The sequence below is a fragment of the Dermacentor albipictus genome, chromosome 1, assembly GCF_038994185.2.
Source record: "Dermacentor albipictus isolate Rhodes 1998 colony chromosome 1, USDA_Dalb.pri_finalv2, whole genome shotgun sequence".
Taxonomy (NCBI): domain Eukaryota; kingdom Metazoa; phylum Arthropoda; class Arachnida; order Ixodida; family Ixodidae; genus Dermacentor; species Dermacentor albipictus.
In genome coordinates, this window is record NC_091821.1 from 249,713,624 (window position 1) to 249,857,802 (window position 144,179).

A 144,179-nucleotide genomic window follows, 5' to 3' on the forward strand; every position below is an offset into this window, starting at 1 on the left:
GGCGGAAACACCTTAATGCTGCATAAGTTACTCTGAAAAAGCTAATTAACAGAAAAAATTAATCAACTGTTCTATGGTCAAATTGAGGGCAGTTCATAAAGAAAACTTGTGGGGCGTCACAATTTGTGGCATACGCACTTTTTAGAAATCCGGAAAATCGCACGCTATCTGAGATATTCATCGCCGAAATTGAAGGCCAAACCCAGGCAATATCGAGAGTGAGCGCGCCCCGCCGCGCGTGAGACGGCAAGGCCCACAAAGAAACGTAGGACGAAGTTTGAATGATAGCGTGCCGCGGCGAATCCTGACCCGACACAGAGCGGCACGTGCTCGTCAGCCAAAGTGTGCCGTATCAGTATAGCTGCTGCGACTGGCCGAGACGTTCGGTTTCAAGCTTCCTCGCGCTTGTGGTCACGGGGCGTTTCGGTGTGATATGAAAGCGGGGCCGCCTTTCCTGCGCTTCCGCGGCGCTCGGTTTCGATATGGCCTGGATTTGGCGTTTGAATTCGATGACAAATATCTCGAATTAGGTGCGACTCTCAAGATGCTTAAAAAGTGAGGGTCCATTAAGCTACAGGTGGAGCTGCGCGTGTTACCGCTGCAAGTAGACCGGCAGCGTTTGACAGTGCGTTTGGCTTCTCGGAGCGGATACTGAATCAGCGTAGAGTTCACGCGCGACACTTATGCATTCGCCCAGAAGCGGTAGAGAGAAGCAGACAAATAATAGAATCTGACATTCAGCGGTGTGTTTTGACTTATTGTTATTATTATTATTTTTTTGTAAATAAAGTGTTTATGTTCTCTCTTCCCCAGCTTAAACTAACGCGGAGAAAAGTGCGGGACTCTTTTCAGGAGCGCTCTCATCTGGCGCCTCCGTGTCTTTCCCTTCACTGCCACAGATAGTTGTCCGCTCGCATAGGGTTTCAATACAATTGGCGCGTGCGTCACGCCGCATAGCAAGAAATTTCTTTTAAAGAATCTAGAGCGCGTGCACCCGGGCACCACAGATGCAATAACGGAACGCGCGAAAAAATTGTCAGCCTTATCCCTATAATTTGCTTCAGTCGCTCATCGTAGCAACAAACTGTTCATAAAAGTGAGAGCGTGCCAGCTTTCCCCGTTTTGTGCCGCCTTCGGCATCATCCCAGGTCGTAACGGAACAGGTTGTAAAGTTTCTTTGCCGGTGTCGATTAAATTGGTGGTGATGCCATCGCCATCATACTATCATTGTCGCCTTTATACTCTCTGAATTCGCGCACATGCTCACGTCACACAAAAAAAAAGTTGCTCGCCTTACACAAACATGTTGGTCCATCTGGCAACGCTTTGCAGAACCCCAAACTTGTTAGATAGCCAGCCACTTACAAACGGCTTTGCATAAGGTGAATGCAGGGATTTGCATTACTTTTTTGCTGATATTTGTTTAACGAAGAGCGTGAAAGCTACAAGAAACGAGCTCCTTTCTTTTTAATGCGAGGGTTAATGCCTCAGGGCATACAAGGGTATGGGATGCGGGCGAATAAGGATGATTAAATGAATGAAAAAAGATTTGCGGATCTAATGAAGTCCAGGAGGGAACGATAATGTGGTCCCTGCGTCCAAGCAGTGTAGTGGCTAGGATTATGCGGCGAAAGTCCCGCTGCTGCGAGGTGCCGGAGCCTCGTCGGTTTCAAGGCAGGGCAATCTCACAGCAGGTGGTGGATGTCGGCTTCACCACTGCGTGACTTGCAGACTGAACACCCAGGGCGGAGATATAACTAGCGAAGGTGCGGCCACTTCCGAGTCCCAGCAGAAGTGAGGGCAACCCCGACCCGGATCCTCCGAAGCAGCCTCCTCTGCACGGGTAAGACCGCGGAGGAAGGTTACCGCACATGGAGGTATGAGAGCACTTGTACGGCGCCGGAGGTGCTCCTTTCTTGTTAAAAGGAGGTTGGCATCATCTAGGTGAAGGAGCTGAGGCAGTGACGATGGAGAGGTCGCTAGGCGGGTCGCAGAATCCGCACGGCTTTGGAAGCTCAGAAAGTCGCGTGGGATCCACTCGATAGATATTTGCTGTGGGATGCGTGCCGCCAGAAGATGGATCTGCTGACATATTTCAGGGCTGCGACTGACGCGTCGCAGGAGACACGTCACCTGGAGGGCATCAGCGCGGATGACGATGCGGGCCGTGGGGACCATGGGAAAGGCGGTGACAGAGCACAACGCTTCTCGAACAGCAAGGAGCTTAGCACAAAAGGAGGAAGGAGGCTCTTGAAGTTAAACCGGGACGCCTTATTCAGGGCAGGTGCGCAAGGGCAATAAAGTGCAGCGGTCGTTTCACAGTCCTGGATGCTTGCATCAACGTAAATCACGATGGAGCCAAGCGGCAGGTGGGCGTCTTGAGCGATAATTCGGTCACGAAGCGGCGACGCCGAGTGAGTTGATGTCGGGCGACGTATATCTGTTGCTTGTAATCGCTCAGCATTACAAAACTCCAGGGAGGAAGAACTGGCGATGGCGGTGGTAGAACGGAGTGCGAGAAAGCGTAAGCCCTCAGAGCACACGTTGCGTGCGAAACGCTGGCCTTAAGCCTGCGAGCATTACGTCACTGCTGCATTAACTCATCTATAGTGTGTTCAGCTGTTCATTCTTTTGAAGAACCACGATCCGGGTGATGCGGGGAAAGCAAGTGATGACCCTCATTGCCTCGCGATTAACAGCTTCAAGGCGATCCCATTGTGCCCTCGTCAAATGCTGGAATTGGGTTTGATAAACACGGCGTGGTTGCACTACCGCTTTCAGCAACTGTCGCGCAACATATGAGCGGGCGCCGTCCGTTTTAGGAGCAATGCGTCTAATCAGACCCAACGTCTGAATCGCCTGCTTTTTAGCACTGGAGAGCCAAGAAGTCTCAGTTCCCGACTCGTGGACCGTCAAACCCAGAATTTTTATAGTTGAACATTGTTGAAGTGGGATTCCGGATAGATGAAAACGAATGGGTGCTGCAGAGAGTTCACGCCGGCCCCAGCGCTTGGCGACTGACATGTAAGCAGATTTGCTGACGGAAAGCTTAAGGCCGAGCAAGGAAGCGTAATTCGACGTAATATCTAAAGCCGATTGAAGGGCAGCGGCTTGAGTCTGCATGTCATGATGAGTGCTCCAAACCGTGAAGTCATCAGCGTGCAACAAGAACTTTACGTCAGGAACATCGTGTAAGCGCCATGCAAGCAAGATGAAAGCAATATTGAATAATGTGGGTGTGAATACCGATCCCTGGGGTACGCCGCGAAGAGGTACAAATGCGCCGACGGCGTCGCCACTGAGGCGGACTGCAAAGTGTCGGTCTTCAAGGAAGGATTTGACAAAATTCCGTACTCTAGGGGGAAAATGCAGCATGCCAGTTGAAGCCAAGATGGCATCATGACTGATGTTATCGTACGCCGTGTCGACGTTTATAGCGAGGAGAGCACGGACAGTGTGGCTGCGAGTTGATGATAAAACTGAAGATGCCAAGACAGCCAGCCCATCCTCAGTACCTATGGATGAACGGAAGCCAACTCGAGCAGGGTGGTAGCAACAGTGGTGCTCTAGCCACCACGACAGTCGTGTGGCTAGCATTTTCTCAGCAAGCTTGCCCATTGTTGATGTTAGAGAAATGGGTCGGAAGTTGCCAAGGTCGGTCGGCGGCTTGCCTGGTTTCGGAATCGGGACCACAATAGCCGATTTCCAGCTCGAAGGGACAATGGCATCTAGCCACACCTTGTTAATGGGGTCGAGGAGTTGAGGCAGCACCGTCCAGCTGAGGTTCTTGTAACCTCATAACCTCATAAGTAATAGAGTCTGGACCAGGCGCTGTCTTGCGACTGGCCCCATCTATCGCTGCGAGCAACTCAGGCATGGCGATAGAGCTTGCAATTCCCTCAGCGTCTGCTGTAGATGGTAACTTGTCGACACGTGCTGGAATGCCTGCCAAGGAAGCACCATTGGTTGTGTGAGGGAACACGTCGCAATAGGGGAAAAACTTCCGGGCAGTTTCTCTGTCGAAATCATCCGGCGATAAGTTAGCAGCGAAGCAGGCTGTGGCCGCCGCGTCGGGACGGCGGCAACCGTGTTCCATGGCATGGAGCGTTCACCAGTGAGAGAAGCATTCGATGTCTTGGATGAAAACCGCTCACACCACGTATGCAAGTGCCGCCGCGATAGGTCGCGTTCATATCTGCGGGCCTTAGCAGTAAGAAAATTCAGTCTTGTACGTGCTTGTGCAGAAGTGGGGTCTCGTGATGCTGCCAGCTCAGCTTGTCTGCGAGCAGCCCACAAGTTGAGCAGGCCGACATCCGCTGCCGGTCGATCGACGCTCACCCAACTGATGGTTGTAGCTTCCTTGAGCGCGATTTGTATGCAGTCAACAAGTAGTGGGGACGAGTAAGACCGGCCGGTGGCTCTTCTTCACGCATTAATCGGGATTGGTTATTGGATGTCCGTCGTCAACACCCAAGGCTGGTGGTGGTGGTAGTTGGTGGCGACTTCAACGCCCCTCACCCAGAATGGAGGTACCCCACTTCTAGCCCCCGGGGTGGGCGTGTGCGGGACGCCTTCGTGGATGCGTTGTTTATTCTACTAAACCATCCCGATTAAGCAACGCGGGCTGTGCTTCAAGCTCGAAGTACAACATACGCACGGGATCTTACGTGGCGGTTGGGTCCCGGTTCTCCCACTTGGCACCTGTAGCCTAACTGCTGGGGTAGTGACCACTACCCTATCATCATCGGTCTTTATCCGTCGCAGGCCCGCCGATTGTGCCGCAATTGTACTGTGGTCAACTCGGACACCTTTCGCTCCATTCTCCAAAACTAGTTCTTACAACACCATAATTATGAATCTATCTTATACTCGTAATATGTTTCTGTTAATGGTCACTAGAGTCACTTGTCACGCGAAAAAGGTATACTGAGTGATCCAAGAACGAATCTGCTGTATAGATTTAAAGTTCGCTTCGATTCAAGTGCATCACACTTTATGTGGGTACTCACTGCGTATGACGAGCACATCACGAATGACGTGGAACTTTATATATATGCTCGACAACCACAACGCAATCCTGCACTTACCAAGGCAGCACGCAACATTTGCAAGATGAGATGCATTTGGATACTTTTTTCCCAGTTTATGCTGTAACTATTCGACGAGTGTTAACTCTCTTGGCGATTAGCATTGTAAAAGTACAGCAGCTTTTGGCACAATGCACCTCATAAACTGTTTTAGGTCATCGGTCTACTTAACGATTGGCAAACGTACGGTAGACGTTGACAAACTATTCAGTCTAAACGTATACACTTCCCTTGACACTACCCATGCTAAGTGGACGAGACCTTAAGCTGCAGTATGCTGTGCAACTTGTCCTAACTTTCAGTCCGTTAAAAAAGCTAATGCATCATTATTATAATTGTCTGTATGTGTACATGTTGCAAGGAGAGAGATTTGCTATGAGGGAAGACCTCAGAGGTCGGCCTGAACTATCTTCCAAGGATGATGCAATGTTTAAAAGCTTCATAAAGCTCTTAGCAATCACATTTACCGTTTTAGTGTTATCAATACTATTAATAGACATACCAGCTAAAGTTTTCAAAATTACCATCTACTTATTGTTTGCCACTCAAGTGACGTTCAAAGTCATAAGCCGCATCCTTAAAACTAATAAAGTTAAGTCAGTGACTATGTTGCTTTTTTTAAGCAAATTCACTAACGACAATAAAAGGAAAGTGTGGCGGAACACGCGATCTGCCTCGTAGACGGACGACAGCGCTTAGAGGTTGAGCGTGAAGTTACGACATCCAGAAACATGGCGGCTAGAAGTCACAGCATCACGTGAGGATATAGAGACGAATTACCACAGTGGTACAACATTCATGACAACGTAAACTATGAAAAGCAATAAAGACGCGAATCCCGTCGTGGAGTTATTAGATATTCAAGAAATAAATGGACATTCCTGATATCTAAAGACCGCTACACATCTTTGGGTACATAGCAGGCCCATCTGACTGCTTGCATTTGCCGGCCAAGAAATAGCGCGTCACATACGAGACAAAGATATCGGTATGTGTCAGGTAAATCGATTTAACATAAAGTTTCCCACTACAATGTCGCTAAATGTGACGCAATTATTGCATGGAAGGCGTCGCAAATAACCTATTTCCCAAAGAAGGTGCGGAGCAACATGTTTCAGCGACCATCGGCCACAGCGCACAGCTTCCGCTCGTGATCGAAACATAGTACGGCTTACAATGGAAGCGCAAAGATGTACATATAGTGCATAATTTGACGTAATCTTACAATTACATTCACAAGTTGTAAGGGTAATATGCGAAATAGTTATTCCGTAGAAAGCGTCGCAGATGAAAAACAAGAGAATTGCAAAACGCGTGGAGTGAAACTTTTACGACCGCATTACTCGCGTAACATCCGCAGCGTTGCCGGCCAAGAATGAAACGGAATATAGACGCTCGAATACTGTGAGCGTTCCGAATGACATAGTGTCCATGACACATCAGCGCTGCTTAGCTCAAGGATTACGTTTCACAGTAAAGGTGATGCCAGGTTGGCATGAGGCTCTTATGACTCTGCAATTAAGCCGCACGACGTGCTTGCATTCTTAAGGATACTCAGAACAGCATCGAGCCGGCTGAAGGTTTGAAACACAAATCTCGCCAATAAGAAAACGTAAATAAATACAGAGCTTACTTTAACTTCAATAAGGAACAAGCACAGACAAACGATGTTTACAAACTGACAAAACGATGACAACTGGAAAGGTAAAATTATAACGAAAATCGTACAAAGATACGTTCCTGATAGAATGCAATCACGATGATACGATCACAGTTGATTCAAATTTTTGTGAAACGCTATTTTTTTAAAAGTACCGCCAGGAATGCATTAGTCACGATGCGTTTCGTTTCGGCATAACACGAATGCTCTTCCGGGTTGCGGAGAACGCTACAAATTTGTGAGCCACCACGAGATCTGCTTCAGCCGTTGAGAATAGTGCCGCGGGGCACTTGTGAAGTTTGGTGATTGAAACCCAGGTCTGCCGTGATCCTGGCGCGAAGCTTTACGCATTCTAAAAGCGTCTAGTCGACAGCATTGGGCAACCAAAGGCCTAGTAGAAGGTCATCAAGGGCGTCTCTAACTGAAAGTAATCACTATAAGAAAAGAAGAGATATCCTACCTTCACTTGGGCACGCGATTGTGGTTTGTTATGGGTAGTACAACTTTCCGATGATAGGAATATTTTTTTAGGCCCCGGGAAATACTTATCAACTAGATGTTACTGTATTATTCCACTTATCTGGACGGGCCAACGTAAATACCGCAAATGGTTGCTTGAGAAGATCTAAATTGCATGCTGTTACGTCCTCCGTTTACCGCGCTGTCTCTTTCACCTGCAGAAAGATACTTGCCCTACTTGCCACTTGAGCTGCGACGCGTTTTACACAGTGAATTGATGGTGGCATACACATGCCACATGTAGGCGTCCGTGTTCTGTGGTGTTATATGGAATGGTACAATAGCACGAAACAGTTGTCATACAGAAAACAGCATCAACGAGAACGCGAGAAGCAAATGCAGAAAATATATTGCAAGGGACTTACAATAACTATTTGTCGAAATTTAATGCTGGATCACTGTAGGATGAAGAATGGTTGAAAGATAGTATAGCGACAAGAAATAATATGTGTACAGGAGTTATCACAATCACGGGGAGAAAATTCAGGTGAAATAAAAGATTACGCGCGTAATAGAAAATTGTAGTTTTTGGTTATGTAATATTGTGCATGACTGCATAGGTGAGTTGTGTAGGTGCCCGCTTTGTAAGTTTCGGTCGTCGGTTACTTCCACCGCTTATTCACTTGTCTTGCTATTATGTTTTTTCCTCGCTTCTATCGTAGTGCATTTTTATATGTATTCATATCGTATAACAAGAAAAAAAATAATAATGTACTTAACGCCGAAACAGGAGAGTTCATTTCACATTTGCAGTATTTTTTAACATTAAAGATATACAAATACGCCGGGTTCATCTTTGTATGACGGTGAAAAAACTATGCACCTGCGAAAAAAATAGGAATGATCTCAACTTTAATTGCAAAAGAACTGAAAGTTGGGCGAAGTGGTAATTATACATGGTTAAACTGTAACGAGTTCCGCATATGCTCATTGTAGTTATCTTGGGTTTATACATACCATGTTTTCCGAAAATGAACTTATTTGCGAGTCAGCGCTTGTTTCTCAACTTTCCTGTGTCCTTCGACCTTTCTCCACGCTGTAGTTTAAACAGGAATCTCGGCTTGCTTGAGCTGTGAGCTAGATGCTCCAGATAAGAGGGGCACTATTGGAATGGTCCTAGGGTGACAGGCTTTTACACTACGTTGTCATGACTCATAAGACTGCTATGGCCCAAATAGGTCGACTCTTAGATAATATGACTTTAAGATAGGCTGAGTTAAACTCTGGGCACAATTGATTCTTTTCCAGATAGTACAACAATATTTATTTATTTATTTATTTATTTATTTATTTATTTATTTATTTATTTATTTATTTATTTATTTAGAAGCCTACATCGCTTACATCGAGATGATTACTCATCATGAGACACTGCGCTCCAGTCCAGTTCAGTCACTACTAAATGACAAGCTTCACTGTTCACTGGAAAAAATCACAGGGAATATCGGCTGACAAGGACGAAGGAGAAAAATCGCATGATCAAATATCAGCACACAGCTGGCGACAGGGCCTCGGCGCTACCAAAATGGCAATGGAAGCGCCGAAGCCGCCCTTGGTGAGACAACTGCTTTAATTGCTTCGCAGAATGAGTTAAGTGCTTATAGTCATGCGCACGTTGGCAAACTCCAGGTGGCCGAAATTGATCCGGAGCTCTTTAAAAGAATACGGTGTCCCCTATAGTTCACATTATAGTTTTGGGACGTTAAACGGCGACATTATGTCCGAATGGGACCATTTACTTTAGAGGCGTCACTTACCTAGGTTCACGTCGACAGCAATCGCTGGCCATACGAGGCCCAGCAAAAACAGAGGCAGCGTAAACGCCGCCATCCTCGGTGGCGGTCGCGACTTGGAAATGACAGCGTCCACGGCGGTGAGTATCGACATTCGCCGCTCTTCGTCTCACTACTTCCTCTTTTCTTTTACCTCCTTTCTTCTCTCGCTGACGGCCACGACTGGGTGAACTTGAAAAAAGAAAAAAAAAGAAAACTGGGCTACAAAGTTGGTCCAATTTCTATGCGCATTAAAAGTGGAACGAAACTCGGCAGCGAGGCTATGAGAAACGAGGGCGGTGAGGGTTGTAGGGCGAGAGTAAAGTGGGGCGTTCGTCCGCGTCTGTCCTTTCAGGGACGATTTCCAAGGAGTGACGTCGACTGCACCGACGCCAATTGACCAATCGCCGCAGGGCAGCCTCGAAGCTGACGAGGAATGGGCGCCTGAGTTGAACCAATCAATGGGAAACATTCATTCGCTCTTGTCCTCCCTACCATCCATCTTCTTTCTTTTTGTTTCTTTCATTATCGGGCACACGACGAACATGTTCTAGGCTGAACCAAAACACCGTGTACAAGCGCTGCGCCATCTTCTTTACATGAGACAAATATTATTTTGTTGTATGTTCCTCTACAACGTGACCCTTTCCTCTCTCTTCTGCTTAGCTTGCAGATCACTCTCCCGACAAACTGTTTCGCAGGCTACTCTCGCCTGAGAAGCGTGCTTCACTGGAAGGGGACCTTGCTTGAGGAAAAGCCTAACGTTTGAATAGGGGCGCGAGGAAGAGCGTTGTACACGGAGCGCTGTATCAAGCTGCTATCACTATTCTGGATCAGATGAGAGGCCTAGACCAATACGCCCAGATCGTGCATTTGCACGACACGTGAGGTTCTCAGTCTGTCTTGGGGTTCAAGCTTGAAGAGATTTGTAGACACGCAAGTCTCGGGACAGTGGATGTAGAACGCAATGTATTTTCCGGCAATGTTTGCTCAGACCGAGATTGGTTCTAGAGTGCCGTGCCGCACAACTTCTGCCTACCTCTTAGATTATTTCGCGATAGGCGGCGGCAGCTTTAATCTTCATCCCATTTGGGCAACGTCATTGAACGAGAGAAACAATCTATATAACGAACTTGGGTAATCAGACCATTTCACAAACATCGTCAGCAAACATTGTTAGGACTTGCCTGCTGCAACTGAGAGCGGCCACACGAGGCATGGAAAAATTTAGGGCCCTTTCACTCTGTTAAGGATAACCAGCGAAGCTGTATTGGGATTACTATATTGACAACTATATTGATTTACATGGTTATTGCTATAATGATTGAATAAAGACGTATACACGTAACTTCGTGGTTTTTATCATCTTTATTTTGTCTAATTCGTTACCACAGTGACCATAGCTTCGCGGTCGCTGTGGTACACCATGAGCAGTTGTATTGCTATGATTGACACGTTCTTGCCAAAGGTTATATCTATACCCGGCCGGTGACGAGTGGTCGGCACACTTACGTACGTGTAGCACTCAATTGCAAACCGTTCCAACAGGAAGAATACAGTCCACTTAGCATCGGGGTGCGTTAGGTCGACGTTGAAGTGGACGATTGGTGGGTACACTATTGCGTTTTATTATGCTCTTCGACCCTCCAATGGGAGCGAAGGAGCGCCGCCATCCTGCGTTTTATATATGGTCATGAGGGTCATGCGTCATAACATGGTCGATAAGATGATAACATTCAAGGATCATTCACACCGGCGACTGACAGCTGTTGCGCGACCAAGTTCGTCGCATAGCGACTAGTCGCAAGTGGTCACTTTTCCCGAAAAGCGACTATTCTGGGCCAGTCGCGCGATTGTGGTCGCAAAACTGCTAAACCAATCAGCGGCGCGCTGAAAGTTAGGTTAGCGCGTGTTTTCATCCGCGTCCTCCTACGTTGTACCAAATAACAATGTCCACGCCACCATGCCAGACAAGAGGAATGAAATGGTGTCTTGCCTCGTCATGCTGGGGTGCAGCAGTTCCAGTAACGTGTCGAATGTACGCGGTAGCATTCGCAGGGAACTAAGCAGCAGCGAAAGAAAGCACAAAAATTGTGCACCGATTCCCACGCAATGCGAACTAGAAATTACGACTTACTCTCGATATTACTCCTCGTCAAGCGCGTGGAGTCCGAGCAGGAGGCGGCTGGCGTGGCCGGCCACTTATCGCGAACCGAAGCACGGCCGCACGCACTGGCGTCGCTTTTTCATCGGAAGCTTCCGCGCTGCCACAGCTGACAGCACGCACGGCACAGCACATCAGCACAGTGACGACGTCTTCCTCTTCGCTTGAATCAAAATCCATGGCTGTAGCCTGAACGCGTAACCAGCGAAGTGCGTGCGAACTGCGTAGGTCTGCCTAGAATTCTCGTTGAGAACGATAACCTCCGGGATTGCGACTTGCAGGTTGCACTCGCCCGGGCTTGCCGGTGTGAGCATCGGTCGCGTTCAGTCGCTCTTTAGACGCTAGTCGCAAATAGTCGCGCGACCTGCTTAAGTCGCCGGAGTGAGTGAGCCTTCAGAGCGATTACCGCGACGGATAACATCACGCGGAAACAGTTGGATGACCATATATATATATATATATATATATATATATATATATATATATATATATATATATATATATATATATATATATATATATATATATATATATATATATATATATATATATATATATATATATATATATATATATATATATATATATATATATATATATATATATATATATTCATTCTACACGGCTCTCGCCCACGGCCACGTTTTTCATCAGAACATATCCTTATAGAGCTTCGCTGTAAAATTCGGCAAATCTTATATGCACTCCGCTCTCATCGATGCACGCTTACTCGGTATTCACATCTGAAGGCGGGTCGTTTAGCTGTACTTATTGCTATTTATAATACGGGCTCCGCGGTGAATTATTTACTCAATTAGGCATCATCAAAGAGAATTTTTTTATCGTCATTTAAAGAACACGTTATTATAATTCAGGCCATGAATCGGGGTTCTTTAGTGCTGGTGATGTCTAACCTTTAGTTCAAGTACCCGTGGCTTTTGCGATGTCTTCAACCGCTCATGCGCTGACAGCCTACTTTGCCGTGTTGGCAGCTGTCAATAATAAGCAATACTTGGTAGAATTAGATTGACTAAGAATAGAAAATGCTGAAAGTGCTCCCACACACAACTGGAATCCGTTCAGTGCTGGTTTCGTGCTGCAAAAAAATTTCGCGTTCACAATCCGAACCAAAACTCAAAAAAAAAGGGTGAGGCGTGCAGACAGGACACAAGAGAAGTGGACAACCGAACACGTGTTCAGTATCCCAAAGCCAAACAAACCACTCAACACTTCTAATCTCAAGCCTATATCACTAACCTCTTGTCTAGGTAAAACACTCGAACACGTCATCCTCAACCGACTCAGTAAGTACATGGAGGATAACAATCTTTATCCATAAGAAATGGTAGGTTTTCGAAAATCTCTCTCATGCCAAGATATCATGCTTCGAATGAAGCATGACATCATTACACCTAATAGCAGTCTAGATACGCAAGCAATTCTCAGTCTGGACCTCCACGGAGCCTTCAATAACGTTTCACATTCCGCCATCCTCCGAGAGCTTAATCTTATTCGGGTTGGCGGAAAGACATATGACTACATATGTACCTTCTTATCCAACCGTACCGCAACGATACACATAGGCACAGAGCAATCCCTTTCATACGCTTTAGGTAGCTACGGCACGCCCCAAGGCTCAGTGCTATCCCCTTTTCTTTTTAATCTTTCTATGATGCCGATGGCGCAAGCATTGCGGTCTATTCCCGATCTGAAGTTCTCACTATACGCCGATGACATCACTCTTTGGACGACTGGCGGCTCCGATGGAGAGATTCAAGACACTCTACAGGTCGCAGCAGACGCCGTCGTGGCTCATGCCGGGGCTATGAATCTCACATGCTCCCCTCAAAAATCCGAGCTACTACTTCTGCCATCCCACCGGGGGGCCGGAAAACACATGTCTAGTATACAGGTCATCCTAAACCACATCCCCGGTACTAGAGTGGACAGGCTCCGGGTGCTCGGTTTACACATTCAAAGCAACCGGCTCAACACATATACCCTACATACACTCCACACCACTGTCGATCACACCCTGCGCCTTCTAGGGCGAGTCTCCAATAAACATGGCGGACTAAAGGAGGCCGAACTTCTCCGCTTGATTCAGGCCTTCGTTATCAGTAAGATTACATTCGGAACACCATATCTACATTTCCTTAAATCAGAATCAGATAAGATCGACACTCTCTTACGCAAAATATATAAATTCGCTCTGGGGGTCCCCATACGTACCTCCACTCAAGGGCTAATGCTTACTGGAACTTTCAACACACTTAGTGAACTCACAGAAGCCCACCTCAAATCCCAATATAGCAGACTTTCTAACACTGCAACAGGTCGACACATTCTACAAACTCTTTCTATCACTCCGGCACCCATCATCAAGACTAAATACACCATTCCACATCACATACACGAAAACCTCTGCATCCCCCCACTTCCTAAAAACATGCACCCTGTGTATCACAAACAGCGCAGGCGGCAGCGAGCAAAGGTTCTCCAAAAACAATTCTCCTCCTCTAAAGACGTGCTCTATGTTGATGCCGCCGAATATGGGAACAGAAATCATTACGCAATATCAGTCATTAACTCTCACGGCCAGGTCGCTGCGGCCGCCTCCATTCCTGGCTCTTCCTCGGAGAAGGCTGAGGAAGCGGCCATAGCCCTGGCCCTCACAATCCCAAATTCATCAGTTATTGTTAGCGACTCCAAAGCAGCCATACATAACTTCGGAGCGGGTAGGGTCTCTAAGCCAGCCCTTTGTCTCCTCTTGGCCCATCCTTTCCATCACACTGTGGCATTAATCTGGACTCCGGCGCATGCAGGCCTTGCCGGAAACGAGGCGGCTCATGCCAGTGCCCGAGGATTTACAGTCCGGGCTCAGGCATCAGATGTGTCGGACCTCGCCACGGAGGAGGCGCCGTTTACAGCGCGGGATCGACCTATTACTTCCAACGACATCTGCACACACTACCGATTAGACCGCTTAACCTTTCCGCCACTCAGGAGAAATCCCCGCGTAGGTGTGAAATTGTGTGAAATAATTAAACCGTTAATCAGCGTAATTACGTTAATTCTTCGATTGATCATTTTTATTTCTAATAAAAGTAATGGCCGCCTCATCGAGTAATTTAGGTCAAGAGTTAGAATTGTGCCATCTGCTATAGGCAATCTTTAAAAAATGTGGTGCAGTTAAAGAAAACACCCTGCATAATGCAGCAAAAGAGTGAATGCATTTTGAAAAGTGAGGGGAATTTTACTTTTTCAAAGTCGATTTTTTTCTAATAAATAGGAGCGAACCCAAGCGCTGGCTCGAAGTCCGGTTGTTTCGCCGGTTTTGTTTAATGCGAGCTTTTGCGCAAACCATTTTCAGTCTTTGTTTAAAATTAAATTATGGGGTTTTACGTGCCAAAACCACTATCTGATTATGAGGCACGCCGTAGTGAGGGACTCCGGAAATTTGGACCACCTGGGGTTCTTTAACGTGCACCTAAATCTAAGTACACGGGTGTTTTTCGCATTTCGCCCGCATCGGAATGCGGCCGTCAAGGCCGGGACTGTTGGTCATCTATTGCGCTGTCAAGCATTCCCTTTTTTTTTTTCTTGAAGGCTGTAGCTTTTACATTCTAACCTACCACAAGCCGTTAACCTTCGTTTTCAGGAACAACAGTTCCTCGTACTCTTAACGTGACCTTCGGCAACTTTCCTTTATCTCCGAATTTTCTATACGGACATCCGCCATATATCAGGCAGCTGACGCACTGTCGCGGATCGGCACTGTGCCTGCTGGCACTGTGGATTTAAGAGTTCTAGCCTCCGCCTAGCAAAACGACTCTGAGCTGCGCCAATTTCGGGGAAAAGGCTCCTCGCTCCAGCTTGCGGAGGTGCCGCTTCCTATACACAACAGCATTGGTCACGTGCGACACATCGCAGGCAGCTCCTTGCCTGTTCGTGCCCCATCAGTTTCGGCGGCTAATATTCGATTCACTGCACGGGCTAAGCCATCCCGCCATCAGGGCGACACAGAGGCTTATCACAGACCGCTTCGTCTGGCCAGAGATCAACAAAGATGTTCGAAGCTGGGCAAGAAGCTGCCAAGCCTGTCGAACCGTGAAAGCGACCTGGCACACGCGTTCAGTGGTGCAGCCGTTTCGACCACCAGAGAGCCGTTTCGATAACGTGCATTTAGACTTGGTGGGGCCTCTTCCGCCTTGCCAAGATTCCAGGTACCTCCTTACCTGTGTCGACCAGTACTCAAGGTGGCCTGAGGCGACGCCTCTACAAGACATCACGGCCGATACAGTGGCGGAAGCATTTGTTGCTACGTGGGTGTCGCAGTACGGTTGCGCTTTGCGAATAACTACTGATCGAGGCCGACAATTCCAAAGCTCGGTTTTTTCTGCCCTGGCGAGAGTGCTCGGTACGTGCCTTCATAACACCACGGCTTAGCACCCACAGAGCAACGGCATGGTCGAGCGTCTCCGCTGACAACTGAAGGCGTCATCGACCATCACGCTCGACAGACAGCACTGGGTGGAAAGGCTACCCCTAGTACTACTGGGGCTGCGAACAACAATCCAGGATGAGCACGGAGTCATCGCAGCCGAGGTGCCCTATGGTTCAGTAATCCGCGTTCCAGGCAGTTTTTCGGCACCCAGCAAGGCACATCACCAGCGACCGCGCAGCATTTTGGCTACATTCCTGGCTCGACCAGCTACAACCTACACCCCCACGTATCGCCAGCGGGCAGCCTGTGTTTAGTTTTCCAACAATGGACACAACCACGCACGTCTTTTTGCGACGCGACTCTATCAAGCCACCATTGACTCCTTCCTATGAAGGCCCGTTTCGTGTGGTTTCGCGTTCAGAGAAAACCTTGAAGACTGACGTTCGCGGCAAAGAAGAGTGTCGTGCGAACGCGTGAAACCAGCCTATCTTCAACATAAACTCGCCATTCCTTCCGCCATTTACACCTAAGCCCCCAGCATTCTAGGAGGGAGGGACTCTTTTAGCGACCGTCCGTCGCTTCGTTGTCCCCACCATGGGGGTCATTGCCCCTTGCTCCGGAAATCCAGTTTGCCTCGCTGTGGAGGTCATTGCGCCCTGCTCGAAATGAAGCGGCTGCCCAACTGGGGCATCACCACTGCCACTCGGCAAACCTGCTCTTGCTTTTGAATAAAGCCAGTCGACTCCCTGTTCTTGAGCTATCGAAACGTGTCTCTTGCCTCCACTAAACCGAGCGCCCAACAGTTCCATCGCTCTTTGCGCGGTCCTTAACTTGTTCTCGAGCTTCTTTGTCAACTTCCAAGTTTCTGCCCCCTATGTTAGCACCGGTAGAATGCAACGATTGAGCAACTTTCTTTTCAATGATAGTGGTAAGCTCACAGTCAGGATCTGGCAATGCCTGTCGTATGCGCTCCAGCGTATTTTTACTCTTCTGTAAATTTGCTTCTCATGATCAGAGTCCCCTGTGAGTAAATGCCCTAGATAAACGCCCCCCTTCACACACTCTAGAGACTGACTGGCGATCCTAAACTCTTGTTCCCTTGCGAGGCTATTGAATATTATCTTTGTCTTCTGCACACAAATCTTCAACCCCACTCTTACAATTTCTCTATTAAGGTCATCTATCCCTTGTTGTAATTCCTTCCCAGTATTACTGAACAGTATATGCGATGTAAATTAATTAAGTTAATTAGTGATATTTCTAATTTATTTAATATGTGCTTCGATTTCTTGGGCTAAGTGTTCACCTAATCCAATAACCTAGCTCAATGAAAAGAATTATGCTATCTTCCACAGACGATGTTTAAAATTTACGGAAAACTTAAATATGATCACCCTGAATACTTCGTAAGTACTATTGCTATCCATTTGATTTCTGTGGTCCGCGTAAGCTAGTCGCTTACTCTGACAATTATCTTCGGTGGTTTCTGCGCTTGCTTTCTTTTCTTTTTTTTTCATTTCCCCATTCTGCTTTTGCGGTGGATGCGTGGCTTTGCACGGAAGGGGGAAAACGTTCGGAGAAAGAAGGGGACGGCCACTGGAGTGAGTGGCAGTGATGGCGCTCGCCAAGGCATATGAACCACCTCATTCACATCACTTTTTGGTTACATTCAGCCGCCAGTTTTCAACACAGAGTTTTCACATCATGGACCGTAGTGCCAGACCTTGGTGGCTGGGAGAACCGTTGTATAGATTGCGTAAATGCTGAGCTTCCCCCCCCCCCCCATTTCTTTTTCTTTTTCCTTTGTGGGTCCCTCCTGCTGGCCCATTGTAGGGCAGGGACTTCGACCCCTGTGGAAAATGGTTTTGATATCTTGGTTGATATCTTAATTGCTGGTTGCAGCCAAACCCGTCCTTAGTGTGTTTCAAGCTGAACCGGCCGCTACATTGTGACTATGTTGGGCTCCCTGTTAGATATGGCGGACTTGGCTAGGGTCGTTCGGGGACCAATGTCGGCCTTTGCTAGTTTTTGCAGCGCGCTGTTAGAGGTTCCCTTGACGTTTCGATGTCTGCTGGTGGCAGTCATAAGATTTCCAAAGCATTGCCGACTGAGCGCCGGCCGACCCGTCTTCTCTTGAAATGTGGACTTTCCCGTGGTCTCCATCTCCGGCGAGCCCACCTGGCCGATGCGGCGCATCGCGCAATTTTATTACTTTCAAAGCCTCGACAGGTATTGAGTGTCAGAGTCAAATTGCGTATTGCGGAGAGCAGTTGCTCGTTTTTAGTGCGATTAGCATTCTTAGCCTACTAATCCCACTTTGGTATGCTGCTATCTAAACGCTTCTACAGGACCCGGGCGGAACGCCCCGGGTACAACCCGCTGAGTAGCGGCTGTGCTGCGGTTGCCACTCGAGCTGTTCTTTTCTCCGCATCTTGTAGCTGAATGGGGCAAACGTCTGCGCCCAGGGCAGCTGGATTGGGCCGATGAAGGGGCTGACGGAACAGCGCGCCCCTGAAAGCAGATGGAACAGCGTGCCCATGAAGCGTGGTGCAAGCTTTCAGATACTTTATATGGGGCGCGAAACGTTTTTTTTTTTTTTGTACAGAATTTCGCCATAGAGAAATGATTCCGCATTCACTAAACAAAATGTGTGTTAAGAAATAGGAGGAAGTGGCAAGAGGGAGGGGGTGAAATGCCGAGCAGCCGCACTGGGTGCCGGGAAGCCGAGTGACGCCACTGATTGGTAGCGAACCCGAAGCAGTGGAAATCTCAGAATGACCACTACAGATTGTCAATGAAAGTGTCTTCAGCAATACGATGTGTCGCTACGTTGGCCGAATGCTAACCGCATTAACGTCGACCGACAACGCGAGATGGCTTCCGTCAGAACTTTTTTTATTGCGATAGCAATTTTATGGACACACCAGGCGCATTTTCGCCGTCGCTGTGATGTTCTGTATAAAGTGCAAATGCGATAAGACCATCGCCGCGTGCCGTATGCTGCATGTGCGAGTGAAAGCTTTGGACACTCCAGGCGCATTTTTGCCGTCGCCGTCGCTGTGATGTTCCGTAGAAAGTACAAAGGCGATAAGACCGTCGCCGCGCGCTGCATGTGCGCGTGAAAGTTCGCGAGGGTGAGTCGACGATCGCGGCTCAGTCACGCGCGCGCAAGGGAGGAAAGCGGGCAGGAAGCACACAGTCTTCCGTTGCGCACATGGCACCGGGGGGGGGGGGGGGGGTAAGTAAGGGGCAGCGGGCGTTGTTCTTCGGCAGCAACTGCGTGTGGCGCGGGCTTTCTCTTGAAAGCGATCTGCTCTAGGGGCAGAGTCTAGGTGGGCCGATGGCTCGTGCCTTTGCGCGTGCTATGTTCTTGCCGCTCAGTTTGCGTTGAAGGGATAGATAGCGTGAAGGTCACTTAATTCGCTCGCAAGCTGCTGCTGCCGCGCTTCCCCACGCCAGCGTTTTGACAGCGAGTGCCAGCGGTCATGGAATGTGATGCATGCATGTCTGCCTGTACGCGCGTGACACTGTGCTTGTTGATTTAATTACCGTAGTATGTGAATGTTTACAAGTTTATACGACGGATAAAGCTACTGTCCTTACTTAGTATGACTGTCTGCTAATTGCTTATCGCAATCGATGCCTCACCTTTCGGGAAAAACTGCGACATTTGCTTTTTTTTTTCTTTTTCCTCTCCAGAGTTCGCGAGGTGCGCAGGCACTGTTTAAGACGAGACTGCGTGTATACTTTCAACGCGTCACGTGCGCCCCGCTGATCGTGGAATTTGCGCGACCACTGTCACCAGACCATTTATAGTTTTTTTTCTACATCTCTTGCTATTGTCGACGTCTGACCGATTGATGCTTCCGTGCACTTTAAATCCAAGCGCTCCTGGAAGGTGTACGTTAGCTGCGGGTCTGACTGGGTAAATTCCTTCGCATTCCATTAGGACGTGCTGCGTTGTCCACGGATATTTGCTGTATAGCATACACATGCCTCATTTTGGTGCAAATTTGCAGATGTAGAGCCCTAGACGTTAGTGGCACATACCCACTCTGGGGGATTGGCCAAGAACCGGGTAGTTCCACTTAACAATAAGAAAAAAGAATTATAAAATAACTGTAAACGAAATTGGTGAATAGGTATATGGGAAGTAATAGGTAGATTCTAGCTTATAAATTTAACATAATCTGGGAATAAATGAAAACATAAGTACAGCTAATGTAAAACTGATTTTGTTCAACTATAACAAAACCTTAAGTTGTCATCTTATAGTCTAAATCTTGCGGACCCTGCAATAAAATCCTGGATGGTATCGCCAACTTTCCTGTCGCTGTGCCCAAGGGTCGAGGCCCCCAAAGATAGTAAATTTTGAACATTTAGAGTCTAATCTAAGAAGACGGAACGGCGTTTCTAATGCTCTTTTTCGCAATTCAGAACATCTTTGATAATCAATGAGAAAATGATCTATTCTTTCATGTTTCCCTCAAGAGGGACAGTTCGGTGAGGGAGCCAGACCAGCTCTGTGTAGGTAAACATTTATAAACTGAATTCGGCAGCGTAGCTCTATAGTGATTGCGGTTTCAAGTGCTCGCATTGGACAGATTTTAATATCCGAATAATGTGACAAGTGCTGAAAATCTCTACAGTTCGTTAAAGAAGGGGCGCGAAATTTACGCAGCGTCGTCTGCTTCTGAAATCTCGCCCCTATGATGAAAGCTGATACGAGAAGGATTTCAATTACTGGGCCATTTAGGGACGCTTCGGCCAGCAAATCTGCCATTTCGTTTAGAATTAGGCCCTCATGTCCTGGTACCCAAACCAATCTAATCAAAGTTAAATGAGAGGGCACTAACAATCTGAAAGTTCGCAAAGCCTGGGAATCATCAGAAGCAGTGAGGGAGGAGCACAGAGACAGAGAATCCGTCACGACCACTGCGGGTCGTGTTGATGTTAATGAAGGGCTAGAATTACAGCTAAAAATTCTGCTACAAAAATCGGTACTAAGTCTGGAGGCTAAAAGAAAATTAGGACTCGAGAACAGAAAATATTCCGATTCCACACTTTTCCTCATTCTCGGATGCGTCAGTGGCAATAATTGTCTTGATTGGAGCGTGCAAAGAGTAATCATTTAACGTAGAGCTGAACAATCCAGGGTTCGACGGAAACTCCTCTGGTCGGGAAAATTCATGGCGGGAAATATCGAGCGCCGACCAACTGATGAAGATCGAAAAAAAAAAAAAGAAGGACGTTTCGGCCTCACTACGGGAATTTTGTCCACAAGCCCAAGCTCAGACACGCAATGGTGACGGTGAAATACAGCTCGCAAAAGTTCCCTGGTGTTGTGTGCACGACTCCTTGCGCTGGTTGTGAACACGTGTACATCGGTGAAACGGGCGATTTCGGAAAGATTAAAACAGCACAACTATGATGTCAACAGCAAGCACGAGGCAACAAATGCGCTGGCCGAACACGTCGTGTCCACGGGCCATGGCAGCGACTGGGATAGCGCGAAGATGGGTGGATGGATGAATGGAATAACTTTATTGATAGTCCCGAGATACGCGACAGATAATTGGAAAAGGACAAGACGGCAAGGCTTTACGGGGAATCCCTTCATATCCAGACGGCGTCTCACACGCTCAATCGCAACTCAAACAGCCTTCCCCCGATATACACCCGATGCTTACGTCACACCATGAAGCGTATATAACCAATCCTCGCTTCATTTCCTTCATTGCGAACAAGGCTCCCGTACTGGGGTCGAAACGTCTTCCTTTTCCTTTTTGTTCTCAACGATTGGTCGGCGCTCGATATTTCCCAGCATAGGGCTTAGCATGCGGCAAGACAGTACCTTTGCATTTTTAGGGAAAATATCATCTAACTGAACTTTAATGGAACTGATGTTGCAACAAACAGGGTCACCTCACGAATTTCGACGTTTAACTGATCTAGAAGAGTTTGCATAAAAATAATTTGAGGTGTGCGGAATCGCAACCAGTACAACCCCCAAAAAAAAAAATCCGTCTGGGAGAAAACTGTCTGTGAACGTCTTATAGGAGATTCATACGGCCTTAAATATGATTGTACAGCTAATAATCGAAACCGCGTTAAAAGTTATCTTAGCTTCCACATATAAAACTTCATTCGCTACAAATGTCCTAAACAATGTTTAGAACAATGCCTGTCCAGAAGAACACAGGGCGCGAAGTTTATATGCAGGTGCTCCAGGGTACAATATGCACCCAAATTCCAACACCGGGTGAATATACATGTAGTAAATTGATAACAGCGTTTTTCTTCGCATTCTTGATCGACTATTGCTCAGCCTACGTAGCAAACCAACCGCAAGAACACCCTTTGCTGCAATATAGTCCCAGAACATATCCCTCCAGAACATATCCATAATCTGGTTACTGCAACTAATAAATCCCTGGGATTCATAAGACGGTCACTATCATCATCACCCTTTGCGATCCCTCAACTAACATATGTGACATTCATCCGTACCAAACTGGAATTCGCGTCGGCAATATGGAGTCCCCACGAAGCATACCTCGTTGAGCAACTTGAAGCCATCCAAACCGCGAAGCCCGGTTTATTACGACTATCGGCTAAGTGTTACAGGCATCAAATCATCCCTCCACATCGTATCATTAGCACATCGACGAAAAATATTTCGCTTATGCCTCTTTCAAACGCTCTATTACAATTTTCCACATTTACGCGACACGCTTCTTTTGCCACCAAACCGTACTTCACGCCGTCTCTCAAACGACCTGTGTTCAACGTCTTCACGGCTCTAAATCCTTCAATAATGTTCTTGTCGGTAGCTATTGCAGAATGGAATAGTTTACCTGACCGCGTAGTAATCGATCGTAACCCTACCAAGTTTCGAGATTTAATCTTCGTTTTCGTTCTTCGTTAATCTTTAATCAATCGTTTTTGCCTAGCGTCATTATAGAGTGGAACAATTTACCGGATAGAGTTGTCAATGAGCGCAACCCCATTACCTTCAAGCTGCTGCTTCTTACTGATCACCTTAAACCCTAACCTTATAATGACCGTACTGTGTGTTCATTCTTTTGCGATTGCCGTCTCACATTGTGACTGTTCTGCCGATTTGCTTTTGCATTCTATTCAGTGCGCCTTCTGGCTTTCTTTTTTCTAATACGAATCCACAGGCTGAGTTTTGTAAGAAATTGTAACCATATCTTTGTTTCTACCCTTATCTTCTGTAACTCTACCCCCTTATGCCCCGACAAATACCCCGACAGGGGTACTTAAGGGAAAATAAATGATGATGATATGTGCTAACGAACTTTCCGAGCACTGATGCGTTACGTATTTTGATTTGTTTCTGCTGTTTAACACCTTTTATGATTGCATTGGTTTTTACTTTGCGTGTATGACTGGCATTGCATTTCACCTTCTGTACCCTTGTGAATCAACGCGACAGCGTTAAGGAGCCTGTGTCGCAAGAAATCCGGCGATGGCGTCTCACGTCGGACGTGAGATATTTTCGAACCACCCATACCCAGGCCCTCCATGTGACGCAAGGGATTTACTGAACTAATTGACTTGCTCAAGCTAAAATACGTGAAAAAATCGTAAACTACGACTTACACACAACCTACAGACATGATAGCTCTCGGATTGTAATTTGACTATACGAGAAAGCCTAATTCTGTTACGCGAAAACTCAAAGAAACCCCTTCACACACACAGACCGGCCGCGGCGTCCGCCATTTGCGCGCGCCGGTGTCTTGGGAGCCACGGAGCGGCGCGCCCGGTTCCTTGCAGTACCGCCAGCTGGCGCTCGCCTCCGTCGCATCGGGGCCCACGCAAGAGGCCGCATTTCTACCACAAAGCCCGCCTTCGTGAATAGCGTCGGCGGCCAGCGTTTCCCGGCAAACATTGCGGTTACATGCGCTTGCTCAGTGGCTATGGTGTTAGGCTGCTGAGCACGAGGTCGCGGGATCGAATGCCGGCCACGGCGGCCGCATTTCGATGGGGGCGAAATGCGAAAACACCCGTGTACTTTGATTTAGGTGCACGTTAAAGAACCCCAGGTGGTCAAAATTTCCGGAGTCCTCCACTACGGCGTGCCTCATAACCAGGTGGTTTTGGCACGTAAAACCCCATAGTTTAATTTTTTTTTACATGCGCTCGTTGCCTGGAAGCGTGAGAAGCAGTCGGGGATCTTTGATTGCTATCGCGTGCCACTCTTAAAAACGAAGCTTAAGCGTCCTCCAAATTATTGTTGTTCTTACTTCAGTTGACTGTTTCAATGAATCTCTTCCTTAATTATGCTCCCCCCTTATGTAATACCCAAACAGGGGGCTTTAAGGATCAATAAATGATGATGATGATGTGCGTCTTCCAAGACAGAGAACTGTCATATATAATGCCTTGATCCTTGATATTCTCTACTTGTGGGATGATATCAAGATGACGAGAGAAATATACATGGGGTCCTTTAATGGAAATGCGAGCAATGAGCATTTGTTAACGTTGAGACAAATGCATCACATCAACCCATCTTACTATAACAGACAAGTATGTCTGTAATATGTTGCGAAGATTTTGGATGTCATTTGCCAACGAGAAATACACTATGTCACCAGCATACACGTAAGTATGTACTGTCGGCCAAAAAAGTAAATGGACCACGGCTTAGGTGGCCGGAGCGGCTGCGCGCCCACACCGGGACGCTGCTATCTCGCCCCGCGCGCTGACGGCGAGAGTGCCCCGAGTGACGCCAGACTTCGCCCCCACTCTCAAGGGGGGCCTTATCACGCTTGATAAATTTCTAGTGCGCCGTTCGTTTGCTCTGGTGCTGACGGTTGCGACGAAGGGGACCGTGCATTGCCGATAGTCTAGAACATGACGCTGTCGCACAGTAACGGACGCCAGCCGGGCATCAAACCGCGGCACTGAGAAGGAACGAAGACCCGTTCTGATTGTTGTTTTGCTGATATTCACCTTGTCTTTCATATTCGTGCATCTCGCCGGCGTCCAACGCTGCTGCATTTTAGGCAACATAACGCAAGTAGCCACAACGGCGGCTACAGTGATGCGCGTTCTTTCCCGCCGCTGTGATAAGTTACAGGTGCCAAAAGCTTTACTGAGGGCACGGCTTTTCTGTCGAGATTACTTTTCCAGCATTGTCTCCAGCAGTGCATTTAATATTTATATCAACGACGCCTCTGAAAACTGCTTTAATTAGCTACTACAATGCGTAGGCCGTTATGAAACTTTACAAAAGTACGGCCAGGAAGAGATAATTGGGACGACGAATCAGAATGACTAGTCAGTCGCGAAAGTTTATTCACGGAAGCATTCCATGGCTTGAAGGGGTACTCAGTGCGATGAAATGTTGCCGCCGACCGCGATGACTTGGTTTAGTCGCCTTGGCACCGAGAGCGCCGCCGCTATAGCTTCGGACGTCCGTGTGTCCGTTGTTGCGTTTGGAGGCGATCCCACCGCTAGCAACCAGTTTGTTGCGTACTCCAGGGTAGCGTACCGTACTGCTGCCGAGAAGTAGCGACGCCTGCCTATCGAAGCTCGACCGACATTTCTTATTGGGTAGCGTGGCGTTGTCGGCGGGCTGCAGGCATCCGGTAGACCATGGCGACCGAGCAAGGGCAAGACGATTTGCTAGTGCGAAACCTGCACTGTTTACTCAAAGGTAGTTGAAAGAAAATAAGAAGAGCATGAAGTATGAAGTATCTAGTCATTCAAAGTACATTTCGGAGCCTCTTAAATAGGCTCTCTACAAGTGTGGGCGGGATCTTGCTTCCGTCGATGTCACGTGACAGGCACAGAGAGAGGGCCCCTCCTCCTGCATTACCGAGCAAGGAAAGGAGAAGTCAACCCTCTTTTCGACGAATTCGGGTAGAAGGCCCTTTGTGCGCAAGCTGACTGACGTTGGCCCTCGAAGGAGAAGTCAGCCCTCTTTTCGACGAATCCTGGGAGAAGGTCGGGTGAATGACCTGTCGCCCGTGGGGTCCGGCCAAGTAGAAGGTAGGGGGATGACGTATCGCCCGTGGTGTCCGGCCAAGTAGAAGGTAGGGGGATGACGTATCGCCCGTAATGTCCGGCCAAGTAGAAGGTAGGGGGATGACGTATCACCCGTGGTGTCCGGCCTAGTAGAAGGTGGGGGGATGACGTATCGCCCGTAGTGTCCGGCCATATAGAAGGTAGGGGGATGACGTATCGCCCGTGGTGTCCGGCCATACCTAACAGCATCTCCGGCGGGGGAGGAAGTTCCCGACGTGTAGGGGCCAGCAGCCGCAGTACGAGGGATCGGCGTTTCGGTATCAGAATTCCCCGTAGAGGTCACGAACCCTTAGTTCGTAGCAGTTAGATTCCTGGGAGTGGTCATCCGTCCTCGTGGCGCTCTTGAGACTTTTCTCCCTGGTCTGGTCCGGTGAAATTGGTCTTGCAAGCAGGTCTCCGTCTCCTGCGTGAGCAAGCAATCACCCCAGAACAGTGCCGGACCCACAACCACAAAGCAGCGAGCACAAGGCCACTCTCCCCCAAGACACACCCGGCTTTTAACAAAAAAGAAAACCCGCTACACCTTTCCCATTTCCTACGCGCGTCCTCCTCCCCTCAACACTAAAACCAGCCATTTCTTGAAAGCGTTAGGACGTGGATATTAAAATCAGCTAACAATTGGCTTCACTTCGGAAAAACATATGAATGAACAAAAAAAATGCCATGGAAACCCGGATGAGCATGAGGCTTTCGATACTCTAGGGGCAATGACTTAAACCGTCGGCATTGCCGTTAAGCTTACCCTTCTTGTAGCGATATAGCAAGCTAGCTTCTGCACCGCCCAAACTACACGAACCGCATGTTTCCAACCTATCGCAGTGGCGTACTTATCGCACGTATTGGTGCCACTGAACAGTCTGGCCATCTTCACAAGCACGTAATCACAAGCGCGCTAGCCTTGTGGTCACTATTCAGAACGCGTACTTGCGTCGTAGGCAAACTTTTCATTACGCCTACTCACGTTTCTTCCTTTAGTCTCTACAGGACACGTAGCTTAAACGAGCAACTAAACTTGCGTAACTTACGCACTCCGCAGAGCCCTTAAAATTTTGCGTCTGCTAATAACTCGTTCTACGCACGCTCACTAAAGAAGTCAGACTACGGCTGCCCTCAACACACACGAGCAACCTAGTCATAATTCTGCTTCCTTCCGTCCACACAGGACACGCGCTAATGGAACTAAGAACGCTTCTCGGTGCAAATCATGCACTCACTGAAAACTTACGCGGTTAACCTTAGAAAATAAAAAACGCATAAAAAGAAGAAGGTTAACTAAAACACACACGCGTTACCATAGGCCTCTCAACGATAACCTTAACACTCAGGTTACTTACACACAAAAAATGAAAGCCTATATACTCATTAATGAACACCTCGCGAGACTAAACTTTTTACCTAAAAGGCATCTTTCCAATCTCGGAGCTTTTCAAACGGAAACACAAACAAAGCTCATACCTTACATATTGAAAGAAACTCTAGTCTCAAATCGCGAAAATTTCCAAATGTTCAAAAATAAAACAAAACATGTCACTTCTACTGAAGCTTCCTTGGCCTCCTGTTCCAAGCATTTACAACTGACTCATACTTTTGAGCCGTACTCGAGGGGGTCGCGGTCCGAAAGCTACTCTGGCTACAGAGGAACAACAAAAGGGCTGACTCACTATCAGCTCCCCCAAGACGTTAGAGTCTCCTGCCAATTTGCGTCCTGGCGCCCCGCTTTTATCATGACCTCGAATGACCGCGTCGCTACTCCCCACCTGGTCTCGTCTTGCCACCTTGCGCTTCTTTGTACTGCACGCTGAGCTTCGAAAAGAGCGACGGAACGACGAGGAATTTAACTGCCCCGTGCCCTTTGTCCGCGTCCGTGCAGAACATGCTTCTCGGTCCCCTTTTGACCGGTGGCTCGAACGTGTTTGATGCGTCAACATCGTGCGTGACGACCGCACCTTTCTTTTCGCTGCTCCCTGCCTTTTCGCGCCTGTTGCCGTCTTTGGCTTCACTATTTTAGCCATCGCATTCCGATCCTTACGGCGCTTCTTTTTGCGGCGCTTTCTCTTTGAATTCTCCTTCATGTCGCCTTCTGGCGCCTCGTGCTGGCCGTTACACATCTCATCGGCCCGGATCGGTCTCTTGCCCGCACAGTCTGAGTGATTATCATTGAAATTGACTCTATCTTTGCCTTGACTGGCGGACAGCTCAACCGACTCTGGCACAATGCAGCAGGCTTTACTCGAGTTATGCAATTCGCACTCTTGCGAACTGCCCTCAACTGCATTGCCCAGCTCATGCTGTGCATCGACACACAGCCCGTCGGTCTCGAGCGCTGTCTCACACGCACAGTCCAAATGATTCCTAATTAAATCATCCATCTATAGGCTATCTAGACTGGCGGAGAGCCGCACCGGTCCCTGAACCATGCAGTTGTTCTCTCGTGAGCTACGGAGCTCGCCATCCCGACTACTCTCAACTGCCTTGTCCAGCTGGCACCTCACTTCGGCACACAGATCTGACTCGACATGGGTGCTCGCGTCTGTCAAGTCCGCAGTATTCTGTACCTCGCTAACGACCTCGCTACCATGAGATGCGACGCACACGCGCGGTAACTGTGCCAATTTGTTCGCAGCTGGCCTAGCTGTCTCTACAGTCCTCCGTTGGCACAGCACCTCGTCGCTCTCACTCTGGCCTCTAAAGGCCTCTGTTGTCACTAAGGCATCGTTAGCAGCTAGCCCTTTCCGTTCGTGTATGAATGGGCCGCTAATCTCACAGGCAATACTTTTCTCGTCGGCTTTGGCGAAAGTCTGCTAGATACATTCTCATTCTTTTGCTCTGTACTGCCTACAGAATTTTCAGACAGGCGTTGTCTTTGTTCCTTTAACTGCTGAAAATATTGTGTTTTTTCAATGCCACTACCGCTTTCTCGTGCTTTTGCTTACGTTCTTCTTTGGTCTCACGTGCAGCACGCTCCCGCTCCTCTTTTTCCTCTTTCTCTTTAATGCTCTCTAGGCATTCCGTCAGTTCCTCGTCGTGTGCCCCGGTTGCTTCGATCGCCTCAATGATCTCCGGCTTTCTCTTTGATTCGGCAATTTGGAGGCCCAACTCTTTGGCCAAGCTCAACAATTGCGGCTTCTTTATTGCCTTCATGTTCATGGCTGCCCTTAGTGCTGCTAAACCTTCACTCTATACAACCTTGACGTACTCAAACTTCCGTCAACGGTTTAAAGAAAAATCACTGCTGTGTACTTTCCAAAAAATACGTAAAAGCCAAGTGATATCTCAGTGAAGATAAGCCGTGCACTCACCATATGCAGTCATGATCCAGACACCTTCCTTCTGAACGTTGTTGCCAGGACGAAGTGGCTACGATCTCGTAGTTATCGTCCAAGTTGGGGTCTCCAGGATTCCGTATCCCACCGCTGCCACCAGTTTGTTGCGTTTGGAGGCGATCCCACCGCTAGCAATCAGTTTGTTGCGTTTGGAGGCGACCCACCGCTAGCAATTAGTTTGTTGCGTTTGGAGGCGATCTCACCGGTCGCAACCAGTTTGTTGCGTACTCCAGGTTAGCGTACCGTACTGCTGCCGAGAAGTAGCGACGCCTGCCTATCGAAGCTCGACCGACATTTCTTATTGGGTAGCGTGGCGTTGTCGGCGGGCTGCAGGCATCCGGTAGACCATGGCGACCGAGCAAGGGCGAGACGATTTGCTAGTGCGAAACTTGCACTGTTTATTCAAAGGTAGTTGAAAGAAAATAAGAAGGGCATGAAGTATGAAGTATCTAGTCATTCAAAGTACATTTTGGAGCCCCTTAAATAGGCTCTCTACAAGTGTGGGCGGGATCTTGCTTCCGTCGATGTCACGTGACAGACACAGAGAGAGGGCCCCTCCTCCTGCATTACCGAGCAAGGAAAGGAGAAGTCAACCCTCTTTTCGACGAATCCGGGTAGAAGGCCCTTTGTGCGCAAGCTGACTGACGTTGGCCCTCGAAGGAGAAGTCAGCCCTCTTTTCGACGAATCCTGGGAGAAAGTCGGGTGAATGACCTGTCGCCCGTGGGGTATGGCCAAGTAGGTCGGGGGATGACGTATCGCCCGCGGTGTCCGGCCCAGTAGAAGGTAGGGGGATGACGTATCGCCCGTGGTGTCCGGCCATACCTAACACCGTGCAGCGCTTCCCGCTCTCTATCACGCCGACGTGAAAGAGCGCGCGTCACCGTAGCCGCCGTTGTGGCTACTTGCGCGATGTAGCCTCAAATTGAGCAGTGGTGGACGCCGGCAACATGCACTAATATGAAAGACAAGGTGAATATAAGCAAAACAACAATCAAAACGGGCCTTCCTTCCTTCTCAGTGCCGCGGTTTGATGCCCTGCGGCCGCCCGCTACTGCACGACAGCGCAACGTCCTGGACTACTAGCGATGCACGGTCCCCTTCATCGCGACCGTCAGCACCAGAGCAACCGAACGGTACACTAGAAATTCATCAAGCGTGATGAGGCCGCCCGTGAGAGTGAGGGCGAAGTCTGGCATCACTCGGGGCACTGTCGCCGTCAGCGCGCCGAGCGAGATAGCAGCGCCCCGGTGTGGCCCCGCAGCCGCTCCGGCCACGTAAGCCGTGGTCCGTTTACTATTTTGGCCTATAGTACATCATCATAACATGTGATGGATATCATCAGAATATTAAATAAGACTGAAGAATGTACTGCCCCTAGATAACGCCTCTTGTCTGCGCGTACCTAGCCGAAGAAATGCTGCTTTGGAAGCAGTAAAATTTTCTGTTCCTTCAAAATTCTGCAATCCATGCTTGAAGGTATTTTGGATGTTCCGAAGCTGATTGAGCATTATCACATGCTCAACACTATCATATGCTCTTGAGGTGTCTAGAGTGACTAATGCCGCATACTGCCTTTGGTGCTATGCCAATTGAATACGGCTTTCAAGGTCAATATGGGCCTGTCATATCGAGCACTGTGATCTGAAGCCAACTTGTTTTGGCCTCAAGATCGATTGATCATTAGGAAAATTTGAAACCGGGATATTTATAACTCTTTCAATCAATTTTACAAAATAAATTTGTAGTTAAAGCGATGGGCCTAATATTGTCTAATACATAACCGTGACCAGGATTTTTAAGCAAGGGCATGACCTTGGCAATTTTCCACTCGGATGGAAGTCATGCCCTTCTGACTGAATTTTTAATGTCTGATAAATTATCTTGTGACCCTTTATATAAAATTTTTAACATGGACGAAACGATTCCACTGTGGCCTGGAGCCACTGATGGAAAGCTTCGTAAAACTTCTGATAATTCCGAGATTTCCGTAAAACCTGCCTCAGTTGGTGATATCAGTGAAGCTACTGGAAGTTGGAAAAAAAGCTCTAACCCTCTAGTGATTACCTCCAATGAATCCTTCATTTCTCCGCGAGACAAAACTGCGGATTCTGCATTTATCGGCCGCGGAATGATTTTTTTGGCGTGCAGAAAGCTATACAGTGCGCATTTATCTTTTTATTTAGAAGAAATTCTAAATGCTTTATGTCATGCTCATCCTTTGCCTTCAACGCTATGCATCTAAATGCACCAGCATAGAATTTGTAATCTATCCAGTTTTGAGAGCTCTCATTACGCAAGTTTCTTCCAAGCTGCCTTTTTTTGCCTGTAGTCATGGGAAAAATCACCATTCCACCAAGGAAAAGAATTCGATTTAGCCCCCTGATTGTTCCACAAATTCGGATTTTTCCTGAGAATCTTTTAAAACACAACAAATGTTCAATGCTTTTGATTTGGGACAAGTATCAGTCAAAGAAGCCAATGAGGATAACAAGGAATTTTGAAGTTTACTGTAGTGTACGAAAGTGCACACATTAGAAACTGATAAGGTTAATTGACGTATAATATAAAAAATGACTGGTATGCGGTCGCCATTTATGGCGTAAGCAACAGTCAACCAGGCGGACACGGAGAGGCTGGAGCTTCTGAAAGTCTAGGCCAGAAGCAGCCCGACCTCCGACTAAAGTACGTCGCCCTGAATTTACACAAGATTGTTGACCTGGGACCAATTACAGAAACGAGTGCCCCTAAGGTTTGTTGTTAAACCCCATGCAACATGATGGGAGTTAAAGACAATCAGCTCAGGCCTCAAATAGCAAGACACTGCCCTTTGTGTTATCGTACATATTCTGCCTGCCAATTTCTTCCCATTCTTGTAGATCTCCATGGTCTTTTTTGTTTTCATTCTTTGCATCCAGTGCTCCGTTTTCTCCCTCACTTTCTTTCTGAAGATATCATGGTTGTCTATTTACACTTTCAATTAACCTGTACTTGGTTGCCCACTTTCCTTGACCTCTTTCTCCATTCTGTGTCCACGCTTTTAAAGTACAGATACTTGCGCACTTCAGTCACCCATTTATTTTTACCCATATTCCCGAGTCTTTCTTCAAAACGTAATTTTGCTCTGCGCTTCTCCGACTTCAAAAGGGGCCCAAGCCATTTCACCCTGCACTGCCTGATTTGTGATTTTGTTGGCTAACAAAGCCAACTGGCCCGTCAATCTTTGGTAAACTTCGAATCGCAACAAGGTATCCAATTTAGAGCACACAATGACATTTATGAACGCTGGCACTGGAACCATTACTCCTCTTCAGATTAAATACACCACCTCTTATTTATTGCAGCCCCGAAGTGCTTTGTTTCATTATTGCTGCATTCCACTTCCCCTTTTTGGCGTACCTCATAATCAGACGGTGATTTTAGCATGTAAAATCCTACAATTTTTTTCCACTTCCCCTTCATTTTCAGGTTATATTGGTGGGTGCTTGAGTAAGCCTTTTCTTCGTTTATGTATACGCCAGGGTACTTATATTGCTTGACTATGGGTATGACTTGCTGTTGAATTGACACCACGTAATTACTTGTCTCTTCATTAAAGATCATAATTCCCAATTTCTCTGTTCTAAACTTAAGGCTTTAAGGCCCAAGGACACCTAGCTGGCCTTTCTGACTATGCTCAGGTCACCTGCATCTTGCCTTGTACCCAACTCCACCAATCATTCCCCTCACTGCCACTCAGACATCAGGACAGCTTGAATTGTATACTAGTAGTGGTACTATGGCCTCGGATAACAAACGGTGCAGATCACAGATGGCATCACCGATACCGTCATAGCCATCTATCACCGATACACGTTTCTCATAAGCCAATGGGCAACATGGGTTGTAAGAATGATGCAGTAAAAGATAAAAATTTGTGTTGTACCATCCTTCGAGTCCCAGGAATGTTTTTCTACTTCAACAAATTAAGTGGCAGAAAGGGTTTGATGAACATAGAAGCCCAGCAAGGGAGCTAAAAATTTGACACACAGTGCCAACTAATACAGACAAAGCAAGATGGCCTGATAGCCCAACGCATACTGCAGAGTTAACTTCAAGCTATTACTGCACTGATACACAGCTTCGTAGGCAGTTCAGTGCACCTATCACATTACTTGAATACACCAGCTCAAAAACTGCAATAAAAGTGTTTATTAATAAATCAAAATGTATAGAAGACATAACAAAGCTGAAATAAAATGTGGCAAAATAGAATGGCCACAATGGCAAGCCAAATATAACAGGCAAAAATGTGCGCCATAGGAAAATAAATAAAACTATGCACCACCTTTGCCAACCACACAGAAACAGTCACCACATTGTGATTAGACCCCAGGGATTTGAACACTTTCAATAAAAAGTGTGTCTTGGTATTATTTTTATAGTTAGACACAAACAAAGGGAGTATGCTGGAAGCTCAGTACAGGAGCTTAGTTGCTTGTAGCAGTTGATTTTTGCTCTCCTGTTCATGTTTCATATTCATGCATTTTTGCAGCATGAAAAAAAAAAAGACTCCAACTCACTCACCATGCTACTGACAAAAGCAAACTGTAATGGACAATTTAAAAGAAAACTAATAAATAAGCTTCAAAAGTATTTGCTCTCTACTAGCCCTGAGAATGGAACCCACTGCTAAAATATCACTAAACAGTTCTTTAATCGTACCTAGTTGTGATGCCAAGCTTTAAAACATCCAGCCAGAAATACCGGAGTTGCGGAGAGCAGACACAAAGGTTCGTGGAAAACTCTAAAAACAACCCCACATGTGCCACTCTGGTACTATGTATCAGAAACGCCCATTAACCTGTCTCCCAGAAAATTATAAAAGAATCTAATGCCCCAACATTTTAGTTAATTTGCATTCTATTTCGGTGGTGTAATTTCACAAATGGTATGATCAAAGAACTCTATGGTTATTGAATACAGTCCATAAAGTGGACTATGCCATCACAAAACCAGAGGGATAAAAGAGCCTCCAGCAGCTCCACAAGCAAACACAAGAAACAGTTGGCACAAGTGAGGTCTGTCAAGAGCCACCACAAAGCATTATCACAGGGAAGGGATACAGGCAAAAATAGACCAATACAACTCTTAAGTATCTGCTTCAACAACCTACCCATTAAATATATATATATATATATACATATACGTGCATGTATACATATACAACTCTTATTTGCCAAAGATTACTCATTTGAAAGAAAAAGAAAAACACCTGGTGAATATTACCAAGGTAACAAATGTCCAGGAAATATCCCACTTAGGTCACTTATGACTAAAGGTCAAGAAGGTTTGAAAGCAACTGAAGAAAGACTGCCAAAGCCTACAAAAACCAACCTCAGCACTATATTCACGTACGTGGAAATACTGGAAGAAATGTGTGCATAATAGGACAGCCTCAAATCTCAATATACGTGAATGAAACCAGTGGTTCAGAGATTTCTTCAAGCACAAAAGTGGGCAAGCAGAATTTAGTAAGAGTTTCCACACTACTTCATGCCTACTGTGCCGGCAATGTCATTATGAAAAAATAGGTTAAAAAAGAAAGAAATCTCGCTTAATCCATTAAAAGTGCCATTTAATACACAGTTTAAGGTCTTGTGGATTGTCAATTCAAATGCTGCTCCTGAAGATTCATTGAAATGCACGTGTATTCAGTACAACAAAATATGTGCACACATTTGCAACACACGAGACCAAGTACTGTATGGTGTGGTGCATCATTAAAGGGACACTAAAGGCAAATACTAAGTCAAGTTAAAGTGATAGATTAGTGCTCGAGAATCTCTAAGGCGACAATATTATGACGAACAGAGCCTTAATAACAGAGAAATTGAGGTAGCTGCAGGACATAATTAGCGACTCTTCCAGGACATTCAAGTATTTGCCTGATGATGATGAAAACACTCCTCAGTTAAATCACCCTTTACAAAAATTGTTGGGTCCCAAAAGTGTGTACTCTGCAATTGTATACGTTATTTATGTTAAATAAACTTTCAAACTCATTGCACAAATTATCCTTGTATTGTATTATAAGACGAAAGAAAATGCTGCTTGTTCGGTTCTATTTCACTTTTAGAAAAAACTCATTGAAATAACCCTAATAACGACGCACGCGGTCAAAAGGCTTCGTTTTCGCTCGATTCCGTACCACCCACGCTTTTGCGTTTCAGTAGTTATCGCGTAGTGCCCCACTGGTTTTGCTGGCTCGCGAAACTCGCACAAACTGCAAGTAGTGGAGAATTCAACTTCCGTGTGATGTCGCGGATGCCCGAACGGTCTACGCCCCTTGACCAAAAAGCAGCTGCAGCGGCAAATCCACCGCTCTTTCTTGGCTTGGTGCCACTGTTTGTCGGGTGCCGTTTTATTCACCGAAGACAGCAAAGGGTGGTGATGGCATACACTCCAAGAAAAGTTTGCCCCCTTTGGGGCGTATATCTGCCACACAACAATAATCGTCATCTGCCTTGATGCGTTTCCTTTCTTGAAAATGCCGCGCCCGCTACTTTCCTGTCGGAAATACTATGTCATGCTGATAATGCGCATGCCGTTCGTTACTGGAAAGTATCGGGCTCGCAGTGTTAAAGAAAGAAAACGCATTAAGTCAGATGACGATTATTGTTGTGTGGCAGATATACAGCCCAAAGGGTGCAAACATTTTTTAGAGTATGCAACATCACCACTCCCCCTGTTGGGTGGTGGGAGACTTAAATTTCGATAAATATATTCAAGCCCTTCAGATTCAATTTTCTCGTAAATTAAGTATTTTCTTGGCATGAAACAAGCATTGCGAGGTTTCTGGTATGGTACTTGAACAGTCCACGCCGACTTAATATTTGCCTTTAGTGTCCCTTTAAGCACTGATAAAAAGACATACCTCCTTAAACTTGTTTCACTCTGCTTAGCAATAAGAAATCTTACAAAATGTTCAAGTCTGCAGTTTTTCTAGCTTTATTATGGCCATGAGTGAAAAATTGAAAATTTTTCTAGCCACTGAAGATTGCACTGCAGACACTGCAGTGTTATCTGTGAATAGACATCAATCCAAGTGCATAAAGTGCATAGCTTGGTATGCAAGTAGAACAAGAAACTATATAAGTACAATGTAATCTCTTGATGAAAAAGAATATTCATAGTGCCACGAAATACTTCAACTCCCAGGGGAATAAGCATCACTGAAACTTGAATTAAGCATCCAATAATCGCTGTCTTGAGCCAACCTCATGCGCACTATACGTGATAATTTCCCAAATTTTGTTGCTAATTTTCTGATTAACACCTCCTATAACAACCTCCTATATGAACACGACAATCAATTTTCTGATGTCACTAGCTAAGTCTTTTTTTTTCCCCCACTTGGTATACACTCTGGCAGTCTACCACTGGTGGGGTGACCTGCCTAAAGCTTATGTTCTGAGCATGCCCTCCCCAAAACTATTTATTCCACACTACAAGAGTCAAAGTACTTGCCCAAGTGTTCTCCTCAGCTTTTTTTCAACACTTAACTGCTAATGATGAAAGATCAGTGCTAAGTAAAATATAACTTTCTAAAATAAATTAAGGGACAAATATACAACATTTAAAAACAGTGTAGCAAGCTACATGAAGTGCTACTAAGAGTGTCAGACCTCCAAACTAGCACTACAGACAAACCACTTTTTACTTTCTTTGCAAGTGAGGTGATTCTAACACGCACCTACCTAGTTCAACACGTTTGTCACAGACTTATCATAGGACCTAATCAGAACTTCTGCACTGAGGTTGCTTAACACCAGTAGCATGGCAATGGCATAAGATTCATAACAAACTTCTCCTCCAGCAGACCTTCTGCAATCAGCAATGTGCTACTTAAGAGTTCTGTGTCGTAGCAAGAAGAGGCTTTCTGATTACTTATAGCAAAAAGGGGAAGGCTTAGAATTCCAAGAAGGCCAAGTTGCTTGAGAAACTAGTGTGAAGGTGCTAACAAAGCTCACCTAAAGTTTGGGGACAAAATAGACTCCAAGAAAGTAAAGAGCACACAACACAGATCTGCTCCAACAGAGAGAATGTGAAGGCAGCAGACACTTGCACATTTGCATTCCTCATGCTTTGGTAAACTTAGCTTGAAAGATAGGTAGTGCACAAGGAAAGCAACAATTGGCCAAAGTCAGCGGCTAATGCAGAATTGAAGAGGCACAGCAAAGCAACAAATACGACCAAACAAGGTCACACCCTAAGCAACAAGCGGTTGGAATGACATGCACAACCTCAGTATCAGCACGTTTCCAAGCTACTACATGGGTATGAGAAATACCCAACGCTTGCAGCTGCCTACCTATACAAGCCACATCTATGCTTTAGAAGAGATACAGCTGGAGGTAAGAACAAGCTTGACTGGCACTCAGCAAAGACATCACTCAGAGTAAAAATGACAAGATTGTGCTATGCCAAGGTATGAGGGCCTGCCTTTCATTCAGGCAGGTAAAGGTATGTCATGATAAAAGTACAAAAGGCACGCTTCCCGAAGAGGCGTGCAATAGATTGGCCCGACAGGGCTGCAGAGCAAAACAGTTCCATTAAGTATATCGTGTAAAAACTACTCCCCTACCTGCAACAAAATGTCACTTGTAGCTCGGCACCAGAATGCACCAAGCACCCAATGCGAAGAGCACCTATTACTGGATGAACAGAAAAGTAAAGCCACAAGGACGCAGAGTGCACAAGCTGCTGGCACAAGGGTAATGGAAGGTCGCTGCCACAATGCACAAAACACAAGTGGGGCTTGTGTATTGCCTCACCAAAACAATTGCATCAGTGACACCAACAACTACTCAGGTCAGCCTCCCAAGCTAGTACACAGTCTTTTCCTATTACATAGTAGAGGTGGTGACTTGCAGGAATACTGCAGCACATTTCATAACAGACATGCACACACACCCTCACACATGCTTACTTATGCTGTGGCAGCAGACCAGCTCAGAAACATCCAGAAGAACAGTTGATTATCACAAAAGCCACCAGCAAAATGCTATTAACTCGAAATGCTGAGTGGAAGCTTAGAACAGGATGAGAGATGGTTCCAATAACATGGCTGACCTCATGACATGTTTCTGGCACACAGACAGAAACGGAAACATGATCCATGGTCCCTTGGGGACAAAAGCTTGTGCAAGCCACAAAAGTAACTCTCTCAAACCAAGCCCGCCTACATCTGGAGGACATCTTGTTCACACTTCACTGAAACCCTCGCAGGAATAGCACAGTGCCAGGCAGAGATAACATAGTAAATGTCTGAGACAGACCACAGTGTGCCATTAAGATCAAATTTTCTTGCCCTTATTGAAAAATTTGCCTCCTCCCATAATTTCAGGTAAAAGTGTAACATTTACACTGATAGAAAAGGTGAACTTGGCTGGAGTGCTGTTGTCACTGTGGCCTCGCACGTGAAGGGCCGGTCCCTTTGATTTCAATGGCCCCAAAAGTCACACTTCAGGCCAGCAGCTTGGGCTTTTCACCGATACCACCGGCGAGTTCATAAACCTTCATGCCAACTTCGTAGGCGAGCTTGTTGGCTGCGTCCTGAAATATAGTGCGAACCATGTAAAACTAATTAGCTTACAGTAAAGGAATGTTTGCCAGCAGTACAATAGAATAGTAAGCAAAAGTCTGAGCAATACATAACTATTTTTGAATAAGGGAACCAATAAGTAGTTCCTAAAAATGGTAAAAGCAGAACATAATCAGCCATCACAATAACAGTATACTATGAGCACTGGTAGAAGGTGTCACAGGATGGCACCACCAGTGCTCAGTACTCGTGTCTACATCTTTGGTAATCAGTGAATGGTAATAAATATGCAAACAGGCTCTTGTATTAACTCCAACAGCACTACTTGAATGTCCGATCACATGCAGACTTCACATAGCACAAGTGTACTCAGGGTACTGACAGTGCACCTGTAATAGGAAAGAAGCTAAACTCACCTGAGTGCTAGCCTCTGCATAAACACGGACAATATCTTCAGTTCCAGATGGCCTAGAGAAAGGTAAGAAGAACTCAGCCTTCCATAGCAAATGTCAAGGAGTGAAGGATTTCAGAAACCCAATTTCCTTAGCATATGTAACACCTTATCCTTTCAGGTCTGAATTTTGTTTTTAGCATCAAAAGCGTATATATATATATATATATTGAGAATCTGAATGAGGAAAAAAAATATGTTCGCAGCGAAGTTTTCTGTAATATGTAGAAGCCTTCACGTAGCTTGTGACATCTCAAATCCCTAAATTTGCAGTGCTTAGTCTGTGAATTAGGGTCACAAATTATTTGAAGGATGTTTCAAGTAGCCAGTCTTATGTGGCAGGCTCCAGGGATATTATGAGAAGCCAACAAACACTGACACCACGGACAACATAGGGGAAATTACTTGTGCTTAATAAATGTAATGAAGAAACGATAAATTAATGGAAATTAAAGTTGATGAAAAAACAACTTGCCGCAGGTGGGAACCTAACCCACAACCTTCGCATTTCGCGTGCGATGCTCTACCAATTGAGCTACCGCGGCGCTGTTTCCCCATCCACTTTCTTGGGTATTTATGTGTGCTAGTAGAACCCTGGAAGTGTTAGCCAGCACCATCACTTCGATTGGTAGAGCATCGCACGCGAAATGCGAAGGTTGTGGGTTCGGTTCCCACCTGCGGCAAGTTGTTTTTTCATCAACTTTAATTTCCATTAATTTATCGTTTCTTCATTACATTTATTAAGCACAAGTAATTTCCCCTATGTTGTCCTTGGTGTCAGTGTTTGTTGACTTCTCATGATATTACTAATAATAATCGGGCCCCTCGGTTAACCCCCTTTCAGGCTCCAGGGATGCGGCACAGAGCCTTATTAACAGTGTGCTGCAATGTGTATATACCTATGTATATGTATATATACATATCCACATACAATGTGTATATGTGAATGCTGTATATAACATGTAAGCCCGTTTCTTGTACATGCAATAACAATAAACTTGAACTTGTGTGGACATTTTCGAAATTTCAGGAAAAGCCAGTGGTCCATGCTACAAAGTCTAGATAAGTAATCAGAATTGCTTAAGTAACCAGAAGTGCTAGAAATGTGATTTTTCACATCAGTTTTCACTACGATTTGCTCTTAATCAGACATAGCTCATAAGTCACTGTGACTCCTACAGGAATCATTAAACCAGAAAGAATTTTAAGCTTGCACATTTTGTGAAGTTCAACCCGTTCAAACCCCAACTTTTAGAATGTCTTTTAGATTCACTATATCTTATCCAGTTTATTTTATAACAGAAGAAGCATAATCACGTTTGAAAGGTTTTTACCCTTAAAACTTTCTTAAAATTGCTTCTTAGAGACCACAGGGATGATAGAGCATAAAAATGGCTTCAACCTGTGGCTTCAATAGACAAATTAAACTTTAGAGAAATAATAAAACACACAAACTGAATGCCTTCGTGTTCTTGTTTTACTTCGCACCACAGAGACAGAGATGTACACTTCCGTTTTGTCTGCTTATTCCCACATCGTGCAGTCACATGTGCAAAAGTAGGTATGTCACTTTCTACCATGTTCCAGCACGTGATCATGCACTATGAACCACTTGTGTCTGCTTCAGTATTCGCGTAGTATTGACTTATACCACAAGCCACATGTTCTTGTGCACAGCGCACAAAATTGTGTACTGCGCAAAACGAGACAAAGGCAACAGCTCACACGCGACGCCGTCAGCAGAAGTGCGCCGCACAGCAAAAAAGCAAGGGGAAAAAAATGACGGGGCCCATGACGTACGCGTCCCGCAATCCTCAGGCTCCGGTAAGGGAGAACGCAGGGAAGGAATTTTGCTTGTGGAGGCTAGACGGGGCAAGTGGAGAGAGCACCTCTCTTGGCAGGGGCCCTTGCCACCTGAAATCCTGGGTTTGCAGTACTGAAATGTTTATATCTCAACTATTAATGAACCAATATAAAAATTCTTGCAGCAGAACACTCCCTAGAGCTCACGTAACAACTTCCAGCGTATTAGTAAAATTTACTATGCGGCCTGATGAGGGGCCCTTCAAAGGGCCCCTACCAAGCCCCATCAGAAATTTTGGTTATACACTGTAAATGTAAAATGCCATCTAGGCAGTATTATACCAAACTTTTTCAAACTGGCTCATTATTAGAGGAAATGGAAAAAATTAAAATGTTGCATTGCCATGCTACCAGGAGGAGAGCTTCACTGCCAACATAGACTCTCTCTCTTTGCCTCGATTGACGTCCGCAAGTGACGTTTCTTCTCTGCCTTCTCCCATACTGGAGCCCCAAAACTACGTCACATTAAGATCTAAAGCCCCACTTACTTTTTTTGCCTTCTTTTCTTTTTTTTCTTTTTTTTTATGCATGGCATATTTACTGTGGTGGTTCTGAGCATTTTGCAATTGACTGAATTCACATGCCATAATCTGCTACAAGTACAAGCGAGACTTGCTTGAATCTAAGGGCACAGGGGCTGCCATTTGGATTTTAAGCTGTTTTCGCTGCATACATCAGCGCAATACCTTGCAGACGCCACTGTTAACATGTTATCTACAGGCCACATTTGTCTGTGCAATTTTCAAAGTCCAAACTTGTTAGGGCCCTTTAAGGTTCTATTGGAGAGTAATGGAAAAGCTTCAAGGTATAACATGGGGAAAAAAAGAAAACTAAGAAGAAAAGGAACAGTGCTTAGTTTAAGATGCATTATAACCTCACCTGACAAAAGCTCTTCCATTGTGGTAGCCTTGAACTAATTGATCTATTGCAGGCTGCAAGTCACTTGGTGACAGGCACCGGCGCTCTGCATTGGTGGTTGTAATTATGTTCCGATTTGCTACCTGGATAAAGATGACCATGTCTCTATTAATACAAAGCAAGACTTCACAGGAAGCAAAGTAAAGGCACTGTGTGTTTGCACAGTAACTTACATGAATTTTCAGTTGCCTATTCGGAAGTTCAGCGTAAAAGGAGTTCCACTCAGGGGCACAGATGCCCTTGGCATGAAGAACGGTCTCCACTAGTAGCATGTCTGAGATGGCATCCCCCACCGTCTGCAGAGAGAATCCCATCCTTCAGTGCTACCTCTAATGCACAGTAAAAAATTAATGCATTCAATTTATTGTATTTGCATTTAAATAATGTGACCACGAATATGGGTAACACGAGAGGGGACTTTCGGTCTGTTAGAAAAAGAAAAACAAACATTTATTACGAATATTATGAAAGAAAACAGGAAACAATGAACAACAACAAAAAAAAACCCTGACACTCGAAAGACTTTAATCCTCATTACTGCGAACTGCCCTCGCAAAATAATGTGAAAGGACGAGTTCCGACGTCTTGGTCACTATTGGCGTAGACGCAGTCATCCTTTGTGACACCTCCCTAAGACTAGTGACAAACGGCACTTTGTAAATGCCTGTGACACAATCAAACATGGCAAAGCCTTTCCCAGATTGGCGCGGGGCGCTGTGATCCACCACGCAATTTCGAAGACCAATCACTGCACGCCTGCACAACAGCGTCTAACATCTTGCTCAAAGTTGCAATTAATATGCTGTAACCACATTGATGCAGCATTAACAGCATTCTAAATCAGAAAAAGAAAGACATTGCAAAATGCACAGTGGCTACTCCCAGCTCGCCGCTCTTGCGCGAGGTGAAGTGGCTGTGAGCACAGAGAGCACAGCGAGCAGGTGAAAATGACATTTTTAAAAATATAAATTACATTGATGACACAAACCCGAATACTATAATGCGAGACACGATTCTGGGGGCAAAAATTCCAAGGAAAGGGGGTGGGGGGACGAAAGAAAGAAACTCGCATTATATTCGTGCAACTATAATAAATTATGTGAACAAGAAAAATGCGACGCTACAGTTGGAGGATACGGCTGTGATGAGCTACCGAGTAAAATACAGAGGAATCTCGCTGTGTACACAAAAAACTCACTGTACTGTGCCACTTATGCCTTTTCTCTCAGTATGCTACAGTTCACAGGCATTAAAACCTGGAACAGACTCCCAGCAGGAGTTATTAATTCCTCAAACTTCCCCAGTGCCCTGAAACAATATTTTTTTTCCTTGTTAACCCTTTACTGCACCTTGTTGCATTTATGCAACATTCCGATGAACGGCGTTAAAAACAGAAGCAAAGTCCGTTTGGAGCTGCCTGTACACGTTGTTGCATTTCCGCAACATACTTCTAAAAAACGGCGCCTTGTGCTGCTATCTGTGCTCATCCTTCACATCTCCTAGCGAAACAAACGTGGCAGAGGCTGCACGCGCCCGCGAGCACTGATCAAGTTTTGCCAATTGTAAATGCATTTCTCCATAAGATAAAGCGCAAAAAAAATTCTTACGCTAAGCTCCACATCCTCCTGACTCTGTAGATTCAAAAAAACTTTGTTATCTCAGAATAGTTTGTTGATCACGACAGAATGTTGCTATGTTGCACAAATGCAATGTGTACATGGTTTACTTTCTTTGGAAAAGAAATGGCTCCCAAACACTATTATGGCCGAGCAACTCCTCCTGACAGTGAAGGCAGCGACTTTTTCAGGAGTGACGACAACCAAGGGTGCAAGTCCGTCTCGATTCAATATGTGTGCAAGATGTTTTCTGGTCGAATTTCCTTTTTTTTTTTTCCTAACAGAATGCGGTACATCCGCACGCTGCCGTGTCCCATCGTTACGGGCAAAACCTTACCTCTGTGCTTCAATGTTCTAAATTTTGACAATAATGCAAAAACACTGCATTGTTTCCTGGCTGCACAGGGATCTGCATGACATATTGCACAAAGTGTGGGAACCACCTGTGCTGCACAAACAAAAACAATTGCTCCTTTTTGTTCCACACTAAAACATAAGTGCACCAATGATCGTCACGTGCAAATAAACATCTGAGTATGAATCGTACTAAGCCCTATTTTTCATCTTCAACTTCTTTATTTGCACATTATTGCAGATATGCAACATACCCTTTTTCTGCAAATTCCAACCACATAAATTCACTAAAGTTGGTTTCCAGGGGAGTGCAGCTACTTTTTTGCTTCCCTACAACTCCATGAATAATATTTTGAGCAAACAAAAAATTGTGCAGTAAAGGGTTAAAGACAGAGTAAATCATCAATTTCATGATAGATCTGTACAAAGCAAGAATAATTATATTTTTTAGACTATTTTCTGCTTATTCTATGTAATTAGTATGATGCGATTGTGTTTTGTTATGCATAGAAATGGCATATTGCTCTCGTTTTTCTCATGTATGTATTGAATTTCATAAATTGTATGCTTTATCAGCCAGTTCAGTACTAATTGATATTGTTTGCAATTTTTTGTGGGAGACGTAAAAGAAATTGACATCACAATACACTTCCTTAGATTGCGATATGTATTCTCCTGTATTTGAACTGTGCCCCTTACACTGTTCTTTGGTACTCTGATGTATTCACTTCCTTTTAATTGACTTGTGAATTAACCATCAACACCTTTGTATATATAATTACTGTTGCTCTTATTTTATTCCTGCTATGCTAGGATTTCCTATATATTTTTTTATCAGACCTTCAAGTAGCCTTCGGCTACAGGTCCGACAAGTGATTGTTACTTGTGTATAATAATCTGAAAAAAAATAAATGTCTTTCAAAGACTTAAGTCATGGTGGATGTGATGTGGCTGACCTGACAGCTTTTCACAAGGACACTTGTTCCCACAGCACTCCAGCTCTCCCAGTAGCTATACCATACTTAGCGGTGGCAGTGGCATTTCTATGATGCTTATGCACAAAATAAAATGCCTTTTGGATGCCAGTTATATCCAACATGCTGCTGCATACAGCATGTGTGGCTTGTATCATGTGCACACATCAGTCTGTATGATGCAGATGGTGGCTTGTGTTTACATGATGCTGCATATCACACTTTGGTGCCAATGATAAACACCAATACACGCTGAAGCTTTAGCTCTGGCCCAACTCCGACGCAGCCTATTCAAATACATGTAAAACGCAAAAACGTTTTTCTGAGATAACCCCTGGACCGATTTTAATGAAATTTGTTGCATTTGAGAGAGAAAGTTGAATTCTAGTGACTGTTGGAAGCGGAATTTCGATTTAGGGCCTGAATTTTGTTTGAAAGATTTTCAAATATTCGAACATTTGAAAAAAATAGAAGCATGAAGTTTACAAATTCATAGCTCTGCATCAAGAACAGATATCGCGCTTCTGTAAACGGCATCCATTAAATCATTCAGAGACAAATTCGATATGTCAGTTTACATCTTACGTGAATTTGTTACGCTGGTTACAAGGGTTCTGCGAAAGCTGTATTTCCATATTACTAAATTTTTTCATATTCATGTGTAACATATCAATTTTGTCCGCTTTAGATGTACTATTAGATGAAATACACAGTATTGTATTATCATTTTTCGTTGTTTAGTTAGTGTTGTAAACTTGACAGTTTCGTTTTTTGAAGATTTTCAATTTTTGCCGATTTTTAATAAAAAAATCTACGACCTAACTCAAAAATTCGAAACCAACAGTCACCAGATTTTAAGTTTTTCTTTTAAATGCAACAAACCTCGTCAGATTTGGTGCAGTGGTTGCCGAGAAAAACAAATTCTCCTTTTACATGTATTTAGATAGGAGAAGTCGAGCTAAAGCTTCCTCTTAAGACAGTTCGGTGGGTCTACGATGTTGCACACACTGCTGCTATTGAAACCATCAGTTTGCAGCTACTCGATGCTATGTATTCTTGAACATGCAGCGTGCATGATTACAGGACATTATACAAGATGAGCATAGAATTTAGCTCGCACTACATAAACATCTCTCTGATGTACCAAATAAACAATATTTTGAACTATTTTTCTTTTCCTCCAAGTCCTACATATATGAACTTGACTATTACAGTATAAGGGATTTCTAAGACTTGCACAAATTCGTAAATTCAAAGAAATGCAGCACTGTATACACAGTAGCACCAGCTGCTCTGAAGTGTTGGAAGCCATGGCAAATCCTAATATATGTTTACAAATAAAAGTGAGCGTATTTCTCTGGGTATTTATCTTTATAAGAGGCAAAAAAAAAAGTTGCTTCCCTGTGAGAACTACTGCTCCTTAATTAATGATAATCAAAATAGATCACACAATAAGCACATGTGTTCAGCAGCTCATGTAGGCACAATGAAAGAAAACCTACCTGGTTTATGAGGTCCATCGTGTGCAGAAGCTTCTTGGCAGCCTGTTGCCTCTCAGCATATTGGCTGAAAGAAAAATAAGAAAAATCCCACATGACCATGAAGCATGGCAACAATGCAAGAAATCCAACATACTTGCTATCATTGGCCAATTCTTGGATGGCCTGCTGTGCCTTCTCACTAAAGAGTACCTGTTTTTGCAGAAAAACACAGTACGAGATGAACAGCATCACAACAAACAATTGGAAGAAAAAGCACATAAAAGAAAAGCACAGCCTTACAGTGCCATGACCATTGGCTTCAAAGTAGATTCCAATATCTGCCTTCTGGGCCTCCCGGTGCAAATGCTTAATTCCTGTGGGTACACACTTCACGGGTAACTTCTGCAAAAGACAGTAAGAGCTGTCTAGCCGAAAAGGAATGTGAAAAAAAAATTGCAGATATGTACTAAGTATTATACATTTGCATCACTTTAAGTCAATGGCATGTACGCTCATCAACAAATGAAGCCTGAATGTGAAAGAACAAGGCAGAACATCTCTTAAGAGCAATAGTTTAAGAGTGTCACATTGATATGTAGCCAGTTGCCAAGGTGGTGCTGGTCCAAACTAAGTGTGCCACCAGTTCGAACCCATTGATAAGTTCTAGCTTGTTTAGAGAAGAGGGCTTCCAGGGAGCTTTCCAAAAAGGAAAAGGTACTAGGAAAAGTACATTGCTGCACAAGGGGAAAACCTTGAAGGAAAAAATGGTCAAACTTTGGTACAGCAGCTACCTTAAAACCTTGCCCGGTCTCAGAGTTGTATTATCATATCTGAGATAGTAGCTGACTCTAGCTTCAGTTGAGCCACATGACGACTTTTTAAAGGCAAACAGGTAAACTCTTTACACTAATATGGAAGCATTTTTCGTTGTAAACACTCTGGAATAAACCTTGTACAGTTCAACCTCGTTAGCACGAAGTCGCATTGGACAAGAGAATACCTCTGTTATATCCTATATTTATTATAAACATAGAAGCAGATACCAGCAAAAATATATCCCGATCAGGTCTATGCAAAAGAAATGCAAGCGGGATGCCTCTAACGGGCCAGCAAAGGGTCTCCTGAGGATTTTGACGACTCATCAGCACCTGAACCTTGGCACAGGAACAACACTAAATTACATACACATGCTCTTGCACTGCAGTGAATATGCAAGTGCGCGATCGGTGTTATCGTGTGGGATCGGCAAGTTGGTTTGCCAGCTACTATCCAACCAAGTCAAGCCACTAGCCGAAATGCCAACGCCGTCAACATACTTTTCGGACACAGAGGGGGCTGTCCATGGATCCGTACTCCATAAATCCATACAGAGCGGGCTGCGCATAGATCCGTACTCTGCTACTACGTACATCAGTCTAGCCCGTGCATCCGATTAGGCCGCGCTGCTTAAGCAACTAGGCCTAATAACACACAAGCCAATTGTGGCTGCCTCGTCTAGAGTCAGCCACCAAAGTTGTCATAACTCTGGCGGTAACTTTGGTCATGGATGCCACGTTTGCAGCACTGCATGTGCAATCCACCTTTTTCATTTTCCTATGCCCTCTGCTGCACGCCGCTGAAAACGTTTTGGAAGGGTGCCAGGGCTTTCGCCAGTTGACATGTCTACCTGCACCCATGTTGAGTGCACATCGGTCGTGCGTTTCATGGATAGCGCATAATTATTAATGGCTTCTCTGGGGCAGCACGTCGGTCGTTTCCCAGAAGCCATGTAGCACTCACTGACTTCCGGGTAAACAGGCCTAAATGCGCTGTTGCACTAACAGCGAGGCCAATAAAGGCACGCTGAGTTCCATTTGCCGACGTGGCTGCCTTTTTGTTGTCGCTGATTTCTGTACTTGCACCTCACTTTTTGTATTCTTTTTTGACATTCTTTAGACATTTTTCATATTCAAGAAATCTTCAAGCGCAGCCTTCCGTGTCAAATTTACCAATTTACCAAAGTTTACATCGACATTTACAGCCACAGATCATTGTTAGCGTCAAATACTTGGGGAAAGGTGCATCGCAGATATGAAATAATGTCAAAGCATAGCTAAACATACATAGCACATATAATTGTGCATATGAGCAGTGTTGTTCCACCCCGAGACAAGTCAATATGAATGGCTGAGCCGCCTGAACAACAGCAACTGTGATCCAGATACCTGTCATGGGCTGTTAATTTATGACTGAGTCTCGCTTTTTCTTAACTTCATCATTCTTACAGTTTGTGTGCCATATAGCATTATTAGAGAAAGCTATGCTTCCACAAGCACTAATAATATTTGGGGTTTTACGTGCCAAAACCACTTTCTGATTATGAGGCACGCCGTAGTGGAGGGCTCCGGAAATTTTGACCACCTGTGGTTCTTTAACGTGCACCTAAATCTAAGCACACGGGTGTTTTCGCATTTCACCCCCATCGAAATGCGGCCGCCGTGGCCGGGATTCGATCCCGCGACCTCGTACTCAGCAGCCCAACACCATAGCCACTGAGCAACCACGGCGGGTGCTTCCACAAGCACTAAGTTATAAGCCATGTTCTCTCACAAAAACGCGGATGTCATTGCTGACACCGTTAGTAACTGAGCCAGGTGGTTGTTTATGCTGCTGTACTGAATGCACCGTCTCGTTTCCCATTTGATGAAGAGGTAAACAGTGCATCTGTTGAATTAGGAAATGTCTCAACATAATGACACGTACAGACCTGCCCATCTACGTAGAAAAAATGACCGGCAGCCTGCGGGAACGGTGACATGCAGATGTTGGCACAGCACCGTGTTGCCGCTTGCCGTTTAGTGTGTACGCACTATGCAAAGTGAAGACAAGTTGATTTCAAACCGCTAAGGTTAGAACTGAACTATAAAAGCAGTTTCTGTCATCCTAACTGCTTACTTTTCAGTCGCGATCCACCGGCAATGGGTGCACGAACTCGACAGCGGCAGGCCTAGCCTTTGCTGAACATGACCAGCATTGGTTCAAACTTCATGTGCACAGCTTGAGAGAGTTGAAGCTTGTGCATTTCAACTTCGTGGGCATGTCATGGCTCATTTCGAACGCAATTAATTATATATATAAGCGAAGGCGCTGTGGCTATCACATTGTCGGTTTGATGGCCGATTGCGCCGGGTTCGGTTGAACGATAGTCAGCATGCAGATTTTATTGGTGCCGTTGACAAGAAATTCCGTCGCACTACGACAATTTGCACTCGTCGGTTGCGTTGTCATCGGCCTGGTATGATAAAATGGCCTTAGCTGCATAATACGCTAAATTGTCAGCCAACCATTGGCATTAGTGTCTTGTCAGTCTCATATCAACCAAGTGTTAAAGGGCCCCAGAAACGGTTCGGACAAATTTTGTAGATGCATAGGGTACAGCTAAAGTTAATCATTCGCACCACAAGTTGTGTGAAACGTCTCACATTAAGAGAGCCACGGATCATTAAAAGTTACCCTCCTCCATAGTCATGCATTTTTTCCTCAACTCGTTTGCCAAGTGATCGGGGTTAAGCTCCGCCTTCAATGACACTGCATCTTTATGGCACATTGTGTCGTCGACTTCTGGTTTTCTAGGAGCGAGCACTTGAAGGCTCTCCAAACTCTCCTCCAGCTGCCTGGCAGTCGACCCCAAGCGAGAGCTATCGAAGCAGCGCGCGTCGCGAGCATTCTGTCGCAGTGCCGAACATGTCTGGTATTCCAGTAACCACAAGCTAGCTGGGTGTTTCGACGAAACAGTGGAGGCATAAACTCAAGCTGATGAAGCAACTTTAGCGTAGACGTACGTGAGCTGCCTGATTGGTCTCCACGGTCCAGTCACCCGTTGGCACAGAACTTAACCAGCGAAACAAAGCGCTAATATTGCTGTAACCAAGTGTAAAACATTTTAAACATTTACAAAAACAATGTGTTAACGATTACACTCCTGTGAAAAATTTACACCAGCAGCAAAGAATACATTTTGTTACTGCTACTGTGTGTGGTTGAGCTCTGTGCCACCAGGAGGCTGCACCGTACAGACCATTCACATTTGCACTTCTGTTCATCCGGTGAAACGACACGCAAGGACACGGCCAGGCCGTGTCCCCTTGCACTTGCGTTTACCCTTATACCGGACTCACAAAACGTTATTGCATTAGTAATCTTCCAGTTAAAGTGACGGCCGCAAATGCGCAAATCCTGGCGCCAATCGGATAGTGGCAGTCCGATACGCTGCAGCCAATCCGCTCATCTGCTGCATTGCAGAGGGACATGATGTTGCAGCTTGACGTATTGCCAGTTTCTACATTTGCAGTCCACAATGCAACAAAGTTGAATCATAGTGCGCACAAAAAGACTGAGACCAACTCTGACCGCGGAGCTCTCGTCAAAATGGAGCACATTTTAACACAAGCAGACGACGCTCACTGTGTGCCACAAGTGCTTAAGTGCAGTGAGAAATTGTTCTCGTGCATTCTCTTTCTGTTACTTCTTTTTTATAGAAACAAATTAACTAACATTCCAACTATTATGAACATAATTTGTTCACCATAAAGGCGGAAAAATTATAGAAGATGTGCCCTGGGCAGCCAATCGGATAGCTCACCCACATGACGTTAATTGGGTGATTTATGTCATATGGGTAGGGGCGGCTAAAAATTCCGCTGAGCAGTGTGCTGCGATCGGAGCGATCTACATTTTTAAAACCTTGTAATAAATTGCACGCTTTACACGGAGCACTTAGATGCGTCAATTAATGATCAGAAGGACCTACTCTAACAAATCAGTACATTTGTACAAAATCGTCAAAATCGTTTCAGGGTCTCTTTAATTACTGTGCCTTAAACGAGTACGTGAAGTCAGGCATGCGCTGCCACCACCAGCAAGTGTGGGCCAACGCTACAAGAAGACTTCATCAGCAACATGATGTAAGTGTAACGCGGGGTTTTTTTGTTACATTTGCTAGCCATCAATGAAAGGCCGCAACTACGTGGCTCAAGATGTAGTCCGAACGAAGCCCTGGCCGCTGTTTGTTTTAAAGTGGAGTTGCAGTCTTACACTACACATGTTTCGGCACTGCACAGATATCGAGTTACCAGTGAAATTTCAACACCGTACATGGCACAAGTGTTTGCAGCAGCACACGTCAGAGCACTTTTCTTTTGTGTGTGTGTGTGTGGGGGGGGGGATTTTCTGCAGAGATCGGGCCGTGCTGCCATGCGCACAACCCTCCAAAACATTTCTCGATTAATCCACTAGGGTAAGGCGCATGTGCCATTGCGTAGTGAGAAAGGCGGATTCACGCCTGAAACACCGTCTGCCATCAGAAATTTCGGTTATTACCGTTATACACCAATGCTAAGGGTAAGGGGCTATGACGAAGGAATCGTGGAGGTAGAAAAATTGGGCATAAGAAAAATACCTTGGCGAGTGTATTTGACATATTTCCTACAAGAATATCTATTGTGAGGCACATGCAAACAAAAAGTTGCTTCGTTATAATGAATACCCGTGTTGGTTACCTCATTCGCGATTTCACTATAGCATAGAATATTTCATTGAAATAAAGCATGACCAACTAGATTTTATATTTACTTTGTTATATAGAGGTTCAACTGCATAACCTTACTGAGTGACTAAGTGACCAAGGGCCATGCACACATAGGCAAGGGGGCAGAAACACTGGGATTCCTGTGCGTTTATGTACCAGCTGTGGATTGACATGACGGACCAAATCCCTGATTAAGCATGCAGATGGAGCGTGAAATGATAATTAATGGAAACAAATCACTGTGTGAGCAGCTAGACTAAGGATGCCTTAAGTGCACTATGATTCGGTGCCGATGAGCCACTTTATGATCTGTCCACGGAAGGAACAGGTGGTTCAGTGTGTCATGCGAATCTACCTTTATTTGACAATTCAGGAGCAGGAAAGCTGGCACCGTGTAGCATGAATCAGTGCAGTGTTTCAGGGACCAGCTCACTCTCTTTTGCCAGTGCAGTGACTCCAGTAGTGGCTGATAAAGTGCTACCATGGGGAAACTACAGTGAAACCTCGTTATAACGAACAGTTAAAAAGTCGGAAATTAGTTCGCTATATCCATAATTCGTAATATAAAATGTCGTAAAAAATACATGCAAGAGGAGCAAAATTCAATCAGAGGAGGCACATCAACTCGAACGATGCTTACTTGGGTCGCGTTCATTTATTTACGCACAAAGAACTGCGTTATCGCAGCCTGCTTCTTGGTGTTGATCGCATTCCGTATCACGCCCTGTTCCACAGTTTGCAAACACTCAACTAGGCCAAACCCACTGCCCTCAATAGCACTGCAGTGGCGGCGCAGTAAATCCAACGCAGCAAGTGCTTCTTGTGAAGTCTTAATGTTCTCTCATCAGCCTGGTTTTTAACTTCAGTGCCACTCTTTTTTTCACATTCATCGCCATCACAGCACTACGCACACCCGCGCACCGCACTCGACACGACCACCGAAAGAGCCTCCACACAACGCTACTACGGCCACGCCACTGCCAACACTAAAACGCAAAAGCAACATTCGATCACGCCGCTGCCGCCGCTGCTGAAGCGGCGCTGTCAGCGGTTGTGAGGTGCGGACGATTTCTTTGGCTGTCAACTCTCGATGACGACGTGGCATCTGTGGCGCTGTCAGCGCCTGCGAGGTAGTCCTGAACGTTTGCTGCATCGCACAACACACTTGCAGTGCAACGAAGACTGCCGCCTGCTATTATTGTGAGGTAGGGCTTGGCGTCGCGAAGTTCGTTATATCCGTTTTATGCCAAACCGCGTTCGCTATAGGAAGTTAAAAATACATATGTTTCACAAAAATATTTCGGAAGAGTTCGATATATTCAATAATTCGTTATATGCGTGTTCGTTATATCGAAGTTTGACTGTACATGATTTATCCCTAGAGTAGGTGGAAAGCCCCAAGTATATGCAATCTAAAACGCAAACTGAGTGATATGCCAAATAGATAGAGGATGGAAGTGTGATGCGAAACACTAAAGATGCAGCTGCACTAAGGATGCTATGGCGGAAGTGAAGTCTATTGCCTGAAACTTCACATATGCACAACACAAAAGAGTGCATTTTGTGTGAGACTGTTGTGAACACCGAGAGCTTCTTGGATCCTTCTAAACAGCCATTAAGAAAGTCACCAATACATACAGCAGTGCAAAGTAGAGTAGCAACATGTTTGAATAGATGTGCATTGTACGAAACAAAATTCCGAATCCAGTTCCTTTTTATCACAGGTCACATATCGGAAAACTCTGGTTGGACAGTGACACATTGACTGCAGCAAAAAAGCTTTGTTACAGTTTCTTAGAACATTCCTGGTAGATGGCATCGTGCCTGAAGCATTTGCGAACAGTACAACAAGAAAGTTGACCAATGATTTCAGGATCATAAGCATTGGCACATGCGTTCCGAGATTTGCAGGCGCATGTATGCATGCGACAGCGATGGTGCCTACAGCAAGCAAACACCGTCACAAGGTAAGGTGCAATGCTTTTGTTTTGCTAGCAATGAAAGCTACACGTACAATCAGCATGAAAAATTTATGATCCATGGGATTTGAGAAGACATAGAATACTTCAGCAGCCTGGTATTGGGACCTTCAGCATGTATTGAATAAGAAGGACATCCTTTGCTGTGAATTAAGACACACATCAAAGGAAGAAACATGGATGATGCACGGGTGGCCCTTCCAATTGGTTTATTTCGGGTGCAGACCCAGGAATAAAAAGACAAATGGGCGCATGCGCAGGCTATTCACAAACTTAGGATATCCAGTGGTCGAACAATCTCGTCTCCAATTGATAAAACATAACCAACCATCACTAACACAGCTTGAGTTTTTCTTTTTTTATAAAGCTTCCATTAGCTCACGTGCTGTCTGATCTTTACTTCTACCAAGAATCTTAATATGTTGGAAACATGGTTGGCACATGCAGGCACTGCAGTGCGTGGGAACTGGGTCACGCCATCTGAAATTAGATTTAGGTCGTGTTCCCTGGCTCGTTCATTTATATGAAGTCTGGTCTGTCCAATGTAGGACTTCATTCGTCCTATGTAGGAATTTCATAGACCACCCCCATGGCACATTTCCCATAAGTCGTGCAATGTTTCTTGCCACAGCCTTTCCCGGCCAGTTTCCTCTTGAGCGGTTCTGGAGCAGAGTTGGACCAGTTTGACAGGGGCAGAAAAGTCAATAGGTACCCAATACCAGCCTTCCACCGTCTTGAGGTTATGTATGGCTTTATGAACATCAGGGATCACTGGAAGTCTTAGGGTTCTAGTACTTTCTTCCTCCCTTGTGGCACTTCTACCTTTACCTTTCGTAAAAGGGTTTCGATGACTGATGTCAACAATGAGTCAGGGAACCATGCTGCCTTAAGTGGCTGGATCTGACTATCGAATGAGGCCGGCATCATGTGTGTACACGATTTTCTAAGGCAGACTCCAGGCAGACTCCAGGCAGAGCGCAGCAATTCCACGCTTCACAATTTTAAAATGGCATGAATCATACGGCAGCACCCCTTTCTCGGAACGTGGCAAACATTGCCAACAAGCTTGCCCGTCGTGAAAAGATCATCTTAAGTTAAAAAAATTGCAGGGTGTTGCACTGTGGTAGTTCACGTAAAACTGAAAGCGCTTTGCCGTGGTTCTTAAATATTTAAAATACCATTGCAGCTCTTCAAAGAGTCTTGTTTGTCAAAAAGAATAAAAAATTCATCCACATATCTAAAAACGTTTACAATATTTAACATACTGTCTCATTTAAAAGCTAAATTGAGCAGACGATCAACATTACATAAGAATACATTTCACATCAGCGGCGCGATACATGAACCAATGCCAATGCTGCACTTTTCCTAGAAGTGCTGTCTGTTAAAAGACAAACGTACTATTAAGATAGGCTTTCAATAATGTTCTCAAGTTCTCAGTACATATATGCGAACAAAATAGTGTTGTACGGTTTTGCTGGCTACAGTCACAAACTGCTCAGAAATTCAACGTTTTCCCAGATTAAGCAGTCCGTAACCTTTTCATGCCAACAGTACATACATATCATGCACAGTCGAAACTGTGGAACAAATTGCTTTGTATAACAGTTTTAAATGAATGTTTATTACATCACAGATTTTATTAAATCGAGGTTCATGATATGCATCTGGGTTATACTTTCAGAGATATTTCAGGCTGACCTCTGCCTCCTATAGTTGTAAGTCAGTCATATTCAAAATTATTCAATAAACTCACACTCAAAACCCAAGGTTTAACACACAAAAGTATTGAATCAACTACCAGACAAAGTTGCTTACCAGCACATTGGTGATGTAGTTTGTTGAGCTTCCATTGGCATAAGCTGTCTGAACAATGACCATATTCAAAGAAAGCATTGCTGCATCAAGCAACTCTTTCAGGTAGCTGGCCACCTGGAAAAAAACATAAATAATTTAAATCTTTATACTCATGGCTAAAGGAACGCAGAGTAAGATGCCATACCAGAGTGGCAATCTTGTCGCCATCGAGAAGATGGAAGACGAAGTTTTCATCATGATAAAAATAAATTACTCGGTCAGCATCACCGTCAAACGAAACGCACCTCACTCCGACATCAAGTGGAATTCCTAGACCATACGGAAAAGGCAAACTCAGTCAACTCAGGAAAGGGCCAAACAGAACTGCACTCACCTTCGGGAGCTTTCTGGTAGACTTTCACGAAATCTGCACCACACTACAGGAGAAATTAATGACATCAGTAAAACTATAGAGTTGCTTGTCAATATATTTTGATAAAAAGATCACACTGTACCATGTGGTTTAAGCGGCCTTCTGAGCCATCATTGTACGTTTCTATCTTCAGAAGGCCTCCCAAGTGCGGTAGCAGTGTTTTCATCTTCACAGCTCCCACTCCATTGGCCCCATCAAGACGAATGAAGGGGACATAGTTTCGTACAGCTGACCCCTGAGGTAACAAATGTGCATCAAAACAACATGCATTATGCAACACACAAGAAATGTGACTGACAAAAGCTGGAAAAATAATGCTAATTATGAGGCAGGGAACACAAGCTATAAGAGTGCCAACTCCAATGGCACACAAAATTATGAGAAAAGGTGGTCCAAAAAACGGTTATCCCAGAAAAACGTTTTTGCATTTTACATGTATTTGAACAGGCCACGTCAGAGTTGGGCCCGAGCTAAAGCTTCCTCTTAAGGGCTAAAATTGCCAAGGGCACGTCCGAAATAGCTCTTAAGGCTTGCCAGTACACTAATCAGGCATATTGGTGCTCGTAGTGTTACAGGAGACGGGCGTGCACACGTGTATAATTATGGAATACATGTGTCCCGTGACAATTGCCCCTTCTCACGCTTGTGATCCTTTACCGCGTAACACTGCTGTACTGAGGCGACGCTAACTTTCGGAGACTGGCATTAAGCAACGCACTGTGCTCTGCGAGCTTCGAAGCCAATCGCGAGGATTACAAAGGCGGAGTCAGTGCCATTGCTGACAGCGGCGAATTCTTTCAAGAAGCTTAATAGCGAACACAGAAGCAGCTAGGCCTAACATTGACGCGATGGTGGCTGCGGCTGCCAGCGGATCTGCGTGCGAGTGCCGGTTCGAGGCGGCGAGATAATCAAAATGGCACGGTGGTGGCTTTGATTAATGCCATTTCAGACCTGCAGTCAGGGCAATATACATTGACTATATGAAGTATGTGGTGGTGCTGCAAAGCCGTGTGAATTATCTGACATGTTTGAAAAATCAGTAGGATGATTTTTCAACAGGTGGCGCGCATGTTTCTACGTTCGCGTCGCTTCGTCTTCGTCTCGGCAGAGCAGCCATGGCGAGGCAGCGTTCCACGTGTGTCCGCTCTTTGACGGACGAAGGAATTCAAGAACTGCTTATGAATTCGGACTCCGACGACAGTGACAGCGAGGAAGCAGCCCATCTAAGTGCCTTGTCGAGTGATGAGAGTGATGAAGAGCCCCTCTACCACCGAGAAATCTGCAAAAGAAGAGGAAACCTGGCGAGCGGGATTTCTGCTGGAAGAAGAAAGAGTTCAAGCCCCAGGAGCATGCTTTCGATCCAGCTCACTCAGGAATCTGCAATGACATCACAGTGGCGTCCAGTGAGCTCGAGATTTTTGAAAGTTTGTTTACGCCAGACGGTGTGGAAGCAATTGTGGATCAAACGAACATTTTCCAGAGCCAAGTACGTGCCGCGCTGACACCGACGCCCGGATCACGTATACACCAGTGGAAAGATGTGACTCCACGTGAGTTTTATTTATTTCTTGCTGTCGTAATGCTCATGGCTCATACAAGAAAAGGCAGCATTGCGCAGTATTGGTCCACGGATCCCCTCTTGAGTACACCTGCATTCTCGAAGCTGATGAGTCGCAACCGCTTCCTCCTCATTTTGAGGTTTCTTCATTTCTCCAATAATGAAGATCAGATTCATGGTGACAGGCTGCACAAGGTGCGCTCAGTTTTCTTGACGCTTCGGAAAAACTTTCAAGGTGCACTATCTCCATATCAGGATGTTTGTATTGACGAAAGCCTGCTTCTTTTCAAAGGGTGATTAGCATTCAAGCAATATATCCCATCCAAGCGAAGCAGATTCGGCCTGAAATCATTCGTACTTTGTGATGTGAAGACAGGCGTAGTGCTGGACATGGTGTTGTACACCGGATCCTCAACTGAGATCAACGATTCTGAGATGGGATATGGAACCTCAGTTGTTATCACTTTACTGGGCAAAGGGTACGTCCTCTGGGTTGACAATTGGTACACCAGTCCCGCCCTCTTCACCTACCTTTTCGAAAAGAAGACCAATGCTTGCGGTACAGTCCGGAAGAACAGGAAGGGTATCCCACGCGACGAGAAAAGACTGGAAGGAGGGGAAACCAGCGAGATGTGCAATGATCAGCTTCTCTTCGTCCGCTGGAAAGACAAACGTGAAGCGCTCATGCTCACGACGAAGCATAAGAGTGGAATGGTAGAGTCCGGGAAGGTAGACAGGAAGACGGGCGAGAACAAAAAGATTCCCCTGTGCATCTCCAAGTACGACATATGCATGGGTGCTGTAGACAAGGTAGACATGGTTGTGACCGTGACCGGCACAGTCACAAGGAAGTGCATGAAGTGGTACAAGAAGTACTTCTTTCACCTCTTGGACATTACCATCCTCAACAGCAATTTACTGCAAATCACAGGCTCTGGTAAAAAAAGAAGCATGGCAGACTTTCGACTCGAACTTGTCCGCCAGCTAATCGAGAAATACCACGAAGTAAACTCAAAGCCAAAGGGAGGACGCCCGTCGAAGGGTGAAGATCCAACACGGCTTACAGCGCGCCACTTCCTGTCTCTAATACCACCGACTACCGCGAAGCAAAACCCAACACGAGTCTGCCGCGTCTGCGCTAACACACAGCATCAACCAAAGCAACGAAAAGAGTCTCGCTATCTGTGTTCTAGCTGCCAGGTGCCGCTTTTTGTGGTGCCTTGTTTTGAAGAATACCACACCAAAAAAGTATTTAATTAGCAGATAATTATTGCTAATCAGTCAAGTGCCAATTTCTTTAAGGAAAACTAATATCTATAAGATAATCCAGAAGAAAAATGTTTACATGACCTTCAGAGCATTGTAGTGTGTTACTAGCATAAGATTTTCAAGAAACTAACATGTAAAAAAAAACCTGGCAGGGAGTGTGCGGCGGTGAGGAAAAAACGCAGCAGTGAAAGGGTTAAATAATGCATATGCCTGCTGGGACCAAACAAAGTCATAATTATCCAATTTTCTGAATTAATGAGGTTTCAACTAACGAGGCTTTACTGTAGAAGATTCTCACTTCTGTGCCATGTTGCCACTTTTTGTACGCGGACTGCACGAAGTCAAAGGCAGTCTATCTCATGTCAATATGGGCAGAAGTGAACTAGCCTAAACTTGAGACCAAAGTCAGCGCCACATCAGTCTAACAAGATGGGGCCATTAGTTCAGGCCCGCAGGTAGTGAGTATACGTGCACAAAACCCCTCGGCTGCAGGTAGGCTATCGGCTGAACTAAATTTTCACACCAGCTGTAGCTCGACACAGACTGCTGGCAAGAGCTGACAACCATTCATTTCAACTTCGGAAGCATGCATCCATTTATTTTGAGCGTGAATAAATATAAATACAGGTGCAGTTACTGCAGTAATCCCATTATCCCTGCAATGTTTTCGCTCTGCGGCCGATTTCACGAAGACTGGCCAACAACAGTCTGCAGACTGGTTTTGTCGGTGTCACGAAATCCCGTTACACTGTGACGACTTGCTATCGTCGATTGCGTCGACAGTGTTGTCAGTCTAATGTGAAAGAATGCTTCTCAGTGACAGTCTGCCAACTAGTCGGTTGATGATCAGCATCAATGTCAAGTCGGCCTAGTGTGACCAAGCTTTTGCAGACTGTAGAGTCACAGATATGAAACTAAAGGACTTTGAATCAGGAATAAATGCTGCAAGCCCGAAATAGACATGCAATTATTTAGGTTACGAGCCATGTCACGATACCTCACCTAAATTTTGGTGTCATTTCGGACCCCACCAACACAGATACCAAACAAACAGGTTTTGAATTAAGAGTATGACATTAGAGAAGAAGAAAAAGTTATTCGTCCAAGCTACAAGACATCACATGACTTGGACAATTTCACAAAGACAACTATTTATTGATCGAATTGTCATTGTGTTGTCATCATGACCCTTGAAACAGTACAGAATTGTTCCTCGCATTTTATTAATTCATCTAGCTTGTACCATAAGTATCATTCTTAAAAGAAGAATCTGCTCTATCTACTCTTGCCATCATCTCCAAATTGCCACTCTAGCCCTGTTCCACAAGTTTCTTACAGCACTAATTTCAGCACAGATTTTTTTCACCCCATAAGCACACAAATCTCCTTGCACCGGACATGCCCTTTAAGTCAGACAGCTATATACCCACAATGCTACTTTCTCAGACTCTTGATTTTCAAGTGCAGCTTCAGAATGGAACGACCTTTCCCATAGTACATATTACCGAAATCCTCCGCCCATCATCCTTTTTGCGAAAAGTAGCAAATGGCCTGCCATGTTTAAAACATGTGGTTAACACTTAATTATTTGTTATCCATTCTTCGTGTAATAGCCCTTAAAGGGGGTCCACAATAAAGTGAAGTAATGAAATGCGTGGGATTGGAATAAGCCAAGCCGTGTCTACTGAACACTCAAGCAAGCAGCTGGTAGCTAGAAATCACAATAATCGGGCTGTTTTGAGAGTGCAAGACTTGTTTCTGCAAGTTCACAAGAGCTCTCAGTAGTGGAGCCAGCTATTTGGTGCCATTATTGACTTTCAAAAGAACAGCTAGGTCTCTACAATTTTAGGAAGTACAACTGTCCAAAGAATGTTCTAACATTACAGTTCATCTGATCTTTACACAGAAGCACACCCTTCAGTTTCTCATTCTTCAAAAATGCTTCACCTTCAAAAATGCTCACCTTCAAAAATGCTGCAAATATAGGTATGGCGCTATAAGAATAAATAAAGAAACAGTGTGCTAAAAGAATGATGGTGACCCTAACAAACCAAGCATCATGAAGTGGAGCCAAACAAGTGCATAGATACAAGAAGTAAAAAGCACAAAATATTCAGCATTTACATACAACATTCCAAAAGCACGAACAATATATAGTATTACTATCGATATGGAACGGTTGTGAAATTCAATAGCTTGTGGGAAGTGTTCTGCAGGAACAGCTATGTCACCAGTTAAAAAATTTCACTGCCAGCTGAGATAAAGGTAGCTTAACTTGGCAACTAACAGGCAAATTTGGTAATGTTGCTTTATATCTTGTCAATGAAACTAGGAAACTTCCATTTTAGGAATCATGTGATATAAAGGAACACGGAAATAAGAAAATAATATGAAACATTTTTTTGTTGTGCTGTGTCCAACACTGTAATCAAAAAGATACACAAACTTTTTTTGCTAGTGATAATGTCCCAGACTTACATTGGCTCTAATCTGCATAAAGGCCTTCGTTATCTTGTTAAAGTAGCCTTCTTCTGTGGGTTCCCCATAGCTTGGGTCATTGCTGCAGCGTACAATATAGTGCAGTTGGGGTGTGGTCAAATGGCCTGTGAAGTAGAACCAAGAAGCATTCAAACTCAGTGTCTAAGAAGCAGTCACAAAAGAAAGGTTAATATCAAGAAGCACTCCACAGGAACCATCAAATTTGATACTCAGCACTGAGGGATAAAACAGGAGGAAAAAAAAGAATTGACATATAAAGCAGAGGCAGGACATGGGGAAGCAAACACTGCAAAAGAAGCTATGGGGTTGATGACAAGCCCCTTTGTCCAAATTTGGCTCCAGCTACATTCCATGTTCAACCACAGCTAATCACTTCAAGATCGTCAATGATACGCTCTATAATAACAATAATAAATAAAAATAAAGCAACTCCCTATTATAGCATTACTTTAGCAAAATTCTACAAGTATAAAGTGTGAGTAAGCAAGCATCATGGTATCATCTACAAAGAGAAAATGAAGCAATGGGCCTTCAAAAACATTTTAAATAGCTGCACATTAATTTTTCTCTAGTTTTATGCACAGCAAATGATGGTGACTCTGAAAAAGATGAATTGGGATAATTTCAAAGTATGGTGAGTACACGCTCTCCTCATGCAATGTAAACTAAGGCATATACTATTAATTTTGATAGAAAACAAATGCTGCTAATGAAATGATGCTTGAGATGTTCTTGCTTTGAGTACCAAATTTGTAATAGGACTTCTTGAGCTCCTACAGAAATAAAGCGAGTGGGTGAGCACTTTTTACAACATACAACAAGAGGTTACCTTCTACATCCTTAAAAATCATGCTAGCAGCACAAAGCATTCAATTATCAGATGTACTGAATCACTTCAAAGTCCAGAAATTACACCAACTATTGAACATTCTTGTTTACTGCAGATGCATACCTGGTAGCAGGGAGTAAGAGTTTCACACATTAACAATGAAATAAAATGCCAGCATGCACAATAGCTTTGTATCATTCAGCAAACATTCCTTTATAGTGTTACGGAAGCATAAACGAAGCGAGAGGAAGAAGATCGTGAGACGCTGGCTGCTGCGTGTTGTTACTAGTCAGCCATCTTAACCCCATCGACTCTGCTTGTATATATACATTGTAAATATAGTCTTATACTCCCAACATCCCCGTAACAATAGGAAGCAAGTTGAGACAGGGCAAAATATTTACTAGAGCAAGTTTTCGCTACTAAGGGAATGACTATGAAAACTTGAGAGCCACTAAACCGCTCTATCACAAAAGTGTTTATTAACCCATCAACAGATGGTAAAAATGCACAAACATCAATTATGTTGCAGTAAGGAAAGCAGTTAAAGGTCTGTTACACCACACGAGTACTTCTACAAGAACCGAAATTTGCACGAGTTTGTAAGAATTCCTATTTGACTTAAAGCACATGAAAACAAAGACAAGTTTAACAGAATAGAATTTTAGAACACATAAAAGAGCCCTGTGTACTAAAAATTAAGCCTACACAGGGCTCTTTTATGCTTTCTAAACTTCTTTTCTCTTAAACTTGTGTCTTTGTATTTGTGCACTTTTAAGTCAAATATGAATTTTTACAATCTCATCCAAATTTCAGTTCTTGTAGGCCTAATTTCTAGAACACAGGGCTGTTTTATGTGTTCTAAACTTCTATTCTTCTTTTAAACTTTAGTTTGAAGTAGCGCCCATCCTGTTTGGTCTTCCTTTTTTGTGTCCTTTTGTGCGCTTTAAGTCAAACATGAGTACATCAACAGTTGTAATAAAAGGTGATCCATGCAAAGATTAACCAAAATTCCACCGGCAACTAAGTGGAACATCAGCAGATTACAAGTAAAACTGGAATATTAACCAAGCGATCTCACAGAGAGGACATGTTTTCACTGCATCACTCAAGTCATTAGCATTTAATATAATCAATTTCTACGGCTTTCAATTTTATCATATATTATACATACACATACCCCCACCACAGGAATCTTATGATTTACAATCGGATAGGGATCATAGATTTTAATACGCAGTGGTGTTGTTCATTGAAATGGAAATATTTATTATATCTGGTGTTACTGATAGTTAATAAAGTTCTGCTAATAAGGCTCTACTATAGTAAGATATGTTAACACCAATAAGTGCTACAAATTCACTGTTGGTAGATGTGCAGGCATCAATGCAGACCTAGCAGACTTGTCCAGCAAAGTCGGCATTTGAAATGCACCATAATATGGCCAGTAGCAGCAAACATATTATCTACAGATTTGCATACCAAGATTGAAGCTTTCTGCATAATATATATTAAAGTAACCCTGAAACGATCTTGACGATTGTGTACAAACATACTGAGTCAGTAGGGTAGGTCCTTCTGATCACTGAAACAGATTTAAGCACTCAGCGTAAAGCGTGCAATACAAAGTTTTAAAAATATGCATCGCTACTGATCAGAGAAGTACCCCGCCTTCAGCTGCCCCTTTCCACACTACGTAGCATGGATGAGTGATGTCACACGGGCGAGCGATCCGTTTGGCTACCCTCACATCATCGAGATTACCAAAAACATGTAGCTTCATGAAGTTTATATTTAAAATCATACATGTGCTTAGAAATTTGCGTGCCCTTAAAAGAAATATGCAAATGTAATAAATGTATACGTTCAATTAGCCCAATTCCACCTGACAATGCGGATCATCTGCTACAGCTATGGCGACGGCAGCCAATGGGGCGCAGAGTAGTTCTTAATGAAAATATGAGCAGCAATGTCATTGTTGGCGGCAAGAACATGAATGGTACCAGTCCTGTAAAACACTCATATAGCACTGCAGGTGTGTGTGTGTGTGTGTAGAGAGCAAACTGCAGTGGCTGCACACTGTAGAAGACGCAGCGTTGCATGTCAATGTCAACATCAACCTCTTTGGTCAACACAGTGATCCCATGCAGTTTTTAAAAGAAAGGCACCTTCACCAGCAACCGCAGGTTCTGCATTTGTCAGAGAGCTAAGTTTTGTGTATAATTTGCCTGGAATGGCACCAGGAAAAAAAGGAACTGCAAAGGCAACTGAATGTGCCTTACTATGAGTCGAAAACGTCCGCCAGAAAGCCGCCATCTTGAGTTCGACTGTAGCACTGTCTCTGCCTCCTACTCAAGAAGTGTGGGCTTGATGCCCGATGTCCATGTATTATTTCTTTTTCCCAATTCACTCTCTCTTTCTTTCTTATTCTAGAGTAGTGAAAACATCATAAATAGCCCACTTCACCGTATTCACAAGTTAGTAACAACTCTAGCCCAACTGTGGCAGCACTTGTTTTCACCGCTGATGGCTACAAATAAATCTTTCTAGCATGACAGAGACAATCGTAAATATAAATTTCAGATATCTGTATGTTATCAGGCTATTATCACGCCAAAATAGAACTGCTAACAGCTGCTTTGAAGTTTGTACATTGGATATATACTCGCAGCAACACGGTGAATGCCCAGCGTAATCCACCTCTTTCTTGCTTTATGTAGCGCAAGCAAGCAAACATTGCTTGTTGTGCTGTCGCGTCTCCATTCACTGTGTGAAGTTCGTTGTGAAGGTTTACTCTTTGTAGCATGGCTTAACATGAAGAACTATGTAGGACAGAGACGTGGGAACACACTTTGTTCAAATGAACACGAAGTAGACAACACTTCCATCACCAGATGATATTATGGTCAAGAAGACGGGACCTAGCGATGGCCGCATGGTGTAAAGGTTGAGGGGGGAATGCCACAGCTTGAGAGGAGGGTAATGTCTAACCACTCAAACCTGTTTTATTATAGCGCAATGACATAAAACTCTTGAGAAAGCATTCCTAGAGAGATATCCTCTATGTCTAGGCGTGCGACTAAAACCGTTTTGGGGACCCTTTAAAACACTGTTATTGAACTTGCAAATACAGATGCAAGATTCTAGTAAACCTTTCAGTAAGGATTAAAAAAGTTTCTAAAGACCTTACATATTGTGAGCACCCAATAAAATAGGACTGCAACTTGAGTTTTAGAGCTTTAACATCACCCCACTTCATGTTACAGGCAGTCAAATGATGGCACATATTTTGGGATGTGTGAAAATGCATATTACATGACAGTGACAGGGCAGTAGATGAAGATCTGAGAATTATGTTCTCAAATTGCAAATATCTGATTTTACAGACAGCGGGTGAGAGTATGTTCACTTTATTCACAAATGTGCATCTATCATTCGTGTTTGCAAATGTGTACACAAAACCAATAAAAGGCTTGTCAGTGCTTACCAAATGCCTTGACGACACCATCAACAGACTTGACACCATCAATGACAGCCTGTGCCAGTCTAGGACTGCTCACTCGTGTGTCGTGAGCTAGGTACACAGTGGAGGGCTCCTGAAGATTGATGTTTGTCGCTGCCACTATTCTATCCAGGACTGACTCCAACGAGCTATCCCTGGTGACACAAACACAATAAGCTTCATGCACAGTGTGGTTTACATTATTTAGCACTAACCAGCATACAGCAATCAAAATTATGGCCAGTTTTGAGGCACTATGGCATTGTACAAAAAATTTAGGCTTAAGACAATTGCAGTGTTACAATGTATGTTTGATAGGCTTCTTAACCATACCCTTTATAAAAAAGGAAAATAGTTGCTCCAGCTTCAAAAAAAAAAGGGGGGGGGGGGGCAAGCTGAAAACTAACCAAATGTCCCAACTAGTCTCTAGTTGGGACATTTCGTTCTGTCTACACCATGCATTCTGTCCTGTTCTACAGTCTTTATTATACAAGAAACCACTCTGCACAGACACTAATTCCAGCTTGTGACCACTGTTACTAGAAAACTTTGCTACAAGAATGTGCAGTCACATGTTTATCCTTACTATACTGCAGACATCTGATAAGCTTTCTTTTTTTTTATACCATTTCTCTTTTTTATTTTTGAAGGCAGGTTTACAGAACTTTCCAGCTCTCCTAGGGCTTCACTTAGGTAAATGCCACCTGTTGGGAAATTAGTCTGCCAAACAATGATCGCTGCATTGTGAAACCATTTCAGTCTGAAACAGCCCTTAAGGCTTACATTTATTTGGTTTTGTGGATTTCAGTACATAGGAGTACAAAAATAATCACTTATGTGAGCAAAATTGCACAAAATGTAAGTGAATACCATTACTGCAACAAAAAGCATCCTTTGCTTCTAGGTTTCAAAGTAGACTTGTCAGTGACAGCAAAAATCATTCAGCGAGTTTCTTCCTCCTTTGCAAGTTATTATTTTTTTTTAAGTGTGAGTGAATCACAAAAGGAATCATAGATTGAAACAATTCCTATGTTACTGGCCAGTGCAGGATGAAACAAAAGCTGTACCAAGAAGCTTACATATGGAGAATGATCAATTGTGATATTTTGTGGCAAAGAACCTCACAAGCCAATTATCTGGGTGAGCACATGATGAATAACATCGACTTCGATAAAACTGGGACAAACATTTCACATATATTTGGGTAAAAAACAGCTAAGCAACATTTTACAGCAATATGAAGAGTCCCATCCTAAAATCTCACATTCTGATAGTGTGGGAAAAATACCCAGCCCAAGCGAGACGCAAGGCATTTAGTTCTCATGCAGAAGGCATGTTTTAAAGATACTGATGTGGCTGTTGGTGAGGCTGTCAGTGAAAAAAGTAGCTTCAATAATTCTAATGTAAACAGCAGGAGGTGCCTGTATTTTATGCTTAGCTCCTTGATAGCAAGATATGCTTGGCTTTTGAAATTATGTCCACTAAAAGCCATGTTACTACCTACTCTTCTTTCTTTACTTTTTTTTGGCAGGCAGAAAAATACCCCAAAATATATCTTACATGCAAGAATGTTTCCAAGAAGCCTTCCTACAATAAAAAAATCATGCTGAGCCCTTATAGCAAAAATGAAGAACCTGCGAGAATCCGATTTTTTTCATATTCCTGGGCTGCCTTCTACCACACACTGGCAGAAACATTTTGGAAGGGCGCCAGGGCTTTCGGCAGTTGACTTGTGTACCTGTGGCCAGGTTGAGTGTGTGTTGGTTGTGCGTTTTGTGGATCTCAATTAATTATTAATGCCTTCTCTAGGGTAGCATGTCGTTCCTGCAAGACATGCAGCACTGACCGACTAATAGAACAGGCCTCGGTGCGCTGTTGTGCTAACAGTGCAGCCGATAAAGGCATGCTGAATCCTGTCTGCTGGCGTGGCTGCCTTGGAGTTTGTTGTCGTTGATGTATGCTCTTGCACCTCAAATTTTGTATTCCTTTTACACATTCTTTAGACATTTTGCATATTCAAGAAGTCTTTAAGTGCAGCCTTCTGCAGTGAATTTGCCAAAGCAATGCATTTGTTTACATCAATATCTACAGCCACAGCTCGTTGTTAGCCTCGACTATTGTGAAAATAACGCGTTGCTGATATGAAGTAATGTTAAAACGTAGAAAAACATACATATCTGCGCGTAAGAACCGGGTTATTCCACCCCGAGACGAGTCAATATGAACAGCCGAGCCACTCAAACAACAGCAACTGTGATCAAGACATATATTACGGGCTGTTATTACTGATTCTCGCTTCATAACTTCATAATGCATGCAGTTTACGCTATAATGCATACAGTTACGCTATACACGTTTTTGGCACGGCAATGATGTAGAGCTACGAATAGAGTTCCAACGTGGTACACGGCACAAGTGTTTGCTGTAGTATGTCCATACAAGTTTTTTTTTCTTTCCCCATTCCACCCTACCCATGAGGGACTTTCCCCCAATTTCACGCCATGCACGTGTCCCTTCCAAAATGTTTCGTAACTAATCTGCTAGGGCATCTGCATGTGCCATCGAGCCATGAAAAATGTGGATTGACTCTTCCAACTAAAATTAGCCAAACAATCCCAGAACGTCTGTGCACTATGGGATGCTCTAAAGGCAGGCACCAGGGTCAAAATCGCATTTTACTCCTTCCTGCGTACCTGGCAACCTGTGAACTTTAATATTAATAGAATTATGCAAACACGACACTGTGTTGGTGCCACAAATTCTTTTTTTAAGCTTGCCCTGAACACAAATCTTCTCAGGGATACATACGGACTTACAATTTGCCTTTAGAAGCAGCACAAAAGCAGCAACATACTTGGCACAGAGAATAGTGACAACCAACACACTGTTTTTACATTACAAAGATTTTCAGCAACTTTGGTGTTGCTGATAATGCTAACTTGTCTGTATAAACTTGCTTAAAATAAAAACACCCGTTGCTGTCTTTCACCATCATAAGACTTCCAATAGAAGGTTCTGACATGAATGAGCGAAACTTTTTTGTAAGCAGAAATCATTTTTTGTAAAAGTCGATACAACATTAATAATATCCAAAAATCAGCCCATAATTGTAGCCTTTAAGGAATATTTGGAAGAGTTGGTAGGTATCATTAAAGTAAGTGCAGAGCAAGGCAACAGATGAAAAAAATTAATGTATGTGCAGTGCAAAGCTTTGCTTCAGTGCCCCTCAGCAACAAATAATCTGCCAGCCACATTGTAACAGGTTCGTCTGAACTTGATCATCAGACAGAAGGTGATTGTACTTCAAGAATGCAACAAGCACACTAAGTTTATTATCAATTGCAGAGGAACTGTAGAAGATACTGAGGGAGTTGCACATAACTCTCTCTTTTTGAGCTCACAACATCCATGTAGTGCTCCAGGTTTGATTTACACAGCTTTGCACATAACATCCTTGATCCGCTTTTAAGGCTGTAGAGATTTCTCATTTTGACATGGCACAGCAGGCAATATACACAGGATATTTGGATACAATGGTATGTAGCCAATGCAGTAATGTCGAGAAACCTATAGGCACATAAAGTAAACCTGGCAAAGTTCAATCATCTATCCTTTAATGATCCTTTAATGTTAAAGACTAACGTTCAAAATATGTTTACTGCACTTCAGTTAATAGGCACAAATTTGAATATAAACAGCCAGTGCAGCGATTCTGAACGAGCTAAACTGCAGTCACATCAATGACCATGTTTGTGCACTGACGATATTATAATTTACACAAATAAGACTTAAATAATACACTGTTGAACAACAGCACAAAAATGAACCAAACAAAGCAGAAAAAAGAGCAGCTTACTGAGCATTCGCCAGCTCAGTTGCCAAAATTTCCCAGTCCGTTTCCATCATTTCACCCATAGGGTCAATAAGCTTGATGCCATTGTCATCTTCCGGATTGTGGGATGCAGTGATCATGACACCAATCATAGCTGAAATTCAGTATGCACATGCGAGTACTTAAGTGCAAGATAACGAAGGCAGAGAAGTTCTCATACAGCTCAAAACTTCATCTCAGACAGCTGGCTGCTTTCCTTTTAAGTATTACATTTCCAATGTTCACCATCATCATGACCAGCCTGATTAAATATTTTCGTGCCAAGAAAGAACTTCTTTCTTTTCTCTTTTTCTATGTCTATGGTTTTCTTTTATATATTACATTTCCAAAGTTCACCATCATCCTCACCGACCTGGTTAACCCTTCCCACACCAAAGACAAGTATCACTTGTTCAGGGTATCCTTTCATCTATTGAGTGCCACAGACGAGTGGTAGTCGTTTTATCATTTTAGTATGAATGCTGCACTATTAAATGGCACCAGCTTCCTAGAAAAATTTTTTTTTAACGAGCAGTTGGCACAAACGAAGCGGAAGTATACTTTCCCCCGAGATTTAAAATGGCAGTGCAGAGTGAGGCGGCTGCAGTGACGCAGCCTCTTTTTCAGTGCTGGAATTGGTGTTTATGGATGTCTATTCACCTCAAGGGAACAATTTGACCTGGAAAGCTCTTCAGAGTTATGTTTATGGAGTCAACATGGTACTAATGATTGCCAACATTTAGAGCCTCTGCTGGCCTCTCTCGCATGGACACAGTTTGACAAAAAATGCTTTGTTGCCAGCTCCTCTGCGATTTCCTTTCCCCGCTTTGCCACCAACAATGTGTTGCATGGAAAATAACAAAAGCACACTTGAATTATGTTTTAAGAAAGTTTACACTTCATATAGACTATGGCCTTGCCTATCTGCAACTCAAAAACATGAAAATGTAATTGCCAGTAAAAGACAACACCAAAACTCAGTGGCCTTCCACTCTGAAGAAGGATAACGAACGAAGCTGTGTATGTGGGCCCTTTAATGGCGAACTGTGCCTCCGCTGCGGGTCGGCCCGACATAGCACTATCTTTGGGATCGGCCGACGTATGGGGAGTGCTTAATGCTTGCTTCACCTCTGCCGCGGGGCGGGCTGGTATTGCACTACCTTCGGGATCGGCCCACGCATGGGGAGCGCTTAACGCCTGCTTCACCTAAGCCACGGGTCGGGCCAGCACTGCACTATTTTCGGGATCGGCACACGTACAGTGAGTGCTTAATGCCTGCTTCACCTCTGCCGCGGGTCGACCTGGCATTGCACTATCTCCAGGTTCGGCCCACGTATGGGGTGTTCTTTGCTTGCGACGCGAAAATTTCCTTCAACGGTAGAGGTATACAGCTTCGCTGTAAAATAACAAAGGAACTGTGGATATTGCAATACTGAAACTGTTCACAATAAATCATTCATAAAAAAATCTGAAAAAATTTGATGCCTTTTTGCTAAAAAATTGGGCACGAAAAGGGTCAAGTCAAAAGCCTCTGTCACGTTTGAAATTACTCTTCTCACATCAGGACTAACAAGCCTGAACTCACAAATTTTTCATCTTAGTGGCTATGATGTTGGGCTGCTAAGCACGAGGTCGCGAGATCATATCCTGGCCACAGCGGCCACATTTCGATGGGGTCGAAATGCGAAAACACCCGTGTATTTAGATGCACGTTAAAGAACCCCAGGGGGTCCAAATTTCCGGAGTCCTCCAATTCGGAGTGCCTTATAATCATATCGTGGTTTTTGCACGTAAAACCCCACAATTTAATTTTTTATTTTAAATTTTTCATCTCGTCACTATACATCTTTCTTTGTTTTCCTCAACTGTGTTTCCTTTGTCTTGGTACCCATTCTGTTGTTCCATTAAACCCCTAATTATCTGCTCTACATATTGCTAGATCTGCCCAACTCAAATCCGTCTTAATACCATCTACTTGTGTATGATCCATAGTCCATATGACTGTTTCACTTACAGTCACACCTATCACTTTGCTTTTGAAAGATCACTAATAAATAAACACATTACATAGTGTACAACACAGGCAAGGTGCTGTGCATCAAAATGTGACACAAATGTCCAAGTTTAAGCCATATTTCAGATCGAATGAAAGGAAGCAGGGATGAAAAAAAAAGCACAAAAAGCACAGCATTAAACACACATTCGTACCAATTTGCATTATGATCACATCAGTGATTTCCTTTCTGTTTTACCTTTCAAATGAGCTATGATGCAAAACATGTGCATCTGTTGCAATTGAATGCAATGTTTCTTGGCACATTAACCAAAGGCAAGTGACAATGAAGTACAGATTTTACATGCTGCTGCGCTTTTTCTCGTTCTTTAGCTGCTTTCTGTTTCTTGATGCTGGTATCAGTTCATATATACCAGGTATTTTTGCAAATACTGCCAAAAGTTTCTAAAATCCTGTATGGCAGATAGCACAATTCTAGTGCTTGAGCTGGATTACTCAGAGGCCGCCATTACTTGTATGCAAAATCAAAATGAATAGTGAACTAATTAAGTTTTAACTAATATTTTATGGCAGATATAGCAACTTTCCAATTGTACCAGGTGTGTTGACAAGGCATATGCGCATGAAACAAATTCTGAGTATGACACCAATTCTGATATGCATAGTCAAACTTGTGGCAAAATGCATTGTTGCTCCACTTACTTTTTCAATGAAACACTATTTTACCCATTGAAGCACAAAAATAACTCGCATGCCAATGTATCGTGCTGCACACTTTGGAACCAGCCCACCCCGCGGCAGAGGTGAAGCAGGCATTAAGCAGTCCCCATACGTGGACCAATCCCAAAGAAAGTGCAATGCCGGGCCGACCCGCGGCCGAGGTGCAGTTCGCCATTAAAGGGCCCACATACACAACTTCGCTGGTTATCCTTCTTCACAGAGTGGAAGGCCACTGAGTTTTGGTGTTGTCTTTTACTGGCAATTACATTTTCATGTTTTTGAGATGCCGATATATATATATATATATATATATATATATATATATATATCAAGTAATCCAGCTCAAGTGCTAGAATTGTGCTGTCACAGATTATTTGAAAAAAAAATTTGGCAGTCTTTGCGAGGCTTGCGAACTCACGGCTACAATTTGCAAATAGCAATATATACCAAAAAGTAATTACTAAAATTATAATTGGTGAAATTTCGTTGATTACACGATTATGCAATTTGATTTCTCATGCACATAATCTTCACCTCTTTGAATAATGCAGGATCCACTACAGTAGCTCAGTGGCTATATTGTGCTGGTGAGCATGAAGATGCAGGTTCAATACCAACTGCGGCTGTATTCTAACGGGGGTGGAATCAAAAACCTTCATGTACCATGCACTGGGTGCACTTAAAGAACCCCAGGTGGGCAAAATTAATCAAGAGTCCTCGCTGCACAGTTCCTCATAATCAGATTGAGGTTTTGGCTTGGAAGACCAAAGAATTTCTATATCAAGTAATCCAGCTCAAGTGCTAGAATTGTGCTGTCACAGATTATTTGAAAAAAAATTTTGGCAGTCTTCACGAGAACACCCAGTATAACTTCATTATAAATAGTTGCTAGCATGTTTTGTCCTTATGTTTCTTCTGTGCACCCTTTGTTCCTATTATAGCCAGATATCAGTCAACATGTCAACAGCCCCCCACTATAATGCTCTTGGAGTGAATGCAGGTTTATGTAATAAATAAATAAATGTACAACCAACTTGTCAGAAACGTCCACTCTTCTATACATTTAGACTAGCTAGAAAAGTGGGACTTATAAAGAGGAGAACAAGAATTCAAGCAGTCGGATGCAAGAGCAGGCTCTGTGCAAGAGATATATAAAAAAGCAATACTACAGCGGGATCTAGAAACTACATAAAGCAGTATACTGCATTACAAAGCATGTAAAACGAATTTTTAAGCATATTACACATGTGGCTTATATCAACTTGAATGTGGTAATTAGATGACAGCAGCATTAGCATTTTTCGAAATGTGATGCTTTGAAGAAACACTAGATTAAAGATATGCTGTGAAATGTCCCTGTACGAGATTTTGCATGTCTATTCTGTTGGCTTTTCATAGCATAGTTGCTGTTATAACAATAACCTTGCTAATACCTGTGCCACACGGGCACAATAAATGACATTTGTTTGTTAAGGATTTAAGTTCACAAATGACATTTTTTTCAGTGGAGCTGCCACACATTCAAACTTAATTACATTTGATGTGGTGATGTCAATGACAGGATCCTCTGAAGTGAGCAATGTTACGGTAATAAATAAAGAGTAAATATGTATTTACAAGTTTACTTTGTGCCTTCACAAACAATGAATCATAAAAGCAAGCATACTATAGTACCGTTAGCTTGAGTTTGTTGCCATCTTTTACAATGTTGCAACCAACCATAGCAACTTTGGCCATTCAAAGTCAAATTCGAACCCCAAAATCAAAATGGCTCTTGGCATGTCCAAGCCATTCCAATGCTGACCTGAGGAAGTTCGCCAAGTACAATTCCTTGCAGGAGCATCGTAGCTGAAAGTTACGTATAAATTATTTTTTACAAGGCAGAGGCTGTTTCAAATACTTCAGTTATACTGCACTACACAAGCTATGGAGTCGAGGGTACGCATTTCTCAGTCAACTTAGTTTTGGTGAACGCATTAGACGAAAGAATGACATTAAGACAAATGGCATTAGGTTTGTCCGTGTGGCATCATACAAATGGTATTAAAATTTAAGGCATTAGCAAGTTAATGTCATTTTCTGCTTCCATGTGGCAACAGGTGTGATATCCGTGCCACATGGACAAGAGCTTCCTTTTTCTTTTTAAACTTTTTGCCAGAGTTTAATCAAGGCTGACATTTATGTTCGCTATGAGCACAGTTCTACTCTGTGTGAAGTTGCCGCCACTGGGTTGCACTGTACCAATAATGAGAGCTTCTGTGGGTACAGAATTGTGAAGAACAGCTTCCTACCTTTTCTGTACTTCGAGCGCAATGCAGCGAGAATACCCATGCGAAACATGCATGAGCCCAAGATTTCTCCTCTGTAAAAATAATGAGGCGTTTAGCAGCAGTGTACCCATTTGCTTCAAATTAAAAACATTAATGACAGAAGCAGAAAAAATACGACCATAGTCAAATTAGTATTCCCTGCAGGTATCGAGAACGAAAGCGCTACACCTGATTCAATTTTACATCCCAGTTCTAACATTACTGCTCATCAGAGTATGCTCACAAGTTGAGGTTTGCACTCGGCCCATACAAAATATATATTTCAAGAAGAGAGCAGCAAAACAACAAGAACACTATTTAGCCGGCGACAAAGCGAGGTTTGCGGATACATCTGGTTTAGCTGCGCGCAAATTACAGAAGAAAAAAGAATGCAAGAGAGCGAACAAATATGGTGCCTGGGCCACCGGACCGAGTGGTCAAGATAAGTCGTGTAATGCAAGCTGATCACCGCTGAGCCAAGCAGTAAATTAAAAACAGCTGACCTACTCTGACTATAATGTGGGCGAACCTCCGGCATTAGTTTGAGCAAACCCAGGGTGGAAGGTGAAAAAAATGCTGTCCACTACGTATCAGCCCGCTTTCTCATTTAGCCGGCTGAAAACGATCTCGGCCTCTGTATGATGACAACCGCACCTTTAGAGGTGTGGCTCAAATAAGGTATAAAAACTTCAGAGATGTGAGAATGTTAATAAGAGCAAATCACTTCCCTAGGCACAGTAATCCTGGGGATTCGGAACACACATACCACAAGCTTGAAAGGACATATATTCTCGAAATGGTGCCAAAAAGTTATGTATTGAGCTACTGTACAACAAATTGTCATTTGGCATGTGTTGCGGCCGTTTAAGGCACATTTATTACAGCGAAATCGCCCATTGACGACAATGTTCTGCCACGTCTATTCGAGAGACCGGTTCTCGAGATCCACAGCAACCGCCGGAACATGAAACGCTCCTTCCTGCAGGCTGCCAAATTATCAAGCCCCGAGCTTGAACTTACTTGTCTCGAATTCCGGCAGTCCCATAGTGAAGAGGCTTTGCAACGGATTTTGGGTAATTTTGCAGAGCAGTTTTGACAGCTTGCTCGAAGAAGAGCGCCATCTTGACGTCAACGTGATTCCCTAGCGGGAAATCCTGCAGGAGTAAAAAATAGCTGATAGACGGAGAGATTGGCAGTGAGATGAGCGCGGATAGGCAAAGGCAACAGCACGAGAAATTCACAAATCAGTAACAAAATGTCTGATAAATGTACAAACAATAAATACTTAAATAAGTAATGGAAGCAATCTAAGATTTGAGATGTGTTAACAAACGGCCTGCACTGTCGAACAATAGTCGAATTTGTGTTCGCGAACGGCCAACACTGGGAAACGGAAGCAATGGCATTAATTCAAGCCAAGATAGCAAAAGTTGGGGTACAGTGGATGTTAGAGATACGAAAAAAAGACAGGAATGCCTCTAAGAAATTTTGGGAACACATTAGGCAACAGAATAAGAAGACAGAGGTGGTTCAGCACTCACTGACCACGCCAGATGGAACAAAGGTAGAGGGAGAGGAAGCTCAGGAATATATTAGGTTAACAATAGAGGCAGCATTTGCAGAGCCAGTGGGTAACGAAATGGAGAATAATGACAACAGCAGGACAGAATTAGAGGAGGAGTACAGAAGGATGACAAGTAAGGAATGGGACAGAATTGAACACAAGGTCCCAGTGGGAACAGCGACAGGACCTGACGGCATACCTATGAAATTGATAAGCATATTAGGCCAGAAAAGTAAACTAAAATTACGACAACTTATTGAACAAATAGTAGTAGGGGGAGATGTTCCACAGGACTGGAAAACAAGCAGAATGTTATTAGTTTACAAAGGTAAGGGAAGCAAGGACAACATTAAATCCTACAGGCCAATAACTATCACATCAGTCATATACAGAGTAGCAATGCAGATGGCGAAGGAGAGAATGGAGGAATGGGCAGAACGAGAAGAGATCTTGGGAGAACTGCAGAATGGATTTAGAAGGAACAGAAGGCTAGATGATAATTTATTTGTTATAACACAGTGCATAGAGATAGCGACAGCCAGGCAGAAACCACTATGGATAGCCTTTTTAGACATTAGAGGAGCTTATGATAATGTAAACCGAGAAAAGTTATGGAGCCAGTTGAGGGAATATGGTCTAGAGAGAAAGATGATAGAGTTCCTACAACAAGTTTATACAGATAATGAGGTAGAGATAACATGGGAGGAGGAAACTACAAAGCCAGCTAAAATAAGAAGTGGTCTCAGACAGGGCTGTCCATTGTCACCTCTGCTTTTTATGATCTACATGAGCCAAATGGAAAAGAGACTAGAACAGAGCACAATAGGAACCGACATAAGCTATATGATGGAAGGGCAGAAGGTAGTTCAAGTACTAGCCGGACTGATGTATGCAGATGATATAGTACTGCTTGCTGACACCCGAGAAGGACTACAGGAACTAATGAGCATATGTGGAGAGGAGGGAGAAAAATTGGGACTCCAATTCAGTAGAGAGAAGTCTGGGGTAATAGTATACAATGCAGAAAGGGGGGAGCCATTGGAAATACAAAGCACTAAGATTGATCATGTTCAAAAATACAAGTATTTGGGCATATGGCTAAACGAGGGCAAAAAGTACTTGGAAGAACAGGAAAAAATCATGATTGAAAAAGTGAAAAGGAACTCGGCTGTAATGAAACACAAGGCACTTTGGAACTATAATAGGTACGAGGTGGTTAGGGGCGTATGGAAAGGGGTTATGGTACCTGGCCTCACATTCGGAAATTCAGTACTGTGCATGAAATCGGAAGTTCAGGCATGCATGGAAACGAGACAGAGAAGTGTAGGCAGGTTGGCCTTAGGAGCACACGGGAACACCCCTAATGAGGGAGTGCAGGGGGACATGGGATGGACGTCATTTGAAGGTAGAGAGGCAATAAGTAAAATAAAATTTGAACAGAGACTCTCAGCACTGGAGGAAAAAAGGTGGGCAGGAAAAGTGTACAAATATCTGTACATGAAAAGTTTGAACACAAAGTGGACACTCCGAACGAGGAAGCTGAGGAATAGATACCTACAGCCGAGGGAGGGGATCCAAAGTGGTTCTAGTGTGGGAAAGGAGGTGAAGGAGACGGAAAGAAAAATGTGGGAAGAAAGAATGCTCGGAAAGCCATCGCTATCAATGTATAGGTCACAAAAACAGGAGATTAAGAGAGAGCTCTTATTTGATAACTCGCGGGGCAGCTCACTATTATTCGAGGCTAGGACGGGGGTTTTGAGGACGAAAACATACAGGGATAAATTTGAAGACGTGGACCTTCGGTGCGCAGCTTGCGGAGCAGAAATGGAGACCACTGAACATATAGTGCTGAGATGCACAGCCCTTCGCCCGACCCAGGCAGAGGGAACAGAGGCAGATATGGAAGGGGCATTAGGTTTTCCCGGGGAACGAGGGCAAATAGATGAGAAAAGAGTGGCAGTAACGAAGGGGAGGCTAGAGGATTGGTGGAGGAAGTCAAGGGATAGATAATAACATAAATCGGGGACAAAATGTTTCCTCTACTGTTTTAGATAGTTATCTTGGGGGGGGGGAGGGGAGTAAAAACTAGGTTGGGCAAAAAAAGAATAATAATAAAATAGGAGGGGGGGGACAAAAGGCTAGGTGGCGCCAGCCGCCGCCCGTTACAAAGGGTATAGCCGCCATCCATCCATCCATCCATCCAGCGTTTGTTGTCATTCGTCTTGCAGGTCTTGTGCACAAGGCTGGATAGGGGCCCTAAACGAATTTTTAGTTGAAAAATTGAAACAAAAACTTGTTTACTTGTAGTAAGTTATCTTGCGCGTTTTACATGTTTCCACTTGAAGTGTAAGTGTACGGCTTGTGGCTGCTTCGTCTTTTTGCGTCGTCCATTTATGGCGTGAGTGTCATTTGTGTGAAGACGTCGAAGCGTGAATTGCGAAAGTGTATTTCAGCCTAGAATTATTTCTGCTTCTCTATGGGCCGAAGCCGTTCTCGTTCGCCGCAGAGAAGGGGTAAGCAACCTGACATACTACATTTAAATCCTATTGAACCTTTCTACCTCTTTTGTAGTATGAAAAGCCATCACTGTCGAATTTTGTGTTGAAGTGGAAGGTTGCAGTGGAAGCAACTTGGTCGCTTCACACCTGCATGCAATTGTGTTCGATAGTCAATGCTAACGAGCCCCAACTATTTTGACGACAAAGCTTAGCTACTATTGATAGTGCGCGTATGACACGAGTAGGCATCACTAATTGAGGCTATGGTGGGCCTTCCTGTTTTCCGATTCATTTGCCAATCTGGCCAGCTCCACTTTCGCCACCTGGGGAATCGAAAAAGTTGCACATGGCACAGGGAGCAATAGAACTGCCGTAGAAGTGCTCAAATGTTGTCCATGTTGACAGGACACTTATCCAAGCACGCAAGCATTTTCACAGGGGCCTCTTCTTATTTACATGCCTGCGGTCATCGGAGAAAATGCGCTGATAACCAGTTTTAGCACAAAGCCAAGTATTCCATACCACGCCACATACCAAGCCACGTCCATACCAGACCTGACCTTTCTGCTGATTCTCTTTTTAAGTGACCCACCAGTTAATTGAACGTCCTTGTTACGAATATTGAAGAAAAGGGGTTAACCGAGGGGCCGATTTTATTAATCATGTGATGAGAAGCCAACAAAGGCACGAAGGAGAACATAGGGGAAATTACTTATACTTACTAATTGAATTAAAGAAATTATAAATTAATGGCAATGAAAGTGGCTGAAAAAACAACTTGCCGCAGGTGGGAAACTATTCCACGTCTTCGCATTACGCTCACGTATCGACATCTCACGCAAGTTGTTTTTTCATCCACTTTCATTGCCACTCATTCATCATTTCATTAATTCAGCAAGTACAAGTAATTTCCCCATGTTGGCCTTGGTGTCTGTTTGTTGCCTTCTCATCATCTTGTTACAAATATTGTGCAACTGTTTGCAGGGACCAGCCATCACTGTTTCGACTACTGTTAAATGTGGTGAACAACACTGAATAATTTCACACTTTTCTGTTGCTCCCGGTTAGGGAAACGCGTTCCTTTCACTGCTTCACTTTGTGGTCACATGTTTAGCTGTTAAGGCAACCTGAAGAATGTCTATTAGACCCAGCAAATGAAATGTGTTATCTTGCTCTAAATCCGCTAAATGAACATGCATTCACTTGTACAGAGCAAAGAGTACACTATATTGACATTCACGGATGGCATTTATGCTTCCATAAAGCATTGGTATTATGTTTCTGGGTGAAGGATTTCTGCCGCAGGCGTCACAAGTATGTGATCTTCCTGGGTGAAGTTAGTAGCACTTACTAGGACTCCCATGGTTAGTTCTAGTAGCAACGCATAAATACCCAAGAAAGTGGATGGGGAAACCGCACCACGGTAGCTCAATTGGTCAAAGCATCGCACGTGTAATGCGAAGACGTGGGATCGTTCCCCACCTGCGGCAAGTTGTCTTTTAATCCACTTTCATTGCCACTAATTTATCATTTCTTTAATTCCCCCATGTTTTCCTTGGTGTCTTTGTTTGTTGGCTTCTCATAATATGGTATTATGTTGCGAGATTAAATTTTTTCCATTGCATTTTCAGTCTGCAAACACCTTGTCAGTGCTTGACATAATTTTTCACATCTGTCTTTCTGTGGTCCATCTCTCTGTTCATCAGAGCGAGATAGGGCTAGATCTCGATCCCGTGAGAGGGATGGCCTTCGGGACCCACTGCGCGAGCGAGATCTTGATCGAGAACGCAGGCTACCAAGAGGTATGTGTTGCATTGCCTTCACCATAAGCATTCCTTCTCGTTTTCAAGTAGAATTTTTTGTGAATGTGTGGACTGATTTCTACGTTTTTCTTGTCTTGTTTCATAGCAGCTTCTCAAACAAGAGGGCAAACATGCTAAGATAACTATCAGAAGAGGGGCACAAATTAACACGAATACACAGAGGAGGCCAGACAAGACAAGCACTCAGCTATCCATCTGTGTCGATTTGTGCCCCTCTTCTAATAGCTGTTTTTCACCAATTAGTTCACTAAATACTGCTACGCTAGAACAAGTGGTAATGTCATGTTGTTTCAGTGCTTCATTTCTTTATTATGCATGCGCACAAGGAAATGAAAGATGCTCATACTTATTCATCTTTTGGCTTTGATAAAGCCAGGTGCATTGCACATTTCTAAGTGGAAATTGCTACCAACTTGATTGTGCCAGCTGCTAATTGCATTGATTTAAGGGATTCTATTTTTTGCCGCCTGCATCTACCCATTACAAGCTTTTACATCTGACTTCTATGTCATCATTTTATGGCCTGTGAAATGCTGCACAGTTATTGTCATCTGCCGATATTTCAAGATTTTAAATTTCTACCTGATAATTTCTACCTGCTTTTCGGTGTGTTTTATCAATTCTTATCAAGACAGATCAATGCATGTTTAAAATCATCAGTGCTTTGCATGATAGCTTCATGTCTGCAGTCATGTGATGGGGGCCCATAGAAATTCGGTCCCACACTGCATGTGCAGTCTCCATTACTTCCATGTCTCTGGTAATTCCTATAGGTTGTACAGAGCTCAAGAAAAACCATGGTAACATGGTACTTTCCATGTATGCTAGGTTAGCTGCATTTTGGAGCAATGTATAGATGTCACAACGTGGAACATAGGGCAGGAATAAGCACACTTTATGTTGTGTGTTTATCATTCTTTGTATATTTTGGTATATATTATATTTGTCTGCTGCATCACCGTGCATAAAAATTTTTACTACTTGCTGGTGTGTGCAATATTTATTTATCTCAAACTATTGAGTACTAAATGGGAAGGGGGACAGTAAATAAATTACACCTATAGCAACAAATAGAAGAACACAAGCAAAGTGCAGACAGAATAAATGCAAACAAATATACATAACATTATTGAGCACTGGCAGTAGTTATTGACACGTCAGTGAAGAAAATCATAATAAAACGCTATTCATTTCCACAAAAACAACTTCAGTAATCACAAGAGCAGCTGCAGCAATGACAAAAATTCATATGGCAGCTCTCTTGCGAAAATTATGTAAAAGAAGAATAAAAACGTGTTGTGCTTTAGAGGTGCGGTGCAAAAGGGTATGGAATTTATCCAGATCAGTTTCAGTGACCATGTCTTTGGCAGGTTATTCCAATCTTGATGTTCATGGAACGGAAGACCAGGCATAATTCTCGGTCAATCACTTTCAGCTATACTACCATCTTTGCATGACATAGGGCTCAACCAGCCAATCGGCTCATTTGATTTTGCTCACCGAGTCAATCAGCGTGTGCCTGACAACCGAGGCGATAGTACCGCCGAAAGTGATCGTCCCAGAATACGTCCCATGGTGTGAGCAACACATGGAAAGCCTGAGTTCGCACGTGTGATAGCCTCAAGAAAAAAATTACTGTCAGCATTTTAAAGAAATCATGAAGTGAAGAGTTATAGCTTATATGAAGTAGTCATATACTAGACAGAGTTAGATATTAGTTAAATTAGCTATGATAACGTTTTTGAAATAGTGGTAGCCATTGATGTGGTGGCAGTATGACAAATCCTTGATTTTGGCATGTCCTTTTAGTGCTGTTGTGCTGGAGTAATTGGAAAAGAATAATCGAGCAGCATACTTTTGCAGGGTTTCAATGCTGTTAGCTAAATGCACGTGATTGGGGATCCAAATGGCAGAAGCATATTCGAGCTTAGGCGGAATTAGTGTCACATAAACTAGCTTGTGCTGGTAACAGGGGCCATGCTTACATTGCATTCGTGTAGACTGAATGACTGGTTAGTGGAAGCTAGGGTCCATTCAATGTGTGTTTTTCTTGTTAGATCATATTTTAAGTAAACATCAAGGTACTTCTCAGTAGAAGCCCCCCCCCCCCATATTTGACTGGCCTTGGCAACATAATTGTTTGCTTGTGTCATGTTTTTTTTTTTTTTTTTTCAGAACGACATAGAAGCCGGTCCCGCTCTTTGTCTCCTAGACTCCGCAATCGTTCACCGAGGCGCCGACGAAGCCGGTAATGGGTTGTGCTTTTCACTGCAGCCAAATCCATTTACAAAAGTACTGTAGGCTCATGAGGATTCATTAAATATATCCAGACTGTTAATATAGTTAAACCTGCATTGAGCAAACTTGCAAGTTGTCATCTACAGTTGCAAGGATTCCTCCGGGGCCTTTAGTAGTCATGAAAGCATGAAAACAGTAATTAAATGCCCACACTCTGAGGTGTCCATGACGTGTGTTTATAAATTAAAAACAAATGAGACTTAATATAGAAGCACTTTCTAACTATTTTAAAATAACTTTTGTAAGAAATGTCTTCCATTTGCAAGTAATAAAAAATGGAATCCCGTGTACTTAGATTTAGGTGCACGTTAAAGAATCCCAGGTGGTCCAAATTTCTGGAGTCCCCCACTACGGCTTGCTTCATAATCAGATGGTGGTTTTGGCATGTAAACCCCATAATTAAAATTTTTAAATAAAAAATGGAATCATGCAAAACCCACAAGTTGCAAGAAAGTCACATTTTTCCCTCCTTGTTAAAACCATACATGGCTTTCTTTCCCTCTATATTGCCTGTTTGCCAAGTTGCAGGGCATGTTTACAATTGCATGACATGCATTTGATTGGTGTGAGGTCAAGCACAGTATTTGTTGTGGTGAAAGAGCACTTATCTATTGCTAAAACTCCCACTAGGTGCTGTGTAAGAACAGGCCAGGTAACAGTGTTGGCCAGATGCCATGTTCTAGAAAGATCACTTTCAACAATGTCTCCACTTTTTCATTCTCATGTTATGCAAAATCCATAATGGTGCCCCACTTCAGTGAAGGGTAGTTGTCGATGCCAGTAAGTTTCTGCTGCTGTGCTCCATCAAACTAATGCGAAGTAATACTGTTGGAAAGGGTGCTTCCCAGTAATTTTTGCTGCACTTGCTTGTGTTCCTTGTGCCATGGGCACTCTTCGAGAATAATATATTCTCAGGGATGATAATGCTACAGTGAGACTCCAGCCACCCCATGCCATTATTTGTGCAGTGCGTTTTTCATCCGTCGGCACGTTTCACTGGCTGTAGTGGCAAGTTACAGTATTCAGCTTTTGAAATGGCACTTTTAGGTTTCATACGTAAAATTGTCACATTATTTTGCCCATTTTATGTTCACCTGTGCTTTGGAAACAGCTGGCCCCATTTTAACAATAAAGAATGAGGAAATGGCATTGTTGAGAGTTTGCATCATGGGAAGTTATGGCAGTGCTCTTGAGTGCATCGCTGTGTGCTCTCTGCAATATTGTCTGTGGCAGGCATTAATCATGTCTGTTGTTGCTTTTACGGTAGATCTCCCAGAAGGCGCTCTCGCTCCCCAAGGCGGAGGTCTAGGAGCAGGTGAGACAGCAATGTTTTTTACCTCTTCTAGAACTTTACCCTGAGCTTCAGTAATTTGTCACTTTACACCAAGCCATTTCTTTGGGCTTTGGTTGTGAGGTAATATTGTAGTGGCCACAAGGGCTTCAGACTGTTGACTGACTGCATGACATCTTTAGACACCCAACAAGCATCGAAATAATCAGTGGTGGGCAAAAAGGTGCTGCTTGCAGAAGTTCAGAAATAAAGATTGGAATGTTGCCTCTGTGAGGGAAATGATAGTTACTGCTACTTTAAATGTGTGCTCTGTCTTTTTTTTATTATGTTAATACAGTTAACTTATTTACATTCCAACATACATTCTGAAACCCTCAGCCACAGTACTTGTGAAGGCTGCATTTGCATGTTTGTTGTGTGTGTCCTGTGCATTCAGAACTTGTTACTTTATTGTTAAATAGCAACATGGCCTTGGGTGGATACCTTGGTTTCTGTTACAAATTTTTGTTGCTCTGAATTGTGGAGTAGCTTCAAATGCCACTATCTTCACTGACGATGTCTGCACCAATAAGGGTGGGCATAAAGTCACGGAAGTGCCAGATAATCATTGTTGCATAGAAGCTACAATCATTCATCTGTTCGATCACGGTCGACCTCTGTTCCAAGTTGACTGGGTATAGAAATTTGATGCACGCATTGACTATACTTTCGTCTAGTATTTGAAGCTACAGCATGATAGTGGTTTAAATAGTTTGAGTAGGCACACATACAATTGTGTGTGCAGCAACACATTGACAAGCTTTATTCACCACTTGTGGAACAGACAGTTTTTTTCTGGTGGATCTGCATGTGAGCTGTAGTGCATATTTAACTCCTTCCTTACTGTGCCCAAACAAATCAATAAATTTGATTGACAGTTTTTCCTCGCGTTCTTAAATATTGCCGCTGAAATTCTTCCACAAGCAACATTGCACACCGTATGAAATGACAACTCCAGTTTAACTGTTAGTCAGGTTTGACAATTCTTGGCACATTGAGGAGTCTGAAAAAATAAAAATATGATAGGCAGTATCGTCAAAACTAGCCTCCAGTGCTCCTAGCACTTCCCCATGTGAGCAATGCAAAATATGCACTTTGGTCAATTTTAGATTTTAGATTGCAGCAGCTGTGACAACACTAAAGCTTAGTTTGTCTAATTTTCTGATCCAGCCACTGCGCTGTTTTAACAATGCCTCATACACTGGTACATGCTCAGGAGTGTGTGTTGTTTTGATTACATTTGACTCGTCAAATGCAACTTCATTTTTTTTTTTTTCATACAGTGGATTGCGTTTACCCATCAGTGTTTCCACAGTGAATGTACAACTTATTACAAGTAATCCTTGTCATGTGGAGTTTTCACTCACACAAGAGCACGCATTTGATTTGAGAATGACCTTCAGCAGAAACTCGACTTGCACTCTAATCTCTTACTTTTTTAAACACCGCCTGTGCAAATGCTCTATTACTGCACAATACTCTGCAGCACTGTACATTAGGGTACAGTACTGGACATGTACTCTACAAAGCACATGAAAGCTCCAGTGCCGGTTCAAGATGCACGACTAGACCAGCTTGCTTGCAAATAAAAGCTCATCAAGCACATTAATCAAGTATGTATGAGGAGGCTTGTGCATGCCACCACCCTGACAACCATTGCTTCAAGAGCCTAAAAAATGCAGTAAAGAATAAAACAGGTTCTTGCTGCAATCAGTAAATGCTAATGCTCCCGGCACCATAGGTGCTTACCTGTTCTCACATTTGTGAAGCCATGGCTTTCCTGCATAGCATGGGCATCACTATGGCTAATATTTTTTTACAGCAAAGCTGGATACCTCTACCATCCAAGGAAATTTTCATGTCATTGTTGTAAGCAAAAGACTGCTCATACGTGGGCCGGTCCAGGAGATAGTGCAATGCCGGGCCAACCCGCGGGAGGTTAAGCAGGCGTTAAGCAGGCGTTAAGCACTCCCCATACATGGGCCGATCCCAAAGATAGTGCAATGTCGGGCCGACCCGCGGCAGAGGTGCAGTTCGCCATTAAGGGGCCCACATACACAGCTTCGCTGGTCATCCTTCTTCACAGAGTGGAAAGGCACCGAGTTTTTTTTTTTTCATATTTCTTTTTCTGTGATATAACTTTCAAAAGTTGGGAACTAGGAGCAAGGTTCCTTTCTTTTTTTTAACTCTGAGCACTTATACTAAAAATTAAACAATTATTACTTCCATTCAGGCTTCTTGAGATACCTCTTTGAAATTTCACATAAGAATTCTCAAAAGCTCTCTAAGCAATTATTTCTGCTTCCATTCGAAACTCCAATGATCAGGATACAACTTAATGTATCACGGTATGCATTGCGACTAAAACATGTTGAAGTAAAATGTTAGAACATAAATGTACCGAACATGAGTACATTTCTAGCGGTAAGGAATGAGTTTACAGTCCAGGAAGAACTCCTGAACTGGTGCACTGTGGACAATGTGCAGAAGGCGTGCATATGGTTTACTGTTGTCTGATCTGTTGCCTCAAATGGATAGTGAAGAACTGTAGGTTCTTGTCTTTTATCCATTTAGGGAGCGCAAAGAAAAGGAAACTCCTGGAGCACTCCCCAAATTCCTGTTGGAGCGGCCACCCATCACGGGTAACACATCTTTATTTCAGTCAGTGAACTGCTTTCAGCATGGAGGCACATTCTTGAATCCAGTTTATTTTCGTTCTTTTGCAGCTAAAGACCTGGAAGGAAAAACGGAAGAGGAGAAAGAGATGATTAAATTGATGGGATTTGCAAACTTTGACTCATCCAAGGTGCGTCTTAGTGCTTTTACATATATGTCGGTTCACTCAGGCTGTAGAGCTCTTCCCAGGTATGGGCATTCCATATTGTATGGTAGCATCTATACCTTTTCTTTTCTCCCTATATCTGTAACATGTACAGCTACATTCGATTGGCACTGGCTTATATTCCATTTGTGTTAGTACTTTGTTATCAACATAACTATCATAACAGTGTACTGACTTTCCGGACGCCCAATAATTCGGACGGCTTCGCGGCACCACCACGTACCCCGTAGAGTCAGCGTATAGGAATATCTGAAATGTCGGACTAATTTCGGACCTTGGCCACACCTGTCACTGGCTCGAAAAGCGATACGTGCACCAGTGCAGTACTTGAAGTGCACCGGCTTATCAGACCGTTTATAGTGTCCTTGTGTATGGTGTCCCTCCCACACCTACTCAGCGCTTACTCTCTCCCTTTCTTCCTCTTTCTATTCTCCTTTCCCCCACGCCCAGTGTAGGGTAGCAAACTGGAGGCTGTTCTGTTTGACCTCCCTGCCTTTCCTATCCTTGTTTTCTCTTTCTCTCTTTCTCTCGGACTATCTGAAATTTCGGACGCAAGAACCCTTTGCCCTCCGATTTTCCGGACTTTTTGCTGTGACCGCAGGCCCGAAATGGCATTAATCAAAGCCACCACTGCCTCTGTTTTGATTACCTCGCCGCCGCGGTAAACGCTGGGCCTAGTTGCTTCAATGTTTGCTGTTAAGCTTCTTGCCGCTGTAAGCAGTGGCACCGACTCCATCTTTGTGCTCCTCGCGATTGGCTTCGAAGCACGGAAAGCACGACGCATAACATAATGCTGGTTCCCGAAAGTCAGCTTTGCCTCAATACAGAAGTGTTACGTGGTGAAGCATAACAAGCGTGGGAAGGGGTAATTGTCACGAGACACATTATCCTTAAAGGGCCCCTGAAACGGTTCGGACAAATTTTGTAGACACGTAGGGTACAGCTTAAGTAGAACATTCGCACCACAATTTAAGTGAAGCGTTAGGTATTAATGGAGCTACAAGCGATTATAAGTTACCCTCCTCCCTAGCCATGCTTTTCCTCCTCAACTCGTTCGCCGAGCGAGCGGGGCTAAGCTCCGCCTTCACTGGTTCAGCGTCACGATGCGACGCCACATCGTTCACTTCCGGTTGTTTTGGAGCCCGCCCCCGCCCGCGCGAGACCTCTCCGCTAGCCGCTTGGCCGTCGACCCTAAGCGAGAGCTATCGAAGGAGCGTGCGTTGTGAGCATTCTGTCGTAGCGCCGAACGTGTTTTGTATTCCGGTAACCACAGGCAAGCTGGTCATTTCGGCAAATGACAGGAGGCATAAACTCAAGCTGATGAAGGAACTTTAGCGTAGACGTAGTACGTGAGCGGCCTGATCGGTCTGCACGGTCCATACACTTGACACAGCGCTTAACCAGCCAAACAAAGCGCTAATTTTGCTCTAACCAAGTGTGAAACATTTTAAACATTTATAAAAACGTGTTGATGATTACACTCCTGCGAAAAATACACACCAGCAGCAAATAAGTATGCACTTCGTTGCTGCTACTGTGTATGGTTGAGCTTTGTGCCACCAGGTGGCTGCACCGTGCAGACCATTCACATTTGCCCTTCTGCTCATCTCATGGCTCATCCCGTTACGGCACAGTTAAGCAGCCAGACTCTGTCCCCTTGCGCTTGCGTTTGCCCTAATACCGGACTCGCGAAACGCTATTGCGTTAGTAATCTTCCGGTGTAAAGTGACGGCCACAAACGCGCAAATCCTGGCGCCGATCGGATAGCGGCAGCCCGATGCGCAGCAGCCAGTTCGCTCGTACGCTGCCTTGCAGAGGGACACGATGTCGCAGCTTGACATATTTCCAGTCGCTACGTTTGCAGTCCACAAGGCAACAAAGTCGAATCATAGTGCTCGCGAAAAGACTGAGACTGACTCTGACCACGGAGCTCTCGTCAAAATGGAGTACGTTGTAACACAAGCAGACGACACTTGCTGTGTGCCGGAAGTGCTTAAGTGTACTGAAAAATTATTCTTGTGCATTCTCTTTATGTTGCTTTCTTTTCATAAAAACAAATTAACTAACATTCGAACTACTACGAAGATCATTAGCTTACCATAAAGTTGGAAAAATTATCGATCATGCACCCTTCTCAGCCAATCTGATAGCTCGCCCCACTGACGTCGTATGGGTGATTTTGGTCATATGGGTAAGGGCGGCTTAAAATTCCACCGAGCAGTGTGCTGCGATCGGCAGCGATGTGCATTTCTAAAACCTTATAATGAATTACACGCTTTATGCGGGGCACCTAGATGTGTCAATTAATGATCAGAAGGACCTACTGTAACGACTCAGTGGGTTTGTAGAAAATCGTCAAAAGCGTTTCAGGGTCCCTTTAAGTATACACGCGTCCACCCGCCATCTCCCGTCACAGTGCGAGCACTGATATGCCTAACAAATGTACTGGTAGGCCTTTTCGGATGTGCCTGTGGCAATTTGAGCCCATAACGGCAGTAAAAGACGTGCATTCATCCGAAAACATTTGTTTCAGTATGCATCTCCTTTTTATTCATATTTGAGAATGTTCGGCTCCATTTGCAATGAGTTCTACCTTTTTTTTTTTTTCGAACATATTTAATTCGCTGTGCATTTTACTAACCCCTCCCTTCCGATTTCTTTTTGAATAAAATAAATGTTACTCCTTACTATTCAAACTGGGTTAAGTCATTTTTTTTTTAACATGCTTACTAGAGAGTGACAGCATCAGGCGACATGGTGTCAGCCTGTCTTGACATAAAACAAAGTTCTGTGTCAATCAGGAAATTTCGCAAACACACTCGGGGAAAACCTGGAAAACTTGGGCATTTTGGAAATGTGAACTTGGCAGACACCCTGAACAAACTCCACATCGTGGCAATGCCGTGGACAGTATCAGAAAGCGGTCCTATATAGTCTCTTCTAAGAATTTTGCTATGCGATTGGAGTCTGGCATGTCCACAGGCACTGACATGTTTAAATCACCATTTTATCATGGTTCTAGACGAAGCCAGATCAAGCAAAAACCTGTACCACCATTTTTGTCATTTTGCTAGTTGGTTTACATTTGCAGCCATCGTGGCTATGTTTTTGAGGCCTGGGCTCTAGAATGCCTGGAGTAAGTTCCAGCCATTTTGCTTTGACTTGGCGCATATGTTTGAGTGAAGCCAGACACCACTAACCCTCATCGAGCGGAGTGTGTGATGTGCCACAAGGCAATGCAAGGTGTGCAATTCAGTAGCTGCTGAGCTGTAAAGAATTGCAGTTAAGATGGAGATTTGGATATTTTTTAGTTTGTATGTATGACAAGTTTGTTTCAACCTCCTTGAATTTTGGCCTTCAGCAACCTGGAAATCCTTCAATAGTCCTTAAATTTGGCATCGTATGTTCTGCACGAACCATGCTTTGAATTTTTGATAGGCAGACATCTTTTTTAAGTGAACTATTATGATCATTAGTGACTCTTTTACTTTGCTATCTAGACATATCAATTCGTCATGTGTGTATTGCCTGCCCCCACCCAAAGAGTTACAATTACAATAATGGTGCCATGCGATTTCTAAATATACTATCAGTCTGAACTAAAGAAACAGGGGCTATATAAGTAGTGTAGTGTGGTTTAATTTCATTTAGGAGGTGTTAGAACACCTTTGATTGCTGCCTTTAGTGTTTTGACGCCTGGACATATTCTTTTTTTGCCAAACTGAATTGAACTTGAAAAATGTGGTCTCCTGAAAAAGGATAAACAAGCACGTGTGTCACTGTTAACTTACGTTGTGTTACCCTATGATTCTGGGGAAAATGCCAAGGACGAAAAATCATGGCGAGACTGTAGAGTCTGATGAAAAATGGTAACATTGATAGCCACATGGCCAGTGTAACCTAACTTCAGCTTTTTTTTTATTATTTTTTCCTTTTTCAACATGTTACCCAACACAAGTGAATGTACATTTCCAAGGGGTCAGTTCTTGTAGCAGTTTCTCTAATGAAACAATGGCATTGAATTAGTCAAATACTGCTTCTATGTAGAGCTTACAATTCAAAGGAAAATAATAGAACTTTTTTTCTTTCACTTTTGCTTGCAACTTTCTTACTTGTTATAATAATGCCCATTTAACAGTCATCCCTATTTGGTTCATGTTTTTTCTCCCACGTTCACTTCTCAAAACTTGGGCTCCCTTCTATCCACATTAAAAAAAAAATCATATGAGGTGCCTTTTTCTTCTTTTAAACTCTTTGCAGCAACATCCACAAGTTACCTTCATATCTGCCATCCCGCTACCTAGCCTTTTTTGCTACCGGTTCTCTTCTCTTTTGAACGGAACAGTCTTTGCCTTCGGTGTTCCTGTTATGGTTTTTTTCTCCTGGCTCTTGTCCTACCCTGGTGCTTTTTTCTTCTTTGCCTCCATTTGCCTGCTTCTACTTCATTTTCTTGTTTTGCTGGCTGCTGCTTTTTCTCCCTTCACCTTTTATAGATAAGCAAACTCGCACTCCACGTTCCAGACCCACCTTCACCATAGCGGCCTCTGGGTAAAGAAACATTGTAGGCATCTCACTTTCTCAACTACTGCAGTCCTTCATGAAGAGCCCCTGAATACTTTTTTGTGAGACCTGAGGGGTATTATGAATAAATTTGTGCACCTTAAGAAGTATATCCCGTGAGGAATTTTTGACGGGAACTTAATATGAAAGTAGGTAATATTAGGAGCTTAATGTTTACTTCCTTCCAGGCACGTACGCAGGATTTTTTTCGGGGGGGGGGCAACTCAAGGCAACTTTTCTATGCAAATAAGGGGGAGGGTACTTTTACTAGTACAAATGTGAATTATGCCGACCATTTAGCCATAAAGACGCGTAAAGCCAAAAAAGAATTAAAATAACGTGTATCTCACAGCTACGCCTGTGAGATACACCTCTTCTTTACTTGGCAAACAAATAACCATATCAAATGGACTCGCGCATGAAAGATGCGCAGGAAGAACCTTGCCAAGAACAAGTTGATAAGCGAAAGGGCAAAATAAAAATTTCTAGTAACACTTTTTGAATTAGCTCTAGAATAATTATAGAGAAATGTATATTTGCGGAACAATGACAGTTCTTTTAGATTCCTCGTTTACTGCTCTACCAAGTAGCAAAACCGACTCGTGTTCTTATTTGGGAAGTTGCGTAACAATGCGTGGTCATCAGTCCCATACAACCGTGTAGAACGCAGGACGCTGCAATTCTAGACGCACTGCGCCCACCGCGAAAGATTAGAAACCTCCGCGCAACCCCCCCCCCCCTCTTCCCCATTAGCACAGCAGGGAAGTGGCTACGTCTGGCGGCTCAATTTATAACTGTAGAAGCGTCATTCAAAACACACGGAATTATTATCCACTTGGCGGCACTTTCTCTACTTCCTTATTAAATAAAAAGATGTTGATCCATAATTATTTTCACAAACAATTTTTGCTTTTCCTCCCTGTTTGGCTGCTGCCTCGGCTTTCTCCCTTAGTAGGCCTTTCTCATCTCCTTGCGACTTTTGTTTCCAGTTGCCAATTTTGCAGAAAAGTGCTGTACAAAAAGGGAAAAACCAGACGGGGTAACAGGTGACAGTCATATTGCTTATCGGTTGAACGGTTATTGCATGGTCTAATGATGGACACTGTTTCGCAATATTTTACTTTCCACCTTATCTAACCCATATCGCGCATATATGGTTCAGAGCATCTGTCAGTGTCGCGGCGTGCCGTCACTCGAGGAAATAATGAAGCAAAAGGAAAAGTTAAACGCAACTGGCGTTTTCTCCCGCCACAACTCGTTCCACGAGCACACAGACCAGCTGACTATGAACTGAATCCCTTTCCTGACCCCCGGATCAGTCTAAACAAAGAAGGTTGAACTTACGAAGCAACAGGGATGCGAGTGATCGATGAATAGATGGTGACATTAAAATTGTGTTGGTCATTAGAAATAAAATATTATAATTAAAACAATAAACTACATCCTAGATGGTGACAACTGAATTAATATGCAGTTAATTGCGTGGTCACCGAATTGATGAGAAAACTGGCCTCCACACCCCAGGAGATGCCAATAACTACCGCCATACGAAAGGAGTAAAAAAATTTACAACCATTCCACTCTGTGAAGATCGAATGGCAGTGAAAGCTGACAACAAAGGTCCCAAACGAAAAGCAAAGTGCTTCACCTCCACTGTGGGTCGGCCTGAAGATAGTGCAATATTGGGCCGAACCTCGGCGGAGGTGAAGCAGGCGTTAAGCGCTCCCCACACGTGGGTCCATCCCAAAGGTAGTGCAATGCTGGACCGACCCGCGGTGGGGGTGAAGCAGGCATTAAGAACTCCCATACATAGGATGATCGCGAAGATATTTTAATACCGAGCCCACCCGCGGCGGAGGTGAAGCAGGCGTTAAGCGCTCCCCATACGTGGGCCCATCCCGAGAGAGAGAGAGAGAAACTTTATTGTAATTGTAAAGATTTGAAGGAGAGGTGGTCGGAGCCCATCCCGAAGATTCCGAAGGGCGCGTTATAGGTTTCCAAGTCCACAGGGGTATGTGCCATTGATCTTAGACCCTTTTCACACTATCACCAGGATCGGCCCACATTATGATTTTTTCTGTTAACGGACGCCGAAAAATCTACGGAAGTTAGTCATACACCGCTTTCCCTGTAAAAGGCAGCAGAATGTTGACCACCGAGTAGATCGATTTATCAACGCTTTAGGAAGGCGTGTGAGGAGTGGTGCATTGGAGGGAAGGGGGGTTTACGCCGCTTAACTTAGGGGGGGGGGGGGGGGGCCTGGGTACGTGCCTGTTTCCTTCATTCCCCATCAGCTTGTCCATAACCTCTCTGTGCGGGTAGTGCTAGTAGCAGTGCCTCATCTATAGCACCTTTATTGCCCATCTTCAAAGTATTTTTCTTTCTGTGGGACATTTATGGTGCCCTAGTTTCTTATCCTAATCAAAAGTAAATATTTATTTTATTTATTATTTATTTTATATATTTAGCCCTAATCCCTGAAAAATGATCAGTTTTGCTTCACCTTTAGACAGGATGCCTGGTTTTCAGTCGCAGCTTTGCCGAATTTTTGTATATTGAATAAAGGGTACTTGGTCAAGTTTTACTGCAGAGAAGTTGAGCAACAGAAAGAATTCGAAAGTGTAGTTATTTCTCACATTGCAAAAGTGAGAGTTTAAATATTTTCTCATCATTTTAATCAACATTCGTTTGCAATGGGCAGCCTTGGAAGAAGATATATATATGTATGTAATTTTTCTATGCATTTTCTAGGGAAAGCATATACCTGGTAACAATGTCGGCGCCGTGCATGTCATTCACAAGCGAAAGTACCGGTGAGTAGGACGAAGTTACTGTTTGTTATAATTCTGTTGTTTCCCTAACACTTTCTTTCTTTTTTTTTTGCGAAGGGGAGTGCTAAAAATCTACTGAAGCAAAAGAAAGGTGGGGAGTAGAAAGGTATCAAGACAGATGCGAAAACTTTTTTCTATCGTAGCTAGATGGCACCACTGGCATCGCAGTCGGCACAAGCAAGAAAAACTGAAGGAAAGGACAAGACACGCTGAAATATCGACCGTTTGTCGGGAACCGTAATTTCTTGTCCATCAGGTGCACAGACGGTACACTGATGCAGACATCTGCTTATGCACCCCCTTCTTTCCTTCCAGTTTTTTGCTCATGCTGACCATGATGCCACTGGTGTCATCTAGCTACAATAGAAGAAAGTTATTGCATCTATCTTGATACCTTTATGGCCCTTCCCTTTTTGTCATTTTGATTTTGTTAAAAAGAAAGCATTCTCACCGAGTGCACAGCAAATATTGTGGGTAAATGTTTCTTCAATAAACCTCAGTTGCAATTGATACCCCTGCCACACGGGCACAGAAAATGACATTAACTGGCTAATACCTTAAACTTTAATGTCATTTGTGGGGTGCCACATGGACATGCTTAATGGCATTGAAGCTTAATGCCATTCGCGATGTAGTACATTCTCGTAACTCGCGTCACTGTCAAATGCGTACTCTCGTTCCCAGTGTCTCCAGGTTGTGACGTGACTAAATGAATTATTAGTGAATAACAATTAATATATTCTTCACTTTCTTTGAAAAATTGCTCTTTCTCGCAGCGTAGTGTGTTCTTATAATTATTACAACTCACTTGGCCATCGAATGCGTACTCTTGTTTACAATGTCTCCGCCGTGGCCGTATAGTGACCATATTCTCACGATAATAAGCAAACTTGTAGATAAAAACAACTAATATACTTTTCACGTTTTTAAAAGGAGCTCTTTATTTTCGTAGGGATCAGCAGGCGACCTTACTGCTACTCACGGCTAGAGCATTAATCGTGAGCGCGTTAGCCAGCAGAAGCTGTTCGATTGCACAGCGGCGGCTCCTTGCTTTGTGGGCCTCATACTGAAGCCTTCGAATTTCTCGACGATGCTTGACTCGAACATACGCCAGCACAAACTGGAGCACGCGGTCAAATTCTTCAGGATCGCTGCTTGAGAGCTTTGAAGCTGTGTGCGCTATTTTTCCAATCTCAATGCTTTGGCAACGCTACGGATTGGCCGTCAAGCTAGCTTTGGCTTCAAACAGTTTACGGCTAGGTGCAACAATGACATTCCTGAAGTAAACTACATACAGTACGCCTATTAATGTTTCTCATGCCATTTCTTGAACATCTGCTCCCTAGATAACTGTTCTTTATTGTATTATGATTGGCAAGCAAACTTAACCATTTCACTGCAGCTATCGCCATCGCAACGCGTAATGTCATTAAGTATGCACATGTAGCAGTGATCGAAACATAATGGCATTAAGAAATTTAAGGTCCTCAACTTTTAATGGCATTAACCTCGCCCGTGTGGTACAGATATGAGTGTCCTTTCTGTTCATGTACTCTTTTCTGTTCTGAAGTATATTTCTTCCTTCTTTTGCCTGTCCTCCTTTCAGCCAGTACATGAATCGGAAGGGAGGATTCAATCGCCCACTTGACTTTGTTGTATAACATCATCATCAGATGTGCTTGTCCAGTCTATCCCAGCATGTTCTGTATAGGAGCTTCAATAAACTTGGTCGTCTGTGTCTTCAGTGGTGTCAGTTGCAAGTCTTCATACACACTGGACATGAAATAGGTCGTTTGGGGCATAAAGTATCATGCAATAATTACTAGAGTGAACTCCAGAGCTAGCGTGTATGGGACCTGTAAGCGGGTCAGTTCAGCCGGCATGTGAACGATGGATAGTGCCTAAACGTCGTCCTTCTGGCTTCAAACGGCTTCGCGACTTTGTAAACTCATCATTTTCAACAAAATACTGTGTAATAAATAATGTAGCATTATTAACATTGTCCGATGGCAGGATTCGAACCCAGGACCTCTAGTACAGAAGCACAATGGCGAAACTATTACGGCACAGGTGCATGCATTGACAAGCAGCATAAAACGCCCTTATGAATTTCTCGTGGGCAAGCCAGCACGTTGAGACACTTGGTGCATTTTGACTTGTGCACCGCGACAGGCTGTAGTGGCAATTGTTGGTAGGGTCCTCTGCATTTGTACAAGTATAGATGGCTTTAAATTTAGGACAGTGGTAGCGTGTAAAGCGTAATAAACAAAGCCACACGAATGTCTCAATCCACAACTACAAAGATCAAACAAGTCCTTGTACTAACCATCATTCCCATGGTGGCTGAACAATTTGCAGTGCCATTTCACTCTAGTAATTATTGTAGGAAGCTCTGATTTAGGGGGGATAATTGAGTTATTGTGGTGTTACAAGATTGGACAGACTACTTTTATCGTGGAGTGTGCCAGCACTGTACTCATTGATGTTTGTGGCTAGAGTGGCCCTCATTCTTGGTACCAATGAAGGCCAGGGACTGTAGCTCCAAACCTGCCATGGTGGCTCGGTGTAAAGATGCAAAATTCCTGAAAATTTGAATTACATAAACGAAATTGTTTTTGTTTCAGGAACAATCAGAACTAAACCAAGTTCCACACTACCCACTGCAAATATTTGTTGTGGAGAGATTCTGTATGCTTTACAGGTAAAAAAATATATAAAAGGACTGTCGGTATATTCTTGCTCGCTATTCCCGGGCACTGAAGCACGCATCCCGCCGAGCATGGGAGAATGCACCGGAAAGACTGTGAAGACGACAATCAGAGTAGCGCTCGTGTTGTTGTTCTACCATCTAGCCTGCAGCCGTCTCTCTCTATAGATATTTTGTAAATACAATTTCCTATCCCTGTTGGCTACTCTCATCCCCGTGCATTTTGGTGGAAGTGGAGGACAAGACCACATTTGTTACGCCCGATGGACTTTACCAGTTTAAAGTAATGCCCTTTGGTCTGTGTAATGCCCCAGCCACATTTAAAAGGATGATGGACTCCCTCCTTTGTGGATACAAATGATCAACATGCCTCTGTTACCTTGACAATGTCATTGTCTTCTCGCCGACATTTGAAAACCACCTTAGCCGCTTGTCGGCAGTTCTTGAAGTGTTCCGGCAAGCAGGCCTTCAGCTCAACTCTGCCAAATGCCGTTTTGGCCACCGCAAAATCACTGTGCTTGGCGACCTTGTAAGTGCTGAAGGCGTGCAACCTGACCCAGAAAGAAAATTGCATTGTCAAAGACTTCCCTGTGCCACGTTCCACTAAAGACGTACAGAGCTTTGTCGGCTTGTGCTCCTATTTTCGACGTTTAGTCAAGAACTGCGCTGATGTTGCCCGTCCACTCGCACAACTCTTGAAGAAAAAACGTCATTTTCTTGGAGTCCTGAACAGGCCACTGCGTTTCAGACGCTCACGACTTTACTTACGTCACCACCCATCTTGGCCCATTTTGACCCGTCAGCCCCCACTGAACTTCGCATGGACGCCAGTGGACGTGGCATAAGTGCTGTTGTTGCCCAGCAGCAACAAGGACGAGACCTCGTCATCGCCTATGCCAGTCGCCTTCTTTCCACTTCAAAGTGCAAATTTTCTATCACTGAGCACGAGTGCCTCGCACTAATTTGGGCTGTCGGCAAATTTCGACCATACTTGTTCGGCCACACATTTTCGATCATCACTGACTACCATGCACTTTGCTGGTTGTCTTCCGTCAAAGATCCGACTGGAAGACTTGGTCGCTTGGCACTAAAACTGTAAGAATACAGCTTTGACGTCACAAGTCTGGACGCCTGTGTCTTCACGATATCTGATTTAACTGACATACGCAGTGAACAGCTCCATGATGCCAATTTGCAATCAATTATCCACCGTCCACGCTCTCATCACTCTGCCATATCCCTACAATTATTCATGCTTCGTGACTGAATCTTATAGAAACGCAACACCAGCTCCAATGGCCCAGAGCTTCTCCTGGTTGTTCCCGAAACACTCCATTCCACTGTTATCGAACAGCTTCATTACACCCCAACCGCTGGACATCTCGGAGCAACTCGCACATACAATTGCATTTGGTGTCGGTTCTTTTGGCCAGGCCTCTACCGCTCTGTGCGCCGGTATGTTGCTGCTTTTGAATCCTACCAGCGCCGCAAGCATCCATCCTTGTCGCCAGCCGGCCCTCTTCAGCCCATAGACATTCCCGGTGTCCCGTTCTACTGCGACGGCCTTGATCTCATTGGGCCACTCCCAACATCTCTGACTGGAAACAAGTGGATTGCTGTAGCTATGGACTACGCGACACAATATGCAATCATGCGGGCACTGCCAACAAGCTGTGCCACTGACGTTGCAGAATTTCTCCTCTACGACGTTATTCTCCACCACGGCGCTCCTTGACAGCTGGTGACTGACCATGGTCGTTCATTTCTGTCGCAAGTCGTCGACGACATTCTTCGTTCGTGTTCCATACGTCACAAGCTAACCGCTGCCTACCATCTGCAAACCAAAGGGCTTACCGAGCACCTCAACCACACACTGACCACAATGCTCTCTATTTACGTTTCCTCAGACCACCGTGATTGAGACAGAACCTTGCCTTATGTGACTTTTGCCTACAACTCCTTAACCTCCCTGCCTTTCTCTCATTTGCATCTCTCTCTCTCTGCCTACAACTCGTCATGCCATGACACTGCTGGCTTTTCCCCCTTTTATCTCTTGTTTGGCCACCATCCCACATTGCGCTTCAAGACTTTTTTACCATCACCTGTGCACCCTGTTACAGACTACGCCCACGATGCAGCTTCTCGGGCCGCAACAGCTTGCCAGATTGCAAGGGATCGTCTTTATGCCTCCCAGCTGTCCCAGAAGGCCTGCTACGATCACCATCACAGAGTTGTTAATTACTCTCCAGGCTTTTTGGTCCGCCTCTGGACATCTTGCCACCACGTTGACTTGTCAAAACATCTTTCCCGCTACTCTGCACCCTACAAGATCTTACGCCAGATCACTGCCGTCACGTACGAGATAGCTCTATTGGACAGTCGATCATCTGCCGCGTCCCTCACTGATATCGTGCACGTCTTCCGACTTAAACCTTATGTTGTCGGACACAATCCTAGTCCTCCTGAAGCGCTCTCACTGGCGGGAGTTCCATGTTATGCGCTATTCCCGCGCACTGAAGCACGCGTCCTGCCAAGCATGGAAGAATGTGTCAGAAAGACAGTGAAGACAACAATCAGAGTAGCACTCGTGTTGTTATTCTGCCATCTAGCCTGCAGCCGTCTCTATATATATTTTGTAAACACAATTTCCTATCCCTTTTGGCTACTCTCACCCCCATCTCAATATTTTATTTGCTTGACTATAAGTACAAGATTAAGCAAGCCTGCTGTAGTCAACGTGACACCAAACAATCTTTCTATGAACACAGTTGTTTCAAAACAAGCTGTCCTGTTCTACTGCATGGTTTCGGTTTCACCTTTCATACCCGTTTAGCAGAAAGTTCAAATTTTATGTTATTTTGGGGTGCGGGAAATTTTCGGCAGTTATATAATTGCTGAAGAAAAAAATTCAAGGACAGCTGAGTACTTATGAGTTGTGAATGCGAAAGCACTGATGTCCAATTGAACGCCACTGAGTGGTCCTTCGAGTTTTACGTTGTGAGTAATGTTTGCCTTAATGTTTGTTCCACCTGCTGTGTATTGGGAGAGTTGACGATGATGTTGGATTTCGCTGCCTTACTTCGTATGTGGTGTACTGGCATGGATGGCCAAAATTCACTATTGCTATGGATGCAGCCGCCTACAATGTAGATGCTTCAGACTCCATAGCGGTATGTGCTGCCCAAGCCAGCAAGTGCGAGCCAGCGTTACAGACACTGCTGGCTTTTTCACTCAATGGGCCATTTGACACTTTCGCGTCATATTTCCCCCAATATTGTTCTCTCTCTCTCTTTTTTAAATCATGGCCATTTGTGTCGTGGCTATGGCGCTGTGCTTCTGACCATGAGGTCTCAGGTTTGATCTCTGGCTGCATCCCAATGGGGGCAGAATACAAAATCTACTCCGTGCTGTGGTTTGGGTGCACATTGAATAATCCTAGAAAAATTTATCCAGAGCCTTCTACTACGCCATCTCTCATAACCCACTGTGCAGTTTCTGGACGTTGAGTGCAATTACATGTTCAGTATCTTCAGGATGCCAGTATACTTGTCGTAGTCTTGCACCACTCGGTACTGTGTTTTTCTGCATTCACGTGCGACCATATGCAGCACTCCATCAGTGTTTCCACAAACCCATGCTCGTCTTCTCTCAAGGACCTACTTCAACGTCATATGAGGTGCACACGCTTATTTGAATTCTACCGCACCTGTCTGTAGACCAGATGAACTGTGTGATGTTCCGGCTAGGGCTTCAGTACTAGGGTAACTTTGTTTGTCTAGTGACTACTCGGTACTAGGACACAGCGCCTTCCTGGTGAGAGCAGCAAGCGCAGAGGATGCAAGGAGTTTGTGCAGTCGGCTGCCCCCAGCCAAGCATCTGATTCAGTTTGAATGGGCCAAGAGGAGGAGGGAGCGACAGACAGCGTTCACTGTCGATTCACCTTCCCTGTTGAATCGGCATGCTTTTATGCGTCCCATTCTTTCACAAACACTGCTGTTCCAAGACTGCGGAATACCTTGTGCTGTAAATGTGTTTGCAGAGATGATGAGCCGAAAGGAGATTAATTTATTGTAAATTTCCTTCTTGAGGAGTGGTGTTTGGGTCTTCTGCTGTTCTTACAGATTTTCCCTAGGTACACCTGTTACATAACGAAACTCGGCATATGCAATAAATCGACCGTTACTAGTCATGCATGTCACCGACACTATATTGAATCGATTGTGGAACAAAGCAGCATTTTTACCTTGTGGCATCCTCAGCATATCAGACCGGTGCGATGATAATTGGATAAAACAAGGCACGAGGGCATCCCAGTGCAATTTATCAAAGATGCCATTAATGATACCCACAGCGGCAACTTGGCAGCATCAAAGCGGTTGTACAAAGTATAACTGTTTGTGAGAGCAGATCTCAACCAACCGGTACATTTGACATATTGCAGTCTAAGATCGTTAGAACGGACCCGTGTACAACTGTCTTTCGGATATAACAGACCATATTTTAGCCTTAGTTTGTTCTACCTATTTTCTTAATGCAACGAAGTTCACTTTTAACAGACTGCACTACAACAGACTATCGGCTACACTGGACGAAATTAGCGGCAATTTTTTCCGAAATCAGGCATATAAAGCACACTTTGGCAGTGTGAACATGGGCTGATAACTGACTTGCAAGGGTCAGCCGACGATCGCGGCTCAACATCGCACGAGGGAGGAAGGAAGGCTGGGTGGAAATGCGATATCTTTTCACGCGCAAGGCACGGGGAGGGAGAAGGGGGTTCTCCACCGGCAGCTGCTGCTGCTTACAGCGCGGCCACCCTATCTTGAACGCAAGCGATCTGCAATGTGGACAAACTGCTCGCCCACGCGGTATCTTGAAAGCGATTTGCGATGTGGACAAAGTGCGCCCAATGCCGGTAGCTTCGTATGTGCTGTGCTTTCAACGTTCTCGTTGCAACGAGAGACAGCACAAAGGTCAATTCGCTCACTGCTGCTGCCGCGCTTATCTTGCTTAATTTGCTATCGCAATGGATGCTTTGCCTTTCGGGCAAAACGATGACTTTGTTTGTTTTTTTACTTTGGAAGTTCATCACTTACTCTTTGCAGTAAGGTTGTTAGACATCATGCCGAATGCTTCGGAAGTGAGGCGTTTCGGATATTACCAACGTCGGATAAAACGGATGTTTTTTGTCGGATTATCAGCGTCCGTTGTAATGAGAGTCGACTATTAGCAAAGAAGCCTGGCAAATCATAAACAGCTCTTACTGAAAAAAAAAGAAGAAGAAAAAAGCTTGCAAGATTCGCTTCTGTTTATTTGGATTGTGCTGATGTAAGCACTGCCCCGTAGGTGAGTACTAGGTGAGCCCCGTAGGTGAGGGCAGAAACCTGGAGGCTTACGAAAAGGGTTCTACTCAAATTGAGAACGACGCAACAAGCTATGGAAAGAAGAATGATAAGTGTAACGTTAAGGGATAAGAAAAGAGCAGATTGGGTGAGGGAACAAACGAGAGTTAATGACATCTTAGTTGAAATCAAGAAAAAGAAATGGGCATGGGCAGGACATGTAATGAGGAGGGAAGATAACCGATGGTCATTAAGGGTTACGGAGATGATCCCAAGGGAAGGGAAGCGTAGCAGGGGGCGGCAGAAAGTTAGGTGGGTGGATGAGATTAAGAAGTTTGCAGGGGCGGCATGGCCACAATTAGTACATGACCGGGGTTGTTGGAGAAGTATGGGAGAGGCCTTTGCCCTGCAGTGGGCGTAACCAGGCTGATGATGATGATGATGTAAGCACACATACTTTCCCATGCCCGACAGGTCAGGAGGAAGAACTGCAGGCTGTGTGAGTATGCTCAGCTGGACTGGTTGGTGCAGTCTTGGAAGGTAATCGAACAGTGCTTCAAACAGGACGAAAATGACAGACTGACTAACAACTAGTGTTTATTTAACTTGAACAGCAATATGCAGAAACAAGGATGTGCACAGGGAAGACAAAGAACAATCACAAAATCATCTCAAGCTGTTATTTTCGGCAAGCAGTTGCACATTCTATATTAGTTCGCAGCTGTGAAGAGATATCAAGGTATCAAATTCTTCGCTTATCTCTCGGATATGTTGCTCTTGGTAGCGTCCTAAAAGTGCACACTTTTCAAAAATTGGTTTACCTGGCAATGCCTTGTCGGATTTTACCTACAGTAGATGCTTGCTGTCCTGCCAATTGTAGACCCATGTTTAATAAAAAGCCCGATCAACGTCGCTAGTGCCCAAAGCTAGTAATTAAGCACCTTCTCTGTAAACATACGTGCTTGCACTATTCCTTGCCACGCGACCTTCTATGTAATGAAGGACTTGTGGTATACCTTGCCACACGACCTTCTGTGTGATGAAGTCAGCCAATGCATTACCACAGTTAGATGTCCCTTGGCTGTGCCTACAAATGCCTCATTGACACTTTGATCATTAGGATAGTACATCTAGAGTTAGATAATTACAACTACGTAATTAAATCTCGGTAACGAAAAAATCACTGGCAGCGCCTCCACTGTACGGTAAGCAATATGCACCAGGTTTTCTTCGAGTAATGCATTGCTCTTTTTGAAAATCGTGGTGCACAATAGTTAATTGGGACACCTGTAATATTTGATCTTTGCATGCAACTGATGTTTCCATCCCTAATATGAAAAAAAGAAAAATTTCTAATTCACGAGTCGTAAAAAAAGAAAAATTTCTAATTCACGAGTCGTTGGCATTGCTTACTGGAAAGAGAAGCAATGATGAGACGAACAATATGCACGTGCATTTCATGAAAGACTTTGCCGAAGGGTTCACTGAAGTCTGCAGTTGTTTTTTTCAGGGTAAAAAAAAAGCATGCAAAGCAAGTTGAAATGAGGTGAACAGGCAGCAACATATTCATTCTCCAAGCATAGGCTATCCATACCTTTAGAAATAATTTGTAATTGGCTACCTCCTTTTCCTTAAAACTATAATAACCTTTGTCGTGTGTATGTATTTAGATATATTGTATATGTGCAAGGTGTTTACAGTGGAGATTTAAAACAATGTTGACGTGAGAAAATATGGATGAGGCAGCTGCCGCTGGTACTTTTGATGTGGTTGTTCTCCTATTGTCAGGGTTTGCAGAAATAAAGCAAAGCATGAATTAAGATCCATGCACGTCTGCGCCAACAATGATGCAGTACGCTATTAGCCACAATAAAATTTTAAGTGGAAAGGTCGAGGCAAGTCAAAAGAAAGCTCATATAATGTGGGTGACAAAGCAGGCAATGACACGTTAAATGTGAGGGGGGGGGGGGAGCCCCCCACCCACCCCGTAGTCGATGCCTATGAGTATAGCCCCACTCGTTCTCAGCATTTTTTGCCATTGTCAGGTGCCACTCGAAGCCTGGAGATGTAGAGATTAGTGAGAGACAATTGGTGGAATTAGGGAAATGACAAACAACGGAGGCATACAAAAACAGAGTTCACAATAGGGGTTCAGGAAGTTTGGTTATGCGAATTCATTGTGGGTTTTTTTCTTTCCCGTTTCTTTTTTAACTTAGGTAGGACAATAACAAGGGCATGGGGGCACAGCCCACCACCCTATTCGAAAGGGGACGCTCATAGCATCCATCCACTCGTTTATATTTGCCGCCTTAGTGGTTCGCCTCAAATACACTGGAAACCAACGTTGTTGTGGGAACTATGCAGTACTGACCTCAAATACTGACGAAATGCTGCAAAACATCGAGACAGTGATACAGATTCGCACTTACTATCGGCGTCGCGTCACACATGGACAAGCTTATGTGAGTTATGTGACCGGCTGGGCTTCACAAACGGCTCTCACTGCCGATTTTGGTACCGCGTTCTCGCTTTCCAGGTGTGTTGGTCGCTTCTCTCTTGTGAGCTGATTGTACGAAGTCAAAAGCGGTCCATTTCATGTTGCTATGGGCAGAAATGAACTACACTGAACTCGAGAGACCAAAAATTGAAGAACACTTTGTAAATTCCGAAGTGTGTTTGGCAAAAGCCTGTGCCCATTCGACTGACTATGCCATGTAGAGCATGTGACGAGGAACTGCGCCCCTCCTGTCCTGCCGCCTCTATTCGCTGGACGCCAGGCTCATTGGTGTTAGTCAGGCGCCCGGAGAAATCTTTCACGCTTGTCTGAGGTAAATTTGTGGGAGCGACAGTTCCTCTGCGTGCTCGTCAAAGACGATGTTCAGCGGCCGCTACCCCTTGCCTGGTGCCATGACCAAACAGGAGCTGTCATCGATGATCGTCTCTTGCCCCAGGGTCATGGCGGCTGTGACTGCCAATGGTTCGTGTCTGTCTTCGAAGTCTGAGGTAATGATTTCTACACTATCCCCAGACACCGGCGCAGCATTTGCACAGATGTCATCGATCTGTTGCATAACAACTTTGATCCCGTAGAAGCAGGATAGTTCCGTGCCCATCAGGTAGTTGAGCCACAGCACTAGATCCTCCTCCTTGACCATTCCTTGCACATATGAAGTCCCGTAGATCATACTGACACGTGTACTTATCTTTATCGGGCGACACGTTTTGCCGCCTAGCAAATGTTATCGCACAGCGCGGGACGCGCCTGCATTTATCCGAAGTTTCTGGAAAGTTGTCGATGCTTCTATCCGCTGTCTGTTGTCACCGAACCTTGTGTTATCTGATTTCATCGCTTGACGCGAACGGTGTAGAACTTTGTAGAAGGCATGCGGGTCCCAACGATTAGTCTGGAACATTCGACGACTGCTGTATAAAAGCAGACGCGCTTGACCCGCTGATCAGATTTTCGACGATCGCCGACCGTGTTCGCCGCTCTCGTTGTGCTTTAAGTGTAGCCTGTTTTGTGGGCACAGGTTCGCCCAATAAAAGCTAGTTTTGCTTTTCACAGTGTTGCTACTGTGTTCTTTACGTCACGACCACGTGACAGCTGGTGGAGGTGCTTGTGCGTTCATGTACCGAACGCCCCCGCAAAGCCGCGATCCAAGCCCGAAGCCCGAGCACAAAACCAACGTCGCCCAAGACCAGCGTGCTAGCCGCCGACTGCAAGGACTGCCCCCAGAGCACGGACTCCTACCTGAGACGAGCAGGAAGATTGCCACCAAGTCCTCCCCTATGGCAGCCCCAGCATCCCCCGTCGTGCTGCAGCAGCCCAGGGAGCCTCCCACGTTCCGCGGTTCAACATTCGAGGACCCGGAAACCTGGCTCGAGACGTACGAGAGGGTCGCTGCATTTAACAGCTGGAACAGCGACGACAAACTTCGACATGTCTTCTTCGCATTGGAAGACGCTGCCAGGACGTGGTTCGAGAACAGAGAAGCCACCTTAACGACCTGGGACCTTTTCCGAAGCGGCTTCCTGCAGACATTCACAAGCGTCGTACGCCGAGAACGAGCCCAAACACTACTAGAAACCCGAGTGCAGCTGCCCAGCGAGACCACCGCGATTTTTACAGAAGAAATGAGCCGCCTATTCCGCCACGCCGACCCGGAAATGTCCGAGGAAAAGAAGGTCCGGCTACTAATGCGTGGTGTAAAGGAGGAACTTTTCGCCGGTATGGTACGAAACCCACCGAAGACCGTCGACGAATTTCTTCGCGAGGCCACTAGCATCGAGAAGACACTCGAGATGCGAAACCGGCAATTCGACCGCCGCACCAACTCTACAAACTATGCCGGAGTTCAATCACTGGCCTCCGAAGAACTGCGCGAGGCTATCAGAGCAGTCGTACGAGAGGAGCTTCAAAAGATCTTCCCGTCGCCGCAGCCTCAAGTGGCCTCGATCGCTGACATCGTCAAAGATGAGGTTCAGCGGTCGCTTGGAGTTCCGGAGGTGCAACCTCAATTACCGCAACCCCAGCCCGAAGCGATGACCTACGCCGCCGTCGTACGCCGTCAAGGTCCTCCTCCGCGACCGCGCCAGGGCCCTGTAACGCCGCAATTCCGTCGACCACCACCGCCGCCGCCGACAGCACGCCCACCCGTCGCCCAGCGGAGCTACCCGAGGAAGACCGACGTTTGGCGCGCTCCTGACCAACCGCCCGCTCTGCTACCACTGCGGGGAAGCGGGTCACGTCTACCGACGATGTCCATACCGGGAAATGGGACTGCGAGGTTTCGCCGTCAACGCTCCGCGCCCGCAGCTAGGTGAACGCCCTCGCGATATCGCTGACTACCTCGCGGCTACTCAGTGGAGCTCTTGACGACCGTCGCGTTCACCATCACCAGGCCGCTACCTGTCGCCGCAGCGCCGACCATACACTGGTACAGCCCGGGGTCGGTCAGCGAGCCCATATCCGGAAAACTAAAAGCAGCAACCGATGGAGGTGCGGTTCCTGTCCGTCGAACTGTCGAAGATCCTCCGCCGCCGACGAAGACGCCGAAGAAACTACCTCGACGACATAACGACACGCCGCCGTCCCGACGAAGTCGAAGGAAAGAATGCGACGACGAAAGACGACCTGACGACGTCACATACCATCCACAGGTCAACGCGACGCAGTCGTGATCCGACGCCAAGACCGAACTGTAATGCAAAACAAAGAGCCACCGATCTCGACGTGCTTCTCGGCGGCCACGCAGTCACCGCCTTAGTCGACACAGGGGCTGATTACTCCGTCATGAGTGGACACATCGCCGCCCAGTTGAAGAAAGTTAAGACTACGTGGGAAGGCCCTCAAATTCGGACCGCCGGAGGACACCTCATAACGCCGACTGGAATGTGCACGGCAAGAATTACCATTCACGACCGGACTTACCCTGTCACCTTCGTTATTCTCCAACAGTGTTCACGAGACGTCATTCTCGGCATGGACTTCCTCAACCAACACGGCGCAGTCATCGACCTGAAGTCGAAGTCAATAACTCTGTCGATCGGAAGACCATGCGATACCGTCGGAGAGCCCTCGTAGTCACCACGCCTTGAGTGTGCTCGAAGATCAAGTGAGCATCCCGCCTTGCTCCAGCATTGTTATTTCGGTCGGCACCGAAACACCCGCGGCTGACGTAGAAGGCGTCATCGAAGGCGACCAACGTCTACTGCTAGACCGTGAAATTTGCGTCGCAAGAGGGATCGCTCGACTGCACGGAAGAAACACGAAAGTGTTGCTGACAAACTTCAGCCAGGAGTTCAAGCACATCAACAAGGGCACGACGATCGCATACATCGAGGAAATTCTGGAAAACAGCAATGCGTTTGTCCTCTCGGATTCCGCCGCATCTACCCCGACTACCATGGTTGCCGAACCAGACTACGACATTAATCCAAGTCTCCCCGTGATTAGGCAACAGCAGCTCAGAAGTCTGCTCCGACGATACAAAGGCTGCTTTTCGACGTCATCGAGGATTCGACAAACACCAGTCGCCAAGCATCGCATAATCACCGAGGAGTACGCTCGACCACTTCGCCAGAGCCCTTACCGAGTTTCGCCGCGAGAACGTGAAGCTATAAGAGAACAAGTCGACGAAATGCTGCGCGACGACATCATCCAGCCGTCGAAAAGCCCGTGGGCATCCCCTGTTGTCCTGGTGAAGAAAAAGGACGGAACACTACGTTTCTGCGTCGATTATCGTCGTCTGAACAAGATCACGAAGAAGGACGTATACCCGGATAGACGACGCATTGGATCGGCTCTGCAACGCTAAATACTTCTCCTCGATGGACCTCAAGTCTGGCTATTGGCAAATAGAAGTCGACGAAAGAGATCGTGAAAAGACCGCCTTCATCACCCCAGACGGCCTCTACGAGTTCAAGGTTATGCCATTTGGACTGTGCTCGGCACCTGCAACGTTTCAGCGCGTGATGGACACGGTTTTAGTAGGATTGAAGTGGCAGACCTGTCTCGTTTACTTGGATGACGTCGTTGCATTCGCCAGAAGTTTTGACGATCACCTTAGGCGGCTTGCCACAGTACTAGAGGCCATCAAGTCATCAGGGCTCACTCTGAAGCCAGAAAAGTGCCACTTCGCTTACGATGAGCTCCTGTTCCTAGGCCACGTCATCAGCAAATCCTGAGTACGCCCCGACCTGCAGAAAACAGCTGCCATCGCAAAGTTCCCGCAGCCCACCGACAAGAAGGCAGTGCGTAGATTTCTTGGCATGTGTGCCTACTACAGGCGATTTGTCAAGGACTTTTCACGCATCGCTGAGCCGCTCACACAGCTAACTAAATGTGACGTCGAATTCAAGTGGAAAACGCCGCAGGCCGACGCATTTCAAGAACTCAAACGACACATGCAGTCGCCGCCCGTACTTGCGCACTTCGACGAGCACGCCGATACCGAAATACACACTGACGCCAGTAGCCTAGGCCTCGGTGCCGTCCTAGTCCAGAGAAAAGATGGACATGAACACGTGATAGCTTACGCTAGCCGATCGTTGTCAAAAGCGGAAGGTAATTATTCTACAACCGAAAAGGAATGCCTCGCCATCGTTTGGGCCACAGCGAAATTTCGCCCTTACCTATATGGCAAGCCATTCAAGGTGGTCAGCGATCATCACGCGTTGTGTTGGCTAGCTAACTTAAAGGACCCTTCAGGACGGCTGGCACGGTGGAGCCTCAGGCCACAAGAATACGACATCACTGTAACTTACAAGTCCGGACGAAAACACTCAGATGCCAATTGCCTATCCCGCGCCCCCATTGATCCGCCGCCGCAAGATGACGAGGATGACGACGCCTTCCTTGGAATAATAAGCGCGGAAGACTTCGCCGAACAGCAACGAGGAGACCCGGAGCTAAAAGCCCTAGTCGAGTATTTGGAAGGGCACACCGACGTTGTCCCAAGGGCGTTTAAGCGTGGATTATCTTCGTTCACGCTTCAAAACAACCTACTCGTGAAGAAGAACTTCTCACCAGTCCGCGCCAACTACCTTCTTGTTCCGTCGGCGCTACGTCCAGAAGTAGGGCGTGCAGTACATGACGATCCGACCGCTGGGTACCTCGGTTTCTCCCGGACGCTATCGAGGATACAAGAAAGGTATTACTGGCCGCGCCTAACCGCCGATGTCGCCCGTTACGTCAAGACATGCCGCGACTGTCAGCGACGCAAGACACCACCGACAAGACCAGCGGGATTACTACAGCCGATCCAGCCTCCTTACCGACCTTTTCAGCAGGTCGGGATGGACTTGTTGGGACCGTTTCCGACATCAGCTTCCGGAAATAAGTAGAATTGTCGTGGCGACGGACTATCTCACCCGCTTCGCTGAAACTAAAGCTCTACCGAAAGGCAGCGCAGCCGAAGTGGCGAAATTTTTCGTCGAGAACATCCTGTTGCGACATGGTGCTCCAGAAGTCCTCATCACCTACAGAGGAACGGCTTTTACAGCAGAGCTCACCCAAGCCATTCTGCAATACAGCCAGACAAGCCACAGGAGGACAACTGCCTACCACCCGCAGACGAATGGTCTCACAGAGCGCCTCAACAAGACCCTCGCCGACATGCTAGCAATGTACGTCGACGTCGAGCACAAGACGTGGGACGCGGTCCTGCCGTACGTAACCTTTGCATACAACACGGCGGTGCAAGAAACACAGATAACGCCGTTTAAGCTGGTTTACGACAGGAACCCGACGACGACGCTCGACGCCATGCTGCCGCACGTAACTGACGAAGAGAATGTTGATGTCGCTAGCTATCTTCAGCGCGCCGAAGAAGCCCGACAGCTTGCCCGCCTGCGGATCAAGAGCCAGCAGAGGACCGACAGCCGGCACTACAACCTCCGACGACGCTTCGTCGAGTACCAACCTGGCGACCATGTTTGGGTCTGGACCCCGATACGCCGACGAGGACTCGGTGAGAAACTACTCCGACGCTATTTCGGACCCTACAAGGTCATCCGACATATTGGCGCTCTGGACTATGAGGTCGTGCCAGATGGCATTTCGCATTCACAGCGGCGCCGCGCACGATCTGAAGTGGTCCACGTGGTGCGCCTTAAACCGTTTTACGGACGCTGACGAACTTCGTTATTTTTGTTCTTTTCTTTGCTACGAGTGCTTTTGTTTATTACTTTCGTTTGTTTGCAGCATCGGGTCGATGCTTTTAAGAGGGGGGTAATGACACGTGTACTTATCTTTATCGGGCGACACGTTTTGCCGCCTAGCAAATGTTATCGCACAGCGCGGGACGCGCCTGCATTTATCCGAAGTTTCTGGAAAGTTGTCGATGCTTCTATCCGCTGTCTGTTGTCACCGAACCTTGTGTTATCTGATTTCATCGCTTGACGCGAATGGTGTAGAACTTTGTAGAAGGCATGCGGGTCCCAACGATTAGTCTGGAACGTTCGACGTCTGCTGTATAAAAGCAGACGCGCTTGACCCGCTGATCAGATTTTCGACGATCGCCGACCGTGTTCGCCGCTCTCGTTGTGCTTTAAGTGTAGCCTGTTTTGTGGGCACAGGTTCGCCCAATAAAAGCTAGTTTTGCTTTTCACAGTGTTGCTTTAGTGTTCTTTACGTCACGACCACGTGACAATACGTTGCTTGATGTTTACGTGCAGTGCGACATCATTCGCATGCTTGTTGGGTAGCATGGCGATGGTCTTGGGGACGCTGATTGGGATGTTGACTATGGGGCCTGTGATCGACAGCTGCCCCGAAGTATGGTATAGTAGTCGCTTAATCTTCATGAAAGGAATCCTAGATGCAATCAGCCTCTCACTGACTACATTAAGCCGAGGCAGGTATGATGGCTTGGGTAAGTACACATACTCATTGCTAGTCGCGTAGTTGGGGATCATCACTTCATTGAGCAAGGTGCGGCAGGTTCAGCACACCCTGAACGCGCTGTCTCTGGGAAATGCTCTGTGAGAATGCCATGGCTCTGTTGTGGGGCCTTGCTGAAATCGTTGGCAAACTACAAGCGATCAGACACTGAACACGCAGCTCCAAACGGGTTCTGCACGAAATGCTTCTGGAAGTAGTTTGTGGCAGCCGCGTGCAGTATGCCGAGTGCTGTCGAGGAGTGTTGTTGTCACTAGACGTACTGGGTGTGTTGCTGTAGTCAGTGCTTGGACCCGGTTGCGACGACAGCCACTACTGCCGCTTTCATTTCGCTTCCCTGGTTTTGGTGCCCGGTCACGCAGCCGCTCGCTGCCGCCGTCTACGCACCGCTTCCCTGGCCTTGGTACCCGGTGACGCGGCCACTCGTTGCTGCCGCTTTCAGCTTCCCTGGCCTTGGTGCCCGGTGACGCGGCCACTCGCTGCTGCCGCTTTCTTTGAGCTTCCCTGGCCTTGCTGCCCGGTGATGCGGCCACTCGCTGCTGCCGTCTATGCACCGCATCCCTGGCCTTGGTACCCGGTGACGCGGCCACTCGCTGCTGTCGCTTTCTTTCCGCTTCCCTGGCCTTGGTACCCCATGCCGCGGCCACTCGCTGCTGCCGCTTTCTTTCCGATTCCCTGGCCTTGGTGCCCGGTGACGCGGCTACTCGCTGATGCCGCTTTCTTTGAGCTTCCCTGGCCTTGGTGCCCGGTGACGCGGCCACCCGCTGCTGCCGCTTTCTGTCCGCTTCCCTGGCCTTGGTGCCCGGTGACACGGCCACTCGCTATCTATCAGCTTCCCTGGCCTTGGTGCCCGGTGACACGGCCACTCGCTTTCTTTCCATTTCCCTGGCCTTGGTGCCCGGTGACGCGGGGCCACCCGCTGCTGCCGCTTTCTTTCCGCTTCCCTGGCCTTGGTGCCCGGTGACACGGCCACTCGCTTTCTTTCCATTTCCCTGGCCTTGGTGCCCGGTGACGCGGCCACCCGCTGCTGCCGCTTTCTTTCCGCTTCCCTGGCCTTGGTGCCCGGTGACGCGGCCACTCGCTTTCTTTCAGCTTCCCTGGCCTTGGTGCCCGGTGACAGGGCCACTCGCTTTCTTTCCATTTCCCTGGCCTTGGTGCCCGGTGACGCGGGGCCACCCGCTGCTGCCGCTTTCTTTCCGCTTCCCTGGCCTTGGTGCCCGGTGACACGGCCACTCGCTTTCTTTCCATTTCCCTGGCCTTGGTGCCCGGTGACGCGGCCACCCGCTGCTGCCGCTTTCTTTCCGCTTCCCTGGCCTTGGTGCCCGGTGACGCGGCCACTCGCTTTCTTTCAGCTTCCCTGGCCTTGGTGCCCGGTGACAGGGCCACTCGCTTTCTTTCCATTTCCCTGGCCTTGGTGCCCGGTGACGCGGCCACCCGCTGCTGCCGCTTTCTTTCCGCTTCCCTGGCCTTGGTGCCCGGTGACGCGGCCACTCGCTTTCTTTCAGCTTCCCTGGCCTTGGTGCCCGGTGACACGGCCACTCGCTTTCTTTCCATTTCCCTGGCCTTGGTGCCCGGTGACGCGGCCACTCGCTGCTGCCGCTTTCTTTCCGATTCCCTGGCCTTGGTGCCCGGTGACACGGCCACTCGCTGATGCCGCTTTCTTTGAGCTTCCCTGGCCTTGGTGCCCGGTGACGCGGTCACTCGCTTTCTTTCAGCTTCCCTGGCCTTGGTGCCCGGTGACACGGCCACTCGCTTTCTTTCCATATCCCTGGCCTTGGTGCCCGGTGACGCGGCCACTCGCTGCTGCCGCTTTCTTTCCGATTCCCTGGCCTTGGTGCCCGGTGACACGGCCACTCGCTGATGCCGCTTTCTTTGAGCTTCCCTGGCCTTGGTGCCCGGTGACGCGGCCACCCGCTGCTGCCGCTTTCTTTCCGCTTCCCTGGCCTTGGTGCCCGGTGACGCGGCCACTCGCTTTCTTTCAGCTTCCCTGGCCTTGGTGCCCGGTGACACGGCCACTCGCTTTCTTTCCATTTCCCTGGCCTTGGTGCCCGGTGACGCGGCCACTCGCTGCTGCCGCTTTCTTTCCGATTCCCTGGCCTTGGTGCCCGGTGACACGGCCACTCGCTGATGCCGCTTTCTTTGAGCTTCCCTGGCCTTGGTGCCCGGTGACGCGGTCACTCGCTTTCTTTCAGCTTCCCTGGCCTTGGTGCCCGGTGACACGGCCACTCGCTTTCTTTCCATATCCCTGGCCTTGGTGCCCGGTGACGCGGCCACTCGCTGCTGCCGCTTTCTTTCCGATTCCCTGGCCTTGGTGCCCGGTGACGCGGCTACTCGCTGATGCCGCTTTCTTTGAGCTTCCCTGGCCTTGGTGCCCGGTGACGCGGCCACCCGCTGCTGCCGCTTTCTTTCCGCTTCCCTGGCCTTGGTGCCCGGTGACGCGGCCACTCGCTTTCTTTCAGCTTCCCTGGCCTTGGTGCCCGGTGACACGGCCACTCGCTTTCTTTCCATTTCCCTGGCCTTGGTGCCCGGTGACGCGGCCACTCGCTGCTGCCGCTTTCTTTCCGATTCCCTGGCCTTGGTGCCCGGTGACACGGCCACTCGCTGATGCCGCTTTCTTTGAGCTTCCCTGGCCTTGGTGCCCGGTGACGCGGTCACACGCTTTCTTTCAGCTTCCCTGGCCTTGGTGCCCGGTGACACGGCCACTCGCTTTCTTTCCATATCCCTGGCCTTGGTGCCCGGTGACGCGGCCACTCGCTGCTGCCGCTTTCTTTCCGATTCCCTTGCCTTGGTGCCCGGTGACGCGGCTACTCGCTGATGCCGCTTTCTTTGAGCTTCCCTGGCCTTGGTGCCCGGTGACGCGGCCACCCGCTGCTGCCGCTTTCTTTCCGCTTCCCTGGCCTTGGTGCCCGGTGACACGGCCACTCGCTTTCTTTCCATTTCCCTGGCCTTGGTGCCCGGTGACGCGGCCACACGCTGCTGCCGCTTTCTTTCCGCTTCCCTGGCCTTGGTGCCCGGTGACGTGGCCACTCGCTGCTGTCGCTTTCTTTCCGCTTCCCTGGCCTTGGTGCCCGGTGACACAGCCACTCGCTGCTGCCGCTTTCTTTCCGCTTCCCTGGCCTTGGTTCCCGGTGACATGTCAGCCCGCCGCATGCGCATTCGCTCATTCTTCTTCTGGCCTTTGGTATCGCGGGAATCCAGATTCTTGGGGCGCTTCTCCGAACCGCTTGCCGTGGAATCATCACCGCGCCGCTTGGGAGCCATCCGAGTGCTGCAACGAGACGTCTGACGAAGGAGCGTTGCCGCGCGCGCCGGTGTGCCATCACGTGATTGCTGAGAGTGGAGAGGCCACAGCTGACACCGTTCCATGGCACGGACGGACTCCGCGAGTATGAGCCATTAACGGCTTCGCCTTAAAATCAACGTCGTATCGGCGCAGGGTGACCGGGCCATTAGTTCTGCACCGCCCTCGGCTGTAGGTAGGTTTTCCGCTGAACTATGAGATGGGTCGCTTAAGAGCAAGCTGCGGATCTTTTGAGGCGCTCTTTTTAAATAACTGGTGGGCCGCGGTTCAGTATAAGTGAGCGGTGGTTCTTTTGGAGAGAGGAAGCCGCTTCGCTCGTTCAGTGAGCCGTGCCGGACCGTTCAGTCGGTGCAATGCTGGGTTTCGTGGTTTCGTTTTCTGGCCGACGAATGTTGGCCGATGTATGCAGGCTTGCGCTACTCGTACTCGCTCGCTGTGTGCGGAGTGCGCGGCAGTCCCTGTGGTTTTGTGCGAGTCCTATAGTGTGGCACCCGACACAACCGAAAGGAAAAGAAACCGTAAATGGCAAAGGATGGCGCCGTTCGTTCCCTGCCGTTGTTCGATGTCTGGCGACTCGCCTATCGCGCATCGTGCCCTAGTGCAGCGACACTTCCGAGTACGAATTCTTACGTGTCTTGAAAGACAGTAGGTGAACATACAGTTTACGTCCTATACTTCATCTGTGCTAATTAGTATAGTCATGAAAATGTCGCCCATGTCATCCACTTCTGTGCATTTTCTGAGCTTGTGTCACTCGCACGTCAATAAATTGTAGCCAGTGATCGGTGTGTTGTAATATTTTTTCCTGTAGTACGCCTGCGCTCTTGAAAAAAGAAGAGAAAAACGAAAGGTACGCGCGGCAGGGAGCGGCGAGCCGGTATGGGAAAACGAGACAGCGTGGAGGCGCTGCGCGGATAACACAGGTTAGATTTAAGTGAACCGGTACATTCCAGTGAACTACGGTACCGTTGTCAGATGGGAAGAGGACTTGGCACCTTTGAAGGCGCCGCGTCCATGAGCTTTCGTGTACTATCAACTCAGCATCATTCAATACATTGACGCCGGTTCCCCCCCTCAACCGGGGTTGACTGGGCGGGGGGCTTTGGTTCGGGCCAACGGTCCTTCCCGGACAAGGGGGCTGTTGTGGTGCAGCAACACAGAGTTACTGCACTCAACACACAAACAGCCATGTCGGTCTTACAGGACTCAAGCCTACCCGCGGTGGTTGCTCAGTGGCTATGGTGTTGGGCTGCTGAGCACGAGGTCGCGGGATCGAATCCCGGCCACGGCGGCCGCATATCGATGGGGGCGAAATGCGAAAACACCCGTGTACTTAGATTTAGGTGCACGTTAAAAAACCCCAGGTGGTCGAAATTTCCGGAGTCCCTCACTACGGCGTGCCTCATAATCAGAAAGTGATTTTGGCACGTAAAACTCCAGAAAAAAAGGACTCAAGCCTGACTGGCCCTCGGACTGCCTCGGCGCAAAAGAGGCCAAGGCATACAACCATGGAGAGCACCAAAGCCGTCCGCGGAGCAGCGCGACCAACCAAGGGTGCGCCACCACCGGTTCTAGCTGTGGGTTCCGTTGAAAAAAACAAAACCCCGTAGATCGACTGGCACACACGGCCGAGTCGAGCGACCTTAGGAGCATGCATCATAACTTAATGGATAGCTTTCCACCTGACTCATCAAAAATCACTGCAGGTCGGGCCCACACTTCGAAAAACTTCTCGCCCAAGCGGTGCCGCTCCCGAGTGAGATAGAACCAGACCTCCTTCCGTGCTTTCGCAAGCACTTTGTGAACGCCCGGTGCCCTCCCCCTGAAAACTGCATCGCGGCGTGCCAACCAAACTTCGTAGGAGCACTCGGCGAGGAGAAGCACGAACTGGTTGACCGCCTGATTAGGCAAATTAAGGGTGCAAAAATCGAACTGTCTGATAAGGAACGCCCTGGATATTAAAATGACTAGCAATCCTACGGAGAAGAGCCGCAGGAAGCAAACACTGCGCAAAAGCATGAACCGAGTCCTCACGAGCGCCGCAGAACGAGCACACTCCACTAGCCGGGACGGCTGTGAAGGGCCTGTAGCCCAACGGCAGGCACCCTCGCGCCAGGCGATACATGAACGTGGCTCGCCTAGCGTAGAGGAAACTGGCCGTAATGAGCTTCCAGTTTGGCCTGCGAATGGACAGGTCATACATTTAGCAATGCGGGGGGAGGCCTGGGGTAAGGATGTCTACTAATTCTTGGAGTGGAGTTGAAACTACGTCGATGTCGGGGCGAACCGTGCGGAGGCTTACCAAAGAGTTGGCAGCCGCCGCATAAATGGTGGACGGGGTACCTGAGCGAGGAACACAGTGGGAAAATGTGCTCGGCGAAAACAAGCGGAGTCGGGTGCTAAGGTAAAACGAGGTAAAGTTTCGAGTCAGGAGCATATACGAGTTAAGAGCGACCTGGGTCCATCTGACGTGTAGTGCGGTAGCCACGATGCCCAGGTCGGGAATTCCGAGTCCTCCCTTATCCCTGGGCAACTTGAGCACCCGCCTAGCTACACAACCATTTGTACCCTTCCAAAGAAAGCGAAAGAGGACCCTCTCCAAGATAAGCTTGGTTCGGGTTGGAACAGGAGACACACACGCCACATACGTCAGGAACGAAAACAAAAGTGAGCGCAGGATTGTCGCTCGAGCAGTCAATGGGCAGGACGACGCGCTGAACTCCTGAATTCTGGTTTCAAGCTTCTCCTTAACCTGTTGCCAGTTTTCAGGAGACAGACCACCTGGTTCGAATTGGAATCCTAGAATGCGCAGCCGCGTTTTCACGGGGAGACCATGAACGGGCTGCGGATTGGACGGAGTGGAGTTCAATTACATGGCTGCACTTTTCTACCTATTCAACCTTGCACCGCTCGCCCTGCAGTAACTGTCCATGACCTCCAAGACGCCGCAAGCTGATGCTTCGTCCGGGACGACAATGGACAAGTCATCCGCGTAGGCAAAAAGTGCAACCCGAGGGGAACCTGGTGGGAGGAGGAACCTGCCAATTCTGCTGTCACAGGACAGCCTCTGCAGAAGCGGTTCAAAAGCGAGCACGTAGAGGACAGGTGAGAGGGGGTCCCCCTGCCGTACACCACATCCCCCAATGAACGCCTCCGAGACGCGGTCCCGTATGACAACAGCAGAAGTTGGTCGAGAATACAAAGCTTGGACCATCTGCCGAAAATCCACACTAAAACCAGCCTCTTCCAAAACACGGAAAAGGTACCTATGGCTAATGATGTCGAAAGCCTTCTCCTGATCAAAGGAGCAAAGAATACCTAGAAGTTTCCTGGTGTTTGCCCACAGGAGAAGGTCACTCACTGCTAAACCGTGAAGCTGAGTAAAGCGCCCCTGGACACTACATGCCTGGTACGGACCCAAAACAGTGCTGAGCACTGGTGTGAGTCGCGTACACAGGCGCTTTGCTATGAGCTTATAATCGCACTTCAGAAGCGTGATTGGACGCCATGCTCTCAGATCGGTGCTCCTCGACTCGCCCATGCAAAGGAAAGTGGTTAGCCCCTCTCGTTGAGACGCTGACAAAGTCCCTTCGCTGAGTAGCCTGTTCACCAGTGATGTGAACGGCTTCCCTAACTCTGTACAAAATTTAACATAAAACTCAACTGTAAGACCATCGGATCCTGGACTGCGATTACGCTTCATAGACTTCAAGGCCGAAAATAGCTCGTCCTCATGGCTGAGTCGCACACTTGCGGCGGCTCAGCTGGCAAAGCAAACGGAAAGACAGCTGGAGAGGCAACTGGTTCGGCATACAAGGACATGTAAAACTGCCTCGCCAGTGCAAGAACTCCATCTGGTGAGTCGACTATGCTACCATCGCTTGGATCTATTAGGGAAGATAAAGTTGTGCTCTTCCTTGAAAGATGTTTACGTAGGACGTTTCTGCTGCACCATGCTTCCATTTCCCACAGCTCCGCTCGGGTTGTGGCCCTGAAGCCATCCCAGCGTCGCTGCAGGAGAATCCGAAGTTCCTTTCGGAGTGAGGCCAGCGCCGAAGCAACACCGGGCCCGCCGGACAGTGGCCTCGAGAGCAGAAGGATCGCGTCCAGACGATTTTAATCTCCTCACGCTCCTCGCGCGCTCGACGCTTGCCCCAAGACCTGAAGCACCCGCGCACCCTGACCTTCACGTCATCCCATTCCGTGCCACTTAGATTCGCTGTGTTATGAAGCGATCGAAATAGAATGGATGATACCTCTGCGGTTGCCTGCCTGTCTTTTAGGAGACATAGAGTTACTGTATATGCTGTATACTGTATATGGTAGCATATACAGTAACTCTAAGGAGACATGCATTTAAGCGCCACGGTCTCTTTGCTCTCGACACTATGCTAGAATCGGCGAACCGCAGAATTAGTAAGCTGTGGTCGCTAAGAGCAGAAGGAAGTAACCACGAAGAATGCATACTGGGAGCCAGTGACGACGAGGTGTAAAAGCGGTCGATGCGGCTCTGCATGCCCCTCCCTGTCCATGTCATTCCTGACTGTCCAGGGCGAAGCACGCCCCAAGGATCGACCAGTCCCAGCCCATCGACGAGCTGTCGCAGTACAGCATTTCCACGCTTATCTTTAGATATTGGAGTCCCTCTACGCGAGAGGCGGTCAACCAGTTCTAACACACAGTTGAAGTCGCCTACTAGAATTAGTCGAGAGGGACCGACCAAATAGAGTTCTAATGTATCGAAAAACTCTCTCTGCTCTCTAGCCAGGGTTGGAGCATACACATTAACAATTCGAATGCCACAATCAAGATCCACCGACAGGACGCGGCCCTCGGAATCCCTGGCATGGCGAATAACAAGGCCGTCGAAATTCGGCATCAAAACGATGGCCGTACCTCGGCTGCCCTTCGCGTCATAACTCCAGAAAGACCGAGTGCGAAAAATCCGGTCGAAGAGTCTGATGTGGCCTAGGCTATGAATGTAAGTTTCCTGAAGTACGAGAATATCTACCTTTTTGGATTTAGCCAAATTAACAACCTCTAACTGCTTAGAAGCGCGCCACAAACCACGACAATTAAAGGCAGCTATAGTGAGAGAAGAAGCCATTTTAAGGGAGAAAGAGTTTAGCTGAAAGCTAGTAAAAGCAAAGGAAGACAAGAAAAGCTAGGAAAAGAAAGAGCAGGCTAGTATTAGGTAATACTAGCCGCTAAAGACAAATAAGCAAAGACTACTTATGAGAGAGTCTCCGAATTTGGAGACCCCTCATCGGTAGACTCATAGTACCTATCTGACATCTCGGAGCAATCGCACCGAGCCCATTTGCAGTTTGGACAAGGAGGGGAACCCTCCGCGTCCGATGGGACTTCAGTGTCAATATCAGACGTTTCTACGGCAGTGCGCTTCAATTCTGGAGCGCTAGTCTCCGAGCCCTGGGAGCCACCGTCATCCGAGCTCGACGCACGCTCCACGGCCGCCGCCCTGGAAGCGGAGCCAGCGCGGTGGGCGCGCCGGCTCGACCGACGAACAGTGCGTGCCAGTCGTGCCAGTCAGCGGTTCCGACGCGCCAGGGGTAGCGGCCGGCGTAGCGAGAGGCGTACCAGCCACGGAGGCGGCAGCGACCCCCGCTTCAGCCCCCTCGCCCGCTCCCCCCTCGCAAGTTGCCGTGACAGAAGGAGGAGCGACCGCGGTGGCGTCCACGGAATCGCCGCCGCACTCGGCGGCATCGACCACGCTCAAGGAGGCCTGGCTCTCTCCTTCCTCTAAGGCAGCTACCGTGTCAGCTACAGGCGAAGTAACCGCCTCCTCAACGGCAGGTATACCTGCTGCTCTGGCTTCGCGGTCACTGACGAGTAGGTGCGGGCGGACACTACACGCCGAAACCGCATGGTCACCGCCCCATCGTACGCACGCCGCGTCGCGTGACACGTCGCCGAACTGCTCGCAGCGCGCGCACTTAGGCGTGTCACACGCGGCGGCGTGGTGTCCTGCCAAGTTACACCTACGGCACAACCTAACTACACCCTCGTACTCACACTGAACGATACGCTCACCTACACGAAGAAGGTTAGGAACGGGCCGCGCCATCTCCATCCGAATGCGCCGGTTTCCCGTGCCAATGGCAGGGAACCCGGGCACACATTCTTCGGAGATCCCGTGAACCTTTCCGAAGACCTCTAGCTCGGAGACAAGAGCTTGGTCCGGAAGATCCGTGGGGTAGCCAAACACCCTAATCAACTTCACCCGCACACATCTATACTCAAAACGAACTTCCACATCACGAACCTTCAATGCGGGATCAGCTGAGAAGCGATCAACCGCGGCCTTAGTCTTAAAAGTAACCTCAAACCGTCCTGCACTAAAATCTTGAACTGCCTTTAAGTCGTTTAACGAAAAGCGCTTTACGAGCGCCTTGCAAACATCAACGTTGGACGGGCCCTTGGGAACACGCCCGAAAAACGTAAGCGGCCGAAGCCGCGAAGGGGCCACCATCGCGGTGAAAACCACGTGGCGCCCGCGCCTAGCCGAAGTTTAAGCTAACACTACAGCAAGGCAGGAAGCTAAAAACCTTCAGCTAAACACATATGGAAAAAACCAAGGACAAGAAAAGCCACCGGAACACCTCACCAAATCGATGAACAGCGGGTCGGAGACTAGAAGAATCCGCACCGTAATCCTATCCAACCATTCCGAGACGGGCCCACGTGGAGGGGATCCGCAGCACCGAAGCTCGAACGCACAAATCACACCACCGCCGCCGCAAGCAGCACGGTGAGACTTACCCCCGTAATCAGAAATGTAACTTAAGTTGAAGCCCATGCTTGACTTGATTTAAATGAAGTCTGGCGTTAACGGGCCCAAAGACGCTCACTGCGTTTCCTTCGGCGCGTTAACGACAGGCGTCACTTAGATCAAGTCACGCATGGGCTTCACCTTACGTTGCATTTCTGAATACGGGAGTGAGTCGCGATCTGTGAGCGAATCAACTGAGGAAGTTGTGGAGAGGCTTAACGTTACAATACACGCACGCGTTCCACTTCAATACTGCCCTTTCCTCATAAAACGCAGCACTCGTACTTTCTCTGCTGCACTTTTGAATTTTGACATTTTTTTTCTTTTTGGTTTTAGCATTAGCCGCACACTTTCAGGGAGAATGGTTTCTTGCCGTACTTAGCGTAATTCTTTATACCTGACATCATTATTGAGCGCAGTCCGAAAGCAGTATATGTATATATGTGTGTGTGTAAAGACAGAAACTGTCCTTGATGATTAGCTATATGTCATGCGGTCATGCGAAGCATTTTTACAGACCGAGCAACTTTGTGGGCATACTTTTATATCTCACTTGGTATTAAGATCTTACCTTGGTGCTTCTTCAGCCGCCTGAATGCTACCCATTATAGTGACACGTGTACTTATTTAGCCTATTTCCGGAGACTGCATTTTGCCCGCCAACAACTTGGTTATCGCTCAGCGCAAGACGCGCTTGCATCGTTTCTAACTTACTCGAGTCTTATGGCTGATTCTATCAGTTATGTATGTTCTCGGCTAACTTTGTGTAATCACATTGTATGCGTGACACGAATTGTGCAGAACTTTCTGTAGAACTTCCTGGATGTCACGCGGTCTTGTATAAAAGCCGGCGCGCTAATCCGCAGATTAGGTTTCGACGATCGCCGACTGTGCTCGACGCTACTTTGAGCTTGGAGTACCACTTTTCTTATTGAGTGCAGCATGCGTTGAGGCTCGATCACACTAGGCTGACACGACATCGATTTTGGTCTGCCGACTGCTGGCGACAGCGTTTCCCGTCTTGTCGGCGTTTCTGTCACACTGCACCGACACCAATAGTCTGGAGACGGATCGCCAACGGTCGTGTCGGCGGGAAGGAATTCGTCGGCGGAGAGTCGGGCGATGTTCTTTTCACACTGCAACGATACGACCACACACGACTAGAACATGGCGGCGCCTTCAAGGCGGAAGCCGGCCGCATACGATCTTTAAAGTCGTCGTCATGCACGGTTCCGTACTATCGCTCCCAACAGGTACCCGTATTTGCTTTCGATTTGAGTAATAATGCTTCGACAGCAAACTACTAAGGTTAGATAGATAGATAGATAAACTTTATTAAAATAATAAAAAAAACAGCTAATGGTCGGGGCCCTTAGTCCAGGGCTCCGCTGGCTTTTGCCATCTTCTTAGCTCTCTTGATCAGCTTGAGCTGGTCGTCGAGGGCCGAGCTGGACAGCAGTGCCTCCCATTGCTCCCTCGTGGTGTTCGTGTCTGGGTGTTCTATGTTGTGTAGTGCGCACTCCCACGTAATGTGATATAGGGTTGGTGTGGCCCCACACCATGGGCATTCGTCCCTGTAGGCTGTGGGGTGTATCCTATGTAATATGTGTAAGTTCGTGTAAGTGCCTGTCTGGAGCCTACGCCAGGCAGCGGCATCCTCTGTGTTTAGATTTCGATGGGGTGGTGGATATAGCAGACGACGCCCTCTGTGGTAGTTGACGATTGCTGAATACTCGAGGTCGACAGGGTCCAGGTCTTCTGCAGCCGGCGTGTTGAGTGCTCGGTTATGTACAAATCCTCGAGCTGCTCTGTCGGCCTGCAGGTTGCCCGTGATGCCTGTGTGGCCCGGTATCCAGATGATGGTTTGGATGGTGAAGTCCTCAGGGTCCTCCTTGAGTATTCCGGCTAGGACTTGTGCAGCAGGTCTTCCAATTCTTCCCTGTAGGAAGTTGCGGCAGGCCTGCTGGGAATCCGTGAGGATCGTCAGTGGTTGGTTTGCGTGTAGGCCCTCGCGGATGGCTAACGCGATGGCCAGCTCCTCGGCTTCCGTAATCGTGCAGGGGCGGGTCGATGCAGCGGAGGTAACGTGGCCTCGGTAGTCGCATGCAACCGCAACTGCGCCCTTGTTGTTCGTGCCATACATGGCAGCGTCCGTAAAACGGGCCGTGGTATTGAATCTGAACACTTTCTCCATGTACTGGGCCCTTGCTCTCCTCCTGCCGGAATGTAGGTTAGCGTCCATGTTGCGCGGTATCGGGGCAACGTGAAACCTGTCCTGAACGTGACGAGGTATGTAACAGGTTTCTTGGGTTCGTGTTGGTATTTCTGGGAACCCCAAGGTTTGTAGGACCTGCCGGCCCGTGCGAGTCCGCGCAAGTCTCTGTTGTTGCGAGACGTAATGGGCTTCTGCTAGTTCGCTGAGGGTGTTGTGCAACCCTAGCGCCAATAATTTTTCAGTCGATGTACTCATCGGCAGGCGGAGAGCGGTCTTCAAAGCCATCCTTAAAAGTGTGTCGGCCTGCTTCGTCTCGGACTGTGTGAGGTGGTAGTAAGGCAGGCTGTATGTGATTCTGCTCACCACCAGGCTACTGACCAGTCGCAGGGTGTCGCTTTCCTTCATGCCTCTGTTCTTGGATGTTACGCGGGAGATCATGCGTGATATCGCCTTGACACTGGTTTTGAGGAGTGTAAGGGTGTGTGTGGCCCGCTGGTTAGATTGCAGCCACATGCCCAGCACCCTCAGCAATGGCTTCTCTGGTATGAGGCCCCCGTTGAGGCGTACCTCGAGTATTCTTGTTGGGTCTGTGGGGACTGTGTGGTTACCCCGGCCTCGCCAGACTCGTAGGAGCTCAGATTTTTCGGGGGAGCATTGTAGTCCCCGTTGGCTGACGTATTCCTGGATGATATTTGCTGCAGTTTGCAGCCGTTCTTCTTTTTCAGCGAGGGACCCTGTTCTGGTCCAGAGTGTTATATCATCTGCGTAGATTGCGTGCCGAAGACCTGCTACGTCCTGCAGTTTGTTTGCGAGACCGATCATGGCGACGTTGAACAGCGTGGGAGAGATGACAGCACCTTGTGGTGTGCCCTTGTTGGGAGGGTGGTACACTGGAGTCTGGATCTCTCCCATCTTCAGCTCCGCCGTGCGGTGGCTCAGGAAGCTCTGAACATACCTGTACGTTCGCTCGCCGCAGTTGGTGTTGGCCAGCCCTTCTAGGATTCCTTGGTGGCTGACGTTGTCGAAAGCCCCTTTGATGTCGATTGCTAGGAGGACGTGTTCGCCGCTGCGGGAAACGTTACTGAGGACTTCTTCCTTGATTTGGAGTAGCACATCTTGTGTGGACAGGCCTGCGCGGAAACCGAACATGGTGTCCGGCAGGTGTTTGTTATCTTCCAAGTGTTTCTGTAGTCTTGCGTTGATAACTTTTTCGTACACCTTGCCGAGGCAGGACGTGAGCGATATGGGCCTAAGGTTTTCAATTGCCAATTTCTTGCCCGGTTTGGGGATCATGATTATTCGTGCGTGTTTCCACATCGCCGGCACCGTACCTTGTTCCCAGTGTTGGTTGACAAAGGCCGTGAGCGCGGAGATAGACTTGTCGCTCAGGTTTCTGATCATCGAATTCGTGATCTGGTCCGTGCCCGCCGCTGTGTTACGGGTGGTGGCTGCGATGACCGCTCTCATTTCGTTTTCGGTAATAGGTTCGTCCATTAGCGGGTTGGGTTGTCCGGTGTAGGGTGTTCTACATGCTTGTGTGGGAGTGGGATCTCCATAGCACTTGGTCTTGATGGCATCGATGAGGTCTTGTTGGCTACCTGGGTAGGTGTGTAGTAACCGTTCCAGAGCCCTGTGTCCTTCTCCTTTGGTTTTGGTGGGGTCCAGGATGGCTTTGAGTACTTTACTACTTTACTTTACTTTACTTTACTAGTACTTTACTACTTTACTACTAAGGCTCAGTCACACTAGGCCAACAGGACTCCGACGCCCACCAGATAAGGACAAGACAGTGACGCCCCACTATCGGCCGACTAGACAGACTGTGTCGCTGAGAAGCACTCTGCCACACTAGGCCGGCAACGCCGCCGACGCGACTGACGACAGCGAGTCGTCGCAGTGTGACAGGCTTTCGTGACGCCGATGCCGGCAAAATAAGTCCGCGGCATGTGGTCGTGAGATCGGTCGCAGAGCGAAAATATCGTACTAACAACGCGACTGCCGAAGCAGGTACGCTTGTATATATTGTGAGATGTATATATAGGTGAGAGGTGCGGGGTGCCCACGAGAAACAACAAAGGAGATCCGCAGTGGTCATTGCCTCACAGTGGACAACATGACGGACGAAAGAGAAGCCGACATGGCGCAGCCCACATCAACGCCTACAACCCCGACGGTTGTGCTCCCTTAAAAAAATGACTTTGGACTGGCTATAGAACTTCTTACATACGACTTTGTCTTTCTATAGATTGGGTCTTTTGTTAATACAAAGTCTACAGAGTGTCTATAGGCGAGAGTCGATATGGCTTCTGTTTTTGTCTAGTCGCATCCTGTAGACGGTCTATAGAAAAAAGTTCATAAGGTGTACATTGCTTTTTGTCTATTCCCAGTTTATAATTTTCTTCACACACACACACACACACACACACACACACACACACACACACACACACACATATATATATATATATATATATATATATATATATATATAAAGAAGCCCGCGAATACACGACATATGGCTCGAGCGGCGCCAGTCGCGCGGTAATATATATATATATATATATATATATATATATATATATATATATATATATATATATATATATATATATATATATATATATATATATACCGCGCGACTGGCGCCGCTCGAGCCGTATGTCGTGTATTCGCGGGCTTCTTTCACGCTCGGAAAAACACTTTTATGTAGCACGTGTGAGAGCCTCAGCCGCAGGGTCCAGGAACGTTCTGCGGCACCGACCACCCCGACGTGGAAGACTGGATCGCCACGTATGAGCGTGTAAGTGCCCCCAACAAATGGGATCCGACGATTATGTTGGCTAACTTGGTCTTCTACCCATATTCAAGGCACGGCGAAGGTGTGGTATAACAACCACGAGGAAGAGCTTAACGGCTGGGACACGTGCAAATAGAAGCTAAGGGAATTGTTCGGCCATCCCGCCGGGCGGAAGAGCACCGCTAAGAACTAGGGACCCGCACCCAGACGTCCACAGAATCATACGTCTCTTGCATCCAGGACATGCGGGATCTGTGCCGTAAGGCCGACAGCGATATGGCTGAGTAACAAGGTTGGGTATTTACTGAAGGGGATCACTGGCGATACTTTCAACCTGCTCATGTGCAAAAATTGTTAAAGAGTACAGGACATAACAGTGTCAACCCTTTGAGCAGGCCGAGAGCCGCCGCATTACAACGCCGTTCACATGTCTGCGAAACACAGCTGCGATATCCTCTTGTGACGACAGGCTAGCCATCATCAGATGACATGACGCACATAGTGCGGCGAGAACTTGAAGCCATGGCTCCTGCAGCTCTTCTTTCCCGCCCCAGTGAGCCGAACATTCTGCATGTGCCGTTGCCGCTTCGCAGCTGTCTCGTGTTCCAGATCCATCGACTGGTCTGCGGTATCCTGCACGCTACCGAAATCCAGCCGAGTGGTGAACCGCAGACGATCGGCCAATCTGTTTTGCCTGCCGACGTATCTGTCGCGTTGCTCGCCATTGTAACAACCGTACTGTCTCCTCCCCCCTGCGACCGTCATTCAGCAGTTATTACCGCCCCGAACAGAGCGAGCGTCATTACCAGCCTTCATTGGCACCGCAACAGCCAAACAATGACGCTTGTGCTCCTTGGAACAGTCCCTCGGCGTCATTCCGACGTCACCAGTCCCGTTCGCCACCAGCTCGTCGACCATCGCCGCAGGCTTGTCGCCCACCATCGCCGAAGCAGCCCCGACGCCAGTCTCCCGAAAACTGAGGGATGCAGCCCAATGCAGCTCCCGGAGGCGACGCTCCATTGACGACTGGACCGCAAAACCTTGCGATCACTTTGCCGACCAAACAAAACTTAATGAACGTTTTAGTCGATGGCGTTAGTGTCCCAGCACTCATTCACACTGGCGCGCACGTATCCGTGATGAGTGCCCAATTGCGCCGCCGCCTGAACAAAGTTCACGCACCCGCTGCATCAGGCACCCTCCGCGTCGCCGACGGAGGAACGCCTGCCGTACTTGGTATGTGCACCGCTCGCATTGGCATCGCGGGGCGCCTAACGACTATTTTTTTTTTTTTGCCGTTGTCCTTACAATGTTATACTCGGCTTAGACTTTTCCCATTCAGCCCTCTTTGATTGCGCGTCTAGTGTCATTCAGCTTGAACTGCAGCACGACTGCTATAGACCACCAGTCACACAACCACGGTTATACTCTCCCGAACACACCCGCCTGTCGCCTCAAGCCACTACTTACGTCACTCTACTGTCGGTTCCATCTGTTTCTGACTGGCGCCACTCTTGCTTGTGCCGTAACAATATGCTTAATCGCGGTCAAAACGAATGGGAACATGCAGTGGCGTAGCTAGGTGGTCTTGCACCCGGGGCCCATAGGTCTTCTGTCACCCCCCCCCCCCCACCCCCGGCGTAGTCGAGGGAGGCGAGGATGTCGACAATTTGCGGGTTTCTGCCCCACTACAGCCACCTTGGATACCGCGCACGTCCCCCGGGTCCCTCTCTCCTTCGGTTTCTTTCCCAGGGATCGCGAATGCAGCAGGTATACACGCTGTTTTTTCTGCGCCAAATAACACAGGGTGCTGCACTGATAACTTGTGATAAGCGCATGTGCACATCTTCTGTCAGACTGTAAGGCTTGGCAGCCAATACAAATGCGGCATCGTGGAAAATATGGCTCACGTCACAGGTAACAAAAGGTATCTTTATAAAGCTTTAACTACCAATTTTAGCGGCAATATTACATTTGCAAAATTGAAGCCCGACATTCATATCTTGCCCTACAACAACTCCACAAAAATCGTATGTACTATGGTGCGGAGTATTCTGGGTGTGGGCAGCCCTGAACGAAAACGAAAATTAAATTGTGGGTCAGTGACGCTGATCTCCCCACCCTATTAGAAAATGCCACGTGCCTTCCTGCGGCGCGGGCGCCAATGCTATGACAATTGCGAGTTCTCTTTATTCTGATCAATAAAGCCTTGTTTTTATTTGCTGCTATACGGACAAACGTGATTATCCGAGCTGCGGTACCACCCCAAGATTGGGCACAGAATAGAGCACGCTTCGCGTTGATTCTTGGCGTCACCATAAAAAAAAAAAAAAAGGCCGTGATGAAGCCCGTGCCAACGAACGCTTGCACTACTGTTGGTTTGAACTCGCAATGGAGATGATTGAGGGATCAACGTCACTGGTCCACTATTTAATATTTCTGTCGCTGCTGCCATACTGGGCGCCGCCCGCAGTGCCAAAGTACTGTAGGCTGTAGCACCCAAAACGATTTTGTTTAAGAAGTTTTTCTTGAGTTAATATGACTTTGAGTCCTCGATTCTCGAATTGAAGTGCTTCCTCTATAAGCACTAATTAAAGGATTATCAGGATATGGTTATAACTTATCTGCCATATTTTTCACGCTACCGAGTTCCTAGTAATCACAAAGACACATAACGTCATAAAATATCGGGAAATATTATTACAAAATTAACCTTTTTTTTTATAAAATTCCGTGTAGCTGACACAGACACTGTACTTGTGACATGAAGTCAGACAACAACAAAATGATAAAGAAACGGTTAGCTAGGACTAGGAGAAATATATTTTATTGAACACCGCGAAACTGATAAAGAACGAATACAACGATTCAAAATTGATAAACAGAACATTGTATACATATTGCCGATGCACAAACCATGGTGGGACATCGAGCCTTTTGCACTAAAGTAATGACCGGTAAGGACACATTTCCTTCAAAAGTTCCTTTTCCGACACTTCGCTTCTGCAAACTCATTAATTACACTAGTAAATTTTATATACTTTTTACGTGTTCTTTTTCTATGGTCAGTATCGCCAAGTTTGACAGCATTTCATCACTCGTGGTGAAGCGCAGAGACGTCTTTATCAGCTTTAACTTGGAAAAGTTCCTTTCGCATGATGCAACTGACACGCAGATCGCGAGGAACAAGCGAAAGGTAACAGTAAGTAATGAGTTCCATTTGGCTATAAATTCCCGGAACTCCAGGCACCAAGTCTAAAGACGATCCAGTGAAACCCATTCGCGACTTTTTACGGCCGCACTTAAGCAATGTCGCTCTCAACGAACGCTTCGCCGTAAACGCGAGCGCCGGGCGCGCTCGTTGAACGCCCTCTTACTGCTGTCTTTGTTCGTCTTCGCTGCGCGTTCGGAACAGAAGAGGGACCCAAGAACCTCAACGCCCTATAACGCCTGACTATGTTTAGCGACGCCTGCTCCCAGCATGAACGCACGGCACGAGCGCACCCCACATGAAACGTTCCGCTAAGGCGAATAGTTCAGCGACCATATTGCGAAGTAAATTTTTTAGCCCACACATTCGTGCAATTATTTCGTGGGGTGTTGATAGATCTGCAGCCGAGAATTCTGCGGCGCAACGCGTCCGGTACATGAGCTCGGGCTACTGGATACCGGAGCATTCTTTGCCATTTGTGCCCAGTCAAGCCGGCGGAAAGAGGCGTGTCTTCAGACGTATGACACCCCCCCATTGGCCCCTTGCACCCGGGGCCCACGGCCCCCCGGCCCCCCCTGCCCCCCTGTTGCTACGCCACTGGGAACATGCTTTAGTTGAAATGCACGATCGCCAATATGTGTCCGCTGGCTGTAGCCAAGGGCACTGCGTGAAAGCTTACGAGTGAGGTTCAATCAGTCCAATGGCGAATATTTCAGCAACCTTCGGTTTGCAGATGACATTGTCCTGTTCAGCTACACTGGGGGCGAATTGCAAAATCACCGCCCCTTCCAGTCCGTGAAGATGGTCGAACAGCGAAGCTGTGTTATTTGTACCGAGTGTTACACCATGCAAGTCAAACTTCGCAAGTAGTCTATAATAATTTGTAAATATTTTGTTTCACCATTCTTTCACTTCATTTTCGCGTGGTGAGCATGCCTTACGAAGACGAGCCCATTCACGAGCCAACTCTCGCTGGCGCTCGCAGTAAGCAGCTTCTTCGTATGCACGACTCGTGGTCATCCCATTGTTGTATCTGGGATGGAATGCGTGGAACCACTAATCCAAAGCTTCGTATATCGGGCGCAAGACCCACCACTGGAGATGCGGGCGCGTTAATCGTTTTGACGATTGGCTTGACGATTGGCGTGGCTGCCGGGCCGCAGGAGGGCGGGGGCCTCGAGCTCCACCACTGGAAAAGCTGGCGCCACCGTCGGCGTGACGTGCTAGGAGGGATCACGTGGACATAGCGGCCGCGTCGGCTGCTTCGGGCGCGCCGAAGCGAGCTCGGCGAGCTGCTGAAAACGAGTTTAAATTCCGTGGTACGCTGCGGTCCTCATTTACTGGCGAAATTTTCCCGCTTCGAGTTTCTCCTTCACAACGCTTCAAAGCACTACAATAGGTAGTGGCTGCCTTTGAAGGCGCGCAACATGGTCGGCTACTGCTCGGTGCCGCAGGGCCGGACGCACGTAACGGAGGCCGGTGTCAGCCTTTATTCACACGTAGCCGCAGGACAAGACGCTGCGTGAAGATTGGCTTGCGAAACATAAAACCGGCAAACAGTCATCGGCTACAACTCGGGTATGCAGCAAGCACAGACGCGAGGAAGATTTCTGCTACGGCGCCCGGTCTGCAATGTTCTGAAAACGCGCACTGAGGCGCTCGCGCGAGTCCGCTGCCCGACTAATGTCATGACGATTTGGTCTATGAACTTGTCGATGCTATAGATACTGGCAAGTTCAGTGGAGTGGAGAGGCAGTGGTTAGAAGCACATTTAAAAAAAGCATGGCATATGGTCATGTTTGTGTTATGAATTAATGCACTGGATTACAAAAAAGGAGCAGCGGGAAATTGCACGCTGAGAACACCGATAAGCATACAGTGCGACGCAACTCGAGGAATAATATTGAAAGATCAAAGAATTTAGAAGAAAGAAAGATTGAATCGTCGCGATGGCACATTACAGTCCCCGTAGGCGTCGAAGTCTCTACAATGAAATTATTTTGGAACAGCTCTGATAGCACCCACGCAACAATGGTTGCTTGTATACTGTCAAATGCTCATATTCTGCGGCCTAAAGCTCATGGCACGGTGAGAAAACGCGCGTGCGGAGAAATCGAAACAGTGCGCGGACAAGCATGCAGACGCGCAGTCGGTCGCTGCGAATCTGCGCGATCGCTGCATTGAGGCTTCGTTCTATTACGCTCCATTTAGTTATACAAACACTATAAGAACCTATTTCACATATACCCGCCGTGGTTGCTCAGTGGCTATGGTGTTAGGCTGCTGAGCACGAGGTCGCGGGATCGAATCCCGGCCACGGCGGCCGCATTTCGATGGGGGCGAATTGCGAAAACACCCGAAAGAACCCCAAATGGTCAAAATTTCCGGAGTCCCCCGCTACGGCGTGCCTCGTAATCAGAAAGTGGTTTTGGCACGTAAAACCCCAAATATTATTATTATTATTTCACATAGTTTGCTCTCGGCGTTTACCTACCTTTCACGCAAGAAGCCGGTTCGGGAGACTCCATATCGCGGCAACCGCGCGCAGTGGCGTTCACTGTACGTATCCGGTAAAGAGATAGCGTCTGTAAACGATTGTGTGCTTTCAGTTTGCCCAAGATTATTATTTAGACACTAAGAAACTTCTCTCGTTCCGAAAGTACTTACAGAAATGTCCGGGAGAGCTCGCGCGTGGTGTTTTCAGTGACCGCTGACAGCAAAACCTATGAGGAGCGTGCCACGTGATCCCTCATACTACGCCAGCGAGGCGCTTCCGATAGATGGCGACTCCGTAACTCCTCGCCGCTGCTTCCCTTTCACGGCCTCCTAGATCTGCGCGCGCCGATCCAGGAGGCCGTGCCCTTTCGCCCCTCCTATCAACTCTGTCCTGTCAACCGGCTCGGCGCCAGCTTAGCCCACTGCATGAAGTTTCATGTTTCGTTATCTGCTGTTATCGGGTAGCGTGCGCCCGTGCGCTGCTGTGCGTTGTCTGGCGTGGGCAGTTTCGTGGTCCTCGATAGCTGTGTGCTTGTGCTCCGTGGTGTTTCACGACTCGCACCGCTCGTGAATCGTGCAGTGGTGCACGAATACCTCGAAAACAAGCCCTGCAAGGTTCTTCTGGGTGCCTAAAGACAGCAGGTGAGCGCGCAGACCCAAGGACACAAGAAGACGAATGCACACGAACACATCCCTGTGCATGTGTGTGCTCCATGAGTTTCCGGACGTCGTTGCGCCTTGATTGTGCTGCACTTCCCTCTTAAGACAAAAAAGCGTGTACCTTAATTGTCGCCCTCGGGGATACGGTTGACTTGAAGAAACGACGACAAGCGTTCCTCGTACGACGGCCACTCGCTTGCGGACTCGTCAAAGAGCTCGATGTCTCCCAGTCGACCGACGATTTGCGCCACTGCACCCGCCGCTGCCGGACCTTCCGTTGCCAGGTCAGCTTGCCGCAGAATTGGTCAGAATCCCATCTTCGCCGCCAATGTAGTGTTTTCGTGGGAGGGGGTGGGACAGCAGACGAAGGAAGAAGGTGTAAGCAAAACCAAACGTCGTTTATTCCACGACGGCTCGTAGTGGAAAGCAGCTCGGTGGCCACGTGACTGGGTTAATATAACAAGCTGTCGCGATAGTCGCGCCGCAGCTATCGCTCTAGCGGCGATGATAACACAACACAGCTGAACTTTACCACGCTTGTCCTTGGGGCTGGAATACTTGTGCCAAACAGTGCCACGCACGTTTTTCAAAATAACGAAGCTTTTGGGAGACTTGTTGGGCGCTGCCTATTTGCATGTTGTCGGATGCATATGTTATTATGATGGTAATAAGATGAAGCTGTTGCGTACTCTAGGCTAGCGTATCGTACTGCTGCCGAGTTGTAGCGGCGCGTGCCCATCGAAGCTCGACCGACGTTACTTATTGGGTAGCGTGGCGTTGTCGGCGGGCTGCAGGCATCCGGTAAACCATGGCGACCAAGCAAGGCCGAGACGATTTCTAGTGCGGAACTTGCACGATTTATTCAAAGGTAGATGAAAGAAAATGAGAAGAGCATGAAATGATCAAAAGTACATTTCGGAGTACCTTAAATAGGCTTTCTACAATTGTGGGCGGGATCTTGCCTCCGTCGACGTCACGTGACTGGAACAGAAAGAGGGCCCCTCCTCCTCTGGTTATACACAAAGCTCAGGTGTCAGCTTCCTGTAACGATCGAAACATTTACGCCCTGCTTTGTCGTATTATTCCCGCCCCCACTGATTAGCCGTGTCGCTTGGGCTTCGTCTATCGTTTGAGATTTCTTTGCGTAACCGCAATTGCGAAAGGGATCGTAAAACGGCGTACGGTTGAAATAACTAAACATTTGTGGATATTAAAAAAAGTGGCGCTGGGCAAGTCATGTAATACGCTGGTTAGGGAACCGTTGGACCATTAGGGTTACAGAATCGGTACCAAGAGAAGGGAAGCGCAGTAGAGGAAGGCAGAAAACTAGGCAGTGCGATGAAATTAGGAAATTCGCGGGTGCTAGTTGGAATCGGTTGGCGCAGGACAGGGGTAATTGGAGATCGCAGGGAGATGCCTTCGTCCTGCTGTGGACATAAAATAGACTGATGATGATAATGCTGTATCGCAATAGAAGCACTTGTTGCACGTGATGGTTGGCCGGCGGCGCTGCTGAATTTTCCCACGCATTTCCGTTAAATAATGTCATACCCGTTCCTTTCTTGGAATAACAAAACTGGGCCCGTATTCTGAAACGTTCGCCTTCCGCGAAACTATTGCCTTAGCCACGCCTCCGCCAACGACGCGCCTTGATTTGCTGTTTTAGCAAAACCAGAAAATAAACAGCGCCGTCTAGTAGTTCCGGCCCACGTCATTTTAACGTCATGGTGTCCATGGGTCCTCTCGCCATAAATTGAATAAACGAACACGTCCTTTGGCGTCTTTTGGCGTTCGGTTGGTGGTGGAGCGTACTAGAGGTAAGATAGGTTGTAGTTTATAGTAGTCTTCTTGGTGGCGTCTTATACGCGTTGTTTCGCGCGATATTTGTTGATTCATTTAAAATATTTCACACTTATTCATTAAACTTATTTTACCTAAAGCGGCTGTAGCTAATCGTAGTCAATGCGCAGAACCCGTACTGCGGCCACTACACTCGAAAACAACACACCCGAGCCGCTCTGCACTCACACGGTGCGCTCCCTCATACGATGTGAAACGTTCAACAGCGCGTGTTGGTAGTGCACGCTGACGTCACAGGTAAGCAGTCACTTGATTTATTGAACGTGACTGTCACGGCGGCGAAACTCGCGGAAGGCGAACGTTTCAGAATACGGCCCCTGTTGGGCGACTTGTGAATTGCTACTCATTTACACGTTGTAGGATGCATGCTAATATGATTGTGAAGTCAAGCTTACGTCTCAGCTGTCACGATCGAAACGTTTACGCTACTTATTAGACTATTGCTCGTTCGCTCGCTGTCATATATTTATTAAGGGGGGAACGTTTCTCTTTTGACCGTTAGTCACGCAGACACGCGACTGCGTGTCGCTTAAGCTTCGTCTGCTGTTTGAGTGTCCTTTGCGTAACCGCGCGATTGCGATTACAAGAGCAATTGTGAAATCGCAGAATAACCGAATAACGGAACCATTGTAGCCACTTGTATTTCATTGGAAGCACGCGCACCTCTCACATAGAGCGGCTGACCAACCGTCCTACTGAACACAAGACGTTTCGAAGACGTCTTAGACCAGCCAAAATGAACTAAAATGTCTACAAATATTTAGGACGGCTACAGGATGTCTTTTTGTGCACGTCTGGAAGACGTGCGGCGAAAGACGGCTAGGAGACGTCTTGTTAAGATGTCTTCTGCTTACATCTTGCTAGGACGTTTTTAAAACGTCTGAAGACGGCTTGAGAACGTTTCGCGTAAGGGTATAGACGGTGTCTGTGCTAATCTGTTTTTGGATATGTATAAGGAGAGACATTTCAGTGCTTTTCTCGGCTTACACGGCTGTTACATATCATCCCAAAATGATTATACCTAGTATAAATACGAGCACTTCTTGGTACCCTGTCATAGCGTCTACTCGTACGTCACGGAAAGAGCATGGATAAAAGCATGTGTACTGAAGGCACTTGGCAGTGGGCATGGTGCTAGTGGATGAGAAGAAGACGACGAGGTGTGCTTGCTTCCCCGTTTCGAGATAGGACCGACCTGTTTTAAGCCTACCGCTGCAACCTACAGCTAGTGCTGCTAGGCGAACACCACCCCCGTTGCATTTGGTGGAGGTGCTGGGTATGCTGATCCCGGCCACCATGTTTGGTGATACGGCATCACTTCCGATTTGTGCCGTAACTCCTGCCGCCGCGACCGATGCCCCTGTAGACGTCTTCGCTCGTTCCGTCGACTCTGAACTCACACCTGCGCAGCACACCGAAATCATCAAGCTCCTCCAGCGTTTTCGTGCCTCATTTGACATTGGCCAACCATCCTTGGGCCGGGCGTCCGCAGTCGTTCACCGTATCGACACCGGCCAACAAACACCACTGCGCCAGCGTCCGTATCGTGTGTCAGCCGCTGAACGCCGTGTCATCCACGAGCACGTTGACGACATGCTGGAGCGTGGCATCATCCAGCCCTCTAACAGTCCCTGGGCATCTCCGGTTGTCCTTGTTAAAAAGAAAGACGGCTCCATTCGGTTCTGCGTCGACTATCGCCGCCTTAACCGAATAACGCGCAAAGATGTATATCCTCTGCCGCGCATCGACGATGCCTTGGACAGTCTGCAGGGAGCGGAATTCTTTTCCTCGCTGGATCTACGCTCCGGGTATTGGCAAGTGCCCATGGCAGAGGCCGATCGCCAAAAGACAGCCTTTGTAACTCCTGATGGTATTCACCGTCATGCCGTTCGGCCTCTGCAACGCGCCTGCCACTTTCGAGCGAATGATGGATAGCATTCTTCGAGGGCTGAAGTGGAAAACGTGCCTCTGTTATTTGGATGACATTGTGGTTTTTTCCACCGACTTTGCGACACACCTCAGCCGCCTCGAGCAAGTCCTTGCGTGCCTCTCCACTGCAGGACTGCAACTAAATTTGAAGAAATGCCACTTCGGCGCTCGCACACTTACTATTCTCGGTCATGTAGTTTCCAAAGACGGTATCCTCCCGGACCCCACGAAACTTAGCGCCGTAACCGAGTTCCCCAAACCAACCACCATGAAAGAGCTTCGCAGTTTCATCGGCTTGTGCTCATATTTCCGGCGCTTCATCCGTAACTTTGCCGCTATCATCGCCCCCTTGACGCAGCTTCTCACCGGCAGTTCTGACCTATCAGCCTGGTCCCCGGCATGCGACGACGCATTCCAAGAACTGCGATGCGTTCTCACCTCTCCTCCAGTACTGCGACACTTCGATCCATCTGCACCAACTGAGATCCATACGGACGCTAGCGGTGTCGGGCTCGGCGCTGTTCTTGCACAACGCAAGGATGGCTTCGAAGAGTACGTCGTCGCGTATGCCAGCCGCACCCTTACCAAAGCCGAGGCGAACTACTCGGTTACTGAAAAGGAATGTCTGGCCATCGTTTGGGCAATCGGAAAATTTCGTCCTTATGTGTACGGGCGTCCATTTTACATCGTGACCGACCATCATGCCCTATGCTGGTTATCTTCCTTAAAAGATCCAACTGGTCGGCTCGCCCGCTGGGCATTGCGCCTACAAGAGTACGACATCCGCGTTGTTTATCGCTCCGGCCGAAAACATTCAGACGCAGACGCTCTATCCCGGTCACCCCTGCCCTCCGGTCCTGTCCACTCGTCTATTTCCACACATGGAGCCTTCGCCCTCAACATTACCGACATGCCATCAGAGCAGCGCAAGGACCCATGGATCTCTTCGCTTCTTGACTTCCTGTCTAGCCAGTCGCCAGCGCCAATGTCTCGGACGCTCCGTCATCAAGCAGCGCACTTCATCATTCGGGATAACTTGCTGTACCGCCGCAACTACAATTCGAGCGGTCGCAAGTGGTTGCTTGTTATACCCCGACACCTGCGCCCTGACATCTGCGCCACGTTCCACGACGATCCCCAATGCGGCCACGCTGGTGTCTTAAAGACATACTCTCGCATCCAGCTTCGGTACTACTGGCGCGGTATGTACCGCTTCGTTCGCCAATACGTCCGGTCCTGCCTCATATGCCAACGACGCAAGACGCCACCTCAACATGCCACCGGCCCCTTGCAACCTTTACCATGCCCCGCGCGCGCGTTCGACCGCGTCGGCATTGACCTATACGGTCCGCTTCCCAACACTCCAAGCGGCAACCGCTGGGTTATTGTCGCTATCGACCACCTCACGCGGTACGCCGAAACTTCAGCCCTAGCATCTGCCACAGCAAAAGACGTCGCCAGTTTTCTCCTTCGAAACCTGATTTTACGCCATGGAGCACCTAGAGAATTACTGAGCGACCGCGGTCGCGTTTTTCTCTCCGACGTCATTGCAGCATTGCTAAAGGAGTGTCGCATCATTCACCGCACCACCACGGCATATCATCCTCAAACTAATGGGATGACAGAGCGTTTCAACCGCACCCTTGGCGACATGTTGGCCATGTATGCTTCATCTGACCACTCGAATTGGGATCGAATTCTGCCTTTCGTCACCTACGCTTACAATACCGCCAAGCAAAGCACCACTGGGTTCTCCCCTTCCTTTCTCCTTTACGGACACGAACCTTCATGCACTATGGACACGATTCTGCCTTACCGACCAGATGCTTCGGAGTGCACGACTGTTTCTAGAGCGGCTGCTTACGCCGCAGAATGTCGCCAGCTCGCTCGTTCGTTGACATCCCAGGACCAGTGGCGCCAAAAGCATCGCCATGATTCATCTACTGCGGCTACGTGCTTTGCTCCTGGCTGGCTGGTCTGGTTGTGGGTGCCCTCTACTCCTCCAGGCCTTTCCTCTAAGCTGCTCTCCAAGTACCACGGTCCTTATAGGGTACTGAAAAAAACATCCGCGGTCAACTACCTCATCGAGCCAACGGAAGCGCCTTCCGACCAGCGTCGTCGCGGCCAGGAAATTGTGCACGTCTCCCGGCTCAAGCAGTGCCATGATCCCCCTGTGTTTTCCTGCCCTTAGGTCGCCAGGATGGCTACCCTTTCGGTGGGGAGTGATTGTACTGAAGGCACTTGGCAGTGGGCATGGTGCTAGTGGATGAGAAGAAGACGAGGAGGTGTGCTTGCTTCCCCGTTTCGAGATAGGACCGACCTGTTTTAAGCGTATACCGCTGCAACCTAGAGCTAGTGCTGCTAGGCGAACACCACCCCCGTTGCACATGGTAAAATTAATAGCGTTAAACTCTGCTTGTCAACGTGTACATCCATAAGCTAATATCAGTGAAAACTTTATTAAATACGCAATTTGGTACAGACTAAATACAAATACATGTGTAAATGCACGTGAAACGCATACGGGGGCAAATACCGCTCTGAACACAGTTCGACGCATGGCTATTGCAGTGCATGAATGATTTTTTGAAGAGATACATATAAGTGGCTGGCTTTTGTGTTTGTACTTTTTCATAACGTGAAATAATTCTATATCGATGCTATACCAGCACTTTTCGACACTACAGCTCTTGCTGCATGAAGCGCAAGAATACACACGGACCTGGATATCGAACAGTCCTCACTTCCGTAGACGGACGGCAGACTAGCCAATTTTGTAGTGTCCATACAATGGTCCCATGCGTACTGAGATATGCCGAGATTGTGTTGTCGTGTTTAACACTGTAATGTCTTCAAAACTCTCTTATGCGTAGCCATAGAAAGTAATGGATATATATATATATATATATATATATATATATATATATATATATATATATATATATATATATATATATATACAGTGAAAGCTCGTTAATTCGAACTTCAATAATTCGAATTTATGGATAATTCGAACTGTACGATTTGGTCCGGCCAAGCTCCACAGAAATCTATGTATAAAGAAGTCCGTTAATTCGAACGCGAGAAGGTTCTCTCACGGATAATTCGAACTACGCTCGCCTGGCACACGTCCAGAGAAACGCGCCTACTGCCTACACACAAGGCTGTATTGCCTCCGAAACGGAGAGAATGGCGAGAGAAGGCAAAATCGGAAAAAATCTAACCGACGCGGGGTCAGCCAGAAGGCAGCGGCGGCTGCCGCCTCTCAGTTTTACATAACCTCCGAGACTTCTTGCCCGTTGCGAATCTCGGAGGCTTTGCAAATCTTGTACAGCTGCTAATGCTGTGCGGAGATAGCACGGAAAGCGCCAAAACACAGCGAATCAAGTACGTCGCAGCTGCGCTTGCAATCAAGAACCAACGAATCAGGGCCTTCGCCACCTTCACATGTTCAGCGTGTTTGTCTCGGCAGTCTTCGTCGGTTGTGCACCTGTTTTCAGCTTAGGAGGTATCGGCCGTCGCGATTCATTGTGATGGTGTTAAGCCTCGGTTAACGTTCGTTTCGGTGGACATCGGTGGTGTGGCACAGTCGGACCCAGAGCTTCGACTTGAAGATGGCGTGTACCCGCGGCACACGCCATCACTTTCTAACAGGCCAAATTTCTGACACGCCCTATTGCTTCCAAATCGCAGTGTACTGTTGCTCTCCTTCACTTTCGTTAGTTCGAACTTTCGTTAATTCGAACTGAAGCGGCTTCCCCTTGCGGTTCGAATTAACGAGCTTTTACTGTATATAGTTTTAACCTTACAGGATTTGATCAGTGATTGTTTTAACAGCGGAGCTGTTTAGGCTTTTAGTTCCGCTTGGTGCCTTACCAGAAAACTCAGCCCAGTTGTGCGCCACCACGAGTAGAGGTGTGCGCCGTGTCGGTTTCGGCCGCCGGCGGCGTCATCGGCTGCGGCGCAAGGCCATTTTTCGTTGGCGGCGCCGGCAGCGTGGAAACCGAAACCACAAATTTAAAAAGCCGCTTCGCTACATTTGTCTTTGCTAAACTGGTTGACATTCTCGCCTTTTCACACTAAGGTCTGAGACGACCGAATATAGAGGTGATGAAAGTGAGAGAACTACAAAACGTTCCTGCTCTTCAACCGACATATTTGAAAAAAAAAATGGGCACATATCTAAAAGCGTCTATGTTGAGTGTGTTTGCATAAGTCCTTTCCCAATAATTATGCAGAGCCTTGCTGTTGAGTTGTAGTCGCAATTGTGTTTTCTTTTTATGCTGTGCCTTGGTTTACATGATATATTTTTCCGTTGAGCAAAGAGTCAGGGAATTCGTCTAGAGTTGCTAAGCCAGCATCTACGCCAGTGACACTCTCTAAGTATGTTAACCTTACTTTTCACATGTTCTGAATAGTATTGTGTTTATACAATGAGCTTTAGTATAAAAAAACAGACATCTTCTATGACCGACTTTTGCTGCGTTCAGCGCTTAAGCTGTCAACCAATCAGCAGATGTTATAACGCACCTTAGCGACTGGACTATGAGTGAAATCACTTGTTCTGAATATTATTCACCCTTTGTTTGTGTAACTTTTCCTGTAATGTCCTTTTTCCCTGAAGAAAAAAGAATCAAAATAGTATTTTGTGCACAGCAGGTGAACATTTTTTTTTTCAGCTGAGACATGATGCAGTAGTAAACAAATTTGCTCAATTTGATAATTTGTCATTACAAGGTTGAATGAGCGAAGTGTTGATTTCTATACAAAGAGCACAAATACATTTCTTTGTAAACGTTGGGATAACTATATCGGTACTAGTGCTATGTATTGACAAAAAGTATGTTGTTGCATAGTATTTATTACTTCTTTTAATGATTATCAATTTGATATTTGCGCGATATTACAGTGGCATGAAGTCGAGGGCTCATCTGGTTGGGAATCCGCACAAGTACACTGACCATAGTCAAAGTGAAAATTTTGTAGTGTTTGTGGTGTCATGCAAAATAAAAATGCAAACTTTCTGGATCGTAATCAGGGTAAGTAGAGCTAGCTATAGCACCTGCGAAGCTGAAACAAGCCTGGACATTGAATGTCTACCCCACAGCTACAGCAGTGCTTCCCAAGGTGGCTACTAGCAGCAAGTGGAGGGAGCATTAGCTGAGCTACCAGCTGGCTTGTGGAGGTCTAGGTCTAGAATACAGCTTGCAAAAGACGGTTACTAGCTGTGGCCTTGGCTAGATCACGCTGAAAAGTAGACGTCTACTAGCTAGCTACGTGCTTGCTCGGTTGTAAGCATGATCGAGTGCGATAAACAGCAAGAACGAAAACGTGACAAGAAATTTCCCGCCGAACACCTGCGATCCATCCCACGATACACAGAACCTCTTAAAACGTCTTGAAACGGCTACAAACGGCTATAGACTTCTTGGTCTACAATAAGACTGAAAACAGAATTTATTCTCATCATAATCTAAGCAACTAGAATATACTACTATATATCTATATACTATCTGCGGTAAAGCCCACTACTGGTGTCACTAGATTCCATTTTGAGAAACGCACTCAGAATGTCTAATTCAAGTACTTTTTAGAGGTTTTGTCTAAAAGTGCATAAAAGGCCAAACGGCGTGTTAAAGTGCGGTGACTGTCGGCCGTCGGCGTTAACGAACAAAAGACGCCATAGACAAACCGAACTCGTAGGAAGCAACATAAGTTGGCTCCAATGTTGACTAATTGCACACCTGAACTTCAACATGGTTTTCAGTACGGGGTGTGCACACGGCGCCTGGAAACTATTCCGTTCTCGCGCAGCAGACGCTGACAGCAGCAGGAGCGAAACACCGGTGTCGCAGTATCACAGTGGTGTCACAGTGCTATCCACCGCGCTGCGATCACTCCGGTGCACTCTATGCTTCTGCGGTAGTTAAGTAGACAGGCTCTAAATTTGTCAGGCATGCCTTCCGTACTGGAAACACCGGAAGGAAGGAAGTTTGAAAAAACGGCCACTCCCGCACGCAATGTCTCGGTCGTGAGTTCGTTACGTTATGCTAGTTGTGTGCCGCTCTAAGCCGTTCTGTACACTTACTGGAAATTAACCGGAATCATTTAGCTGTACTGAGGCCGTCTGCCGTGTTTGGCATCGGTGTTTCGTGACATCGGCTGTATTGCGTGTTTTCGCCGACGGCTTACTACCACAATGGCGGCATCTGCGTTCGCCGCCTTCGTTCTCGAGGCGTTTTTGTACGTTGCACGTTCGGATAGCACTTTTTCCGGTAATTGAAATACTTTGCACTTCGCTTGTGGTCAACAATGTCTGAATATTTTTACGTCTTGCCCGTGACAATTTTTGATGGTTGGGCTCTTCTTCAATGCCGGTTTTCGTCACCTTTATTATTATACGAGAGTACTGCTTATTAGTCTTTATGGTTAACGTAGCACCAATCAAGCGCAGGGAAAGCATTCGAAGAGGACGCGCTGGCCGTAATCATGAACCAGACTGAACCCGCCCTATTTTTGGTCCTTTTTTTCTTGCATGGGTTACAGCGTTGAGTGCGCCCGGTCGTGTGTCTGTGAAATATACCGCTTGAAGCGTTCCCACTTTATAGAAAAACAAAAACCCGCCCTGGTTGCTCAGTGGATATGGTGTTGGGCTGCTGAGCACGAGGTCGCGGGATCGAATCCCGGCCATGGCGGCCGCATTTCGATGTGGGCGAAATGCGAAAACACCCGTGAACTTAGATTTAGGTGCACGTTAAAGAACCCCAGGTGGTCGAAATTTCCGGAGTCCTCCACTACGGCGTGCCTCATAATCAGAAAGTGGTTTTGGCACGTTAAACCCCATAATTTAAAGAAAAACAAAAATATCACTGCAATGTTTGCTTGGCTTATACAATTCCAAATCCAGTCGTCTGCTGATGTAAAAATTGCACTGGTGCTTTGTTCTAAGTAAGCTGCAAGGCTTGCCTAGTAGGTGCTTCATCTGGGATTGCAATCACGGCTGCTTGGCGTTTATTAATGAATGGCTGTGGTTCACCTCATTTGTAATTGCAAATCTATCTTACAACTGACTTGAGGCTCTCATATTTTGTTCTTTTCACTGTA

At 46.4% G+C, this 144,179-nt stretch overlaps 3 protein-coding genes across 4 annotated transcripts; 1 reads left to right on the forward strand and 2 right to left on the reverse strand.

Moving 5' to 3' along the window:
- Nucleotides 1–33,203: 33,203 nt before the first annotated feature.
- Nucleotides 33,204–75,794, reverse strand: nst (phosphoglucomutase 3-like protein nst). Its single transcript, XM_065430266.2, has 16 exons — nucleotides 75,642–75,794; nucleotides 74,604–74,674; nucleotides 69,564–69,693; nucleotides 65,693–65,862; nucleotides 61,356–61,480; nucleotides 56,133–56,285; nucleotides 56,012–56,054; nucleotides 55,823–55,947; nucleotides 55,639–55,752; nucleotides 46,576–46,677; nucleotides 46,430–46,485; nucleotides 46,297–46,360; nucleotides 42,024–42,146; nucleotides 41,812–41,933; nucleotides 39,035–39,086; nucleotides 33,204–38,629 (listed from the first exon to the last, which is right to left on the reverse strand). Exons 1-16 carry the CDS (start codon nucleotides 75,740–75,742, stop codon nucleotides 38,540–38,542), a joined length of 1,641 nt encoding a protein of 546 aa, XP_065286338.1. The 5' UTR covers nucleotides 75,743–75,794; the 3' UTR covers nucleotides 33,204–38,539.
- Nucleotides 75,795–78,375: 2,581 nt separating this feature from the next.
- Nucleotides 78,376–96,111, forward strand: LOC135900732 (U4/U6.U5 small nuclear ribonucleoprotein 27 kDa protein-like). Of its 2 annotated transcripts, XM_065430280.1 has the most exons (9): nucleotides 78,376–78,531; nucleotides 78,639–78,698; nucleotides 80,390–80,485; nucleotides 82,682–82,754; nucleotides 84,072–84,119; nucleotides 86,709–86,776; nucleotides 86,861–86,940; nucleotides 94,288–94,349; nucleotides 95,974–96,111. In XM_065430280.1, the coding sequence occupies exons 2-9, from the start codon at nucleotides 78,662–78,664 to the stop codon at nucleotides 96,026–96,028; spliced, it is 519 nt and encodes a 172-aa protein (XP_065286352.1). In that variant the 5' UTR covers nucleotides 78,376–78,531; nucleotides 78,639–78,661; the 3' UTR covers nucleotides 96,029–96,111. The 2 variants fall into 2 exon arrangements, with proteins under 2 accessions (XP_065286352.1, XP_065286347.1); XM_065430275.1 differs by having other exon boundaries at nucleotides 78,378–78,698.
- Nucleotides 96,112–106,775: 10,664 nt separating this feature from the next.
- Nucleotides 106,776–115,077, reverse strand: LOC135900303 (axoneme-associated protein mst101(2)-like). Its single transcript, XM_065429772.1, has 5 exons — nucleotides 113,026–115,077; nucleotides 112,733–112,966; nucleotides 112,080–112,610; nucleotides 110,704–110,766; nucleotides 106,776–106,907 (listed from the first exon to the last, which is right to left on the reverse strand). Exons 1-5 carry the CDS (start codon nucleotides 115,075–115,077, stop codon nucleotides 106,776–106,778), a joined length of 3,012 nt encoding a protein of 1,003 aa, XP_065285844.1.
- Nucleotides 115,078–144,179: the final 29,102 nt, after the last annotated feature.

Bases quoted from the DNA above. Each gene is read 5' to 3' on its own strand.
- LOC135900732 (XM_065430280.1), top strand. From the start codon at position 78,662: ATGGGCCGAAGCCGTTCTCGTTCGCCGCAGAGAAGGG. The intron at 86,777-86,860 runs GTAACACATCTT...GTTCTTTTGCAG, and splicing joins GGAGCGGCCACCCATCACGG to CTAAAGACCTGGAAGGAAAA. The intron at 86,941-94,287 runs GTGCGTCTTAGT...TGCATTTTCTAG, and splicing joins CAAACTTTGACTCATCCAAG to GGAAAGCATATACCTGGTAA.
- LOC135900303 (XM_065429772.1), bottom strand. From the start codon at position 115,077: ATGGCTCCCAAGCGGCGCGGTGATGATTCCACGGCAAGCGGTTCGGAG. The intron at 110,767-112,079 runs GTACGTCTAGTG...CTTGATCCGCAG, and splicing joins TGACTACAGCAACACACCCA to GCGGGCAAGCTGTCGGGCTT. The intron at 106,908-110,703 runs GTCAGTTACGTG...CGGAACTCCAAG, and splicing joins GCGACATCAACATTCTCTTC to CGACCGCTGAACCTCATCTT.
- nst (XM_065430266.2), bottom strand. From the start codon at position 75,742: ATGGCGCTCTTCTTCGAGCAAGCTGTCAAAACTGCTCTGCAAAATTAC. The intron at 65,863-69,563 runs GTAAGCTGCTCT...TTGTGTCACCAG, and splicing joins ACTGAGCTGGCGAATGCTCA to GGATAGCTCGTTGGAGTCAG. The intron at 42,147-46,296 runs GTAGGTTTTCTT...TTCTCTCTGCAG, and splicing joins CGATGGACCTCATAAACCAG to ACGGTGGGGGATGCCATCTC.